The sequence below is a fragment of the Akebia trifoliata genome, chromosome 3, assembly GCF_017979445.1.
Source record: "Akebia trifoliata isolate Shusen 1 chromosome 3, ASM1797944v1, whole genome shotgun sequence".
NCBI lineage: Eukaryota > Viridiplantae > Streptophyta > Magnoliopsida > Ranunculales > Lardizabalaceae > Akebia > Akebia trifoliata.
Window position 1 is genome coordinate 38,105,739 of NC_141377.1, and position 144,179 is coordinate 38,249,917.

General features: G+C 35.4%; 9 protein-coding genes, 1 non-coding gene and 1 pseudogene across 23 annotated transcripts; 7 read left to right on the forward strand and 4 right to left on the reverse strand.

The window, feature by feature from the left end:
- Positions 1 to 799: 799 nt before the first annotated feature.
- LOC147406776 (FCS-Like Zinc finger 6-like) lies at positions 800 to 1,303 on the reverse strand. The gene is made up of 2 exons (XM_086432570.1): positions 1,041 to 1,303; positions 800 to 929 (listed from the first exon to the last, which is right to left on the reverse strand). Exons 1-2 carry the CDS (start codon positions 1,301 to 1,303, stop codon positions 800 to 802), a joined length of 393 nt encoding a protein of 130 aa, XP_086288696.1.
- An 8,962-nt stretch (positions 1,304 to 10,265) lies between these two features.
- On the reverse strand, positions 10,266 to 21,912 carry LOC147406777 (uncharacterized). The gene is made up of 4 exons (XM_086434981.1): positions 21,515 to 21,912; positions 21,367 to 21,427; positions 21,091 to 21,235; positions 10,266 to 10,770 (listed from the first exon to the last, which is right to left on the reverse strand). The coding sequence occupies exons 1-4, from the start codon at positions 21,771 to 21,773 to the stop codon at positions 10,522 to 10,524; spliced, it is 714 nt and encodes a 237-aa protein (XP_086291107.1). The 5' UTR covers positions 21,774 to 21,912; the 3' UTR covers positions 10,266 to 10,521.
- An 8,072-nt stretch (positions 21,913 to 29,984) lies between these two features.
- On the reverse strand, positions 29,985 to 41,945 carry LOC147406778 (uncharacterized). 10 transcript variants are annotated; one of them, XM_086434989.1, is made up of 7 exons: positions 41,618 to 41,945; positions 36,460 to 36,550; positions 36,111 to 36,348; positions 35,872 to 35,970; positions 34,690 to 34,830; positions 32,920 to 33,390; positions 29,985 to 32,670 (listed from the first exon to the last, which is right to left on the reverse strand). In XM_086434989.1, exons 2-7 carry the CDS (start codon positions 36,501 to 36,503, stop codon positions 32,476 to 32,478), a joined length of 1,188 nt encoding a protein of 395 aa, XP_086291115.1. In that variant the 5' UTR covers positions 36,504 to 36,550; positions 41,618 to 41,945; the 3' UTR covers positions 29,985 to 32,475. The 10 variants fall into 10 exon arrangements, with proteins under 10 accessions (XP_086291115.1, XP_086291112.1, XP_086291109.1 ...); XM_086434986.1 differs by having other exon boundaries at positions 34,588 to 34,830; positions 36,111 to 36,287; positions 36,460 to 36,546; positions 41,618 to 41,942; XM_086434983.1 differs by having other exon boundaries at positions 34,588 to 34,830; positions 36,460 to 36,546; positions 41,618 to 41,942.
- On the forward strand, positions 30,065 to 31,248 carry LOC147406779 (pollen-specific protein C13-like). The gene is made up of 2 exons (XM_086434992.1): positions 30,065 to 30,218; positions 30,707 to 31,248. The coding sequence occupies exons 1-2, from the start codon at positions 30,065 to 30,067 to the stop codon at positions 31,030 to 31,032; spliced, it is 480 nt and encodes a 159-aa protein (XP_086291118.1). The 3' UTR covers positions 31,033 to 31,248.
- Positions 41,946 to 45,129: 3,184 nt separating the features above from the next.
- Positions 45,130 to 47,909, forward strand: LOC147406780 (putative inactive receptor kinase At3g02880). Its single transcript, XM_086432571.1, has 2 exons — positions 45,130 to 46,357; positions 47,254 to 47,909. The coding sequence occupies exons 1-2, from the start codon at positions 45,130 to 45,132 to the stop codon at positions 47,907 to 47,909; spliced, it is 1,884 nt and encodes a 627-aa protein (XP_086288697.1).
- Positions 47,910 to 50,135: 2,226 nt separating this feature from the next.
- On the forward strand, positions 50,136 to 63,558 carry LOC147406781 (uncharacterized). 5 transcript variants are annotated; one of them, XR_015176582.1, is made up of 6 exons: positions 50,163 to 50,606; positions 53,786 to 53,881; positions 55,163 to 55,767; positions 56,753 to 56,839; positions 61,630 to 62,171; positions 62,205 to 63,558. XR_015176582.1 is itself a non-coding variant. In XM_086434993.1 (5 exons), the coding sequence occupies exons 1-5, from the start codon at positions 50,373 to 50,375 to the stop codon at positions 61,898 to 61,900; spliced, it is 1,293 nt and encodes a 430-aa protein (XP_086291119.1). In that variant the 5' UTR covers positions 50,163 to 50,372; the 3' UTR covers positions 61,901 to 63,558. The 5 variants fall into 5 exon arrangements, 4 of the variants coding, with proteins under 4 accessions (XP_086291121.1, XP_086291119.1, XP_086291120.1 ...); XM_086434993.1 differs by having other exon boundaries at positions 61,630 to 63,558; XM_086434994.1 differs by having other exon boundaries at positions 53,792 to 53,881; positions 61,630 to 63,558.
- Positions 63,559 to 65,418: 1,860 nt separating this feature from the next.
- On the forward strand, positions 65,419 to 65,511 carry TRNAY-GUA (transfer RNA tyrosine (anticodon GUA)). The gene is made up of 2 exons: positions 65,419 to 65,455; positions 65,476 to 65,511. It is a non-coding gene; the product is annotated as a tRNA-Tyr (tRNA).
- Positions 65,512 to 65,724: 213 nt separating this feature from the next.
- LOC147406783 (uncharacterized) lies at positions 65,725 to 74,786 on the forward strand. Its single transcript, XM_086434997.1, has 5 exons — positions 65,725 to 66,516; positions 72,280 to 72,404; positions 72,967 to 73,281; positions 73,387 to 73,556; positions 74,136 to 74,786. Exons 1-5 carry the CDS (start codon positions 66,196 to 66,198, stop codon positions 74,510 to 74,512), a joined length of 1,308 nt encoding a protein of 435 aa, XP_086291123.1. The 5' UTR covers positions 65,725 to 66,195; the 3' UTR covers positions 74,513 to 74,786.
- Positions 74,787 to 92,607: 17,821 nt separating this feature from the next.
- LOC147406784 (ethylene-responsive transcription factor RAP2-4 pseudogene) lies at positions 92,608 to 94,639 on the forward strand (annotated as a pseudogene).
- A 3,113-nt stretch (positions 94,640 to 97,752) lies between these two features.
- Positions 97,753 to 118,658, reverse strand: LOC147406785 (uncharacterized). Its single transcript, XM_086434999.1, has 13 exons — positions 118,290 to 118,658; positions 114,236 to 114,309; positions 113,929 to 114,012; positions 113,681 to 113,761; positions 112,769 to 112,849; positions 102,524 to 102,616; positions 101,123 to 101,302; positions 100,805 to 100,872; positions 100,635 to 100,686; positions 99,933 to 99,986; positions 99,749 to 99,841; positions 99,496 to 99,562; positions 97,753 to 98,166 (listed from the first exon to the last, which is right to left on the reverse strand). Exons 1-13 carry the CDS (start codon positions 118,429 to 118,431, stop codon positions 98,075 to 98,077), a joined length of 1,161 nt encoding a protein of 386 aa, XP_086291125.1. The 5' UTR covers positions 118,432 to 118,658; the 3' UTR covers positions 97,753 to 98,074.
- A 20,427-nt stretch (positions 118,659 to 139,085) lies between these two features.
- On the forward strand, positions 139,086 to 142,228 carry LOC147406786 (putative trehalose-phosphate phosphatase J). Its single transcript, XM_086435000.1, has 12 exons — positions 139,086 to 139,240; positions 139,350 to 139,656; positions 139,758 to 139,898; positions 139,992 to 140,063; positions 140,204 to 140,299; positions 140,394 to 140,450; positions 140,560 to 140,661; positions 140,857 to 140,934; positions 141,111 to 141,180; positions 141,330 to 141,400; positions 141,677 to 141,769; positions 141,882 to 142,228. The coding sequence occupies exons 1-12, from the start codon at positions 139,110 to 139,112 to the stop codon at positions 141,948 to 141,950; spliced, it is 1,287 nt and encodes a 428-aa protein (XP_086291126.1). The 5' UTR covers positions 139,086 to 139,109; the 3' UTR covers positions 141,951 to 142,228.
- Positions 142,229 to 144,179: the final 1,951 nt, after the last annotated feature.

Sequence of the window (144,179 nt, forward strand, 5' to 3'; positions counted from 1 at the left end):
CATGGCAATCAATAAAGAATCATAAGTTTTTTTTCTCGATATAGAAGACAAAAAAATCTATGATTTTATTTTGTTACTCTGCCATTTCAACACTATGTTGATCGAGTGCAATGCGGAAGGAAGTTAGCTTAGAATTTTTCAAAACAAATTATAATTAAGGAAAGGGACTGACAGTTGCACACCAACATTGAAAAATAACTCTTTTGTATCCTACCAAGTGCACTTCATTGTCGATGACGTTATGATTTAAGGTTATTCACCTTCTTATATATGACTAAGTCTTTTTCGTTAGTGCAAATTGTAAGCATATATGCTTGTTATATGACCAAATATTTCTTACAAAAAGTATGAAATCAAATAATTAATAATAATTTAGGTAAAAAAAAAAAAAAGCAAAGGAGTGCAAATATTTTAATTTTAATTTTGATTGCAACCATCTAAATGAAGTCCAAAGGAAACTTCTAAATGACGGAGTGCAATTCATAGTGGATGGTCTGCAAGTAGTTAATACCTAAAGGAAAATATGAAAAATAAAAAACCAAGAAAAAGTAAGAGCTGTAAGTCTTAAACTAATCTGCACTTTTCTTCCATTAATTCTAGAAAAAAAAAAAAAAAAACACTAGAGAGAGAGAGAGAGAGAGAGAGTTCATGCTGGACCAGCAATTTCAAAGCTTTGCATATAATTGCATACAAAGATCAACCAGACCCCCAGAGAATTTAGATATTTATAATAATAACAATAATAATAATAATAATAATAGGAGATGATGGATCTTAATTTTGGGGTGGATTAATGATTCTATGCAGCAGAGACAGTTCCAGTCTTGGTGGACGCTTCTTTGTTTGATGCCACATAGCACTTCTCTTTCCTCTCATCTTGATTCATCTGTTCTTGTCGACACTCTAGACTGCAAAATGCGGTATCCCCCCTGAATTTAAATATTTTACCCATCAGATCGAATTAACATATATATAGGACTAGATTGCAAAAAACTTTGAAAATTTTGGACTAAATATGAAATAAGTGGAGGCGTGTGTACCTGTACATGTAAATATCTCGACCAGGTTTCAATCGTCGATTACAAAGGCCACAAGCCCTCAAGAAACTAGCCGTCTCGATCAAATCTGCAGAGTTTCTTATATGATTTCTAGGTGAAATTGTGGTCAAGAACCGGTGATCAAATCCATCTGACTTCTGCTGATCAGACAGCGAGGGAGCTTCCACGTGGCTTAAATCTAGAGTGAATTCTGTTATGCTTGTTGTTCTCTTCATTGGAGGACGAGGTCGCTTACCCAACAACATCTTCTCTTCTATTTCTTCTTCGGCTCTTCAGAGAGAGAGAGAGAGAGAGAGAGAGTTTTGGAACTTTGAAAGACTTGGGAGAAGAGTGGAGGGGAGTAGGGAAATTAAAACGGACCAACAGAAATTCGAGGAGCGAATCTGGGCCGTTGGTACTGCCTTGGCTTACGTGTATCCACGTTTTCTCTTTCTTACTCTTCTTTTATTGTTGGAAATTTTTAGAGTAAAGTCGTTGGACACTGAGTGTCCAATAAATGGCTTAGATGGGAAGATATTCCCTAGGGATGTCCTCCAGGACAATTGGCAATAGACTCATAATGTTCATGGTGTTATTTAAATGTTTAAATTATCTAGAGATTAGAGTCATCTACACCGTCCGATGGTACGAACCCTAGGGCAAGAAAAATTAAGGGCAATTCGGCAAAAAAATTAAGGGTTAGGGCCTTGATTTTGAGTTTGTAAAACTTTGCAACGAACTTGATCTAGTCGGACTAAATCCTAAGATTCCCTAGCTTGTTCTTTATAACAAAAAATAATAATAATAATTACTCTCATTTATATCTTTTGTTTTCAATTAGAGAGGAGATTGAAGCTTTTACGTTAATAAAAAATAATCTCAAGTGACATTGAAAATGCTAATTTCATATGAAAATTGATTGATGTAACAACTGGAGACTGACTTGCACTACATGAAAAAGAGAGTAAATTTGATGGACCTTGGCATCAAATTTGTCCCTTTTTCACATAATATTGTACATGAAAGTAGACGTGCATGGAAGTTATTTGTTCGACCATATGGCTATAGACAGATTGGACTGTCAAAGGATATTGTATCATAGAATTATTGACATAAAATGTCCACAAGGGGGGATCAGCACTTGGACCTTGAAGATAGATGGTTTTAATTTTGTAAACACTATTGATAGGCTTGGAAATTGTAGATCTAATTTTCTCAAGATACAAAACTGTGATTCCCCATAAAAAGAAGTGCAGTTTTGTGTATCCCAAGGACAACATATCTACGATTTTCGACATTGTCTTGTCAGATAAGTCGATTGAGTATGCAACACGCTTAAGTTAGATTATCGTTGTGGACATGGGATTTTCAACGTTTTCGAAACATCCCTCCACTTTGGGTTATTTTGGAGTCGCCACCATTCAAATTCGAAAATGGGTTTGAATGGTCACCCGAAGTCGTATCTTTTGAAAAACATGTCATTTTGACATTTTTGATGACTCTCGTTGGATAATGCACGTGGCCCAACCTTGATCCAAAGGTAAGGGAGTCCATTTATGGAGTAGGGAAGGTGTTAGGCACCCTACTCCATCCACGTAATGTGGTAACCTCGGCTTCGATCATTTTTAAAATAAAGGAAAATAAATAAAAAAATGATTTGATGTGTGCCCTCAAGTGTGAGGGGCTTTGATGTTGATTTAGTCCATTGAGGGCACCCTTATTGAAAAAGGGGCCCTTGAAGGACTCAAATCATTGTGGTGTGTACAAAGTGTAGAGAAAAGGATGAGTAGAGGAGGGGAATTGAGGGGGGTGTTCTTCTTGTCAAACCCACCTTGTCCTTGAGTTGATCTTCAAATATGTCTTCCTTTGAGTTGACTTGGACTTGCTTGAGGTTGTAGAAGATTGAGTTGAGTTGAGAGTAGGGTGTTGAGAGTGGAGAGTTGAGAGTAGTGAGAAGAGAGTTATTATTTTTTTTTTAGAGGATTTTTGTCAAATTTTCATTAGTTGTGGTGAGGGGAGAATAGAGGGATTTTTATAGAGGTTGGGAGGTTATTTTAAGGGTATAATAGGGTGGGGAATTAGAATAAGGGATAATGGCATGGGTTTGAAAGAAGAAGGGTATGAAATTTGAGAGGGAAATAAGGGTAGTTTTGTAATGAGAGAAATGGATTGTGTTTTAACCCAAATGGTTTGGATCTTACCCAAATCCATTTGGGTAGAGTGTTTGGTGGGGTGGGATGAGTGATGGTTGATGGGTGTAAGAGAGTTGTTTGGAGAATGAGTGTAGAAATGGTTGAAGATGTAAGGTGTTAGATTTGAGAGGATGGGTAGTGTAAGAGGTTGATTGGTTGGATTTTGGGAGAGGTGAAGGGATGATGACATGTGACAAATGGGGAGATGATGAGATTGGTTGATTGGTGATGGTGGTTGGTTGATTAGAGAGAAGGGTATGGGGGTGATGGTGGGAGGTATGGGTTAAGGTGATTTTTGTGGGAGTGTTTTAAGGGAAAGTGATGTGGGTGGTTGATGGTGTTAGAGAAATGAGGAATAGGTTAGGGTGTGTAGGGTATGTGTTGTGATGTTGGTGGTTGATGATGAGATGATGGGGAATAGGTTAGGTTAGGGTAGGGTTATGGGTTGAGTTGATTTTTGAAGGGAAGTGATGGAGGATGAGGGAGGTGGAAGGGTGTGATGACATGTGTCATTTTTTGTATTGAGTTGGTGATTGGTTTGATGAGATTGATAGGTTGGATTGGGTTTGGGTATTGAATTAGGCTTTGGGCTTTAGTAGTGGATTGGGGTAAGGATCCAATGGGCTTAGGTGATGGATTTGGGTTGGGTTGTAGAATAAAAATGGGTTTTGGGGCTTATATAGGGTTGGATTTAGGGATGAGGTGTTTGGGTCCATGGGCCACGTGAGTGGCCTCGAATATTTATTAATTGAAAATGCCTTGGGTTTTTGTAGGTTTGGGCTTTGGAACCCATTCCTAGTTTTTGATTTTTTGGGGTATTTTGCGTTGAGGGCCCGCTCAAATTCGGGTGTCTACAATCGTGACTCTTTTATAAAACTTGAAAAATCAACTTAACCCCAACCATGCATGTCACACGACATTATACCCTATATTAATCATGGACATAAAATGTCCAAGAGGAGGATAAGTACTTGGACCTTATAGATGGATGATTTTATTTTATTTTTAAAAATAAAACTTGAAAACTCAACTTAAAATCCAAGCATGTCAAGGGTAAGTTTGGACTAACCAACTTAAGATTGATAGAGCTATTTGACTAGCCTAAGCTACAGTCCATTTTTTAAGGTGGGCGTAGGGCTCAACCAAACCCTACCAAATGTAAATGATGAGAGTCTACGAGGTATACATTCATCTTAGGGAAAAAAAACTTTGCCTGCTTCAAAATTTTGAAAGGAACCCCCTCTCCATTGAATTATATGTGGCATTTTGAAGGAGATATTTCAAATTTTGACAAAAATGTATGAGCGTGAAATAAATTCAAAACTCCATGTGTCTTGTAACGAGGAGAGTTCTTTCAAAATTTGAAGTGGGTTATCTGCTTTAAAGTAGAACTCCTTCTAAGGACTAAGGTCCACTATTCAAATTAACTATATATCATCGCTAAAGATTTTTTAACTCGAAAATTTTCAATCGATCTATACTCGGTTGATGTGGCAAAAACACAAAATCGTTAATCTTTTTCCTTGAGTATCTTGAAAATCTAAACTTATCTATGCACCGCCATGTCAACTCAACGGTGGACCTAGTGTCCAACGCAAGTAATGTAGCATCACTCTTAACAAACGTACATCATTATAAAAAAAAAAAAAAAGAGTGATGATATTCTAAGTAAAAAGTCTTGATTCTGTTGATCTGTCATCAACATGAAATCATAGATCTATTTCTTCGGGATACACAAATGCAAATTTTCATATTAACCGAGTAAAGACTTTCTACCTAGTTAGAAAATCATTATTGAAAGAATAATAATAATCGAGTTTTGAAACTTAAAAAAGGGAGGAGGTACTCCTCAAGCATACGAATTGTGAGCACCGGCTTGATCGGTAACTCAATAAATTATTTTGAGCAATTATATGAGTTGCATCAATTATTGGATCCAGTGGGGGCCACTTGCACTACTTTTATAAAACAAAATAGAGAAGCTGACTCATTAAAGTAATTTTGGCATTATGTGTGGGCCCAATAGTGACATGAGCCCTAACAACATCGAGTTTCGAGGTGGCACCGAATGGTCCAATTGGTCCACCTTATTTGGTTTCTACCGGTTCCGCTTTTCCTCACTTCTCGTCTGTTACTATTAACGTGTCACCTTTCTACCAAATCGTCCAAATCATGGGTCCTGGTACTAAATTTTTTTATTTCGGGCTTCTCGATGATTCTAAAATTTATCAGATGCAGCTCAAGTTAAATTTAAGAAAAATTACTTAATAAATCCTCAAGATGAAATTTCTTTCTAAAACACCCCTTAACTCTTTTCATAATAATTTGATAATCCATTTTAGTAAATTGGTGAGATAGATGATTCTAATTGTTAAGATCGAAAACTCAAATCATTGGGATTAATGTTTGATTCAATAGTCAGGATCAACCTTTTATGATTGTCGAGATAAACTATTATAAATCGTTGATCATGATATTTTAGCAAGAATCATTGAATTGAGATCGATAATTTGAATGATTGATCTCAATGATTTAAATCGTCAATCTTAATAATTTAAGTTTAATGTTTTATTGGAATAAGGGGGTATTAAGAAAGAGATTGTCTACCTGAGTTGTTGAGATAAGACCCCAAAACTCAAAATTTTCCCTGAAATTATGTAAAGGATTCTTGGTATTTTAAAATGTTAGATGAGTTACCTCCTTAGATTAGATGTCAATGTCATTGTCAATGATACTCGTATTAGAATAAAACTAAAATTAATTTTTTTAATCTTGAACGTTATATTAGATTTAGAACAATTAGGAATCCTAATCGTTATTCTCAAGCTATATCTTTCATAATGAATGTTAGAAATTAACTTAAGTCTTATAGGAAGATCATTATATGTGTAATTCACATATAAAACAATAAACGTGCTCTTACTTTCCATGAACAAAGATTAACTTTATTTATTTATATGTGAAGGTGCCAGCTTGCCAAGTTAAAGTCTTTGAGAGTTGATAGATTTTTTATTTTTTATTTTTTATTTTTTGATAATGGGGGTGTTTGGATTTGTGTCCGAGTAAGGGGGCCGGATGAGCCAGGCCAAAGCCAAGGCACATGAGTCCCTCTCCAGGCATGTGCAACACCCGTAAATCACACGCACCAAGTAAGTAGGGGAGCGCCCTTGCAGGTGGCCTTGAGGAGAGAGTTGATACCGCAACCTAGATTCAAAATTCATTTTCAACCATTAATCTCATTTGCCTGTCAAAAAAGCCTATTCATAGACCCTGACAATAATAGAATGTAATGAAGGGTCATGATTCATTTAGCCGATTTCAAATCTTTGGGATAACTCTTTTGATGATGACTCTTACCTATATTGAATTTTTTTTTTTTTTTTTTTTTAAGTGTTCACGTTTTGCAGACTTACCTAACAATTATAATCAATCTTTCAATTCAACTTCAAATTGATCTATACTTGGAATTTATTGAACATTTGATACGATCCTGGCTTAGCATTAGTCAAATAAAACAAAGTAGAAGAAACTGTCTATAAAATGAATGAAATATAAATAAGGGACCACAAATGTTTGTGTGTATGATATCTAGTTGTATAATAATTCTCTTGTCATTTGAAATTTCCAATTTAAGTTGGTTAAAGTCTACGAGTAGTGATACCTCAAACTAATTTCCAATCCCGCCAACTCCTACTAATTATTTGACGACTAAGTTAATTTTTATTGACGCCATCAAGATACGTATAAAATCTCATGGTTGTAGAGGTCATTTCTAACTAATTTCTCCAATCTCTAGGGAGATAGTGCCAATAATTGATACATGTTATATTTAGGAAAATTTTGTAATTTTAAATGGATTGCAGTTTTTGTAAGTTGTTGGTATTTTTGTGAAGTAATTTAAAGAATACAAACCTTACCTCAAGTTATCTAAATTTATAAGAATATGGTACACACCTCGGGGCCACCTGCGAGAGTGCTCTCTCACTTACCTGGTAAGTGTGATGTAGGGGCGTTGCACATGCTTGGGGGAGGGACCCATATGCCTTGATTCCAACTCTGGCTCATCTGGTCCCCTTGGACGTAAGTCGAGACACCCCTATTATCAAAAAAAAAAAAAAAAAGAATAAAAAAAATAGAATATGATACACTACATTGTAGATGTTCCTTAACTCATTCATAATATTTTTAATATAAAAATATTATTTATATTATATGAGTTTCCCACAACGCTTTAAGAACTTAATTTTTTTTACAATTAACAATAAAATAAACAAAAGTAACACAATTATTTGAACTAATGACCTGTTTCTTAAGTTAATGGGCTTGAGTCCATTACTCAGGTTAACTCGAAGGTCGTGAAGTAAGACAGGTTTACCCACCCAAAATAAAAAATTTACTTATTTTTATTAACTTTTTATTGTTCAGAAATACTCCTTTAGGTTTAAAAAAAACCTAATCACTTAAGCCACACGTATGATAAGGTGTGCCAATTTTCAAATATATAGAGAGAATTCCCACCGAAAAGAAGAAGAAAATTAGTGATGCAGACAGCATCATAATGACTATCGTCACAAACCACTGAAGGACTTCATTGTAATGATGTAGCCAAAATTGCCTCGTAGCAGATGGACCCACTCGCCCATGAATGTTGGGTCCGTCCTTTTAAGGACCATAATTCCTCAATTGAATCTGTTTAATTTCAGCATTTTTCAGCCAGCCTCAAAGATTTTGTCTAAGGCTTCGATGATGATTTGAACATTTCGCGTCACGGATTTGAAACCTCGATTTTTATTTTTGGTATGGGACTTGACTTTGATGAAAATTCTTGAATCCAATGGATAAAAATCACTAATCAAGATAGTTTTTGATACATATATAGATTATTAATGTATTTGACAATTTCATTATCATCGTCATAAAAGTCTTATCCCAAAATTTAAACCATTCTTATTTCTTCACAGAATCCTATTCAAAGCAAGTCTGCTGCCACTATTTTTTTTTTTTTTGTTGAATAATGATGGATGTACATGGCTGGTGCACGGTTGACGTGGCAAGGGCATAGAACTGCAGATCTTTTTCCTATATATTCTGAAGAAAAAGATCTATGATTTTATGCCTTTACCATGTACCAACCATATATCAAAAATCAGGTATATTCATCACAACTCTTTTTTTTTTTTTTTTCTTTTTTCTTTTGAGTGGTGAGTCAGCTTATCATTACTATTTTTTTTTCCCCGTCACTTCCTAAATTCAAAGTAAGGGAGAGAGAGAGATCCCATTAGTTGAGGGACACCATGGTTCTTGGTAGGGAGAAGAAGATTACATTCATGGACTTGTATTAATTAATGTTTCCCACCATTGAGACATAAACAAATCTCATGACACCTGTAGAAAAGGCTAGATTCCTTTCTAGTATGGTTTCCACTGAGGTTATGTTATGTGGGGTTAAAATCTAAGCCAAGTGCACCAACATCATTATAAACAAGAGACAACACATCATGATTGCAAAAAGTCCCACAAAACTAATTATAGCTTTCACTCCCTCTTTCTCCAACTTATGTTAACAAGGAGATGGAAATATGGGAGACTTTATTTATTAACCCAATTCTGTTCAGCAATCTCTCAGTGAAAAAAAACCATACAACAATGGTCAATGATACATAATTACCTGTTTCAAGTTCTTGATTTTATTCTGTCCAAGACCAAAACTATGAGGATGGGAGGGTCGTATTTTAGGAGATTTCCTAAACCAAAAATTACCTAATCAGATGATGATAACCACCAGATCTAGAGCTTTCCCTTGGCCCGCCAGACAAAAAATGTAGCAATGAGTTCAAACCTATGTTACCTGATTTGTGGGTTCACTTAGTTCGAATTGGGGCTTGTGGTTCGCCACTCAAGAATGAACCCAGTTTGTAGGGGTAGACAGAGATGAGAGCATTTGAAGGTTGAAGTGTCGAGTAAGGTAAAAAAAAAAAGATTAAAGATGACAGATTTTGAGAAGAAAAAATGAAACTTTTTTTCATATATAGGTTGAAGATGAGGGTATTCCTCACTTTTCATCAGTCTTTTAATAAAGACCAATGTCAAAGGAGCAAGATATCAGTTTGAAATTTTAAGGGGATGTCTCAAATATTATCAACATGTGGAAAGAGAAGTAAAAAACTAAAGTAAAATGCAATTCGTGCTTGGTTCGCTGCATTTGACAAACAGAGAGAGAACCATACTGCAAACTGGTTCGATATCTTACCAACGAATTTGGTAACCCTGGCTCAAACAAGTCTATGGGTCAAAAACCATATCCGGAAACTTTGAGAATAGCTGAACAAATATTATTCCTCCATTCAAATTTGTCTAAAACCATGCTTTCTGTTAATTTTAAAATTTTAATTGTGTAAAAGTATATTCTCACTATCTCAATCTATGTTCTTTTTTGTCTTCCTCTCACTCATTTATAACTTCCAACTTTCATATTCCTTTTAACTGCAGTTGCAACTCATCTTCATTACACAACCAAAACAATTCAATTTTCCCTCAATTTATGACCTATTGGGGCTACTTCTATATTTTCCCAAATCTGTTTAATTCTTAGCTTTCATACTTTTTTCACTTTTTCATCCTAGCATCCTCAATTTCACTATACCACGAAGTGTTTGAGCATGTTTCGTGATTGTTAGTTGGTCTTAGTGTCACAAAAAAATAATAAAAAAATAAATCCATTTTAGTTTGATTGAGATGCACGTCACATATCACACGTCCACTATAATCATCCCGTTCTATTTATATGGACACAATCATCGTCGATCTCTCCCCGTTAACCAATTCAGCTTAAAAATGTCAGGGGTTGGTAGTTGCCTAAAAATTGTATGTAAACCAACTGCATTGTAATGCCATTACAAAGCCTACAATAAAATGGGATTTTAGATCATACCATCATATAGTTAAATATCCAGCACAGACGAGTTCTCCTCAGACAAAACCAAATTTATGTCAATTATGTGTTGGTTTAGGAATGGAAGTTTAACGAAACAAGATCGATCAGAAAATTTTGCAATTATTCAGTTAGATCACCTGAAATCTTGGGTACAAAATGCCAAGAAGCAATTCATTATGTTTGCAACACTTATGTTCTAAACGAAATTCAGGGGTGATGCTTATACAACTCTCAAGATTACAAAATGTTTGAAGACATCTGCTGAGGTTTGCATCAGAAAAGTAAAAGGAATGAAGGGAAAGGGGGAAAAAAAAAAACATGAAGGATTTGACAGCAGAATCATATACTGTGCACATCATTAACTACCGGTAGCCATCAAGAACTCACCCTCGCAGGCCACTTCGCCACCAACATACGCCTTCCCTTCCATTTTTGCTATTCCAAAGCGTTTTTGCAGCTTAATGAGAGTCATTTTCATAACCAAGATGTCCCCTGCAACCACTGGTTTCCGGAACCTCACTTTGTCAATTCCAGCAAAGAAGAAATTTTCACGAGAACCACCCACTTCTGGTTGCAGCATCACTATGCCACCAACCTGAGCCATGGCCTGGAATTCAACCACCATTTAGTAGTAATTAACAACACAATAAATATTAGGGAGACCTGTTTATTCAATGAATGCAAAGTACAATAATGATTGAGTGAGAGAAGTTGAAAATATTTAGTAGTTCAGTGTGGGTGTTTAGCCTTTGTGGATGCATTTTGAGAACTCTAACATTGAATCCTTTTTTCTTTTTTTATTTTATTTTATCGATATGCCTTTTTTTAATGAGTTCAGTACTCAGTGCTGGCGTGATTTGAACCACCCAAAGCTAAAAAAATTACAAATCCAGAAAACGAGAAGTAATCCAAATTACAAATAAGCAAACTTATGTATGTTGAAAGTAAAATAACTCTCAGAAAAATTCCAGCACACTTTTTTTTTGGCTTAAATACAACCCCCTAACCAACTCAAAACCCGAGTAAATCACCATCATTACTTTGTCAAGTAACATTTAAATCTAGGCCTTCTGATGTAAACATTAAAGAGAAGCACTAAAGTATTCTTACTGGATTCCTTTCTTCATTTCCGTTCTTCATGGCTACATGTATTCCCAAAATACTCCTGAAACTAAAACAATAGTAGTCCAAAAATAGTGTCCAAACAAGTGTCACTTGTATAATTGCTTCGTCCTCCTTGATAGAGAGAACCCGGGTCCTCAAATTGTCTTCATTACAAATGCAGTATAGGTTATCCTCTAATTACTTAAAGTTTTGCTTCAATGATTCAGGTATTGTCCAACCCCAACCTTTCATTACACTTGACCCTAGATGACTTCTATAGGCCCTTTCAACTATTTATCCTCTTTCTTCCTCTTTTTTTCGGTTATTTGGTAATGGTGCTTATAGGCACCAAGTTAAGATTGACGAACAAGAAATATCCTAAAGAAATCAGTCTGTTAGTTGACTTCAATAATCTATAGAGATGGAGTGATTGGTGAGGATATGATCCATAGAATTAGTGCTACAGGAATAAAGGTAACCGACTTCCACTGATCAGGGAATTTTTTTACAAGATAACAGTAAGACCAACATGCTTATGGAGGATAATGTTGGGTAGTCAAAAAACAATTTGTTCATATAACGAGTGTAGCAGAGATGCGGATGTTGAGATGGATGGGTAGTAACACTAGGAAAGAAAGAATAAAAAGGGTACACTCAAACAGAATTTATGACTGGCCTCAATAGGAGGTAAAATAAAGGTAGTTTGATTGAGATAGTTCAAGCATACATAAGGGAGACCAATGATTGGTATCAACAAGATGTGGTTTGGGACAAGCCAAAGGCTAGACTGTGAAAGGAAGCCAAAAAATGACTTGTTCGGAGGTATTAAGAGAACATATTGAGATAACATCATTACTGAAGATGTGATTCATTATATAATTGAATGGTGAAATAGGAGTCATGTTGCTTAACCCCATGTCTGGGATAAGGAGTAGATAATGCTACAAAATGAGCAACAAACTTGGCTGCATGTTTTTGTGGGTCACATTGAATAGATCAGCCACGTCAAAAACAGGGAAATACCCAAACCTACAAGAAGCTCAACCTCGTAAGCATGGTCATTAATCCGTTTCATGATTTGACATGGACCAATCGTTCTCGGCTTCACCTATTTCTAATAAGATACCTATCGTTTGGCATATCCACCATGACGAGGTCCATTCAAAGAAGATTTTGACCCATTGATACCCATTTGTGGCTTTGTAATTTTCATGGCTCTTGTTGATCAAGTGAACCTTCTCTCGAACTATTTTTTTATGTCTAGCAAAGGCATCAATCATAAATTGTCTTCAATACAACATGTAACACACGATCCTTGAAAAACATATTAGCAACACAAGTAGAGTATCTTGTCTTCCAACGAGCGATGAAAGGGATCATTTCTAAACATATATCCACCACCACGAAAGGTAGAATCTGCACCCATTTGGGTTGCAAGCAAGGTTTAAAGTCTTGCTTCAAGGTAATGTTTTGGTCAAGAGAAAAACAAAATGATTCCGAACAGAACATTCAATGTTTCAAGGTCGATGTGTAGTGCCTGTTTCAGAAAAATCAGAATGTTCAGCCAAAACATTAGAAACGACACGAAATTTTGAACCATGGTCATCAGGAGACCCAAAACAAAGTTTGCAGATATATATAAACCAGCATCTTGTGTATGCCCCTTTGAAACATGACCATAGACACCTCCAAATTTCGCAACATTTTCAAAGTTTTCAATTCTCAAAGGGCAATGGAGAAACAAGCGAGAAGTAAGAAGGCTATAAATAACCCCCATTCTCACATATCGAAGATGCATCCAATTTGGAAAGTAAGAAGATGCATCCGGTTTTCCAAATCAGATTTGACCCCCCCCCCCCCCCCCCCCCCCCCCCAAAACAAAAAAAAGGCTATAAATAACCCCCATTCTCACATATCGAAAAGGAGAAGAAATAGAGTTTTGGAGCCCAATTATATGCCAAAAAAGCCCTTTTTAGTTCTCAAAAAATCAATATTTGAGAGATATCTCCCTAGAATAGTGGAAACTCAGAACAAATATTTTTTTTGCCCTTTTAATGCTAAAACTTGATGATTTGAAGAACTACATATCAACTGCACATGTAGAATATATATATTTGTATATAAATATTAGCATTCCCCCTTCTTCAATCGAAATCCAGTTTTTAATTACTTTTTTTTTTTCCTATTAATGTGAGCCTCTACTAATTTCCCTTACACCTACCTCACTAGAGTAACCTGGGAGCCATCCTTGTGCACTATGTGCAAGTGAGGACTTGGAAGAAATGGTGGGGATGGCACTTTGAGGTTTAGAACCCAATTTTTAACTAATCTTTGTGTTTCAAGTAGAAATGCACGAAATACAGTATCCTTCCTACATGAAAATACTCTCGGATTCATAGCCAAAATTATGTCCTCTTAATGATGGTTGTAGAAGGGGTAAATGGCGGATAAGGTCTTAGATGATGAGGAGGGAAGATGGTGGCTCCTCATATCAAAGAGGAAGCCCCCCAAGAAGAGGAAAGGATCCCTCCAAGAGCAAAGAGATGAGAGAGAGAGCCCAAATTAGAGTCCTGCCTCTTTCTTTGTTACCCTAGATTATTATTTATAAGAAAGCCCCTTTGACATTAGTCTTTTGTTATAAACTAATAAAGATGACTTAAATGCCCTTATATTCATTTAGCACCATCTACATGGGTAAATTCATGACATCATTTTAACACTCTATGCACCACATCCCTACATTTGGCACTACAAAAGGAAAGAAGGATCAATAGAGAATAATTTTCTCCCCTAATCTCGATGAATATGGGATTGGCTACGAATTTTACGGGATTCTCCGCACAAACCCTGTTAGAATAAGTCTATATTTGTCCTTTTTAGTCTTTTCCTCTCTTATGATTATGTAATACCTTTTAAGCCTGATTAGGGCTAATTAATGAAATCAATCCTTTTCTCTTAATTTCAATTTGGTATCAGAGCCTCTCTTTCTCTCTCTCTACCTCCATCGATCTTCCACTCATTCTGCGACAAACCAGTGACTAATCTTCGTTAAAACAACACACACACACACTAGTCTACAGTTCGTATCACCCCTACGGGGGTTCTCAGCCACTATACAACCCTATTGCATCATGCGATAGGGAGTTCATACCCATTCAGAGCCTGCGATCAGGCTGTGTTCACAGCAGTAGTGCTGTTTGAGGATTACGATGCCTATAGTGGCTTTGTTTAAGCCTTGCGACACCCAAAGTGGATGTCTTTGAGCCTTGCGACTCTGAAAACAGCTTCTTTCAACTCTTGCGATCACAGTCTGCCTCGTACGACGTTGGTAAGTGGCTGTTTGAGCCCTGCGATCACAGCAAGTGTATGATTCTGAGCAGGCGACACCAATAGGTGACTGCTCTAGTTCGTGCAACACTAGCGGGTGGCCATCTAGGTTTCGAAATCACAGTAGGTGACCTCCCTGTCCTGTACGAAACAGCAAATTGCTGTTATAAGGCTGCTTCAGTTCGTGCGACACTTGTGGGTGGCTATCTGGGCTCCTAAATCACAGCAGGTGATTGTTCTTTGCTGATTCGATCGTCGTCAGGGTCATATGAGGATGGCTGCAGTTGTTTTGAACATCTGTGGAGGTCTATGATTACAGCAAGATGTTATTTGGGACTGTTCTACCAGCAATATTACTCCTAGAGACTCTACACTTGCGAAATTGACTGCTCGGATAACCCACAGCAGTGTTTATTTAGATTTAACAGTGTTTAATTAGTTTTCACGGGTGTTGCGATCACTTTATCCTAGGGAGTTGTGTCCTCATCTTACTTGAACTCGTTTCCAACCATAGTATTCGGATTATTCGATGGCTTCTGAGACATCCTCGTCCTCGATCACTGGTAATAGTAATGGATTGAGCGGTCTGCTTTCTCACTCCACTGATTTTTCAGGTATTCAGATTACTACAGTGAAATTAGATGGTCCTAATTATCTCTTCTGGGCATGATCAGTTGAAATGTTCATTGGTGGAAAAGGGAAGATCGGTTACCTCACAGGGGCGGACAAACAACCTTCACAGATTAACAACTCTTACTCCCATTGGTTTGCTAATGATTCTATGGTCCGTTCATGGCTGGTTACTTCTATGCAACCACACATTGCGGCTGGTTTTATGTTTTCCTCGACAGCAAAACAGATATGGGATTCCGCAAAGAGCATTTACTCTCAATGTCAGAACAATGTTAGGATTTTCAACTTGGAGCGTGAGATTTCTCGTCTTTCACAAGGAGACTCTTCAGTTACCACCTATATATCACAGTTACGTGCTCGGTGGGAAGAGTTATCTTTCTATTCCTCATCTTATGCCTAGAAGGACTCTTTTGACGAGACGTTATATTCGTCGATTTTGGATAAGAATCGGGTTTTTCAGTTTTTAACTGGTCTTCGGGATGAGTTTGAGTATGCGAGAGTTCATTTGTTGGGTATGGATCTGTTTCCGTCTTTACAGACCGCATATTCTTATATCTTGGCTGATGAGAGTCGTCGCGCAGCTGTCATACCTCATTCTTCGCGAGATCATTCCGTTATGCTTGCTCGCCTATCGTCTCCACAAAACCTCAGTGGGACTATGTCTACCCATCAACGACATAAGTGTGATCATTGTGGAAAGTTGGGTCATGTGAAGGCTCGATGTTATGCACTTCATGGTCGTCCTAATCAGCAACGACAACAGTCTCAACGATCTTCAGCTCATGTAGTTTCTCAGTCGACTATTGATTCATCACCTCCTTCAGCTAATACATCCTCATCAGATTTGGTATCTCTATCCCAGGCTGAGCTTGACAAGTTCAGAAAATTCTTCAATCAGATGGAGACTTCATCTCAGCCGGTCTCTACATTTGCTAACTCAGGTACTTTTGCATCTGCACACAGTGTTTCCACCACTTCCTCACCATAGATCATTGATTCTGGTGCCTCTAATAACATGACCGGTACGTCATCCCTATTCAAAACTTATAGCGTTTGTTCTAGTCATCGCAAGGTTCGCCTTGCTGATGGTTATTTGTCTTCTATAGCTGGTTAAGGTCATTTTCCTATTACATCTTCTTTATCCTTGACTAACACATTGCATGTTCCTCAACTCACTACTAATTTTATATCTGTTAATAGTATTACCAAAACTTTGAATTGCAGTGTAATTTTTTATCCCTCTCATTGTATCTTTCAGGATCTGGAGTCGAAGAGGACGATTGACATTGGACGTGAAGAAAATGGACTGTATCTCTTGGACATACCTGGTTTACCTAGCACCCATTCTGTTTCCCAGATTAGTTGTAGTAGTCAATCTAATAAGGCTCTTGTAATGCGTTGGCACTTACGTTTAGGCCATATTTCTTTTGGATATTTGAAACACATGTTCCCTGTTTTATTTAATAATAACAATTTGCTTGATTTTTCTTGTGAAACTTGCCAATTAGCTAAACATGTGCGTTCTTCCTATCCTATTAGTATGAATACTGTTGCACCTGCTATATTTGACCTAATTCATTCTGATGTGTGGGGTCTTTCCCCGGTCCCATCCACTCTTGGTTTTCGTTACTTTGTCTTATTCATTGATGACCATAGTCGTACCACTTGGGTCTATCTTATGAAACACAAGAGTGAAGTTTGTGGAATCTTTAAGCAATTTCTTGCTATGGTTCATACCCAGTTTGGTTGTACCATCAAGACTTTTCGTTCTGATCATGGTACTGAGTACACCTATAACGAGGTCTTAAAACTTTGTTTAGAGTCTGGCATTAAGCATCAAATGTCTAATGTTAAGACCCCTCAGCAGAATGGTCGTTCAGAAAGAAAAAATCGTCATATTCTAAAGTTAGCTCGTGCCACCTCTATTGGTATGAACGTGCCACAATCTTATTGGGCCGATGCTGTTCTTACTGCTGTTTACCTTATTAATCGCACCCCCTCCCGCGTTCTTCAGTTTGCCACGCCTCTTTCTCAGCTCGATCAGGATCGTCCCCTGTTTCCCCTTTCTCCACGTGTGTTTTGTTCAAATTCTTGACCAAACTCGTACTAAACTTGACCCTAAGGCTATTAAATGTATATTTTTGGGTTATTCATCTACCCAGAAAGGTTACCGGTGTTACCATCCTCCTTCTCGTCGACGTTTCATTTCTCGGGATGTTTCATTCTTTAAGCACACCCCATACTACTCTGGGTTAGTTGGCACTCAGTTTGAGTGATTTCCTCTCGATTCCCCGGATGATACCCTTCCTGTTACCTTTCCTCTTCCCTTACCTGTACCCTTCTCTCCACCCCCTGTAAGTGTGTCACCTCCTCTGCAAGTTTACTCTCAGCGTCCACGCGATACTACCATCACTTCTACGCTAGACCAACTCGCCTATTTGCCTTCAGATCCGTCACCTTCTGTTCCCTGTGATGATCGTCCTATTGCCACTCGTAAGGGTAAGCGCACTTGTACTTATCTTATTTCTAATTATGTATCTGATTCTGCACTATCACCCTCCTATCGAAGTTTTCTTGCCTCTGTCTCTGCTGTTTCTCTTCCTACTACTGTTGCAGATGCTATTACTCATCCTGAGTGGCAAGCAACTATGATTGATGAATTGAATGCTCTTGAAAAGACTCAGACTTGGGAACTTGTTCCTCTCCCGCCTGGAAGGAAAGCTGTGGGATGTCGTTGGATTTTCACACTTAAGCATAATCCAGACGGTTCTATTGCTATGTATAAGGCTCGTCTGGTGGCCAAAGGTTATGCTCAGACTTGTGGAATTGATTATCAGGAGACATTTGCTCTGGTTGCCAAAATGACCACCATTCGCATTCTTCTTTCTATTGCTGCTATTAAAGGTTGGCTTCTCTATCAATTAGATGTCAAGAATGCGTTTCTCAATGGTGATCTTCAGGAAGAGGTTTATATGGTCCAACCTCTTGGGTTTCTTACATCTGCCTCTCCTACACATGTCTGTAGTCTTCGCCGTTCTCTTTATGGTCTGAAGCAGTCTCCCCGTGCATGGTCTGAGCATTTTACTAAGGCCATGTATCAATTTGGCTTCCATCAGAGCTCTGCTGATCACACCCTTTTCTTGCGTCACTCCCACAAAAAAACTGTTGTTCTGATTGTTTATATTGATGATATTGTTCTTACTGGAGATGATATGGCTGGTATTACTGAGGTAAAAACTTACTTAGGCCGTCAATTTGAGATTAAGGATCTTGGGCATCTTCGCTATTTTCTGGGTATTGAGGTGGCGCGGTCCCAATCTGGTATATTTGTTTCTCAGCGAAAGTATGTCCTTGATTTACTCACTGACTCCGGTCAGATTGGTTCTCGTCCCGCTGATACTCCTATTGAGCAGAATCACAGGTTGGCTGATTCTGAGGGGGAGTGTGTGTCGGATATTGGGCAGTACCAGCGACTTGTGGGAAAATTGATTTATTTATTTATGACTTGTCCAGATATTGCTTATGCTGTTAGTGTTGTAAGTCAGTTTATGCACTCGCCTCGAACATCTCATCTTATTGCAGTCTATCGTATTCTTAGATATCTGAAGGGATGTCCTGATCGAGGTATTTTGTTCAGTAATCATGGTCATTTGCGTGTTGAGGCATGGACAGATGCAGACTATGCTGGCTCAGTGACTGATAGACGTTCTACTTCTGGGTACTGTACTAAAGTTGGTGGTAACTTAGTAACTTGGCGCAGTAAGAAGCAGGATGTGGTTTCTCGGTCGAGTGCTGAGTCTGAATACAGAGCTATGACACTTGGAGTGTGTGAGTTGTTGTGGCTCAAGATCTTATTAGCTGACCTGTGTCTTCCTGTGCCAGTCCCTTTCTTATTATATTGTGTTAACAAATCAGCTATTAACATAGCGGCAAATCTAATTCAACATGACAGAACGAAGCATATCGAAGTTGATTGTCATTTTATTAGAGAAAAGATTATTTCTGGACAAATTTGTGCTCATTTTGTTCCTACATCTCAACAACTTGCTGATGTTCTTACTAAAGGTGTTAGTAAAATTACCTTTGAAGGTGTTCTGTCCAAGTTGGGTGTTGTTGACATTCACGCACCAACTTGAGGGGGAGTGTTAGAATAAGTCTATATTTGTCCTTTTTAGTCTTTTCCTCTCTTATGATTATGTAATACCTTTTAAGCTTGATTAGGGCTAATTAATGAAATCAATCCTTTTCTCTTAATTTCAACTAACCCCAAACGGACATACTTTTAGCCCCCTAAATTCCCATATTGATTGAACTTTGCTTCGTAGAATTATAAGAATTGGAAGTAGTGACTATCATTACAGTAATGTGCAATGGTAATAATAGCTCCTAAGCCTGGTAACCCATTTATTGGACTCCAAATTGGGTGATTCCCGTGGAATAAGTCCGTTTGACCCATGCAATTTCTAGAACAATCCAAATTCACTAAATAGAATTATAAGACTTAAAAGCATCGACTGTTACTGTAATAATGTGCAGTGGCAACAATAACTTTCAAGCCGTTGTAACTCCATTCAAAGGGTTTTAGATATGTAACCACGACCATAGTCACAAAGTCAGAATACAAGTTTAAAACGACAAGGGAAAACTTAAAAAAAGGGGGGGGGGGGGGAACCAAGAAATAATTTTTTTTTGATAAATCAAAAGTCTTTATTGATAGTATGGTTGAGGAGACCATGAAGCTAAGAACAAGCATGGAAAAGAATGAACAGACACGCAAACAAACAAAGAGACCAAGACAACATCAATGTGTTACAACATAAACTAAGAGGTCACCCAATTTCAAACACATGACTGGAGAGAGAAAATCCCCGTTGCTAGTTTTACCACTGAGCCAACCCCCTGGATGTCTAGTGGAGTTAAACTAGATGTCTAAAAGCCAATTTAAGCCATTGCATGGAAGGTTTTGATCATCTTTCAGATTATCAATTAAAGTTCAATTCATTTAGAGAATTTCTACTTTTGTTTTGCCTTACAGATTCAAGGTTTTATTCTAAGGAAGACAGCAATGTTTCCTTCTTCATGCTTTGACCGAGTTAAGGATTGTTGGAAGAACAAAATAATAAAGGAAATACTTATATACAAAAAATAATAATAATAATAAAGGAAATGATCAAATGGGTCATTTTTGTGCCAAGTTGTAGATGAGTAAAGTTTTGAACTTTTGATCATATTGTTAGAACCAACCCAACATAAGATGTGCAAATATGTGTAACAATTTACCAAAGTGCATCTTTACACACATCTCAAATGAAAAAGAAAATCAAGAATTTAGTTAGAAAAAGTACCCCACGTCCATTCCTAAACCATTGTTATAAATGTGGTTTAAGGTGTTTCTCCTCTTCCAAATGTTGTTTCTTTTGTAACAACTTTCTCACTGCTGCCTTCCATTGTCAGCAAGTACACACTACTAATAATGGTGCAAGTAATTCACTTCAAAAGATGTTATGCAGGCACTTATCTTCATCAATCAACTAAAAATTAGCAATCAAGGCGTTTTAAATTGGTAAACACATAGCTCAATCACCCCTAAAGCCATTTTCATAATCTCCATTACCATACATGACAGATAGGGTTGTAATCCAAAGATTGGGTCATCAGCATCACTTAGTAATGCCTACTTTCCTCATATTCCTTTATGCATATTCATATAATCAAAGAAAAATATTCACTTCGAACCTTGTTATTCTTTCAGAGGCTATAAATTGCTAAAAGAAATCAACCAAAACAACTATCACAATTTCCAGATGAACCAAATTATTTATTAACAACATCCAAAATTGTAGCTATGGTAAAAGTACAATACCTCCACCATGAGAACGCCAGGCATAATCGGCCTGTCTGGAAAATGCCCCCGAAAGAAATCATCATTAATCGTTACATTTTTAATTGCAACAGCCGAAACCCCAGGATTGTACTCGATCACTCTATCGATCAGAAGAAATGGAGCTCTAAATCACCCAAAAATTAAAAATTAAAAACTTGGGTTTTTATCAAAAAAAGAAAAAGAAAAAAAGACTACCTTTAAACACCAAATCAATATAATTTATGAAATAGGTAAAATCAAAGATAAAAGACTCACCTATGAGGCAAAATCTCACGAATCTGATTGATATCCATCACCGTGGGAAATGCTGGATACCCTGAAACACAAATACTCGATTGATTGATCGAAAACAGAAAGAACAAACAAGAACATTAAAAACAAAGGATTCTGAAACAAAGCTTACTCTTTTCGATAGGAATATCTTTCTCTGATCCTTCTGCTCCATTTACGTAGCAGCGAGTGATGGATATAGTTTGATTCTTCGATCCAAACGACGAAAATCGAGATTTAGAGTTAGAAACAGAGATTCGATTCGAAGATGAAGTTCTTCGTTGATGCGCGAGTGAGGAAGGTGAGAAGACGAGATTGAGAGTCTTGTGAGAGGGAGATGAGTGAGAAGTGAGAGAAGAGACCAACGAGTTCGAGAGAGCTGTTGCCTCCATTGTAGAAGAGAGAGAGAGAGAGAGTTAGAAGATTATGACATTAAAAGTGGTTAAAATGCGCCTGGGGCGAAGTAATCGAGGCTAAGAGGGTGGATGGTTTTCTGTTAAAAGGTAGCAGCGGCGATTCCAAAGTTAACAAAGCGGCTTTGAAATAATTTTCACGGGTTTCTTTACGTGTGCTCTTAGGGCACACATTAAAGTGGAATAAATACACCTTACGAATAAGTATCTTAGGGTATTTTGGTAAAAATAAATTTTCATAAGGGTATTTTCAATATAAAATCCAATTTACAAAGTGTATTTATTACACTTTAACGTGTGCCGTTAGGAAGACCCTTCTTTTCCAGAGTTACTATTTGCACCTTAACTTTTAATTATTACATCCCAATTTCTTAAATTACTTATCATCAGTACCCCCAATCAAAATTTTGAACACACTCTTCAAAGTTCAAATATTACAAAGGTTCAATAAGACACCTTTAGAGTGAATCTCCATTTCATGTGTTGAATATGATAAAATTACAGTGTTGGACACTTTTCATTTTAATTCTCAAAACAAGTTTTTACAGTGAATTTATCATTTTTATAATCTACAAATTCGTTGATAAAATACTAACGATTTTACCTTATCAATGATCTATTTGATAATTTATCAATGAAATCGTTGATTATAAAAGTAATGAATTCACTGGAAAAAGCATGTTTTGGGAATAAAAATGAATAGTGTACCGAAATCAGAATTTGAACATAAGTTGCGCATGTTTTGGAAAAATTCCCCCACCTTAATCAAAATCATTTTGATCAAAAACCAAGAAATTTGCAATCCCATTATCCTATAATCACATTGGTTAATGTTCAAAATTATGAAAATATGATTTTTACTATGTAATCTTCAAAAATCTTTTAATTAATATTTTAAATTACAAATAAATCCTTCTGATCCATGTGCATCTGCATGTCATCTTCTAATTTATTTAGTTTTTATTCAAAATTTGATATTATCTATCCAAGTCAATTTGTACTCATTTACTCTTAGTTATTGTAAGCACCGAGAAATAGTTCTATGTTAAGGTTGGGAGCATCATAACTAATAGATATTGAATTACTTTACGACCAGAAATAGGGGTGGGAATTACATAATGGATAGAAGATGCTTACTAATAGGCATTAACCGCATTGTCCCAAGGTCTAAATTTCATCAATGAACCCCATCATCACCTATAAGAAATATCAATGGGACTTTTATGTAAAATTTTGAGATCAAGATCATCTTATTAGTATGATTTTGATGATGTCATGGTCACTGAGGAGGTGAACTAAATGCAGATATCCTGTTTTTCACCACCTAACAATGGTTGAGTTGGATATATGGTTGTTGAAACTGACCCCCTAATGAATTTAAAGCTCCAAACCATTCACTACTACTTATACACCCCATGTTAGCTCTCATCTCTTTCAATTCCTTCCCTTTGTTATCAAATGTGTTTCCTTTGAATCACCATCAGAGATTACTCTATGAGTAAACTTGAATTTGAAGTGGAAGTCAAGTCCCCAGAAGATAAGTTCTGAGGAGCCATTAAGGACTCCAACACCATAAAGAACTAACTTCAATTTGTCTTATAATTCGATTAAAAAAAATATGTTTTAAAATATATTGAATGTGTTATAAAATCAATGTGATTTTCCCAAGCCGGAAAGCTTATCTTGATTTCAATTCCTAACCTTTCATGAGTTTCGCTTTAACATGGTCCTCTGAACAAGACATACCTTTATCGTCCAGTCTTGACTGTCTACTGTTGTTGTGCTTGATTGTCACTGCAAGCAAATTTCTCCAATGCCCAGTGTAGGAAATATGGCTATAAAAGCTATGCATTAAGATTTCTACACATCCATGAGTTTATCTCCTCGGTCAATTGAGATAAACTATTTGTTCTTACATTTGGTATTGTGCAGGATTTTGATCTCATATACATGTATGATTGATCTCACTAGAAATTCTCTCTCGTAAAGCCCAATTACTAAGTTTGGACACTTCTGTTCGAACAATTAAACTCCTGAGCTATCCGTCCATGGCACCAATGCACAACTCTGCTTGATTTGATACCAATTGTAAGAACAATAGTTTATCTCAATCATCGGAGGAGGAGATGAACTCACAGACATATGTATCGCTGGATCGTAATAGCAAGAGTAGAGGTGTATTAGGAAATATGTAGATTCTCATATCTGTATGCTCCTTCTACACATACAACCACTTTATAAAAAAATGAAACACAAATTGGTAGGTTCTTTACCTCACCGAATTGAAACTAACAAATGTTACAAGTGATCCCTGATGGGATTTCAATCCCATCCAACAGCTTGATTCAACTAGTGCATCACATGCTGCCACCAGGCATCGATACATCATAGAAATCTTAATGACTTTTATAGTCATATTTCCACACCTAGCTGGTCCAAAATTGATTTTTGATGGTTTGCTGTGGCATGAGCAGGGCAGAATTGCTGTTGCAGGATTGAATTCACAGTGGTGGCAATTTAATTGCTAATATGTCTAAAACTAGGTGTTTTGTAGAGGACCATGAGATGGAATATACAATGGAAAATATGCCAAAATGGGTGATCAGAGAGAATAATGTAGTGAAATTGGTGTTTCCATAGGCTTCAGAATTCCACAACAGTGGTGAGAATTCTTGGGCATTGCCTTTTGGCTCCTCTGAATTCTCGGTATATTAGGGACGCCACATGAAGCTCGATTCAGCTCAACAAGAGATCACGCTTTTTGTTGCTTGGGTAAATCTTAGATCGAGTGGTGGCATTCACATAGATCAATTTTGACTCTTGACAAAGGCAGACCACCTTAACCATCATCATTTGGTGACATTAACTATTGTGTTATGGGCAAAGCTCAAAAGATGGAGTGGAACCATTTGTTCATGCATTGCAAGTTTATTGGGAGGTGTGGAGTTTTTACCTGTTGCCTTTTGACATCACATGGGCTCTCCCAAGTGACATTCTAGGCACTTAATCATCTTGGTTAAGTGGGCCATTTGGTATGAGGAAGAAAGATCCATTTTCTCTTTCTTGAGGTATGTGGAAAAACTTAAAATAGTCAATTTTTTTAAGATAACAGTAGACTGTTGCAGAGGTGTGCATTGCCATTAGGATGCTTTTGATTGAATGGACATCCATCTTGAAAAGGTTTTCACCATAAACCAAGTTACACGATCTTGTTTCTCATTGGGAACCTCCAATTTGGGACTCTTTCACCAAATTTTATCATTGCATTTGCTTTTGTTCAAATGTGTTTTTTTTTTTTTTTTTTTGTTGGCCTTTTGGGATCTTTCATCGTCGTCATCAAAGCTTGTCCCAAAAATTTGGTGTTGGCTATGTGAATCTTGTTTCTCCATTCATCTTATTCTCGTCTAAAAGCATGTCGCATATTAATTCAAGTGTGTTATGTTGGAGAATCTACTATCTTAATAAACATGGATATAGGATTTGATCTCGAACAAAACAATAAATCGAATCTAAAAACAATAAACATAAAATACCTGGATTTGCTTTTCCGATAATCCACGAAGAATACTTTGATCTTGATCTAAGAATAATAGGTGTACTACCCCAACTTTACCTTTACCTTTAGTGATGAGAATTTTTATCTCAAGAATATAAAAAATTTGTGTAGAGAGGGGGGATGACCACCTATTTATAAAGAGAATACTAAGTTTTTCTACCCATCGTAAAATTCAATTATAAGTGAATATCACTTATAATTTTAATAGGATGTTCACTAACCCATCATATTTGATGTTAGTAACTAATGCTAGACCAAAAGCATGATTCTCAATTTTACCCTCATGTTTTGAACAAATTACAATCCAGTATTTATATAAAAATTGTATATGTGAAAAGGCCACAATATAATTTTAATAAGAAAATAATAATAATATTCCAACATGTTCATCTCCATTCTCACTAATATTCCAACATGTTCATCTCCATTCTCACTACTTCAACCCGCACTCATTTTTGGTCTTTTTCTTGATGTTTTGGAACTTTTAACTTGCACATTCCTTTTAACCGGTAATACAATTGCTTTTTTTTACTTCATATGCTATCTTTTTCTTATTGATAAATATCTTTGCTATTGATACAAAAAGGTTTAAAAAAAAAAAAATATTGAAGAAGGGAAGTTACAGATGCTGATTGAGCTGGTTGTCCTACAGATTTGAGATCTACCATTGGCTATTGTACCTTCAAATTAGTAGCAGGTGAAGAGTAGACCCATCTTGAGAGTGTATTTCTCCTTTTTTCACTTAGAGGAAGGGCATAGTTTGGAGTGAGGGAGCTCTATAGATTGGCTTGTATTGATACATGTTTCTAATAGATGAATAAGAATTAGATTTCACTTCCACATAACAGATTAGTGAGCTTTGAAGAGTGCGCATTAGAGGATTTTATTTTAAGATGGGTGCATGTTGGATCTTTTTCAATGGTTTTGTTTCTTATGTATCATTCCCTAGTAATTGTAGACATCCATGCGATGGGCCACAAATGAAGAAGGTCAATACAATAGCCAACAGACTACAAGGTTTAAATAAGTTATTTAAGTCTTCGTTGTAGTTGATTAAAAGTTAGAAAATAACTAACCAATGCTGAGCAAGGAAGAAAATCTATTTTGGATCATCTCAAAGCTGTGTTTGGGCTCCATTTCGATGTCTCCAACGCCATTTGGTGTAGGGACTCCCCACTTTGTACCCATTTGCATTCATGAGTTGGTGGGGGCATGTGTAAGATTGCTAGAGCTTCAGAAGCTATCCATGCCATTGCGGTGCATTGTTGGGTTCTCCAAATGCCCTTAGATGTGTTGTAATTTCTGGATCAAAATATGGTCGATGCACCGTTCCCCAATTACTACTTCCAGCAATGTAATTTTTTGGTCTAGTTTTTAGCTTCTAGAATTCTTAAGTTGCTCCATATCGATGTTATGGATATTTGTATATGTCCAAATTTAAGTTATCTGATTCATTTGTCTTTATATTGAGCTATGAACTGCTACAAAGTGAACAGATTTGCAGAACAGTTCGTTTTGAAGTTCTTGGAATTCAATAAGCCAAGTACCAAAAGACTTTGAACCCAATCGTTGCAGTTTGCTGAATTTTTATTTGGGTTTCACAAACTAAATATATTATTCGGGCAAATCGAAATGTGAAGATATTGTCGTGTAAATGTCTTGTATTTTGTTACGCTACACGTAGAGTTGCGGGGGTGCAGGGGGCAACACCCCGCCCCTCAAATTGTTTAGGGATACAAAAAGGGCAATCATATAATATTTTCTTAAGTATTTTCTATTTTAGGGGTTTCTCATTTGAGAGAGATTTATGTTTTGGTAACTCCTGGTTTATGAATAGAGATCTCTAAGACTGTAAAATTTAAGAAAAAAGAGTGATTGTTCTTGATCTAATCTGTGGACGTAGCTACAGTGTTGAAACACGTAAATCTCTTTATTTTGTGCAATTGTGTTATTTTTGTTATTTCTTATTTTTTAAAGATATTTTGTATTTGCTTGAAAATTTAATTACGTCTATTTGCCTTCTCTATGTGTGAGAGAAGAGACTTTCTATGCCTATATGTTTTCCTTCTTCCCAAACACATCTCCTATCTCCTTATAAACTTCAGTTTTTTTTTGGGAGCATCAAGTCTTCCTTACTCTTTTTTTTTCAAAGAAAATTAATAGTTTGATTAACGGCATAATAGTTATTATTCTTTTTCAGTTATATTTTTTAATTTAATTTATTATTTCAATAAATATATTATTTTTAATGAGAATTTATATAGGATATACTTCATTTTTAGTGATTATTTATATATGATACGTAAATTCTTTATACATTCAATAGGCCGTATCTTGATTGCATATGATAATGAATGTATAATTTTACTTAGAAACAAGCATACCTTTCGATGTCATTTATTCACTTTTTCCCTTTGTTCATCATTTATCTTCTTTTTAATTTTTATGGGATGCTTTTTTGATATATGTGATTAGATTCGTATCTTGATCTCACCAAAGTAATGAAGAAACATCCCTATCTATAGAGGGAGAGAGAGGGTACATTATACTTTTAGAACTTGGATCATTGTATCCATATTCTCTATGTATAATCTCGATTTTTTTAACAAAGTGAACTTAACTAACAAACCTTAGTGACCTAAGAAATAAATTTTCTCTTCCTACTTGTAGGAAACTGTAGATGTGAAAATTTGCACTACCTTGTAATTTTTTCTGATTAAGATCTTTCACCTTCCTATGTTTCTGGGTGGGCCTGCAACAAACCACTCCGACGTCCAAGTTAGGATTTAGTATAGGAAGTAGAATATGATCTTTCTTAGAGAGAAATCTCATTCTTTTTCGGCATGTTGCACATTCGCATTTATAAGGGTTTCTTCCCTTAAATTCTCCCAGATTTTCTTCATGATTCCCATTCAAGCGGTGACGCTCGTTTAGGGATTCATCTTGATTTCCGCGAAAGCAGTTATACTCTATACTCCATCCTTCATGGGATTTGTACCAAGCTTCACACCATTGAAGCTCAGTTAAATGTAGATCAGCTTCACTAGTAATTTGGATGCTCAATTAGATTATCATGTAATTTGGTCCTTCAACTAAAATTCCTTGAGATTGCCACATGTTGTTTTGCCGAAAAATATCCTCCACAGAACCCTAATTATTTTAGAATGGCAAATTACCAACCGTGCAAATCAGGTAATGTGGATCTAAAAATTAAAATCTTAGTAACAGAATAAGCCCAATTGAAAGTGGGCATGAGGCATAACCACCTAAGCCATGACGCTAACCCAGCAACCCCCATGTGCACCATAAAAAGCTCCCTTCTTCCCCAAGTCATATTCACATCTGATGCACATGTGATGTGCTCCCCACAGTAGAAGCTGATTAATTACTCATTAATGTTAGATACTATAATCGATGATTTTGTCTGACTTCGATGCTAGATCTGATGACCACTTCAAAAACTTGAAGTAAACCCCTTCAACATGCTGATTTACAATTCAGCATGGTATTTTAATAATTTTCAACATAGGTGTATAATATAATCACAATCCTATATTCTTATTAATGGGATTCAAATGTTAGAAATATTTAATCAAAGTTATAATAATCGAAATTGATGGTTATGGCACCCATTGACGATCACACAAGTCCAACTTCGAAGCAAGCGGGTAGCCCGCTTCAAAAGTTTGAAGGAACCCTCTTCACAATATGACATGTGACGTTTTGTATTTAATTCGCATCCTTATTATTTCAGGAGTATGGATCCACAACGGTGTCCCATACCTAACCAAGGTCAGGTGACACCTCATTTTATGCTATGTGACATTTTTAGGAACCCACTAACTGTCTGGATATGTGGTCTATCCCTTGGTGAACCTAAGTACCAAAAATCATGGTGTTTGATAACTTGTATCGACTAGATCTAATCTCTTGAAAAAGAATTTAAATCCAACAATTAAAAATCATTTTTAAGACAATACTATTATAATGGATGCACATAACCAATCAAATTGATCTTTTGTGTGTAGATTCACCAAGGGATGGAACACATATCCATACGTTTATTGGTTCACCAAAAATGCCAGGTGACATAAAATGAACTGCCACTTGGTCTTGGTTAGGAACGGAACACCCTTCTAGATCCCTACTCATTATTTGGAATGCCTCCTGAAGATGCCACATGTAATCCAAGGAAGAGGGTCCTTCAAAATTTTGAAGTAAAACCCCCTCCCCCTCACCAATACAACACGTGGGATGTTGTATTTAACTCACATCCCTACTTTTTCATCAATGCTTGTGACACTTTCTTCAGGAGACCACGTGTAATTCATAGGAGAGGATTTCTTCAAAATTTTGAAGCGGGCAGCCTAGCTCAAAGTTTTTTCCGGATCACATGACGTGGGATGGGATATGGGTATTCTCGTAAAACCGCGTCCTCCTAATAATGAAAGAGAGGAAAGTCAAGCGTCCTCCATATTTGATTATTTATTTATTTGCTCTTCCGTGTAAAAAGAACCTACTCCAATTTATTGATCCAAACACACCGAATCCTCTCTGTCTAACCCTCCCTCCCTCCCTCCCTCCAATGGACTATGGGGACGTGTGCCAGCTACTACTATTATTTTTCCTATAAACCCATAAATACATTTCCAACACTCACTTCTCAAACTCTCTCTTTGTCTCACTCTTCTCTCTCTAGTCTACACTCTCTGCAATGGCCAGGATCTTGATCCTATTAGCTCTGTGTGTACTCCCGGCGCTTGTTAGCGCCTCTCGACCCATAAAAAACCCCTTCATCGTCTGTGGTCGTGTGTATTGCGACACTTGCCGTGCTGGCTTCGAAACATCCTTCACCACTTACATTCCAGGTTTTTTTTTTCTTTTCTTTTTTAAATGTTAGAATCCCATGGTGTCTCCATTTATCTAGTTTCGAAAATATGTATATGTTACCATACCAAAAAAATATTCTTATATTAATTACTGAAATTATATATATGAAACACCAAAGAAGGATAAATGCACACTAAGTAAAATGTAGATGAAGGAGATTTTAATAAGGAGAAAGCAAGCTCCCCGCACCCATGAGAAATTTACTTAATTCTATCTATAACTGGGTTGTGATAAGAAAATGTTGGGTGTGGTAATAACAATTTTTTTTTTGGGGCTAAAAAGATGATGTATACATGGGGTCTTTCCATTTCAAAATTCATTCCCGACCAACACAACAATCTTTAACAATCAACATTCAACGAACTTGGGACAATTGATGATTATTTGTTCACCATTGGATGATTAATGCGTTCAAGTCTTTTGTGGATTACACTATAAGATTAACTCAATTAAATTTTATTTATAGGTGCTAAAGTCAGGGTAGAATGCAAAGACAAGGAGACATTACAGGTGGTGTACAGCGTCGAAGGGTTGACTGACTCGACTGGATCATACGAGATCATGGTGGCAGACGACCATGAGGAAGAGTTGTGTGATTCAGTTCTTGTTAGCAGCCCATGGAATCATTGTGCTTCAGCTGCGGAAGGGCGTGAGAGCGCCCGAGTAATTCTCACCAACTACAATGGGATCATCTCCAACTACCGTTTTGCCAATAACCTAGGCTTCATCAAGGATGAACCCTTGTCTGGATGCACCGAACTTCTCAAGCAATACCAGGAACAAGATGTGTAACAGAACTTGTTCTTGTTCGTAATAGTTGTCGTCGTTTAGGAGGTTTGATGATCTTTACGATTCTTGAATTCAGATCTTGTTATGCTATTGTTATGAGATGATGTTTGTTTTAGCAATACTAGCTCTTGTTACTTCAATAAGCTTTGAGTTAACAAACAGTATAACACATTTTAATAATTGCTAGTATTAACAAAGGTCATCGCTGATGGCTCCAAATCTTGATTTTTTTGTCACTTGTATGAATCAATTTGATGCTATTGTGTCTCCATGGTCTACGCTTTTTTCCAAAGCATGTGGAATTGGCAATATGTATCCAAATTTGTTATTCAATTCCATCTAGAGCTCTGTTTTGAGCATGAGTTCATATTGTTTCTAATGACAAAAGAACCATAATGATGATATATATTAACTACAACTACTGGTTTGACTATCAAGACCATCTTCTCTATTGCATAACTGTAGAAGGTTGAATGTGTGAAATAATGAAGCAGTTAAGAGAACAAAAAAAAATAAAAATCACACACAAGAACACAAAGATTTACGTGGCTCGGCAATGTGCCTACGTCCACGCATCAAAACCAATCTTATTTACTAAGAAATCAAAGGAGGATTGTACAAGGAAAAAAACCTAAGGTTTTAATCACAAACCCAAACCCAAAAACCCTTGTACACCTCTTTCCCTTTCTCTCTAAATCCTAGAAGAAGAAAACTCCTTGTAATTTTTACAACCTTAGAGATCTCTATTTATAAACCGAGAGTTACTAAAACATGTCAATCTACCCAAAAATGAAACCCCCCCCCCAAAATAAATAAATATTACATAATTCCCTTTTTAGTAACCCTAAAAAGGAAACTGAATTCAAGACAATTCCACAACAGAATGGATTATGATTGTTGGTTGATCAAAAGAACAAAAAGTAAGTAATAATAATAATGATAAAAGTTAACAAATCATATGGTTTATGATTTTATCCACTCGAATTATTTTTCTTAATTTCCACTTTGAATAGATTCAGTAACGACATCGTAACAGTTGTCTAGTCATCTCTTTAGTGCTACATACATCGTGAAAGTAAATAACTGTTTCAGTCACCAATGCTGCGTTCCCTTTTTATCTAATGTTCAGCCTCCCATCTTTTGTCTGATATTTGCTAAATGAAAATAACCATTATGTTCACTAATTTTTCCTAGATACAGATCATTTATAACCTTTAATCTAAGACAGATGTTTAAAGGGTAAGTCAAATTTCTCAATGATCCTTTGATACTTTTACCCCAAAACACAAATAGTCAACTAGGAAAAAAAGAAAAAGAAAATAATCAAACCCATTCATATCTCCTTCTGCGTGATCAATGGGCTAAATCAAGTTTAGCTTACTGAACTGTATCTAAATCACTTAATGTTCTGAACCAGAAACAAGAGATCAAAGGTTCAATCCCTGCTTACCCACCAGAAACAAGAGCAACTCCAATGCACTCGGAATTGGGCTCAGCATCCCCTCCCAACTGTTGTTTTGGAGAGCATAACTCCTTTGAAGGGTCTCCAATGCACTCTGCAACTGCCTTTCCATTTTGAAATATTTTGGAGAGAGAAGTTTTTGGTCGGCAAAAGAAGAGAGTGAGATTTAGAATCTTTACCTTTCAGCAGCAAAGGACAATGAGGGTTGGGTAGGATTTTGTTGTAGCTGAATTTTGGGTAGAATTAAAATAAAAAAACATTAAAATATTTATAGAGAGACATTTTGGATATCACGGTTGGTGTTCATACCCTTTGAATATCCAAAATGGCTCTCCATAAGGGAATGCCTAGTCACTATGGCTAGTATTTATGGATATCCCCATTGGAGTTGCTCTAACAAATATTAGTAAGCACAGTTAAATCCTTACCAGTGGTTCACTGTCTTTACCACAACTCTGCTCAAGCTTTGTAGTCTCTTCACCAGAATGTAAATCTTCGGCACCATTGCCACTCTCATTTGCCTCCAAAAAATTGTTCACTGGTGAGCATTGTTCTGAATCAATCTCATGAGAGGAAGAGTCCTTGCTTAGCTCCTTAACAGGGTCATCAAAATCTGATTCCGAGTGGACAGAATCAAAACATGGGGCGGTTGCAGGGATTGGTTGTGGGGTCACTGAGGGAATCTCTCTTGTCCAAAATGAGGGAATTCTCTTGTCATCTTCTCTCATCCTATCAGCAAAATCATTAAAGTTGAAATCTGCCCGGTTATTTCCCCCAAATGAGGACCCAAGCTGGTCCATGTCGAATAGATCCTCCATTATCTTCTTTGTGTTGAGGTCATCAGAGTAAACAAACTTCACTTTTTTGTAAGTCTTGGGCTCTAGAAAGGGTTTCACCACCTGCAATATCAGACTCTTTTAGGCACCCAACCATCTCCCACCCACCAAAATAAATAAATACAAATAAAAATAAAATTTATTAATTAGCCAATTGAAACATCATGGAAAAGCTATATTACTGTGGGAGCAGTAAAAATTTGCATGATTTAAACCGGACATGTGAAACCTCGACATAATTAAAAGTGATTTAACAAGGGACCCGAGTAGACCCATGTTCCTGAACTCAGTCCCAAGAACAGAGAAGATCAGCTAACCAACCCTGAGCCTGGACGTGATCAGTAGCACGCACGCTCCCAAAGACTGCTCATCCTGAGTCCGTAGGCACTCAATCCTGTGACTGAAGTAGCCAAGGTCAAGACGATCCCGAGCACAATAAAATTTCAAGAAGAATGCAACATGATGTGACAAGGTGAGGAGACAATACACTAATCCTTTGACTTGACATTTTACTCCCAAGACACGTGTGATGCAATGTATGATATGGTTTCCCTCACACCACCCAGCCCCCCCCCCCTCACCAAGCCCCCCCCCCCCCCCCTTCTTTTGTATTATACATTGTGGCATACATGTGGATAATAATCATGATGAAAGATAATAATCCATACATGACATAGTGAATTGGCTCAATGAGCCTGGAGATGTAACTGGCACTATGCGGCGAACCCCATCAATGTCTTCTAGTGTTCTCCATATATTTCAATTTCTTTATTTTTTTTGGATTTATTGCCTCCGTTAGATAGTATTGTTGGGATTAACCCACTCAAGAATTAGCATGAGTAATTTATAGTCAGTTTTATAGAACAATCAATAAACGAAATATCATGATATGCAAAATTAGGGGATCTAATAGGGGAAATCTATTGGTTGTATGGTAGAAAGCATCCAACTAATAGACTTCTCCTGGATTGTTCGCCAAACTTTCTTTCAGTCAAAAGAATGGAATAGATCAGATAACCAAGATCATCCAGTTGGGTAGGATTTTGACATCTGAGATCTTGTGCAGACCCCCTGATGATTCCATATGCTCTGATAGTCTGTTTATGGATGAGAATTATCATCTAATTTGCCGCCACATATTATGAATATAGCTATATAATTGCAGAATCCAAATATTTTCAACTTCCTTTACTTAGGTTTCATTATCTGATCCTATGTTCGAAGCCCATGGATAATTAGTTTAGAGAGAGAAAGAGATACCGTCCAGAATGATTCGAAGATCTTGGGAGGATTATAAAGAATTGCTATGCCCAGCCTTTCTGGGTAATGGTCTTGTAAAACATGTGCTGTCTCCCGTGTTACCTTCACAGATATACTTGACATGCTGAAGCCATGGAAATCGATGAGCCAAACCATCTGCTCCTGGTGTTCAGGCAGATTTAAAATAGCATTCTCCATGCAATATACCAAATACCTAATTTGGCCTTTTGTTGACTTTGTGTTCTGCAATTTGACATAAAACCTGGAAATAATTAGTGTAAAGCAATGAGAGGTATAAGAGTAGCTTCCATTTGAAACTAGTGTGTGAATTTATGAATCTTTGTGACATAAATATGTCCACACATGCATATAACAATTCTAGCTGAAGCTACTCAAACCCTGTAACAATATTTACTAGTATAAATGAGAAGATGTCATTGAAGATACATAGAAAAGAAATTTAGTGAAAATATATTTCTACATGTGTACAAGCATGTAGAGTTGAGGCTTAAGCTTTGCCACACCTTATGCCCCAAGCCTTCACTAGGTGAAGCACAAGCCTTTTATAAACTAGTCACAACTTAAGCCATGAGGCACATGCCTCATGCGAATATACTCATGGCGATGACTTCCTTGTGACCCCAATGTGGCAGATATGCTCATTGATATAGAGCCCAATTGAGGGAACTACCCTAGAGATCTTATAAATCAGAAATCACCACAATTTGGTGATGTCAAACATCTGTTCTTCTGGGTGGACAAGAAACTAGTAGCAATAGTCAAAAGGAAAAAAAAAATCCAATTGCAAGATCGTTAAGATCACCTAGATGCACGACGTTTAGTCTAAGTGGAGTGCATTTATTTGATAGCCAACAACATGGTAGCTGCAAAGCAATGAGCATGCGCCACATTCACGGTTCACCTACATAGCTCAAATGCTTAAAATTTCCTCATATAACATCTGTAAAATCATTTGGGAGGGGAGTTAGTCTATTCCTACTCTCGTTGGCGGGGCCACCTAGAGATCACGAATAGTCAAATCATTCAAGGAGTTTCCCTCACCATGGTGATCATCACCAAAAAGCAGTACATTCAAACTTCACCAACTACATGAAAAGTTTAACTAAAGTAACAGTTAATTGGACTGAGGATTCCAACTTCAAGACATTTTTGTGTCAGAATGTTCGAGTTGGGATCTTTTGCAAGGATGTGTGTGCATGTGTGTGTGCATGGTGTGTGTGTGTGTGAGAGAGAGAGAGGTAATTAGGAATGGTCGGATCAAACCTGGCAGGCAGGTCTCATGACAAGAACAGCTCTTCCATACTTGTCTACATAATTTGGTCTGTAGATCTTCCCTGTTTCAGCTTCATGGGCAACGTCTTCCTACATTACAAGGGAAAGGCCAAAAGGATAACCGTTAAGGCAGAGCTTTAAGCAACATCTTTTGTGTTCCAATTGAAAACAGTTACAAAGAAGTTCAAAAAAAAAACACACACACACACAGGTGACATATAATGGCGTACCCAGCGAATTTGTTCTGGCTTGTATTCGAACCTCCACTTCAATGTTTCTTTTAACATTTTGGTTGCCTTCTTGACATTCCAGCTTCGTGCCCTTAGACATCTTGAGATTGATGCATCAGAACAATACATGGACAACTGATCTGGTAATGATCCCAACGACCTTCTCACTTCATTAATCTGCAAAACAAGTAGTTTCATGGACTCCAATGCCTTTCCTTTGTATACTTCCAAGCATAACCTATTGTCGTTTCCAATTCATTAGAGTGAAAACCCATCACGTTTTGCCAGCAGTCCTAGACGTATTAAAGAAAGTTCAAACTAAAGGAGCATAGTTTTTAATCAAGAGTACCTTTTCCTGCTGTTCTGCAGATGTTGAAGACTTTTCATTACCATTTGAAGCAGATATCATTGAACTGGTACTCATAATATCCAAAGCCTTTCTACAGGATAACGGTTGAAAGATTGTTAGCATGAAGACCCATTTCTGTTTTGTTCTATTTCTTTTGGTCTTTCCTACGATGATAGTATTCCTTTCTTTTTGTTCCTTTTCTTATTTCATTTTTTTTGTACTTCAATTTTTTTTAATTTTTTTTATAAGTGTAAAGATTTTATAAATATCAAAATGATAGAACAACAAAGGCTGAGATAGCCCCCAAACAAGAAAGCAAAAAAGGGAACAAAAACTAACAAACATCAAAAGCCAACCAACTAATTACAAAGATTATCCCATCTAAACACAAAGTCCCCAAAAGACACACCAACAAACTCCTTGTTTAACTTCACCCAAAGAAACATAAACCCTAAAATCTCCATAAAAAACATATGCGCATTACTCTCCTTGTCCTAGAACACCCTGTTGTTTCTCTCTTTCAAAGACCCTAAACAATGGCCAAAGGAAGAATGGCCCATGGGTGTCTTTTTCTACAGGAAAAGATATTATAAGCCCACCCTTCTACCAACAAGAAGAAAGTTTTAGGAAAAACCCAATTCATCTAAAACAAGGATAAAAGAGAAGCTCAAATACCGCGAGAGAAAGAACAATGGACTAAAGTATGATCCACAGATTCCCCGTCTCTCATACACAGGGAGCAAAAGTTTGGAGTGATCCACCCACGTGCAATAAGGTTATCTAAGGTGAGAATCCTCCTTAAGGAGGCAAGCCAAACAAAGAAAGACACATTGGAAGGATCAAGAGTTAACCAGATGAGAGATTTTAGATAAGAAATATCTGACCCTGGAAGAAGGGCTTTGTAGAAAGGCTGAACTGTGAATCTCTTATCCTTAGCCTTAACCCATTCCCTTTTATCCTGATCGTTCTCCATGAATTGAATTTTGTTTCAGAAATTTACAAGGGATGTTACCTCGATTAACTCCCAATCATTAAAATTTCTTTTGAAATCCAAATCCCAAGAATTGGTGACTCCAACACGAATCAAACAACTTATTATCGAGTAGTTTCTTTTCAAAGAACAAGCATTCAAAGATGGGTATAGAGTTAAAAGAGCCCAATTACCGCGCCACCTATCCTCCCAAAACCTCACCATATCCCCTAAACCCGCGTTATAACTAATGCCACTCTCGAATTGCTCGGTACTTTAAAGATCCCTTTCCACACACTACAATCATAAGTGCCTTTAGCCTCCCCACCATTCCAACCAAACCTTTCTTCCCCATATTTTATTTACACTAACAACTCTCCTCCACAAACTCCCTCTTTCTTCACCAAACCTCCATAACCATTTGCCCTACAAAATCTTATTTGTTAACCTTAAACCTCTAATCCCCAAACCATCATTTCCCTTAGGAGTGCATATCAATTTCCAGTTCACCAAGTGATATTTCCTATCATCATTCTTGTCATTCCATAAGAAATTCTGCATAAGTCTTTCGATGTGGATCTCCACAACTTTGAACATCGTAAAAAGGGACATGTAGTAAATAGGATACTAGATAATGTGCTTTTAATCAAAGTCAACTTACCACCCTTGGACAAATATCTAACTTTCCACATACTCAACTTCTTTTCCATTATATTAACTACATCATCCTAAATATTCTTGCTACTATATGAAGCTCCTAAAGGAATACCCAAATAGGAGGCCGGGAGATTGTCACTAGAGCGCACTAAAATTGCTCCTGACCTTGGAAGATCAAGGACATTCCCTACCCCATAAAGCTTACTTTTTCTGTAGATTGGTATATAAACCTGAGATTGCCTCAAAACAACTTAACAAAACACGCAAAATTCTCACTTGCTCTCTAGAATGGTCTAAGAATATCAAAGTATCATCAGCAAATTCAAGATGTGAAATTAGGGGGCCTTCATTCTTCAATCTGAACCCCGAAAGCTTCCCAATCTCCACAGCTCTTTTGAAGAGTCTCCCCAAGTCTTTACCACTACAAGAAATAGGAATAGTGATAGAGGATCTCCTTGTCTCAAACCCCTCGAACTCCTAAAGAAACTTGTTGAACTACTATTGATTAGGATGGAAAAAGACACCGAAGTTATACATTTCATAATCTACCCAATCCAACTCTTACCAAAACCCAATACACCCATCATATACTCTAAGAAATCCCAACTCATGTGATCATAAGCATTTTCCAAATCAAATTTTCCCACCAGCCCCTCTTTCTTTTCCTTAATCCTCGAGTCAAGACATTCATTAGCAATCAACACCCCATCTAGAATTTATCTCCCCCTAACAAAATCACCTTGTTCAAGATCAATTAGGCTCTTCAAAACTTCTTTCAATCTCGAGGCTAGCACCTAAGAAATGATTTTATAAACGGAACTAACCCAACAAATGGGCCTAAAGTTCCCCCAAATTATCCGTCCCTACTCGTTTAGGGATTAAAGCCACAAAAGTGCTATTCAAACTATAATCTAAACAATTATTCTCTTGCAACTCCTTAACCACTTCCATAAAATCCTTAGATACAATGTCCCAACAATGTTTGAAAAAATCCATTGGAAACCCATCTGGCCTAGAGGCCTTGTCCCCACTCATGGAGAGAATAATAGATCTCACCTCTTCTTTCCTCAATAGGTCTTTCCAACCAAATCATTAGAAAAGTAGTACAAGGTCTCAGCCTAACAACAACATAACTCAAGAATATAAGGTATGTAACTTGAACCTGCATGAAAATACTAAATTGCTACTCTTGCTCCCAACTCAGAAACCATAGAAGAATAAGATTTTTTGCACAGAAATCCCCCATCCTAGCATGGTATTTCAAATGATTTATATTTATTTTCATCCAAAGTTAACCTTTTTATTCTCCGAGTCTCTTCCCTCTTATTTTCTCTCTTCCCAAGCCACCATGGAGCTTAAAGCTAGCAATGTGAGTCCTTTTTTAACATTGCGACAGCATGATCAAGCTACCGTATCCTCCCTCCCCTAAACATCTGAAAAATATTATAGGTAATAGCACACACACACACATCCCACCCCCCCTCCCCCCACAAAAAAAAAAAAAAAAAAAAAACCACCCACAACTCACACTACCAACAAAGGATGGACATGTTGGACAAAGGAACAGAAAGAAACCAACCACAAATTTTAGTAGTAGAATGGTAATTTAATTAGAAATCAGTGCAGTTATAAAGGATTTTAGTACAAATTTTATTTTTGTTTAAGTTAACGTAAACAATACACAACTTGAAAGGGGTGATGGGATCTGAAGCTTTTTATAAGAGAAAGCCTTGAAGGTTTCCCTTTGGCCATTGTTGATTGTCCTCTCATATATGTGTGATTTTTCCCTTTAAGAATTACCTTGACCATCTCTAGCGCTTCTCTTCCATGCCATTATCATTAACACTCCAAGCAACTAAGCAACCATCACTGCATCAGTTCTCTGGTCCCACTAGTAATGGATGTTATTCCTACTACTCTCAAATAAGAACTTCCCTAATATCAGTAGGAATAATAGTAGAAACCCAAAAAATGGGACATAATGGTGACAAACACTTCTCAATGTTTGCAGTATATCAATGATACACCGACTCAACTTCAACGTTTTGTATCCATTTTGTTGCAGTATCAAACCTATCAAAATACAAGTCCTCATCTAACGAACTAAAGAAGTCCATATCCCTTGACCAAGTAGAGATACAATAGTAGATCCCACTTGAGGGGTTCTTGAAGTTTTAACAATTCCTTCACAATCAAATTTAATGAGATAATGAAGTTCTGTTTCCCCTATAATTCCAATACCCCACACAAATCATTAGGTAGTTTAAGACTTGTATGAATTAAAATAACAGCCAAAATAGAAAGTGTATAAGCTTACTAAGTTGGTAAAAGTTGAGAGTTCTGATGGCACAGACCTGGGTGCAGAGCCACCTTCACCCACTTACTGCAACACTAACCATTAACCCACTTGTGTGTCAAAGAGAGTAACTAAATGGATATAGTTGCTGGAAATATATGGTTATATATTGCTAGGGTGAATATAGAAAACCCCTTGTGTTTAGATGATGTTATTCCTATTAGCCTTGAAAGCTAAGACAGGTAGTGGGCCCATGAAAAAAACCCTATGGTTTCTTGTTGGATTTGAGTCCAAGCTCTGAAAAATGCTCAGTGCGACTGTGCTAGCGACATGCATCCTGCCTGAAACACACACACACACACGCCAGGCCAAGCTTGGGTTTGGGCCTTAATTGCCTACAATTTTTATTATTTTCTTGTTTAAAAACCGACTATAGCAATTATTTTACAAGCCATTTTTGGTCTGTTGGAATTTCTGTTTTTTGAAATTTTCATTGTTGTCTCTTTAGTTCCCTCTCTTTTCGTATCTCTTTGAACAAGAGTTACAGAGAGACACAAACTTGGGGTATGGTGACTATTTGAATAGCCACTTCTCTCTTATTTAAGTTCATCGATTAATCGTCTCTCTACACTCAATTTTTCACAAAATCTAATCAATTAATTGCCACTCTAACTTATTATTATCGTTTGGGAGAGCACTCAATTCTGTCAAGTTCATTGTGATGTTCCAATTAGAGTACCACCTTGGAGTGTGGGTAGTTGTATCCTGGAGAGCTAACGCCTACAAAACTATAGTACCGCAGCAAGGGCGAATTTCGCTTTAGGACAATGCACTTGTGCATGCCTCGGCCTAATATATAGATAAGTATTATTTTACATTACATAATTACATTCAATCCGAAATTAGGAATTTCTCTTAATCTTCTTCACTCACTATTCTAAGAAACCAATGCCGATTTTCTAACAATAATAACCATTGAGGAGTTTTTTTAAGTTTTAACGGTAATAATTTGGAATTGCTTGACAAGGAGAACTATTAGTTTACACAGTTGTTATCACCAATAACAATCATCCAAGATACAAATATCAGAAATTGATTTGATTTTGCTTTTTACCAAGGATTTTGCATGTAATCTTAACAAGCCCAACTCAATAAATCAAACTTCCCAAACAAAGCATGCATAGCGCAGAATAACCAAATCCCAATAAAGAAAATGCTAAAATAAACAGCTTTACCTTGTCAAAAACTAAACGTCCACTCCTCTCTCTCTCCACAATAATCTCAACAGCCACAAATGATCGAAATCAGGTCAACAGTAAAAAGGGTATCCGGAGAAACAGATTAGAGAGATTGGTTTTCCAGGAAAACAATTGGAATCCTTTGAAAATTGCAGAAAAAAGTGAGAGAGGATAGGTTTGGTGGTGAAGTGGTATGTGTCCTTTTATGTAATTTCCATGCTGCAGTGTCCTATATCCAAGAGAAAGAGCACAGCTCAAAAGGTCGTGTTTTTCCTCCTGTCTTGGTGCGATGTTAGAAGTTAGAACTTGGAACAGAAGGGAAGGTGGCGTGTCGTAAGGGTGAAATCTGTTATAGAAAGCAAGGGTATTTTCGGGATAACAATCACATTGGGTCAATGTTTATCACTCATGACATATTAACAATTTGACATTAACATCCAATCCATTTTTTCAAATCTCGGCCAAGATATAAAAAAAGTTGGCTAAAGTTGACTGATTTTTGATGTTTTTGCTTTATTATGATGAAATAATAAACTTTTAATAATTTAATTTATATTATTAATACAAATAATGTTTTATGATGAACATCTATTGATTTGATTTATAGTAAAAAAAAATTCACAACTATTTTAATTTATTGGTAAATTATTTAATCTGATTTTAATAATATAATTTGGACAAGCATAGATGATTTATAAGTCATCTGGATATCGATGACCAAGATAAGATGAGAAATCAAGTTTGAATCATGCTTCCCTCCTTATGTGTGAACCAAGATGATCATGTTAACCTCTTTCATTTTAATCAATCTAACCCTTCAAGCACTACATTTGTTACTATACCCAACCCGATAACTATCGAGGTCCAATATATCCAATCTGATTAAAGCCAAGCACGATGATGCCCGACCGAACCAGACCCATTTACATCCCTAGCCCTAAATAAGCTTCGAGGATTGATGATCCCTTAGTATGTCTTCATCATCGTTGTAATCATCCATGATCCAACCCTGGCATTCCTTATTTAATTTTTTCGAAAGTTACGTCTTCTAGTTATTGATCGATCTGTTGCAATGTCATGGCATGTACTAAATAAATTCTGATTTTGGTACACTGTTCATATTAATTCCCAAAACGTGTTTTCTAGCAAGATCGCAATATAAATTCTCAACTTGATGATGTTAGTTAGAAGGTTGCAATTGAGCCCATGGGTCAACACAGATGTAACTATTTTATGGAGTGGCATACTTCCATTTCACTCTGTTGAAAGCCACGTTTGTTATTGAAAATGTGTTCACATCCTCTTTCATTATCTTAGTTCATATTCTTTTAGGTCTTTCTCTAGCTCTTTTAATATTGTCAGCTTGAATATTTCTCAACTTTCACCATCATCATCATCATAATTTAAGTCTTATCCCAATGATTTAGAGTTGATTAAATGAATCATGTTCCTCCATTCCATTTTGTTCAAAATCAAGTATTCTGGTAATGAAATCATGTTCATATCCATTGTCACCATCTTAGTTTTATGTTATTTTGGGTCTTCCTCTTGCTCTTTTAGAATCTTCAACTATCTCCATTTTCGTAGAACATGCCCAAACCACTTCAATTGATTTTCTCTTAAATGGTCTTCTATTAATGGAGCTACTATTACAGCTATTTCCATGCGAAAGTTCAAATTGCATCCTCACTAAACACTAAAACAAAATATCAAAATTTGGGTGCTTTTTTAGTACTTGATGTTGCTGCCATTAGAGATGAGATCATAAAATGGGATTGCAATTGAACCTAAAGTCATGGATTGGAATCATATTCTCTTGTTTTGATATCCCAAGATGTAACCATAGCTAACTCCTCATTGAATGCCTCCCTAGTGAACAAGAAATTGAAAAAGAACAACAAAAGATCCAACATAAGAATCCGAGAAGTACTTAACAAAGTTAACTCCACGCCGTATTAGGGTGAATGAATTGCATTCCTTCCAGTGAACAAGAAGTCGAGATCGAAGAGAGAATGGAAGAAAGAATAACTTTTTGCAAAGTGAACAATGTACATCCCAACACAACAGGTGATTTGAGTAAACACATTTTGAGTCCCGAAGTAGTCATCAAGTTTTACCTCTTCATACAAATTGATAAAAGAAGAGAACTTTTATTTCCACACAAAATTTTGCTAATGCCAGTCCAAGATGTGTGCTAATTCTTTGGTGATGAATACTTACAAATTGGGGTGGCCTTAGCAAAAGTTGGTGTGGAAATATAATCTATTTAAAAGAATGTGTAACCATGATAGGTTTCTAACCTCTACTTATGATTCAATTGAATCTGGACATGTATTCCACCGTTTCCTTTCGGAATCTGAATCTTCTACATGGACAGCATGATAATGTTATTTTTGTTAAAGAGAACATTATATTACGTCGAAGAGCTATATAATAATTTGATGGATAAATAAATTTATAATATCAAACAACTACAACAGTCTCGGATAACTTTATATGATAAAAAAGCCAATCATATAATATAAATCATATTAAATTCTACTAAAATATGGGTTAGAGACTCTGTTGGCCCAATAAAAAACACAAAATTCAACTATTGGAATTTATCTCAAGGACACACGACCCATCATCGGGATACATGTTTTGATTTATCCTGACCATTGCATTTAGTATTTGTTACAAGTAACTGTTCTTGAGAAATCGATCCCAACCCTTTGAGTATATGATGTCTATCTACATTTTATATAGAATATATTTAATTATACGCCCAAGAGCCCAATCCGTTTGATATTAAATTAGTTTTGGATCTAAATTTCAAAATAAGATTAAGATCTGATCCTAATAATATATAAGGACATGTTTGGAAACTGATGCATCTCTTATTGGATCGGTTTGAGCTGGACCCGATCCTATATGAATCCAACCATTGAGAGACTTATATATGGATCTACTCATTACCAACTATATTCTCCTGGAAAATAACGTATCAAAGCTTGAAAATGTTCTCTACTTTGTCCTTAACTAAATTACAAGTGAGAGGATCATCCATGACTAACTGTCCTCTTCTTTTTACTCTCACACTAAAACAAATCAATCTCAACCATCCAATTCAACATGAGCCATCATGATTCACCAAAGAATAACCCCATTTCATCATCATTTAAAAAACATAATAGGCCAAGAAACTTCTTAAATATTTATGTATATGTATGTATAAAACAAGACACAAATATGGGTCATCCTCATGTGCATTTTACACTTAATTTACAGTGAAAAACCATGCAAATTATCACCCCAACCCTAGGAATCTCAAAAAACAGAAAAATCCCATAAAAAAAAGTTCACAAAACCCCCTTGTTTTCTTCTTCAGCCAAGAGAATTCTTAGCTGTTATTAAATTCCATTAATTAGAATAGAATATCCATTGACCATTGTTTCATTGAGCTCAAAATCAGAGTTCTTCTTGTACTAAACTCTTTCTACATAGTACTCTTCCTCTTGAATTACACAATGAGGTCTCTCCAAACTCTGATCCCATCTTTAACTAAACTTCTAGTTGTATTTATCCTTCTATCACTTGGCATAGTAATCCTCAAAGCCGATGATCTTCCAGCTGAATTCGATGCTTTGGAGAGAGAAGCTCTTTACGCTCTCAAGGCCACCTTCAACAACTCTTTACTTAACAAGAGTTGGAATGGTCTTCCATGTTACATGGATAGACCTCCACTGTGGATTGGCATTCGATGCCTTAATGGTCGAGTTACCGGAATATTGTTAAAAGGTCTAGGACTCAAAGGTTGGGTCAACGTTAATGCGTTGGTCAACCTCACCGAATTGTCTATCCTAAGCTTCGAGAACAATTGGATATCTGGAAATATAATGGATTTCTCATCCAATACGAAATTGAGACATATCGATCTATCGGGCAATATGTTTGATGGTCCCATATCGAGCTCATTATTGGGTCTCAATGTCCTTGAGTCATTACAGCTTCAAGGGAACAATTTAACTGGTCAAATACCAGGTTTTCGTCAAGTGAGCTTGATAGAGTTTAATGTCTCTATTAACAATCTTTCGGGCAAGATACCACAAACAAATGTTCTTCAATCGTTTAGCTACTCATCGTTTTTTGGTAATCCGAGTTTATGTGGCCTTCCTTCACCGTTCATTTGTGACGAAAATAAGGAGAAGAAGAATTTTTTTAGGACGACTTCGTGGGTTGTCATTTTTGTTGTGTTCGATGTTATTGTACTAGTTTTTGTAATGTTACTCTTCATTCTTTGCTATAAAAATGCGAAAAAGATCAAGAAAGAGATCAAGAAAGAGGTGAAGGGAATGGATGTTGTTGCAGGGAAGGAGAAGATTAATGAGAAGAAAATGGAGAGTAGAGAAGTGAAAACGGTTGGAGGGAAAGAAGAGAGAGGGAACCTCACATTCATGGATGGAGGAGGGGGTTTCGAACTTAACGATCTTTTGAGAGCCTCGGCTGAGGGGTTGGGGAAAGGGAATTTGGGAAATGCTTATAAGGCCATGTTAGAAAATGGACTAGACGTTGTGGTTAAGCGAGTAAGGGACATGAAGCCCTTAAGTATGGAGGAATTTGACAAGCGTGTCAGGGCGATTGCCGATCTCAAGCACCCAAATTTGTTGCCTCTTCTCGCTTATTACTATTCGAAAGACGAACCATTGTTAATATACAAATTTGCGCCCTGTGGGAACCTGTTTAACCGCATTCACGGTGAGTTTGCTAATTACCTGCTTGTACAAAGAAGATTTTACTAATAACACTTTCTAATCTTTTCTCCCCAACTGAAAAACAGCCTCTTTTAAGCCTATAATTTCTCATCAAGCATGAGTGCATATTGGTACTTTGATCTCTAAAACTGAAAAAAAATAAAAAATGAAGTGCACTCTAATTTACTTGGGGAGATTATATTGCCACACCAACCTTTTTCATAACAAACCAAAGATAGAATTTAAGATTTTAAATAAGGTGTTCGGATTTCTACTTGGGTTAGAAAAACTCTTTGAGCCCTAAAGGACCTAGTTACAACGGTAAGAGATATTGAGGAAGAAATCGAAAGTTGTTTGTGATTAGATTGTTGTCCCACTTCGGTTCCTTCTCCTTTTGACTGAGAACCTCTCTTTTTTTGTTGTCTAAGTCCTTATTTAGTGTGTAATATATGATCTATTGCCAAATCGTGAAAATGTTGACGTGACAATATAAGCTCTAGAGCTTACCTGTATGATGCTAAGAGATCTCTTAGCATCATACAGGTAAGAGTTGAGATCCCAAACGGTGTTCCATTCCTATAGCAACATAGGGTGTCCATAAGGCAAGTTTTGGTTGGAGATTAAACTCCAACCAAAACTTGTCTCGTGGACACCGTTCATATTCTATTAGATCCTTATTCTAAGGGTATTTTTTTTTCCTAGGACCATAATTCAATGTCAAAGCTTTGATATTGATGACGAAAATCTCCCATTAATATGTGGTGTGTGCAAGATGGATGGATAAGCCCCATCCAATGAGGGTTCCTAGCCCCTTTGCATATACAAAATTTTAAGGGTACCTCATAATTTCTATATAAATGATTCAAGTGATCAACCTTTATTTGTTAATATCAAAAGCAGGAGGGAGAGGGAGGAACAGGATTCCATTCAAATGGAACTCAAGGTTATCGGTCGCACTTGGGGTAGCTCGAGCCATTGACTTCATGCATCTTAACACCAATTCACATGCCACCATCCTTCATGGAAACTTAAAATCTCCAAATGTTCTTCTCGATGAAAACGAAGTGCCACTTGTTTCTGATTATGGCCTCACTTTGTTGATCCCCCTACCCGTCGCAGCCCAGTGGATGACTTCATACAAGTCTCCCGAAAATCAACAACGTCAAAAGATCTCAAAGAAATCTGATGTGTGGAGCTATGGTTGTCTTCTTTTGGAGCTCCTAACAGGTAGAATTTCTACTTCCTCGGCTCCCGAAGGTGTCGACGGGGTGGATCTAGGAAGTTGGGTTCATAGAGCAATTAGAGAAGAGTGGACAGCTGAGCTTTTTGACCCCGAGATTTCTCTTCAGAGAAATGCCACTAAAGGGATGCTGAAATTACTTCAAATTGCGACACGATGTTGCCATCAGTCACCAGAAATGCGGCCGAACATGAGGGAGGTGGTGAGAGAAGTCGAAGACATAAAGATTATTGATTCAGAGGATGACAACACTTCATTTGATCTATCACTTACCGAAGATTCACTTTCAGGAAATGGATCACAGGATTGGGGGTAATTGGAGACAAAATATAATTTTAGATCGTTGATTATCGTTGTGATACTAGATTAATTGTGACAGAATTATATGTAACTTTAAATTGCTTGGCTGAAAATGGGCTTGGGTGAGGTGCATGAACAATAATTCTTCCTGAATGTTTTATTTATTGCTTATGTTTATAGTTAGTTTAGCTTGCTAATTCATTTCAGACCAAAAAAAAAAAAACTTTGTATGAGATCAAAAATTACAAAAATAAAATAAAGCAGGAAAAAATTGATTAACCTTAACACTTTCAACTTCTTCGAAAATTTTATAAAACCCGAGTTATATTAATTGTACGATGATTTAGTCATACAAATTACCATGAGAGTATGAATAATGGAAGCAGGTGATGCTAAGTAATGATATAATAATAGTAATAAAAGTGGACTTTCCTTTGCCCAAATAGGGGCATTGTGTAAAAAAATTGGCTAACCTAAGGAATGATTATAAAGGATATAAAATACAAAATTGTTTTAAATAATACTATTATCATGAGTTGATAATATAAGGAAAATGCTAAATTGACTTCTTACTACATTGAGCTGACGTGGAGGTGTGCACGGAACCATAATGTCTTCCTTGAGATATGTTTGAAAAGCATTTATGTTTCCATGCACATCTTCACGTCAGCCCAATGTCGAATGTAGTGTCTTGCACAAACACTCTAGCATTACTCAATGATATAAAGATAGGTTTAAAAAATAATATAATTTATCGAATTCTTTTAAGGGGTCTACATTATTGTTGATGGAAAATAATTTTCTATGGTAATATCAATGCATGTTCCCTTGAATTCATCCACCCTCCCAAACAGTTTTCCACTCCCAAGCAATAATATGTTTTCCAACCTCACCCCTCCCCTCTAAAAATGGTTTTTGGGCCTCTAATGTTATTCTCTCATAACCACCTCTACCTTGAAACCAAAAATCAACTCCTTTTTATGATATTTATCCTTGGTGTAATTAAGTGGTAAAAATCATTTTTCCCATGAAATTCCAATTTTCATGATCATTTTATGAGAAAAACATATTCCTTGAAAATGAATCCTCTGCAATAGTACATGCCATAATATCAAACAATCACAACTAAATTATTTTCTCGGAAGCAACTTCAATACGTTAACTGAAGTCGGAAGATCAAGTTACATATAGAATCAACTGTAACAACAAATGATAAACTACAACAGATTAGGTATTTCATAAAATCTCACCTTTTGTAGTTGTTAGAGAAAAAAATCTATCTTGTAGAGATTTTTTTGAGTCTTCCACTTCTCAAGATTTGTGCACTATTCCTTGATGGCGGATATCCCTCTTTGAGGTATGTGTTAAAGGTTGATGAGATTGAGCATTTCTGTTATGTGAGTAAGTTTGGATTTCAATCTTCTTCTCGTGCAAGATAATTTGACTTTGATCTTCTTTTTCGGTGAGGTAGAGCCCTGGTGTGGAGCCTGTCAAGGATGTTCCGACATTCAAATTAATACTTAGATGGAAAAAGATGAATAGTACTCGAAGAGATGGAGATTGGAAATCAACTCATTTTCTTCAATTACTAGAGTATATACTTTTAGGTAAGCCCATAAGACAAGTGTCTCCACATAATTGGTTCCAATTGTACGATAAGATGGTAATTGAAATGCATTTAAGTGCTTTGGAAGATGTGTTCATGACTTTTAAGAAAACACTTAAGTCTAATGTGTAAGTTTTTCAGATCATTAATGCAAAATAGAGAAATAGTAAATTTTGACATGTGATGTCTCATTAATCTGATAAAATCTTGTTAGCATCTTATTTAATGTGAAAGGATATGTTTGAATTTAGATATGTACTAAAGACCAAATCAATTACGAGGTAGGAATCTAATAAAAAAACATACTAGAAATCATATATAAACTCAAATTCAGACTAGATACGAGTTAAGACTATATTTGATAACACTTCTGAAGTCAAGAAAACTAGAAATCAAAACTTCACAAATTTCATTCAATGTCCTCATCATTGATTCAAAACTTCTTAATTTCAATTCGAAAATCTGAAATCTGAATCAAAACAGAAAACAATAAAATTTATGTAGTTTGAAATTTAAAAATGGACCACCTCCATTCAAACTTTAGAAAAAAGTGTATCAAAAACGCACTCAGGGTTTAGATAGAAGAATAATGGGAAAGACAAAAATACCATTATATTTTTGAGACGCCAGTAATTTAATCGTGCTGAAAGACAAAAATACCCTTATACTTCTTGAAAATCACAACGTTTAAAAACAGTAATTTAATCAGCAATGGCGGAGGTGGTAGGAGTAGATGATAGATCATTTAGATCACGATGACGAAAAACATACGGAGGTCCCAAACCCTAGATTTCAGCTCTCTGAAACCGGATGGAATCTCGCATCATCGTTTATCTCTATTTGCAGATGTAGTAGAGTTCGAAGCCGAGAAAGATGGTTGCTTGGAAATCGATTTTGCCACTGATCTTCGTCACTGCTTTGGTGATTTTCGAAGAGCGGATTTCGATTCCATCTTGCGAAATAGTTTCTCGCAATGGCCTCGAAGAAGATTGGGTAGATTCAGAGGAACTTAAGGTGATGATGGTGGCAAATCTGCTCTTGATGGGATCTGAAGCAGGTTTCATGAACATTTACTTCAGAGACTCTTACATGGCCAAGTTCTTTAGGGTATGATTTTAATTCTAATTTTTTTTTGGCGTTTTAATGTGTTTCAGTGGTTGATTTGAATTTATAATTATAATCCAGTTCGATGGCGGTGCATAAATTACAGATCTCTTGAAGATAAATCAGTAAATTAGCTGTTTCAGGGGTTTGTGTGTGTGTGTGGGCAAGGGCGGATTTAGAGTGGGGGCACTGGCCCCCCACAAAAATTCTATGGATTAATGTGCTATTGCGACCGATTTTAGCTGTGGATAAAGAAATTTACCACTATTTCCCCCACAATTTTTTTTTCCACTCTTAGTTGCCCCACACAACTATTTTTTTCACTCTTAATTGTCCCCACAAATTTTTTTCTACTCTTGGTTGCCCCCACATGAGCAAAATCCTGGCTCCGCCCCTGTGAGTGGGTTTTTTTTTGGGGGTGGGGGGTAGTAGGAGTAGAAAGAAAGCATGGTTATTAAGAGACCCTTAATGTCTTACTGTACCTTTGAAGTTCAAATTACTAGGAAAGAGTACAATTCATGCCTTGTAAACTGTGGTTCTTTGGATAAATGTCAACTCTTAGAATGACCACTGATGTGCGAATAGGCCTTACTGGATTTAGAAGAGAATGATTTCTCTGTCATTAAGTCCATGCTTGGTACACCCTAAAAGTGCCGGAATTCATAATGTTTTGCACAAAACTTAGTGGTCTTGAGTAGCGTTTTTTGGGAAGAGAGTTTTGTGCTATTTTCTTGATGAAATCATTGGGACGTTCAAAACTATGTAAAGAATTTTGGTCGATGGAGCCCAACTAAGCTCTCAAAGATTGCAAATTTTTGTTTAACACCGATTTAGGGTTTGTTCACACCAAACAGGCCTAACAAGCAAGTGCCATGATACAAAACTGCAAATAAAATAAACCACTTCGTAGTTTTATCTGTTATTGTAAATGTCAATACCATAATCTGTCTCTTCTAAGCCCACTTGTAGCACCTTTGGCCCACGCAAGTATTATAATGTCCAGTTTGCTCCACTTTAAAATGTGTCACATCAGATAGGGTAAAGCTTGCCTTGTAGCCCAAGCTTTGAACATCTATCTAGTCAATGTGGGAATAAACTCACATTGTCATTCCCTCCAACACACATAATAGCTCCACTTTGATCCCTCTATGTTAGTAGCATTTTTCTTGATCTGACTAGGCACACTGGTGGGATCTTGACATTCTCCTCACCCAACTAGATGAGCCATTCTTGGCTTTGATACCATCTTAGTGCCTTTGACCCACACCAGTATGATATTGTTTGTTTTGGATTTTACCCCGCACAACTTTAAAATGCATCATACCAAATAAGGTTAAGCTTGCCCTTATGGCTTACGTTCTGCATGTCTAACCGGTCTATATGGGACTAAACTCACAACTCCTCTTGCCATTTCATCCAACAGACAATACAACTCCATTTTGACCCCTCGGTCTCAATGACCCTTTCCCTGGCCTGGGTGGCACACCGGCGAGATCATGACACCACCCACCAAAAGTTTGGTTATTGTGTTCCTTATTAGAGTGTAGTATTGGTCAAAATGTTTCATGTTTGTAATTTATTATTTCATTGATTTTACTACCCAACATTTGCACTATGCTAATAATTTTCCCCGTTAGTTTTAGGTTACCTAATCGGGAATGTCCCGATTGACATGCCATTGTGGGCATGGACTGCATATGAGTTTTTTTGAGCACAAGAGTAGTCATATCTTTTGATATGCAAAACCATAAATAAGGTCAAAATGAATAAAAAACATAAATGACACATGACTATTTTACTAGGTTTGTCGAAATTTCAATAATACTCACGGGCTCTTTGAGCCAATTCCACTATCTTCTTAGTTGTATAAGACTCTCTATCTTTAAATTGAGGATCACATAGCTAAACTCTCTCCTAAATCAAGGGATTGATAAATATATTTCTAAATCCTTAACCCTAATTGAAAAGGCTAAATTAAATTCTGTTTGTAAAGGTTGAAATGCTCCTTGTCCAGTGACCCATGTGGCATCTATGGGCAGTTCCATGTGGATTGCCTAGAAGTGACTGTAAGGAAACCTAATCTTCATGACTTATCCGGCTTCTCGCTTTGAATTCGCAAGATACTTAGGGTGTGCTTGATTGCACATGGAAAGGGGAGAAAAATTGCATTTTCCATGGAAATTGAATTTCCACCCTTATCTACAAATCCAGCCAAGGCTGGATTTCATTTTCCCACCCTACCCCATGGCAAAATGAAATTCATCCACAAATCCACCCCAAAAAAACCCTAGCTCTTCTTCCCTTTTCCCTTCTCACCACCACCACTACCATCATTGCGGCCACCGTCATCCATTGGCACCATCACCATCATCCATCGGAACTGCCGCTGTCAAGTCTCTCTCTCTCTCTCTCCTCTCCTCCTTTTTCTTCTTCTTCTCCACCTCCCCCCTTACTCCGTCGCAACCTCGTCTCCGTCATCTCTCCTCCTCCCCTTTTCCCCTCTCTTTCTCCCCTATTATTTTTCTTCTCCTGTTTGATTTGATTTTTTTTTCCTGATTGTTTCCAGATGTAATCACACACAAACCTTTTGATTTTCCACCCTACCTACAGATATCAAATTCCATGGAAATTGGGTTTCCATGCAATCAAACAGACCCTTAGAGTTAGCTTCAGGTATCAAGATGGCACATGTTTGTTTTGGATCCAGTGCAATCTCTTGCACCACCCACAAGTTTATATTGGGATTTCTTTTCTATCATTTTCGTTCACTATTGCCTTGATTGTTTTGCTTCCTCTATTTTTTTTTTTTTTAATTATCTTTTTTCGTATTGATATAATTATTTAATGACCATGATGTGCTAACCAGTTTTTACTCTACCCTAGTGTTTGAAAACTCGGATTGGATTGATGGTTGGACCCTGTCCTACAAGGATTTTCCAAAAACCCAGTTCGGCTCACCAAAAACCAGTAAATGACATAGAACCATCGGTACTTTTGGTTGATGGTTCAACCATGTTAACTGCCAATTTTCATGAATAATTGGTTCTTTTGGAACATAAATAAAATAGGGGAATTATAGCGATTGCTGTTGATGTCAGATCAGCATTTCGCTGTGCCTGTTTATCTTCTCTTTACTTGGCACCCCCTCTCTTTATGTATATTTACTTTGGTCTGTCTAAAAGTTGCAGAGTCTGGAAAGTGCAGAAATTGATCCAGTTATGAACAAGAAAATAGGGAAAGAGGTGAAGAATGCACCTGGAATGGGAGAAAATACTCCTGTAAGAATTGATCTCTATAAAAATTCTTTGTATCAAATTGAGCGAAAGAGACAGGTTCAGTCGGTGGTTTTTCGATCCACTACCGAATAAGATTTCCCAGTGCACCATCAGTTCTGATTGTAAAAACCTTTTATGATTTTTTTTATTTTAAATATTTAATAATATTTTATTGCTTTCTTGACCTCCTAAGTTGATCTAGCAAAGTATCTCCACTGGACACCAACTATCCAACAAACGAGTGAGATGGGAAGGGATTCCTGAAAGAACTGATCCCTAAGAAACCTGTGTTATTCAACAATTTGGGTATTAATTCAATGGAATTCCAAATCATTTCTTAAAAGACATTCATACGTGTTCAAAGATCCAACCAAATTGAATTTAATATTTTTAAAATTAATCAATAAGTATGAAAAGACTGACCAAAGTGAACTCTGGTCTGATAAAATAAAGTAACATATCGGTTCAATCATTTGTCCGGTTTTTAAAACATTGCATTGTACGCTCCTGTGTCATTTTTAGATCTCTGGTTTCTTTTTATCACTAATATCCCATTTTCTCAGGTTGCATTTGGCATTGAAGTTTCTGCTATTTCCATGAAAAATAGTGCTTCCTTTAGCATCCCATATATAGATATATATATTGGTCTTGTTCGGCAGCCAACGTTAGGGAGCCAACAAGCACCCTATTGATCCTGACCGTTAGATCGCGCTTGATCTAACGGTTGCGATCTAATTTCGCGAGAACGTTATAGTTTTAGGCATTTTTTACTGCATCTTCACTCAAAATTTTATTATTTACATCTTGTGATAATTGTAATTGTATTAGAAACCAGAAAAGGATACAAGAAAAACCTAGGACTCTAGGAGATCTACTAGACCTCCCTGAGGAAAGAAAACATATTAAATTGCGCCATTTACAATGGGATCTTGTCTAAGTATAAACCCTAAAAAAAAACCCACTACAATTTGATAATGGCTACAGCTCTTAGATTTGAATGATGCTACCATCTTTAATGTTGATGATCAAATGTACATTTTTATTTGCATTAAGTTGCAAGAATGTGGAAATGAGTGATATGCATTATGGAACTTTCCTCTTTTTTCTTCATTTTAATAACTTAAGCCTGGTAAAACCAGTAATAACCTACAAGCCTGGGTTACGAGATCTTCATGTGTTGAACTTTTGTCCTATCTTCATGTCTTCTCTGTGCCTGCAGCTGCAAGTAATATTTTTTGGATACTTGATAATTTAAGCTTTTTTGTTTACTCTTTTGTGATCCAGAAATCCTTTGAGAGACTGAAGCCTGATATGTTAATAGTTTTGGGAGATGTTTCTGCAAATGGATCAGAGTTGACAAACAATAAATGGTTATCCGTGCTTCAGCAATTTCAGAGAATGTTGGGCCCCTTTCTTGGCCTTCCTCTTCATATTGTTCTGGGTGACAGGGATATTGGAGAATGCAGTAAAGTAAATGTCAAATCTGTTAATCTTATAGCAAGCAATTTGCCTGGATTAGATTCTGCAGGTTGTGGTGCTTTTGAAGTGAGTAATATTAGCTTTGTCTCATTAAATGCTGTGGCGATGCTTTGTGGCAACAATGATCTAAGGTTTAGTGTTGAAAAAGCAATTGAAAGGGAAAGTTCAGATATGCGAACTTATACCAAGGGTACAACAGAAGGAACAAATGGGCCTAGCAATTTGGGGGAGAATTTCAGTAAGTTTGGGTGGAGAGAGAATGCAATGTCATCTGGTTCTGGTCCCGTGCTCCTACTCCACTTCCCTTTGCATCGAACAACAAAAAACAATTGTGGGGGAAACACTGTTCTCAAGAGAACCCCTACTCTCAGACCAGATGAGAGTGAGGATTCAAAAATGTTTGATAATCGGTAGGTGTGTTTCTTGTATAAGGAGTAGATCTTGATTGCACCTTGAATTTCGTGAAAATTATATCTTCTAGATTTATCTTAGTAAAGGTGTTATTTTTTAGTTAATTTGCAATGATCTCATCATCATCATCAACATAAGTCATGCTAATATATGGGATTGGTAGTAGGAACTTTTCTTTCATTCAGTTCTATTTAGAGCCACATCTTCTGCTAAGGCGTCCATCTTCAAATATTTTTCGTTACTTCAAACACTTTTTTTTGGTTGTCCTCTCCGTTATTTTTATCACCCATTAGGGATGTGAATATGAAATCTCTCAAATGTCTTTATCCCCCCGCCATTATGAGGTTCAGCTGTTATGGTAGGATACTCAGGACTGGGTCTTTTCTGTCAAGTCGTTCTACAAGGCTTTAATGCAGAGCCACTCTAGTTTGAGATCTCTGCTGTCTATGACTTGGAGTCAGATGACCATCAAAGGTTGCTTTTTTCACTTGGTTGGCAGCATTAAATAGAATTCTAACTTTGGATAATGTCATGGCTTGTGGTTTTACTTGGTCAACTTTTGACTACTGCAGTTTATTAAAAGCATGTTGTTAGTAAAATACAGTCTAACATTTCATGTGTGGTTCCTGTTATTGTATGATTCTGACTGCTTTTCATGTGCTTTTACCAATGCATTGTAATTGAGGAAAATGAATTCAAGAAAATATGTTATAAATTTTCTTCTTGATTTATTACCAATTGCTTGGGTTATACTATAAACTTATTAAAATCTCCAGAATTTTGACTAGAATATCATTCATTCCCCTTCTTATTAGCTCATAAAGGTCCAGTATATATGAGTATTTTTTGTGTGTACACATATCTATTCTATTTGTATTCTCAATTGTGTGCCCAAATTTTGTCTATCTTGAAGTTCAACCTTGTGCTCATTATCTATATCATGGTAGGATCTCATTTGTTGAGTTCCCTTGAATTTCTTTGCAGTGCATTCGCTGGGTCGGGACCGTATGGGTTGTTGCATACTCTCCCCCCAAATGCAACTGAATACATCTTTCAAGCTCTCAAACCAAGGTAAATCAGTGTGCTTGAACCAGTAGAAAACTATCTTTCCTACTTTAACTCTTTGGACTGTTTGTCTCTCACTTACTGTGAATCTCCAATGGATCCATTCTATCGAGAGGCATGCTCCTTGCTATTCATATAGTAGTTATTCTTTGGTTTGGCTGATACACTTTAATCTTTTGGTTTTAGATAATAATTCCAATTTTAACAAATTATGACTGTTGTCGGTTCATGCCGATGTGCATACACAGAGAATTGATAGGTGTGATTTGGGGTGTTGGTCTTTTGACATAGAGGTTTGGTGAAACTGAGTTGAGGTGCCATTTCTTTTCTTTCTTTTTTTGTGCATATTTTTATTTCATAACCATAATCATTAGATAACTGTTGGTTGATGAAATTTTGGAAAGGAAAAGGTGAGGACTATGTATCCAGTTACCAATCAAACTAAAGGGAGAATTGTGTAAGACGACATATTACAAGCTATATATATATTATAATGGTAGTTTCTTTGACAATCAAGAAACAAGATGGTGAAGATGTTGAGATGGAAAACTTTCAGAACTAGGAAAAACAATTGGAAATGAGTGCCTTTGAGGGAATACAGTTAGATGCTTTACTCATACAACTAATTCAATTGATGGGAAAAGTGGCAGATGCAATTGTGTTTGTCTAAGGTTCTCAAAAGTGGAGGGGATGGCTGTATAAATCAGCCTAATACCTTGAGATTCATGCCTCTTGTCAAGGTAACATTGTTTGGTTCTATTGTATGTAAGGATGTTGCCTATACAATTAGAGCTGGATGGTTAAAATGGAGGGTATGCATCTGAAGTGTTTTGTGGCTGACACATCCCAATCGAATTAAGAAGAAAATTTTATGAGACGGTGGTAAGAGCAGTTTTATGAATTTGGATATTGGGCGATCAAGAAGTAACATGTTGATAGATTGAATACAGCAAAGATGGATGAGTGGAAAGACTAAGAACGATAAAATTAGAAATTAATGCATTTTTGAAAATTTACTAGGATGACTTTACCCACAAGACTCAAAATCCCAACAAACAAAAGACCAAACAAAATTCCAAAATTCCCCCATCAAGAAAAAATGTCCGAAATGTTTCCCATTAGGTTTTCCTAATTTTCATTTAAGCCACCTATAAAAAATCATAATAAATAATGATGTTAAGAAGTGCCACTTAGCTAAGTGGTAAGACTTGTAGAGGTTGTTCCCAGGTTCTAGGTCAAATCCTTTGAACCCATACTTTTTATGCTAACTATTAACAATTAACAATGTTCCTGTACTAACCAGGCATTTACCTATAAAAAAATGATGTTGTTAGATTTTGGCCCAGTTAGGTTCGAGACCAATTTTGAAAAGTCTTGAGTGAGCCAATTAACTTGGAGGATTTAATCTTGAGATTCACAAAGTTGAGAGAGTTAAGGATTTGTAGTTTCATCTTGAATTTGCATTGTTGAAGAAATCAATGATTTTAGAGTTTATTTCATCATGAAGAAAAATCTAGGTTCATTGAGCCTAAAACAAAAGTCATAAATTGGGGGGAAGGGGTTTCCTTACCTTTAGGGGGGATGTTTCTCCCATGGAAGCTTGTGTTTTGGATTGAGTAGGTGAGAATATGATGTGGGGTTGGTAGGATTATTAAATATAATTGTATTAAATAATAAATATGGGTAGTTGGGGATTGAGGAGAAATCCTATAAAGAGGAACTTATAAGGACGTTCTCAAGTAGAGTTGCTTTGAGATTTGATGTTAATTTTTTTCTCCTTTCAATCAGTGGATTGAATGTGTAGGCCTTCAATCTACAGTAACAACAACGGTCACTTCACCCATTCGTGCTGCAATTCAAATGCCTATTTTTCTAATCTTTCAAGGTATTTAGCGACTATGATTGTCTTTCAATCAATGCACCATTCTCATTTCTTGAGTTACTGCATTTTGTTTGTGTTATTTAACCAATGTTTTATAATCTTGTCAATTAATCCATTCCACTTTTCAATTGTTCAATCCTCTTATGAAATGGTATTATAATTGGTAATTACGTTCATGGATTGTTAGAAATGATGATTGAATAAGTTGAATGTGATCACCAAACCCTCAATGCAAACAACAATTCAACTCTTTAAGTGATGCACAAGTGGTACGGTTGAGTTGGTTCGAAAAGAAGAAAGAAAAAGAATGATTTGGTCAGGTTGGGTGGTTTCTTATCCAGAAGTCAAGGGAAAGTTTTTCTTCAACCACTTCATTATATCTGACTGAGTGAAAGCGCCCTCGATTCGCGGGGTGCGCGGATCCGCTTTTGAACCTTGAGGTTTGGGAGTCGCCACCTGGTTATTACGGTCTAGGAACCGATCAATGACTCTAAATAGATAAAGAACTAATCTAGAACAGAAAAAACTGAATTCGGGGATCATGTTACGGGGTTGGAAGGTGTTAGGCACCAACCCTGCCCGGCCAAAGCCGGTCTCTACTAACTTCCCAAATAAGTTACATTGCTAAAAAAACCTAGATAATAAAAAAAAAAGAAAATATACCTTTCCGATAGCAAAGACCTTGTTCCCTCAGATCCGACAAAAACTGCTCCTTGTACCGTATTCCTTACTTCGTTCTGTCTCCGGATTTAGATTTCTGATCTCCGAGGCAAGGTATCTCCTTTTTTTATCTGGATTCTTCGAGTTTGTTATGGGTTTTGGAGTGTTTTCGAAGTGCTTTTAGGTGTTTTCTAGGCTAAAATCGAAGGAGGGATGTTAAGTAAGGAGTTGGGACTCCAAAACTAGGGTTTATGGGAGGCTAGGGGGGCTTTTAGACCTACTTCTCTTAGGATTTATGATTTGATACGAAAATAGGGTGTGAGCACCTCTATTTATAGATGTTTTTAGGGGTTGATTTTGATAGAGTTAGTATTTAATTAGAGTTCTTTTAATTAGAGTTGTGTTTTAGTTAGACTTGTTTTAGGTAGAATTGTGTTTTAATTAGAATTGTTTTAGGTAGAATTGTTTTTAAGTTAGAACTCTATTAGATTGAGTTATTATTTAATTAGAACTCTATTATGACTTTTGGTCTTATTTGATTGACTTTTAATGTTTTGACTTTAGTCTTAATTGATTGACTTTTAATATATTGACTTCAGTCTTGCTTAATTGACTTTAATTTTGACTTTAGTCTCACTTGATTGAATTTAATACCTTGACCTTAGTCTTGCTTGATTGACTTTTAATTTTTGGAGAACCCCCCTCTAAAATATCTTTAATTCTTTGGACCCCCAAATGGAGGGGTCCTTAAAGAAATATCTCACGAACCCTCAACAATTTTACTTGAAAACCCGATTGATCGATTTCTTCGTTCAAAATTTTAAATTAATTTCATTAATGTTTCACTTTAATTATTTAATGTTTTATTTATTAATTTCGAATTTTTTAATTATGAACTTTGTGAAATTACCGTTTTGCCCCCGGAGAGGACTTTTCACGTTTTAAGTCGGTTTTTAATGTTCTAGGATGTTTTAGAATCGATTTTTCGTAAGGAATTCAATGGAAATATTAGTTTGTGTCATTTATGAAATTTTTTGTGTGAAATGGTCATGAACTTTATGAGGGGCATTTTCGTAATTTTATCGAATTCTGTTAAAATTGGCGAAATGGTTTATTTGGTTCCGATTTGTTATTTTATGTGTTCGAGAGAGTTTTCCTAAGCGTAACGTAGGCTCTAGGGTTATTTTGAGGTTAGGGGTATTTTGGTAATTTGGTCAATTTTTAGTTATTTTTATCGTGAAACTTCTTTTTGGTCTGCAAGATGATGATTTCTATATTTCTGGGGTCGTATTTTCCTAACGTAGCGTGGTTTCTAAGATTTTGTCAATTCGAGATACCTCATCCGGATTTCTGAAACATATCGGATAACAAAATAAGGCAATGGAATACACATCCATCATTGGGAATCATTGCGATCGGGTTGACGAGTTGATTAATCAGGCGGATGCAAAAATGGGGTGTCTACACTGAGGCAAGATAAAATTTATCTTCTTCAAACAGCTCGGCATTCAAGTTCTCTTCATCCTGTCGATTGTAGGATCGTAATCACTTGGTTCTTGAAACGAGTTGGAATTGGCTTCCGATGACAGTTCGCTTGGATTTTAAAAGTCCAGATCGAAAGGATCAATAAGGTCATTTCTTGATTTTCTTTGGATTGGAGGAATCACCTTTTGATGTATCGGACTTTGGTGGCAATCCATCTCATAGATACATGCACCAACATGTTGTAGAATGCCACTCATCTTCATTTTCTCATGCCATATAGTTGTTCGTTGTAGTTTGATTAATGAGTGTATTTTCGTGGCTGATTTATAATTTTCTACAATAAGTGAAAACTTCCTCAATATTTTGATCACTTCCATGAAAATTATATTAATTTCTGAAATATTTTTGTGAAACATTTTCATTTCTATCCTACCCAAAATAGGCACCCAATTCGAAATTTAATACCTTGAGCAGAGCTTAAGAGTATATCATCAATCAGATTTTAGGGCTATGGCCTGTACAGTGTGTCAGATCTGGTGTTTGGGGGTAGAGGTTTCTTGATGTTGGACCTTTATTCCATTATAATTCTTTCCCATTTCTGTTTATTTTAGGGCTTATCTCTATCAAATTCCTACATTTATCATGTCTTACCAAAACAAATCTTCAACCATCCCCCCAAGGGAAAGCCTGCAAATCTATTTGGAAAATTAAAATACAAGTAAAATGAAGAAGAGATGAGATGATAAATCATTTATTGGTTTTATTGCAGGATAATATTCAGTGCACACACCCATGAATTTTGCGACCATACTCACAGAGATGGGACCCGTGAGGTGACTGTTCCGGCCATGACATGGGATGCAAGGGACGACCCTGGTTTTGTTGTTGCGACTTTCGGAAGGAACAGAGCAGTTACTGTCAGCCAGTGCTCTCTTGCTAGGGAATCCCATGTACTAATGGCTTATGTTTCTGTTTTTATTCTTTTAATATCAACTACACTAATAGCAAGTAGACCACAGTTGACAAATTCAGGGGGGTGACATCATCTTTCATATGCCATTTATTGTATTTTTTCAGTTTTCACAAACCAGTTCATTAATTGCTAAATCAGTAAATATGGAAGAAAGCAATGAAAGTTACTAGTTTTTAGTTAAAACATATATGGTCTCATGCTTTATCTTGTACATCTAACTTAGATTATTTTTATTCATAAAATGATGTGCATGTGTACCTCAGTATCTTAAATGTTTATTCGGTCTTCGCATCTTATAATCATATTCATATTTGTGGAATAAAATTAAATGTTTATAGGTGATATAATTGTTTCTTCATCAATCTGATTAGGTGATATAATTGTTTCTTCATCAATCTGATTAGTAGAGTCAAAGCTTCATTTGAGTACAGGATTGGATCTGAAACGGGATCAGGTAGAAACTACTTCTAAGTTCATTATAATTTTTTTAGTATTTTATTTAGTTTTGTTAATAACTTTATATATATATATATATATATGAGTGGCGTTCGGAGGCCCTGAAGAGAGCCAAATGAGTTGTAAACCACTCGTTGAAGCTTCAGAATGAGTTGAGTTTTTGTGAGGATGATCTCTTCACAAGTTGAAGATCATGGACTGTCCGATTTTTGTAAATCACTTTTGATGGGGTTAGAAGTTTTGGAATGGACTGATTTTTAGTGAGGATAATCACAGAGATCATCCTTCGAAAAAAATCAGCTAAAGAGTGGTGAGTCTAAAGAGTTATATGGGTGTAGTGTGTGGAAAGGTGTTCTGAAAGTTAGTAAGGAGTTCGAGAAAGGGATTAGGTTCAAAGCGGGGTTGGGGGACAGGATCAGATTCTGGGAAGATAGTTGGTGTGGTACTTCGTCTCTGGCGACTCAATTTTCATCTTTGTATGTTTGTTCTATTAAGAAAAATCGCTCAATCCAACAATGTTTGATTCGCAGCGAGTCCAATCCTTCGTGGGATTTGGGGTTCAGGAGGAACTTTAATGATTGTGAGCTAACTGAGGTAACATCTTTCCTTGATCTCCTGCATACATTTCTCCTCAATGAAAGTAATCAGGATAGGTGGGAATGGATCAAGGCTAAGGATTTGAGATTCTCTGTCAGGTCATTCCTTAAATGGCTCACTCCTTCTGCTGAGCGAGTCATTTCGGGATCCATCATTTGGTCCAAGTTAATGCCCTCTAAAATCTCTTTCTTTGTGTGGTTGGCCTCCCTTGATAGGATTCTTACGATGGATAATTTGATTGTAAGGGGTTGGATCACCCTTAATTATTTTTCCTTTTGTTTGAGGGAAGGAGAATCTGTTGATCATCTTTCAATTCATTGTTCCTTTTATTTTAACATTTGGTCTATTTTCCTTGGATTGTTCCGTATTAATTGGGTCTTTCCTCGTAAGTTCTTCTCGTTGTTAGAAGAATGAGTCAATAATACTTTTCATTCCAGAAAATGGTTCTTGTGGGCTATGCTACCATCGACTATTGTTTAAGGGATTTGGAACGAGAGAAATAACAGGGTGTTCAATAGTAAGACTAGAAGCTCTCACGCAAGTTTCTTAGAGATCTTGGAATATGTATACCTGTGGTCTAAGTAGGACATAGACTTCATGGGGATTTCTTTTGATGACTTTGTATTTAAATGGAACTCCTTTTATAATCACTAATGTTGTTTGTTCCTTTTCTTTGTTGTTTTTGTGAGGCTTCCTTGTATTTGATTTTTGCTCTTTTCAATATATTATATTTATCAAAAAAAAAAAAATCAGTTCCTTCCGAAATCCCATATGTTAAAAAATTGTTTGGCACAATGTTTGACTCACTTTAGGGCCTTTGAACAACACACATACACTCTCTCTCTCTGTCTCTGTCTCTCTCTCTCTCTTTATATCTATCTATCTATCTCGAAGTCTCAATATAGAGTTGAATGGTGAAATAGAATTCATCATGATGCAGATATCTTGTTAGATATAATTTACAGGGCATTTTTTGAAAGCAAAGCAGGGTAGGAACCTCGAGGGTTGAAGTGATGCATCCATCACCACTGATTCCTTCTTACTTTTGATAGTAATGGCTTACTTTTGTATCTGCTGAACGTGGTTTTTTCCTTTCTTATTCATTAGGTTGGTTGGGCAAGCATTTTAATTTTTATGGATTATCTATTATAGTACTAGACTACTTATATCCCCACACCTACATTTTATGACACTCCAAACAATAAAATAAAATAAAATAAAATTAAATTAAATTTGGAATTTGAGGTGCAAATAATCATTCTATTTGTTAGTGACCTCATGAGTATAGCATTTCTTCTTTATCCGAAAAAGCTCATCAAGTTCTAAATGGGTTGATTATATTGTGGATTATCTAAATTATCATGGATAAATTACACTTTGACCTCTTATGGTTTGTAGTAATTCCATTTTGACATTCTAAGGTTTTGACAATTACCCTTACCTTTGCTAAAGTTAGGGATTCATTTAGATCCCTTCCATATATATTTTCCTTCAATAAAATTATATATATATTGATTATTTTACCCTTCACGGAGGAATCACCAAAATAAAATTTTATTTCGCCTTAGCATTTTTGTCTTTTGAAAATTTAATATTTTTTTGTAATAAAAATATAAAATAAGAGGGTTAAAATGGTCAAATAACATTTGAAACATTATTGTGTCACATAAGTAAAATTATCAAAGATTAAGGCATGGATGACAAAATTATGCCAAATCATAGGGGGTCAAAGTGTACTTTATGATGATGTTTTATTGAATCTAAAGAATTATTTTTTTGGATGATGGGATGTTTACAAGAATTGGATTTGAAGCAAGATACGTATTTAAGTCTTGAAACAAACGTAATATTTGTGGAGCATATTAGTTGCCAAAGTGATCAAGATTTTGCTATGGTAGTCCTCCCTGAGATTAGTCGTGGTGCGCGCAAGCTGGCCCGGACACTCGGTTAGCAAAAAACAAAAAGTGATCAAGATTTGCTTGCAAGTTCCATGTGGACCTTGTAAGGTTTGACGTTATAAATATGGGAAACAGTTTCTTTACTAATTGAGTAAGATTTGATTTCAAATCTTACCAAGGATCGTTGAGCTCAAATGAATTATTAAATTTGCAGTCCAACACCGCAGCCCTTTAGATTTAAAATTCAGATAAGAAAAAAACTTTAAAATAATTTTTTTAGATTTGATCCATGATTTTGAAAATGGATGACTAACGCACTCGTAATGAACTCCCAAATTTCAAATTCAACTGTGAAAAATAACTATTTTTTAGAAATTCAAACTTCTCAAAGTTTTGTCCTCTACATCCTTATGGCATCGTATCATGTTTTTGGATTCTACAAGGGGAGTTGAATGACACTTAGTAAAATTTGAAATCTGACTAAGCTAGTAAGGGTAGACTTATTCTATAAATATTGTAACAATTTTAGAGTAGTGAGAAACAATTAGGGTCTGCCACCTGTATTGATGGAAATTGGACTGATATGTAAAAATGTTTATTATAAAATTAAAATAATCGTTAAAAGTATAACAATCCGACCTTAGCTCAGTTGGTAGAGCGGAGGACTGTAGTGGGAGTGATCCAAGTTGCCATCCTTAGGTCGCTGGTTCGAATCCGGCAGGTCGGAATTTCGTCTATTTTTGCCAAATAATGATTTTGTTTTTAATTTTTTACAAACCCAATTCCAAATCATAAATATAGATTTGTGAATATTAAAATGATAAAGAGCATTTCAATGGAAACAAATTAATCTATGTTGGCCCCACCAAAATAAATAAAAGCGACCATTCATTCACCTTGTCTCCCCCTGTTATCAATGACACAGATACCCCCACCACTGTCATATAATCTTTTGACCCAAAAGTTTCTCTCTATCTCTCTCTCTGATTTTGATCTGTGAGAGAGAAATCTCTGAAAGTGAAGTAAGGGAGAGAGACTCAGTACCCACATCGAAACTCACACTCCAATTAATCAGTCGCTCTTGTCCTTTTCATCCAAAACATCAGAAATTCAAAAAACTGACACAAATCCCAATGCAGATACCCAAGTATCTGGAGGAAGAACATCTGCAGGACACATGGCTATTGTCCCCACCTCTGTCTTCCAACTGTCGGTTTATTTCAACAAACCCTTTATTTCTTACCATCATTTAAACCCTCTCAATGTCTCTCATGTTTTTGTGAGATTAAAATTGGTCCTTTAAGGAGAAATCTTGATGTCTAGTTGTTGTTGTTGGTGAGGTTGAGGGGGAAAGAACCAAAGAACGAAAGATAAGTTGTGCTTGATACCCTAAAACGTCAAGCTTAGAGTGATGGGTGACGGTAACAGTAATGGAGGAAATACGAATAATAACATGAAGAAGAAAACTAAGAAGAAGAAGAAAAGTAAGAGTGGTAGAAGTAAGAAGATGACTGTGGAGCAGAGTGTCGCTTTGCAGTCAGTGAGTGAATGGGTTTCTCTTGATTCTTCTTCAAATTCTGATTCTTCTCCTGTTGAGGCTATTGAGCTGCAGGTGAGCAGTGGTAGTGATCCTTGTGTAGACAAGGTGGTGTTTGAGTTGCATTCGCATTCAATTTGTAGTGATGGGTTCTTGTCTCCAACGGCTCTTGTTGAGAGAGCTCATAGAAATGGGGTGAGTTTTCTTTTTCCGGTTTGTGGGATTTTGTTTTTGTTGAATGAATATCTGATATGGGTGGGTCTTGTTTTAAATGTCTATTTTGCTTTGTTGGTGTTGGATTTTGTTTGTTATGGTTTGAAAACAAAATCTGTATTTTGTTTTATTTTGGATTAGTTGTGTGGTTTCTTCTTAGTGGGTCCTTTTCATTTTAGTGGGTTTTGTTTATTTTTGTGCTTGGTATTCTTCTTTGGGTGGTTGATTGTTTAGTATGGTTCCATTATTTGGATGAAACAGTGATGGTTCTTTGTTATCTTATTTCTAAGATTATTATTTGAGTTGATTTCTTTGTTCTATGTCTAAGAGTCTAAGACATTGGTTGGATGGGGATTGCTTCTCTATTGATCGAGATGATTGTATATATTATTTATATTTTGGGTATGAGTGACACTGAGTTTGGTTATCATTTCTTAAAGGAAATTATGCCTAATGGGGTTAGACGTTTCCTTACAACAATTATTAGTTTGTAGACGAACAATGGGTGAATTATGTAGAACTTGTTTTGAATTCAAGGCTCATTAGTTGACAAGTGTTGGTCCGGTTGTTTCGGAATGATCAAATTCCCGTCAGCAGACATTGCTCGACGGCCCAGTGTGTCCCAATTCGTTCCTCCACAATACAAAAGCTCTCCTCCCTTCAACTTCTCAACCTCCTCCTCTTCCGGCTTTTTCTCAGACTCCACAACCGACATTTTCGATCAAAACTGTCGAAAACAACTGAAAAAATGAAAATCAAACAACTCCAGAAAACCAACAGAATAGATGGCCTTAATTAGTTCAAGTTACTTCCCACCACAGTTTTTAATTTATTTCCTTTCAGTATTCCTACTTAACCATTTTGAACTTTCTTTTGGTATCTCCCTTTGTTCAGAACTCTGTTCTGTTAATGATATTTCCTACATTGTTGTTGTTGCTGCTGATATAGCTGTGTTTGGGGAAGAGGTGGGGGGTATGGTGTAGTAGATAGCGTAGAAACAAAACATTAGAGTCTTTACATGGTGAAGGATGTATTTTTTATTAGTGTGGTGAAAGATGTAATTAATGCAATAGGTAGGTAGATGGGCGACATAGGCCCTTCCTCAGTCCTTCCCTTCTCTCGGTCCCTATCACTTATCTCATCCCCTCCCTTCCCTCTATCCCTCTCAAATGCCATTGATACTTCTTCCAGAGAAAGTGGTAAGTTCGCATCAGCTCCTTGATTTTGTTAATGGAGTTTCTTCCCTCACATTTTGCCATTGATACTTTTTGTTGAAATATTGTTTTTTCATTTATAGTGGCACTTTGAATACTTAATCTCTTATGGCATATTGTAAATTGACCTCTTACGTGTTTGTGCCATAAACAGGTTTGGTCTCTTGACTGTCTCTTTTTCATATTGTTCCTAGATCCAAGCAATTTGATTGGGATCCATATGGAAATTGTATTGGTGTTTCTTTTAATATACCCCTTTCTTGGAAGTTAAATATCGAACTTTGTAAAAGTTACTCTATCATAGACCTTTGGAATGGTACAAGGCGTTATTGTCAACACATTTTGGGCGATTTGGATCACATGGGATAACGCTCATTTCAAAGGAATGAATCCTCATCCAATATACAGCCCTCTCACCCTCACCCATGACTATCTTTTATATGGTCAAAACCAATCCCTTTCAACCACCTCTGGCTTAAACCCTGCCTCATACAGTTCCCTTGTTAAAATACCTATTTTGACCAACTACACCCAGACTTTCATCGAATGGTGGTGTGGCGCAAAAATGAGGGACCACGTACTTATTGAGATCAATTAGAGTACCTTGGAATTAAACTATTTCTCAAGGGTTTCTTAGAAAATAAAAGTGATTTTTAGTTTTTTTCCTTTAGAAAATTTGTTTAGATGAAGACATCTTCATTAAGTTACAAAGTTGGGTGGTTGAGATCTTTTGAGATCAATTCAAGGGGACTAGGGTTAAGATGTACGACCTCCTTGTAATGGAGGGTTAATTTAAGCATCTTCAATTTGTACCTCTAAGAAAATGAAGAGTTTGAAGCTCTCCCCTTTGCTAGGGTTTATTTTGTTGATTTGTGTAGACCATTAGTCGGCTATGATTCCATCTTTACTACATGATTTCTGCACAACAACTACCATGTATGTGTTCCCTACCATGATTTGACCAATGTGGTATTTTCCCCATCTATATAACTCCTTCCATCTAGCAAATATATCTCTTTTTTTCTTTCCCAAAGTCTTCCAATTTTCATCCTCTCATTTTCTTATTGGATAGCTAAAATTGAACACATGGTGTGTCAAGTGGAAAGGAAAGAATGGTAGTGGTAGGCTGTGTGCTTCATGATGGTACTAAATATTTGTGTGGCCTTGGGTCTTGTGTTGGGTCGTACTACTACAATCATTGCAGAGTCGCCTTTGTATAGGTAGAATAATGTCCAACCATTTATCTATATTAGAGATCTAAATCGAAAGACTCATGAAGAATTTTTTGTGGAATGATAAGAATGGTGGGAGGAAATAATACCTAGTGAATCGGAAATGGATTTGTACCCCCTAAGAAAAATGGTGGTATGGGGATTAGAGGTTTTAGGTTAACTAATAGGGCTCTTTTAGGTAAATGGTTATGGAGGTTTGGGGAAGAGGGACGATTTATGGAGGAGAATTATCTGAGCGAAATACGGGGAAAAGAGGTCTGGGTGGTACAGTGGGGAGGCTATAGGTTCTCATGGTTGCAACAACTTTGTAATTTGTAACTAGTAGCTCTTGCGTTTTTTCTTCTTTTGTTTGTTTGCTTTCTTGTTTGGGGGCCTCCATTGTAATCTCTTTTGTGCTTTATAAAATCTTATAATTTTCAAAAAAAATTCTAGAAGTTGATTCTCAATTCCTTATTTGTCTATTGTCCAACTCACAAGATTGTGATCCATGGAGATTAAAGCATGTTGTATTTGGATATCCATAGGTTCCAACAACATTTTGAATCCAATTCTATCAGATCCATAATGAGGAAATCAAACAAAAGATGCAATAGAAAATTTTGGAGCAAATCCTTCTCAATTTATTGCAAAATTTTACGTAAGAGTTGTTACTCATGTCCTTTGGGCAAATACTTTATGTAGGAGTTGAGGGGTTTTCTTTGAAGATTTTATGTTTAGGTGGGATAGTGTTTGTAATCTTTCGATGGGTACATAGCTTGTTCTCGAGGTGGTCGGGGAGGTATGCCTCTTCTTTTCTTGTACTTCTTTGCTGGTTATCTCAACCGGCCTTTTAATATTATTTCTTTTATCTAGCAAAAAAAAGGAGTTGTACTCCTTTCTTTGGAAAATACCTGGAACCAAGAAAACTTGGAAAAATAAAAAATAAAAATGCGAAAAAAGAAACAAATAGTGGTAAGTGGAGCTAAACATGAAGGAAGTCAGAAAAATGAGGATCTATATACCACGATGGGGACGAAATAGGTAGGGAAAGATGCTTCTAAGGTAGCATGAATTAGAGAAAGAAAAACTAAGACTTAGATCATATAGATGCAATAAAGGTAAATATGAGAGTCTTGGTAAAAGATGAAGATATTAAGGAAAATGTGGCAGGGTAAATTCCATAAAATTATTAAATGAGGTCCACACATTGGGATTAGGAGTAGGAGGAAGCACATGGAGAATAAGAGAGAACACATGCTTATGTAGAGTTAAGGTACCAGAAGTGAAAAAAAATGCTAGCAAAGATGAAGATATGTACGCTTTTAGGACCAAACTGTATTCCAATATAAGTATAGGCATGTATGGGAAAGTGTTGAATTATCCTAGTTATCTAAGTTGTTTAGTAATATTTTTAAGACTAAAAAGATGTCAAATGAATGGAAAGTAAGTATCATAATATCTACTTATGATAGCAAAAGAGATATCAAGAGCTATACTAACTATTGGGGCATCAAACTTGAGAAATAATACAAAATTATGAGAATGGTGATAGAATAAAGATTAAGATAAAAAACAAAGATATCAAAGAATCAATTAGGTTTTATGCCATGGAGATCGATTATCGAGGTGATCTTTCTTCAAAGACAAACAATGGAGAAGTTTGAAGAAAAGAGGAAGAATCTCCACACAATTTTTATTGACTTAGAGAAAATATATGATAAGCAAATTTGGTAGTTATTGGGAAAGAAAGGGATCCCAAGTGGATATTAATATAATTATGGATATGAGAACACTAGAAAGTGAGTGCAAATGGTGAGATAAATGAGTTTTCTTGAAGGTGCTAGCTTGCTAAGTTGGTTAAAGTCTGTTAATGTTGATACCACGACCTGGGTTCAAAACCTGCCTTCACTTACTAGTACTAACCACTAACTTGCTTGCTTATCAGAAGGAAGATAAATGAGCTTTCAATTATAATTGGTTTACATCAGGGATCAAATTTGAGCCTATACATGTTTTCTCCAGTTATGGTGAATTAATTGCTTATAGTCCCATATATGTTATTTTTAAATGATGTAATGTCAGTTGTTGAGACAAAGGAGGGAGAACGAAAAACTAGAACTATGGAGAAGTGCATTAGAGTCCAAGGGATTTAGAGTAAGTAGAACTGTGGCAGAGTATGTGGAGTGAAACATTGGTTATGACACCCATCGAATTATCTTGAAGCGACAATTATGTTACCTTGGTTCTATTATGTTATCCATCGAATTTAGAGTTAGATGGTTCAAGTGGAGGTGTCCTTCTGGATTGTGATATGACTGACACATCCCTACCAAATTAAATGAATATTTTATAAGACAATAAAAAATGGTATAAAAATCCTCCACTCCCAAGACAATATGAATCTTGATTTAGCTGACCCAAATCTTTGGTAGAAGGCTTTGATGATGACGAGTAAGACTAGATATGCTTTATGGAACTAAATATTGGGCAATCAAAAACATGTTCATAGATTGATTATAGCATAGATGAAGATTGTTAGATGGAAAAGTCAAAGAAGATAAAATTATAACTGAACACACTTGTGAAGATATAGGAGCATCCCAAATAGGTGATAAACAAATAGAAGGCTGATACAAGTCCATCTAGAAGGACTGTGCAAGTTGAAGGTTCTAAAAAAGCGGGAGGAAAACCAAAAAGAAAGTGGATTGAGGTATTGAAAGCGGATGTGAACGCCCATGAATTAATATAGGACATGGATTGAGTAGAGGAACATGATTCATTCAACCATCTTAGATTTTTGGGATAGAGCTTTGGCAATGATGACAACGACAAAAGTAATAAAAATTAATCGACAAATGTTTTTTTAGTAGTTATAATAGAGACTTGGAAAGAGTCTTACTGATATTAAGTAGGAAAATTATGTTTTAGAAGTCTTGGGAAATAGGAGATCAGCTACGAGAGAATTAACTTATAAGTTGATAAGGAGAGAGTACTTGAATTTCTTAGGTCCTCATAATTTTAGTGGAATGCATTTGTTATTTTATTATTAGCTATCCAAAAGAAGAAAGAAAACATTTGAGCTTAAGGTTTTGTAAAAAAGTTTCCTGCAATTTTTTTTTCTCTCTCTGGACTTACAATTATGTTTTTGCTCCCTACCTATAGTCATTTGGTAACAATCTTCTTGTATACTTATTTATGCTGGATGTTACTACATCTAAGTAGTAGAGTAATTTGCTCATTTTCCATCTGAATGATCTAAAACTTGATTGTCTTACATTGCAATATAAAAGAATTTAATAAACACAATGTGTTGAGAACAGGTGAAAGTGCTTGCTCTGACAGATCATGATACCATGTCCGGCATCCCCGAAGCCCTCGAAGCTGCTAAAAAATTTGGCATCAGGATAATCCCGGGTGTTGAGATTAGTACAATGTTCTCTCCAAGGTCAATCTTTTTCTATCTTATTATTGCATTATGCTTCCAAGTTATTATTGATGAAGAAGATGATGATTATGAAATGTGAGGTTTGACTTTGACTTAGTTCCTTTTTTGGCCTTTTTCCAATATTAAAAGAGAGCTGCTATTGGCACCCCAACTTTTACTTATTACACCCCAATTTCTTAAATTATTTATCACACCCTATTAAAGATTAGACCACACCATTCAAACATTACGAAAGTTTGGTGCAAGTTATTACTTCAACAGCACATTTTACAAAGCCTTATAACACATTCAAACAAATTCAGCAGTAGTTCACAATATAAACCCTAAATCTAACAAATAGAAATCTTAAAAAAAAGGAGAGACAGTTTCTATTGGCACCCCAACTTTTAATTATTCTCAACCATTGACTTAACTTTTTTATTTTTATTTTAATTGGGTTGTAATAAGTAAAAGTTGGGGTGCCATTAGCAGCTCTCTATTAAAAAAATAGTAGGCATAAAAACTAAGCAATTTTTTTTTATAACCTTCTAACACTTCTATTTGAAATCTGTGTAAGCAACAGAGGAGAGTCTGGAACTGAGGAACCAGTGCATATCCTTGCATATTATGGAAGTTGTGGGCCTATGAGGCTTTCAGAACTTGAGACTTGTTTGGCTAATATAAGGGAGGGACGTTACCTTCGTGCAAAGAACATACTCGCGAAGCTGAACAACCTGAAGATGCCTCTTAAATGGGAGAATGTTACTAAGATCGCGGGTAATGGAGTGGCTCCAGGGAGGTTGCATGTCGCTCGTGCTATGGTTCAAGCAGGCCATGTAGAGAACCTAAAGCAAGCTTTTTCCCGATATCTATATGATGGAGGACCTGCTTATTCTACGTAATAATCCTGAACCCGTAGATAGCTTTTTCCACTCATGTCCTTATGATACCCAAAGCAGATTTCATTAACATGTAAATTGTTGTTTCTTCCTTCTGTACACAGGGGTAATGAGCCTCTGACAGAGGAAGCAGTGCAATTGATATGTCGAACGGGGGGTGTGGCAGCTTTAGCTCATCCGTGGGCATTGAAGAACCCCGTTGCGGTTATTAGGAGGTTGAAAGATGCGGGACTTCACGGGATGGAGGTCTACAGAAGTGACGGAAAATTGGCAGGTATTATGCATTGTACAAAACATCCCTCTTTTTTCTTCCTTATCACCTAATTTGATCATGGATAAATAGATTGAGTCCGACTAGCCTTACTAAGGGTCCTTGGGCTCAACTTGTGGCATCCAAAAACATGATCTGATGCTTCAGGGTTGTAGAAGAAAAAAATTTATGAACTTTGAAAATTTTTTTTCCCCAAAAAAGTTATTTTTCACCGTTGAATTTTAATTTTAAATTTGGGAGTTAGGTGGAAGTTTTGTGGCCGTCCATTTTCAAATCCTTGGATCAAGCCCAATATATATATATATATTGGATCTGAGTTTTTCCATGAAATCTAGAAGGCTGTGGGGTTGGATTGCCAATGTGGTAATCCATTTGAGCAAAACGACTCTTTGTAAGGCTTAAAATCTTACTAAGCTAAGTAAGGAAAGAGTTTTTCTAAATAGATCTATTTATCTCCATCGTATGAGTTTTGTTTTTTTTCCTCTTCATGCAACTGATTGGTACGTTGGATTCGTCATGTCTCTAGAAATCATTTATATTTCAGTGAAAATTCATTTTCTTTTTCTCTTGTCCGATCAACAGTGTTCAGTGACTTGGCTGATTTCTATGATCTCTTGAAGCTTGGAGGATCAGATTATCATGGTAGAGGAAATCATGATGAATCTGATTTGGGTAGTGTTAAGCTTCCGGTGTTGGTCGTGCACGAATTTCTTAAGGTTGCCCGACCCATTTGGTTTGATGCTGTTAAGGACATATTACTGAGTTTTAAAGAAGATCCATCAGATTTGAATCTAGAGAGACTAGAAAGGTTTGGGAAGATCAGGAATCTTAAGGGGTCTTTAAACTTCAGCTGTGGCAAAGACATGGTTGATTTGTGCCTGTCTTCTTGGTTGACTAATGAAGAAAGGCAGACAATCGAGCTCGAGGCCCTCAGATTGAAGCTTTCCCATTGCTCTTAATTGAAGTGGCATCCAGGTATCCAGTAGAGAGTTCTCTTTTGGGACTTATTTCCATGCTTCTTTGTCTGTCCTTTATGGTGGTGATGATAGTGGTCAATTTGACTAAATCCTTCTCTTTCTTGTGAACACCAAAATTTTGAATTTTTTGTTTTCGTTTCCACGTTTGTTGGAAATAGATGTTCTTTAGCCATGAAAGATCACAGAAAATGCACAGGTAACAAAATAGACCATTTCTTGCAATCTAATGAAAAGAAACATTGTTAGTATAGTATTATTTGTTTTGGATTATTTTTATTTTTTATGAGTATAATTTTATTGATCAAAGAAAAAGGATGATGAGATGGCCCCGCAAAGCAAAGAAACAAAACCGGAAAAAAGAGAACAAACAAACACCACTTGCCGACACATACGCCCTCAAAAGCTCCTCCCACTTAAATACTAAGTCCTCAAAAAACACTCCATGTTTAGAAAATGAATTCTAACCTTCAGGCAGACCATCCAAACCAAAACCCAACACCCATTTCAAATAGCATGACAGGCTCATGCTTTCTAAACCACATCAAACACAAGTAGGTACATCTTATAACTAATTACAATGCTACAAAGACAAACAGATGCAACACGATACAATACTTCTCTGTGGTCTAGTAAGAAAAAACCAGCATACTATATGGAGACAGAGACACAGGCTAGCATTGCTTCTAATACCTAATTTAAACATCTACTTACTGACCCTGACCCTTAGTTAGCCTCAATACCTGTTTTTACGGCAGTTATGCATTCTTTTTTTCTTGTCATCAGCAGTCCATTATTTCCACATTGAACTCTTTTCCTCTCATTATTACTCACTTTTCCCTCAGCTCTACAAATTAAGGCTTATAGAGTCAGTAGGAGAGGATAGCTTGCTAATTGATCTCCCATGAAGGATACACTCTTCGACACAAACTTATCAGATTTAGTGAAATCTAGCAACCTTGTATAGGACATAGGCAAAAAGCTTGAGGAGGTGTATTCCTCTCTGATGTCATGCTTGTAAGCTGCCTTATTATTAGCCAAGGCTATCTTGTTGGCTGTGTCGATGGTGCCAAGCCAAAGTGGAGTATGCCCATTACCCCCAATGCTGTTGCCTCACCTCTATAGGGCTTCGTGGATTTTGTTGTAGAATGAACCTACTTGCTTCATTATGGTGGGGTTTGCGTTATTTGTTGATGGGTGTTGCTGCTGCCATTGCCATTTGCCTCTAGTTTATGGATTGAAGCTGTCGCAGCCATAGAAATTACGTGTTGCTACCTGACCCTAGGGAGAGGTGGTTATGCCCAATTGACCCAATTGCTTGAGACATAGTTGGTCTCAGAGTTGGACAACGATCTCCATAAGAGGTTCCAGTGCTTTGAAAAGCTTGTTATATATATATATATATATATATATATATAGGGTCCCATTCAGTAACAAACATTTTGGCAAAACATTTTTCAAAACATGGGTTAGGGTTTTGGAATGGGCTGATTTTTGGTGAGAATGATCTCTACGGTGAGGAGATCATTCTCACCAAAAATCAGCCCATTCCAAAACTTCTAGCCCCATGTTTACAAGTTGAAAAAATCGTGGACCGTCCATTTTCTGTAAACCATTTTTGATGGGGTTAGAAGTTTTGGAATGGGCTGATTTTTGGTGATGATGATCTCCTTATCGTAGAGATCATCCTCATCAAAAATCAGCTCATTCCAAAACCTCTAACCCATGTTTTGCCAAAATGTTTGTTGCTGAACATTTCCCATATATATATATATATATATATAGGGTCCCGTTCAGCACTCTAATCTTTACCACACACTTTAACAAACGTGTTTTGTCTTATATGGGTTAGAAGTTTTGGAATGGGCTGATTTTTGGTGAGGATGATCTCTATGGTGAGGAGATCATCCTCACCAAAAATCAGCTCATTCCAAAACTTCTAACCCCATCAAAAATGGTTTACAAAAAATGGACGGTCCACGATTTTTCAACGTGTAAACATGGGGCTAAACATTTTGGAATGGGCTGATTTTTGGGAAGGATGATCTTCTAATCATAGAAAATCAGCCCATTCCAAAACTTCTAACCCATGTAGGACAAAACACGTTTGTTAAAGTATAGGGTAAAGCTTAGGGTGAGGAATGGGACCCATATATATATATATATGGGTCCCATTCCTCACCCTAAGCTTTACCCTATACTTTAACAAACGTGTTTTGTCCTACATGGGTTAGAAGTTTTGGAATGGGCTGATTTTTGGTGAGGATGATCTCTATGTGTAGTTGTGTATCCAATGGAAAAATATCTTGGTTCCGTTTCCGTGCTACGTCATCTGAGTATTGACCAAGTGAAGATTTTTTAGTTATAATCATTATTCTTTGGGTGATTTAGACATACCCTACATTGTTAGTATAGTATTATTTGTTTTGGATTATTTTTATTTTTTATGAGTATAATTTTATTGATCAAAGAAAAAGGATGATGAGATGGCCCCGCAAAGCAAAGAAACAAAACCGGAAAAAAGAGAACAAACAAACACCACTTGCCGACACATACGCCCTCAAAAGCTCCTCCCACTTTAAATACTAAGTCCTCAAAAAACACTCCATGTTTAGAAAATGAATTCTAACCTTCAGGCAGACCATCCAAACCAAAACCCAAACCCATTTCAAATAGCATGACAGGCTCATGCTTTCTAAACCATATCAAACACAAGTAGGTACATCTTATAACTAATTACAATGCTACAAAGACAAACAGATGCAACACGATACAATACTTCTCTGTGGTCTAGTAAGAAAAACCAGCATACTATATGGAGACAGAGACACAGGCTAGCATTGCTTCTAATACCTAATTAAACATCTACTTACTGACCCTGACCCTTAGTTAGCCTCAATACCTGTTTTACGGCAGTTATGCATTCTTTTTTTCTTGTCATCAGCAGTCCATTATTTCCACATTGAACTCTTTTCCTCTCATTATTACTCACTTTTCCCTCAGCTCTACAAATTAAGGCTTATAGAGTCAGTAGGAGAGGATAGCTTGCTAATTGATCTCCCATGAAGGATACACTCTTCGACACAAACTTATCAGATTTAGTGAAATCTAGCAACCTTGTATAGGACATAGGCAAAAAGCTTGAGGAGGTGTATTCCTCTCTGATGTCATGCTTGTAAGCTGCCTTATTATTAGCCAAGGCTATCTTGTTGGCTGTGTCGATGGTGCCAAGCCAAAGTGGAGTATGCCCATTACCCCCAATGCTGTTGCCTCACCTCTATAGGGCTTCGTGGATTTTGTTGTAGAATGAACCTACTTGCTTCATTATGGTGGGGTTTGCGTTATTTGTTGATGGGTGTTGCTGCTGCCATTGCCATTTGCCTCTAGTTATGGATTGAAGCTGTCGCAGCCATAGAAATTACGTGTTGCTACCTGACCCTAGGGAGAGGTGGTTATGCCCAATTGACCCAATTGCTTGAGACATAGTTGGTCTCAGAGTTGGACAACGATCTCCATAAGAGGTTCCAGTGCTTTGAAAAGCTTGTTATATATATATATATATATAGGGTCCCATTCAGTAACAAACATTTTGGCAAAACATTTTTCAAAACATGGGTTAGAGGTTTTGGAATGGGCTGATTTTTGTGTGAGAATGATCTCTACGGTGAGGAGATCATTCTCACCAAAAATCAGCCCATTCCAAAACTTCTAGCCCCATGTTTACAAGTTGAAAAATCGTGGACCGTCCATTTCTGTAAATTCCTGGATTTTTTTTCCTTTTAAAACCAATTGGCTTCATGCTATCGATGATGATGATGTAATCATATCATTCCCGCCATCACATAATCATAATTCAATCTCATCTCATCATAATTATGATTATGATAATCATCACTACCACCACCATCATCATCATCACTTCATTGTCATCATAATCATCCTAATTATGATCATGTCATCATGAGCAACCATCATCATCATCTTAGTGGGTTGAAGATGATTAGGTTTGGAAAGTAAAAAAAAAAAAAAAAACAAGGGCTTTCTGGTCATTTTCATAATCTAATAGAGAAGACAAAGGTCAAGGATCGTGCATCAATTTTAAATGTAAGGGCATCTCAAATATTCACCAAAATATGGTGGGGCCACCTATCAAATTATTGCTAAAGTTATTACTAACAGAATTAGTCAGGTCACTCACAAGCTCGTGGGATTGAATCAATCAGCCTTCATCAAAGGGCGTAGCATAGCGGACAACATCCTGCTCGCTCATGAACTTGTCAGGAACTACCACAGGAAGAATACCAGTCCTAGAGGGGCAGTTAAAAGTGGACCTTAGGAAAGCTTTTGACACCGTGGAGTGGGATGCCATCGAAGCTAGTCTCATTGCCTTCAAGTTCCCCCAAAAGATCATTGATTGGATTCTTAAGTGTGTTTCAAGTGTCTCCTACACCATTTCGCTAAATGGATCCTTTGTTGGCTGGTTGATGGCAAGAGAGGGTTGAGACAAGGGGACCCTCTGTCCCCTTACCTTTTTGTGTTGGTTATGGAGGTCTTGAATCCGTTATTCCAAATGCAAGTTGATCATGGGCGGTTTGATTTTCACCCCAGGTGTAAGAAGCATAGCATTACCCATCTCTGTTTTGCTGATGACCTTCTTATCTTCTCCAAAGGGAATCGCAAAAGTGCTCTAGCCATTCAAAACGTCTTGGAAGGTTTTAGAGAGCTCACTGGATTAGAAGTCAACCTTGATAAAAGTGCTTTTTTCTTGGCAGATAACAATAGAGGCTTGATTGATGATTTTTCATCAATATTGGGAGTTAGGAAAGGCACTTTGCCTATCAAATTTTTAGGCCTTCCGCTTCTTTCCTCAAGACTCTCCTTTAGGGATTGCTTCCCTCTGGTTGAGAAGATGACTCAGAAAATCAACTCTTGGAAGGGAAGATTTCTTTCTTATGCGGGTAGGCTGGAGCTTGTGAAGTCTACTCTTCTAAGCATCAAGGTTTTTTGGTGCAATTGCTTTGTTATTCCATCCTTGGTTGTTAAGGAGATAGAAAGAGTGTGTGCTAGATTTCTTTGGTCTGGTCCGGACAATCTCAAGAGCAATAGTTTGGTTAGTTGGGAAGACATCTGTAGACCTTTCAAAGAAGGAGGCTTGGGATTGGGGAGCATCTCTACTTGGAATTCAGCTGCAATTTCTAGATACGCTTGGATGATTGCCTCTGACAAAGTCACACTATGGAGCAGTTGGGTAAAACACCACCTTGTTAAAAAAGAGAACTTCTGGACTCTTAAAATTCCAAGGGAAGCATCATGGAGCTGGAGGAAAATTCTCAAAGCTAGGAAGTTAGCCTCAGACAACACTCTTCACTTGATCGGCAATGGAAGATCTACTTCTTTGTGGAATGACCCCTGGCACCCATCAGGAATCTTAAATGCTGTTTTTCCTGAAGAACTAGCACATGATTTGTTAGTTGGTCCTAAAGCAATGGTTTCAGCCATCATAAGGAATGGTAGTTGGAGCATTCCTATGGGGAGGGAGTCCCTTTTGTCTGATATCTCTCCTTTCCTTGGCCAGATTCCCATCTTTGATGGAGTTCCGGATCGAGTAATTTGGAAGAGCAATGCAGATGGTTTATTCTCAGTTAGTTCAGCGGTGAAACATTTGTCTACCCATTCTAATCAACCTGTTTGGGAGCACATGGTTTGGAACAGTAGCAGCATTCCTAGACAGAGTTTTATAGCTTGGCTTGCCCTCAAAGGTAGACTAAAAACCTTGAAGAAACTCAAATCTTGGGGCTTAACTGTTGATGCGACTTGTTGCCTTTGCAGAACCCAAGATGAAGACACCAACCACATTCTTAGTGGCTGCCATTTTGCGAAATGGATATGGACTGAAATTCTCAAGAAGTGCCTAGTGAGTAGAGTTGTTGGAGAGTGGGCCGATGAGGTAGAGTGGGCTGCCATAAGCTTTAAAGGAGGTGCTCCTATCCAAAGAATTAAGAAGGTAGCCTTTTGTGCGTTTATTTACCACGTTTGGAGGGAAAGATGTAATAGGATCTACCAAAACAAATTTAATGGCCCGGATCAAGTGCTTCAGAAAATTGTTGAAGATGTTCAGATTAAGTTTGAGGACACCTTGACCGAGGTAGAAGACTCCGACTACAATAGATCCTTCTTGAATGCTTGGGGTACCAATGCAACATTTGTTCACAAGCCTAGTATTTTTGCTCTTGGTTGAAACCAAATCAAGGAGTGTATGCCCTTAACACTGATGGATCGTATTCAGAAACTAGAGGAGGCTATGGGGCGGTCATTCGAGACCATGATGGCGAGGTGGTAGCTGCTATAGCTGGGTGTGAAGACCCAAAATCGGTTTATTTACCATGAGATGCAAGGTATTCTTCATGGGTTACAGCTTGCTAGTTCCAAAGGATGCTCTAAAATCCAAGTTCAATCGGACTCCATTATGGCTATTAAGATTCTAAATGGCAGATGGAACTCCCTTGGTATGTTCAGCACTTGGTTGGGTCAATCAAGAGCTTATTAGCCGTTTCAATGATGTTAGTTTCTTGCATGTTTTTAGAGAAGCCAACAAGGTGGCTGATTACCTTGCTTCTTTTCTTTTTTCTTTGGGTTGTTTGGAGATTGCTTGTGGATCTTCGCCTTCCTCGTTTCTCTTCTTTCCCAGGATAAAAGGGGCTGTCCTTTCCTGAGGTTGTAGCTGGTCTGGGTCTGCCTTAACCCTGTTGACCTTTCAAAAAAAAAAAATAAAATAAACGATGGTTCTTTCAAACAATGTTAAAGGATAGTTTAGGTATTTCATAGATAAAAATCTTCAAAAGACCGTCTTCAGTCTCATATTCTATAAAAAGTATCCTAAACGGTCCATATTTTTATGGAGGGGGTATCTGTTACATACATTTAAAAAAAATAGCCAACTATGTCAACTACAAATCTGGGGTCTGTGACACCTTATAGGAAAAACTTTCAAGCAGTCAACCCCTTTCAAAATTAATTTCGATAGAACCCTTTTCTTTGGATTTCACGTTGAGGTATATTAAAAATTAACGAAAAAATAAGGGTGTGAAATAAATACAAAATGTCATGTGTCATGTTGTGAAGAAGGTTCTACCTACCGAAATTTTGAAGCGGACTATCCGCTTCAAAGTCGGACTCCGTCGATACCGTTTAGGAAAATCTTTCAAGCAGTCAACCCGTTTCAAAATTTCGATAGAACCCTCTTCTTTGGATTTCACATTGAGGTATCAATAAAAACTAATGAAAGAGTAAGGGTGTTAATAAATACAAAATGACACGCGTTGTGTTGTGAAGAAGGTTCTACCTATCAAATTTTTTCAAAACAGACTACCTGTTTCAAAGTTGGACTCTGTCAACAACAGGCAGCCCCCGACGAAAAAAAACAGGGGGAGAAGAAGTTATCACAATCCAACAACTATTTGACATGGTGAAAATGACATCAGCAATAAAAAAGGAAATTTCTCTCTTGTCCAAGGGGAAAAATGAAAATTTATGGATCAAATCGTCTCATGGAATTCAAAAACATGATCAAATGCCACAGGGTTGTAGAGGACGAAATTCTATCGACTTAAACGAAAAAAAAAAACCTTTATTTTCCATTGTTTGACAATGTGATAATCCATGTGCTTTTAAATTTTAATGACCCATTTTAAAATTTTAAATCTTAAAATTAAAATTAGTGGGCTGAGGACATGCGGGTAGAAGAGAAATTTTCTCTTCTGATATCATTTATTCCACATGTCAAACTACTGTTTGGCTGTGATCAAATTTGCTCCATGGACAACTTTAAAAAAAAAAACATATATATATATATATATATATATATATATATATATATATATATGGGAGCGGTTCGGCAGCCCTAAAGTTTGCCAAGTTTGGTGCCAAACATTTTTGTAAATCACTTTTGATGGGGTTAGAAGTTTTGGAATAGGCTGATTTTTTGTGAGGATGATCTCTACGGTGAAGAGATCATCCTCATAAAAAATCAGCTCATTTTGAAACTTTTAACCCTAGTTTACAAGTTGAAGAATCGTGGATCGTCCAATTTTTATAAATCACTTTTGATGGAGTTAGAAGTTTTGGAATAAGCTGATTTTTGGTGAGGATGATCTCCTCATCGTAGAGATCATCCTCACAAAAAATCAGCTCATTCCAAAGCTTCTAACCCATATTTTGAAAAAATGTTTGGCACCAAACTTGGCAAACTTTAGGACTGCTGAACCGTCTCCTATATATATATGGAACGGATCATGGGACATATGTAAAAACAATGTAATAATAAAAAAAATTCAAAATATGGATTAGAGGTTTTGGATTGATCTGATTTTTTGTGACGATGATCTTTATGATGAGAAGATCATCCTAAAAAAAATCAGTCCAATCTAAAACTTCTAATCCTATCAAAAATGATTTAGAATGTGGACCGTCGATTTTTTACTAATAATTTGTGAACCACTTTTGATGGACTTACAAGTTTCAAATTTAGATGATTTTTTGTAAAGATGATCTTCTCATCATAGAGAACATCCTCACAAAAAATCAACTCAATCCAAAACCTCTAACTCACATTTTGAACAACCATTGTTTTTACATATGTCCCTTCATCCGCCCCCAAATTATCTATAATTCTAATATAATAATCTAATTTAGAATAATATAGATGATTGAAGGTTTGTTATTCAACGGTATAACATGACTGATATGCCTGTGTCAACCAATAGCAACATCAATAGATATAGATCCATAGGGCTAACTCTATCATAATAATTTTTGCATGAATAAAGTGAGTTACAAAAATAGAATAAAAATTTGGTAATCCGAAATATATATATATATATATATATATATATATATATATATATATATACATATATATGGGTCCCGTTCGCCACCCTTAGTTTTACCACACACTTTAACAAACGCGTTTTGTCTTACATGGGTTAGAAGTTTCGGAATGAGCTGATTTTTGGTGAGGATGATCTCTATGGTGAGGAGATCATCCTCACCAAAAATCAGCTCATTCCAAAACTTCTAACCCCATCAAAATTGATTTACAAAAAATGGACGGTCCACGATTTTTCAACGTGTAAACATGGGGCTAAACATTTCGGAATGGGCTGATTTTTGGGGAGGATGATCTTCTAATCATAGAGATCATCCTCACCAAAAATCAGCTCATTCCAAAACTTCTAACCCATGTAGGACAAAAAACGTTTGTTAAAGTGTGTGGTAAAACTTAGGGTGCTGAACATTTCCCTATATATATATATGTTGACGATGAGAAGCTTAAAAAGGATAATTCCCATCTATTTCCCCTTGACTTCGGTCTTGCATGATATTCTAGCATAAAATTATCAAAAAACACTCATTTTCACCCACACCACAAAATCCTTTCCAATTATTTTTTTAATACCCTAAAACCCGTTGTTGTCAACCTTGAGCAACATTTTAGAAGCATATCTTCATCCTCCAAGCAAAACCACTGTTTTTTCTATTCTAAAAAAAATCGAATCATGTTCTTGAGGTTGATGGATTTAGGAGTCTTTTGATTGAAGATGAAGGTAAAACATTTTACTTTAGAAGTCGAAGACGATGGATATTTTGGAGAAAGTTGTGTGTTTTGGGTTAAGCATAAGATTGAAGATTAAGGGGTTTCAGCCATCTACCACTAGTCCCTTATGGAAGATTAATTTTGAACATATATTTTTTTGTTTATTTCGATGTTTTATTAAAAAAAATGATGAACGAAGTTGAGATTTTAAATTTTTTGATGATTATATCGTAACGTTTGATTTGCAACTATGATATATGCATTTTGAGTATTTCAAAAAGATTTATCAAGTATCGAAGTCGAAAAAAGGAACAAAAACTAAAAATAAAAATTTTGGTTCACATTACAGTGTCAAGTTCACTACTTTTTATTGTTTAGTTCAACATTTAATTATTTAGTGTTGAATTCACTACTTAGTGTCAAGTTCACCACTTCTTATTGTGTAGTTCAACATTTCATTATTGTCAAGTTCAACAATATTTTCACTGAAAAAAATCATCGAAGTTGAAAGTAATTAAATGTTAAACTAGATAATAAAAATGGTGAACTCGACACTATAAATGTGAACAAGAATTTTTTTTCGCTTTTTTCCCCTATTTTTTTTAGTTCAATATTTGAGTAAATCTCCTCAAAATGCACAAATCATAATTACAAATAAAAAATTACAACATAATCATAAAAATAGTAGAATCTCAATTCACTTCTTCATTTTTTATATACATACATCATTGAAATAAATAAGCAAAAAGTATGTTTAAATGTTCAAAATTAAGAGAATATCATAATCAAAGATCATTGAAAATGATCGCATTCGCCATTGAAAAATCTAACTATATAAAGAAGATGAGAAAATTGTAGTTTTGGTATTTCAAACATATCATACACATGAGAGGAAGGTCTCTGAACTAAAGAAAAGAAAAAAAAATTACTAAATGGACTATTGAGAGATTACCCAAAACTAAGGGACTATTTAGAAAAAAAAATTCACCTCCACCAAGGTCCTTTAAGTAATTTTTCCTATAATATTAAATGCCCACATTGTAAGATAAATATGGCACTTCTATTAATAATGAGCGAGCGAATTGCTTAACGAAGCACTCATTACTAATTGCACTCCATCACTTAAAAGAATTTTTCTTACTCTCCATTTGTATGATTGAATTAAAACAAAAATAAAAAGTCAACGTATACATAATGGATTAATCATCTCTTAAAAAAATCGCAAAGGCATCTCTATATAAATTGAGTTAAGGAGAAGGTTTAGGACTGTGGCATAAGGTAACCATAGTCAGTTAAGCTAATCATGAGTGAATTTAGGGGGAGGGTTTAGTGCAAAGTGGCGAGAGAGATGGAGAGTGGAACAAGGATCGCCAATTGCGGCGCAAAGAAAAGAGAGCCCTTTTAATTAGCGGACGAAAAGTAGGAGTGAAGGAAGTTGTGTTCCACTCCTCCCTTTTGCATGTTAATATAATACTACTTTCCAAATCAAAACGGTTGAAAAAATAATAAACACTTTCAGTTTCAGTTGGGTGTTAATATAATACTACTTTCCAAATCAGAGCCGTTAAAAATAATCACTACTTCCAAATTGCATTCAATTAGGAGTCGTGATATTCTGACTTGAAAAGACCACTAGGTCTATATGCTGCTTGATGTGGCAAGGTTACATAATCATAAAACCTTTTCTTCGGGATACACAAGAAAAGATCAACAATTTTGTGCCCTTAATTACCACATCAATCACTTAGAGACCGAGTGAGTCTTTTTGAATCAGAAAATCATTAATCTTCATTAAGGTCTCATTTAGGCATTAGTTATAGATATCCCGAAACACTCCAAAAGATATTTTAGTTATATATATGAAAAATGTTTGGCACCTTATTATTTGTCATATGGGTTACCCTACGTGTTTTTCCTACATGAGTTAGAAGTTTTGGAATGGCTGATTTTTGGTGAGGATAATCTTTATGATAAGAAGATCATTATCACCAAAAATCAATCCATTCCAAAATTTCTAGTCTCATGTTTACAAATTGAAGAATTGTGGATTGTCCATTTTTTGTAAATCATTTTTTATGGGGTTAGATGTTTAGGAATGAACTGATTTTTGATGAAAATGATCTCCTCACCATAGAAAATCATTATCACCAAAAAATCAGTTTATTCTAAAACTTCTAACACATGCGTAGGACAAACGTAAGACAAATAATATATACATATAGGGAGCGGTTTAGCAAACGGTTCAGCAACCCTAAAGTTTGCTAAACATTGTGTTAAACATTTTTCAAAACATGGGTTAGAAGTTTTGGAATGAGCTGATTTTTTTGTGAGGATGATCTCTTTAGTGAAGAGCTTATCCTCTTCAAAAATCAACTCATTTTGAAATTTCTAATCCTAGTTTACAAATTAAAAAATCGTGAATCGTCCAATTTTTGTAAATCACTTTTGATGAGGTTAGAAGTTTTAAAATAGGTTGATTTTTGGTGAGGATGATCTCCTCATCATAGAGATCATCCTCACAAAAAATCAACCCATTCCAAAATTTCTAACCCATGTTTTGAAAAATGTTTGGCAAACTTTAGGGTTGTTGAACCGCTCCTATATATATATATAATTTCTAACCCATGTTTTGAAAAATGTTTGACAAACTTTAGGGTCACTGAACCGCTCCCATATATATATATATACATATATATATATATATATATATATATATATATATATATATATATATATATATATATATATATATATATATATATATATATATATATATATATATATGTATGTATATATATATGTATGTATATATACATACATATACATATATGTATATATATATATACATATACATATATATACATATACATATATATATATACATATATATATATATATCAACAACTAACATTAGAGAGTCAACATTGGGAGAAATTTGTTATCATATATGACTTAAAAGTTTCGGATTGGACTAATTTTTTGTAAGGGTGATCTCTATGGTGAGGAGATCATCCTCACAAAAAATCAGTCAAATTTGAAAATTCTAATCCCATCAAAATTGGATTACAAATTAATGATAAAAAAAATCAGTAAGTCACAATTTTAAATCACTTTTGATGGGGTGAGAAGTTATCAAATTGGCAAAGATGACAATGCATACTCAATAATCAAATTAGTTAATGTATAATTAGTTGTTTTTTAGTCTATCATGAATCTGATTACTTTTTGGTTTGATTCTAAGTAGTCATTTTAAGGATTGTTAAGAATCAGATCTTAATTATAAAGACTCTAGATCTTAATTTGTTAAAGTTTTCTTTTCAAAAGTTAAATTTTTTTTTTTTTCTTGAAGAAGTCATTGTGAATATCAACTATTGGATGAATAATTGACTCGTTGAAAGCATGAAGAATCCATGTATAACGCACAAGGAACGCATGGGAGATGACTTGCACTAAAGGACAAGTATCCTAAAAACAACTTTTGTTAATGATCAATGGCGTACAAGACAACAATAATTCATTGCAATAACATTTTACCTAATTCAATTTGGGTTTGTTTGCTTCGGTAGGAAAATTGATTGATATTTTTTTCTCGATCGCTCATTTTTATGAAAATTTTTAGCTTATAGAGAAGTCAATCCGACATTTCATAGAAGCCTAGCTCGATGAATCACAATAATCAGTTGCTAGGCTTGAAATTTAAAAAAAAAATTGTGGGAAAAAAATCTTTTCATTTTCATGAGAAATTGTTCAATTTATGTAGGACAACTGTAACCTTATATTTGTTTTTGAGATGAATGGTTTGGCTTATTTAAAACATAAGGATATTATGAAAAATTGATCAACTTTTGACAATTTACAATTTCGGCTTACTATTCTTTTTATTTTACCAAAACGTGAATGAGAACAAATTCGAAGATTTTCAAAGTGACTATGCAAAATAGGCACTTTAAAACCATCGAATCATTACTGTTCTGAATTTTTTTATTTTATTTATGAAAACATGATCATTCATGTTTTGGTAATTAAAATGAAAACAATTAGCCAGAATCGTAAATAACTTATTTTCAGCTGGAGAAATGGTAATTCACTCTAAAATACGTAGTGTAAAGATTGACCAAAATCAATTGAAAAAGAGTTCGACTAGCCTTACTTATATAGTGAACAAAAAGGCCTTACTAAGCCTCATCCACTATCGAAAAGACCTCAAGATTCGTAAATATCTCGAGATTAGTAAACAAGTCTTAAGATATTACTTTTTGTATCTCGAGGTCTTTTTAACTGTGGATGAGGGTTAATAAGGCCTTTTTCCTCACTACCTTAGTAAGGGAAAGGTTTCTCATATTGATAAATCCTTTTGCCTTGCAAGCATTAAATAGAACGTGTTGTTTTCATTGAGTGTGTCGTGGCTTTTACGTTCCTTAGAAGGAAAATTCTAATGATGTCTTCGGTACTGATTGAGATGGTCAAACAAATAGCCTGGGCCCTGGAGTACAATATCATCGTGTTCCTTTCACTAATCCATTTGATACCCACATCTGTATCAAATTCTAATTTCCAATAGTCAATTGGATTTAAAAGATTGAGTTGAACTTCACTATGGGGGAAAACAGCTTTGCTTCAAAGTCTATGACATGTGACCCCCTTTTGTTTTCTGATAGATGCATGACATGACTCTTCACGTTTTGCATTGACCCCTATTGTGTTTGGCCAATACAAATGACATTAATGTCTTCATCTTCTACCTACAAAAGAAAATAATAATATCAGTAGCCACGGACCGCTGGTTTAAAAGTCCTGTTTAATAAGTCTTGTTTCACAGGAGGGAATAGTTGGTGCATGCAAGCTGGCCAAATACCCTTATTATATAATATGTAAGAGTCCCGTTCAATGGCTAACTTTTTGACAAAACATTTTTCAAAACATGAGTTAGAAGTTTTGGAATGGGCTGATTTTTGGTGATGATGATCTCCTCACCGTAGAGATCATCCTCACCAAAAATCAGCCCATTCCAAAACTTTTAATCCCATCAAAAATAATTTACAAAAAATGAACGGTCCACGATTTTTCAACTTGTAAACATGGGTTAGAAGTTTTGGAATGGGCTGATTTTTGGTGAGGATGATCTCCTCACCGTAGAGATCATCCTCACCAAAAATCAACCCATTCCAAAACTTCTAATTCATGTTTTGAAAAATGTTTTGCTAAAAAGTTTGCCATTGAACTCTACCCTATATATATACTCATAGGTTTTTCTTTCTAAAATCAGTAAATTTCATGCTCATTCCACTTTTATGATAAATGATTTTTAATATAATAAATCTCATCTTTAATCCTATGTTTTCTACTTCACATTAAGCTCTTATACAAAACTCTTAATTTTATTTTTATCCACCAAAATTTTATCTTTATTTATTTTTAAAAAATAATGTCATATTCTTAAGATTTGAAGGTTAAAGTAGACAAAATCTTATGGGTGATGAGTAGGGTAAGATTTTGGGAGTGACTACTTGCAAATCACTTAAAATCAATTTTACCATATCACATAAAAAACCTCCTTTGCACCTTGTTGGGATGATTGCACTTCCAAAAGATAAAGAAAATTTGCAATCCTTAAATTTGAGAGAGGTGGTGTGCAATTTGTATTAATGTAATTTAGTAATATAATAAAAAAATGTAATTTTTTAAACTTGGGTGTGCAACTAATATCTTGTGATCTCGGTCTCAATTATTATTTTTTATCAAAGACAAAAGAAAAATGAAAGATTTTTATTGTTTGTTGAAGATGAGAGCATCCAACTCATTTTTCATTTATCTATTAGAAAAAATCATACGTTACATTATCAGTAAAAAAAGAAAAAGAAATAAAGGGTGTGGAGGGTTTATTAGGCTTACCCCTTGAGATATACCTTGATGTAGATGATGATGATGATGATCTTGATATGGAAGTTTCACTTCCGAGTTTCTTTGACTTTTTCATGGCAGAAAGTTGAAGGAAAAAGGGTTGAGGCCATGATATGGTGCCTGTCAACGTTCCTCCAATAAATTTGTTAATACGAAATGACACAGAGAAAAATGAAATTTGAAAGATAGGGAAGAAGATGAATGGTAAAGTTGCAGAGAAATTATCTCTCTCTAGTGCATTTTCTCTATTTCTTCCATTATTTTTGTTTTGTCTTTTGATTGTCATTTTATTGTCAAGAATTCAGGATAGGTGTCACCATATGGCTTACCAAAATTGGATGCCACCTAAGATAATAGTTGGATGGGGGTTGGTTGGCATTTTTTGAAAGTCGTGCTCATATCTTCATTAATACTCCTCTCGAATTTGATTAGTAGTGTATCAGATCTATTAATACTTAGTTGGTATGATTCATTATTTTGAGGTGGGTGAGTTAGAGAATAACATACTCACCTCAAACCTTGATAAGTAATATAGGATCTCGCATTTAATGAAGAGATGTTTGTAGGAAAGGGCTTATAACATATTTAATTCCTTGTGTTTATTGGGTGTAAATTTTGGATTCGAGTTGATGTCTTGTCGATATAGTAGACTTTATAAACTGTAACAAGTTACTCTCTAGACTTGTGCAAGCTTGATCAGATTAGGTTTGAACCCCACTTGTCGACACTACCTTCGCTATGGTTTTACGTCGTACGTTTTTAGTCCCTAACTCTCATCTTGGTTTGCATCAATCAAATAACGCCATCCACTCTCCTCAATACAAAAACACTAGTCCATTGTTCTCCTATAACATTCAAAGAAGGTGGTGATCGAGCCGCTTGGTGCTCGGCTCATATAGTGGTTTGTGCTCCCAAGTCAGGAGGACATGTTCTTATCTCTTTATTGTAGTAGTGATTCGCCCACTTGACTTGCTCTAACCCATCGATTCTTAGATGCTCCCACTTGCTCCTTTGTAACACATGTTCTCATCTCGTGGCGTGACCAAAATGGTTCCCACATAGGGTAAACTAAACAATCATCGTAATTTGAAGTATATAGGTAAATTTTTTAAAAAAAAGGACAAAAATGTGTTGTACCTTTAAAGCAATTTCTTCAAAATTTTGGGCATGTCAGTTTGCTTTTAAAGTCGAACTATTAGGTTGACCTACATGCTAAAATCCAGTTTTTCCTCCATTATTTATCAATGTTCTAAAAATTGAACCGATGATTGGATCAAATATTTGCCAAATTGATCGGACCACAGCTGAACTACGATTCAATTCGATTGGATCACTGTATGTTTATTAAAAAGCTTGTAATATATGTATATATACTTTTTTTTTTATTAAAATGCCTTTATTTGCAGTCTTTGCTAAAAAGATAATACTCACAAAAACCTATTGGTTCATGAATCCTTATAACGGGACTCTCTTTAACAATGGCATATGCTAGAATTGTAGATTTGTATTTCTCGGGATACACAATTTCCTTTTTTCTACGAGCATGTGCAGTTGTGTATCCCAAGGAACACAAATCTATGGTTCTCGCATATGTTACGGCAGGAGGTATGATTCAATTTTTAAAACACTGTTGTTTATAACAATTGGAATCTACACTTTTTCACCGTTAGATTTGATCATTTTTAGAAGTCTTCAAAGTCAACGTTCAAAAATTACCAATCAAACAAAGGTGATGATCCAATTTATACGGACTCAGTGCTCGTAGAAGAGAGTGTCGGTGTTCGTGATGTCGGTTCTCGTGTATCAAATTTTTGATGCCGACGCCCTGATACATGGAATTCTTCGTCTAAACTTAACTCTGGTTTACTATTTAACCTTAGTCTGGCCCATTAATTGGTTTACAGCTTAGTAATATTTTATTAAAATAGTTAAGTAAAGATTAGATGAGAGCGTTGAGAGTTAGTGTTGATAACGTGAAATTTAAAATAATATTTATTAGATCAAAAAACTAAAGTAACGATACAATACACTCCGTTCACTATTCTTATATTACGACCTATTCTCTAATTGGATACTGTGATGATGATCAATCCGTAATGAAATTGTTAGGAACTATTTATTTGATTTTATATAGAAAATAATGGGAAAAAATTAATAAAAAAGAACACAAAACGCTTCATTTCTGGTTAATTTTAGATCAGATTGAATAGTAGTAGTTTAATAATATAGCATAAAAGTACTGGATCATTCTTCCATATGGGGAAGCTTCCACATTAAATTCTAAAAGGTGTAGAGGAAACGAATTAGTCAAATAGAATTGGACCCAATAAAACAACGACACGTAAAATATAACCGACATCTGCCTGTACTAAATGGACAGATGCCAGTTTACAGATAGGTTTAAAGGGTACGTGTCATAAAAATATTGGTTGAATTGTGTTGATTGAAGGACAGCCACGTCAGGAAATGAAGTTGACTATTTAGGATGGAGTTCGTAATTACTTTAAGAAGTGAGGTTATAAGAGAAAAACGAGATTAATGGGGAGATTGAAGAGAGAGGAAGCAAAGATTGAGAGATTTATAACTTACTATAAAGAGAAGCACTGAGACTCAATATCGCATATTGCAGAGATAACAAAAGTGAGGTTTGAGAGAACAAATTGAGTGAGTGTTTTAAGAGATTCTGTGTTTAATCTTCTTCAACTGTGATTGTTCAGATTTTCTCTCTCCCCCCCCCCCCCCCCCCCTCCTCTCACATCCCGCTTCTCTGAATCCCTTTCTGTAATCATCTGTTCTTGCAAAGATTATCTTTGGGTTTGTGTTTTTTGAATTTTAAAAAAGTTAAAAAAGCAAACTTGGAATTTTTTTTTGGAAGCTAGGTGGTTCGGAATAGAGATCCAGTTCTTCAAATTTTTTCTTTTTTTTTGGGTAATTTTTTTTCCTTCAATCAACTTAGAGGACTTGTTTTTCTGTCCCTCAGGTTGGGTTTTTCAGTTCTTGAGGTAAAAGGGTAGTTTTTGCTAGAAAAAAAACCTCTTCTTTAGGGAAAAAAATCATTTTTTTTTCTTAATTTCATCTGGGTTACCTGTTACTTTGGTTTTGTTAAGAAACAGATTCTTTATTTCTGAGTTTTCTTGATTTTTATTTCATGGCAACAGTTATAGATTCCTACAGTAGCAATGGATCTGATATCTCAGATCCCTTTAGAGGAGAGCTTATGAAAGCACTTGAACCTTTTATCAAAGGTGCTTCATCAACCTCTTCTTCTCCTTCAACCCCTTCTTTTGATTCTTCTTCTTCTCCTTCTTCTTTTCCTTCTCTCTCCTTTTCTCCTTCTCCTTCACCTTACTCTTTCCCTTCTTCAGAACCCAATCTTTATAACCCAAACTTTTGCTCAACCACGACAACCCAAATGTTTTCTCAAGGGTTCTCGAACTATGACCAATTGGGTCTTGAGCAATCTGGTTCGATTGGGCTTAACCACCTTTCCCTAGATCAGCTTCAACAGATTCAACTCCAACTCCAACTCCAACAACAACAACAACAACAACAACAGCAACACTTTGCTGCCATGTCTGCAGCAGCTTCAATCCATAACCAGAAAAAATGGCAGCACCAACAACAAACAACCCTTAATTTCCTCGGTCCAAAACCCATCCTAATGAAGCAAGTGGGTTGTCCTCCAAAACCCACAAAGCTCTACAGAGGGGTGAGGCAACGACATTGGGGGAAATGGGTTGCAGAGATCCGATTGCCCCGGAACCGTACCCGTCTTTGGCTTGGCACCTTTGACACTGCTGAAGACGCGGCCTTGGCTTACGATAAGGCTGCTTACAAGCTCCGTGGAGAGTCTGCGAGGCTGAATTTCCCACATCTCCGGCATCAAATTGATAATGTCGGAGGGAATAACGGTGATTGCAAGCCTCTCCAATCCCCGGTAGATGCGAAGCTTCAAGCAATTTGTGAAAGCTTGGCTAATTCGCAGAAACAGGGGAATTCGAATTCCTCGGATTCAAAGAAGATGGTTCGCAGGCAATCAAAATTGGATCAGCCACAAGTGGTGGAAATTGTTGATGATTCATCTAATGGAGAATTGGGTTTTCTAGGATCAATGGAGTGTAAGGTAGAGAGCTCATCGTCCCCATCTTTATCAGTAAGCGATGGGTCGATGACGGGTTCTTCGCCTGAGTCCTATACCAAGTTCCAAGATTTCACAGAGGTGCTATTGGATGATGAATCAGAGAAGTTTGTGTTGAAGAAGTATCCTTCATATGAAATTGATTGGGAAGCTATCCTTTCTTGATTAGTCTGTAATTCTTATATAGTTTTTTTTTTTAGTTTAGTTTAGTACTCTGGTTAGCTACTGCAATGGGATTTTTGCATTTGCAGAGCTGCTATTGAGTTTAGGGTCAGTTTGTAGATGGTGAAGTTAGATGTTGAAACTTGAAAGTAGTTTTAGTCGCTCTTTCTGTTTCAAGCTCCATCTGGTCTGCTGGTTTTTTCATGCTTGACCATGGAGAATTAGTGTCTATTTGTTGTATCTGTATTTGAATCTTCTTGTATTAGTGTAATTTATTATTATTGGCATATAAGAGATGTATCTTTTTATGTTTCTTCAATGTCATTTGCAATAAATGAGCTTTGTCTGTATGAAGTTTGATGAAAGATTAAGAGGAAGGGGGTTTGGTACATCTTTTATAAAAATACATGTAGTTTTGCTTAGAATCTAAGCATTTGATACTTAGTAGATTATTGGTTTGGAAGTAATGGATTTGAATTTATTGCTTTACCTTCTAATTTGAGGGGAAAGATCATGTGGATCTGAAAGGAAAATAAATGTTAAATTCTATGAACATGTTGTCTAGAGATGTTTTACAATGCAAGCTCAAGTCACTACATGAGTATTAAAAAAGGGGGTAAATTCAACGAGACTCTTTTAAACACTAATGAAAAGAGTGTTAAATTTGACGGATTTTGACATTAAATTTACCTCTTTTTTCACATAGTGTGTATATCCTCAGTCCATTGAAAATATTAGTGCCCTTATAGCATAATTGCATTTAACTAAAATGTTGATATGCTACTATCATCTGAATGAAACACTAGCTATTTATACATTTGTGGGATTCAGGGGATTACTTTGTCACAGATCTAATAATACATTAAATCATTTTCAGTATGATAATCATTGCCATAGAAAATCTGTGTGTGTGTGTTTTGTTAAGAAAACAAGTGCAATTTAACAAAAAAATGAATAAAAAAATAAATACAAAATACAATCACACAAAGAAACACATATTTGACGTGATTCCCTCAAGATTAAGTTACACCCATAAATCAAACTGATTTTACTATGAAAAGAAAACTTGCACTTGTAGATTACATCCTTTCACCAAAACGAAAAATATAAATACCCCAAGAAACCTAACTAGGGTTTTACATAATTTTAGTAAAATTATGAAAATATCCTTTGGAAATTTTTTTTCGTGGGCTTCGCCCCCGAACCCCTTTAGCAAGTTCACCGTTGAGCTCAACCAACGTGAAGGCATGACTTGATTCACAATACCTCCTTGTTGACCAGTACTATCAAGCTCCATAAACCACAACATGTGTGTTAGCTCTTGTGCAATGTCTTTAAAATGCTGAAGAGTAGATAAAAAAATAACTATTTTCAAGGGGAGCGTTCGGAGACCCTAAAGAGAAAACATTGTTCAATATATGGTTTTAAAGTTTTGGAATTGGCAGATTTTTTGTAAGAATGATCTCTATTGTGAGGAGATTATCCTCACAAAAAAAAACAGCCCATTCTGAAACTTCTAACCCTTTCAAAAGTGGTTTACAAATAATTGACAGACCACGATTCTTCAACTTGTAAATTGGGGTTAGAAGTTTCAGAATGGGCTGATTTTTTTGTAAGGATGATCTTTTCACCATAGAGATCATCCTCACAAAAAATCAATCCATTCCGAAATTTATAGACCATATATTGAAAAATGTTTGGCTCTCTTTAGGCCTGGGCTTCCCTATTTTCAATTGTTTGGTAATATTCTTCAAATGACAATTGTTTATGGCATAATCAATTCTAAAAAATAGAATCAGTTCTACCATAACAATTATCATAAGTCCCCCTAACAAAAATAATGGATTAAAAATTTGTAAGCAGTTCACTGTATAAATAATTCATCGCACGATTGGATCATTACACATGATATTCATATGGGCTCACAAATGAAACCCCAAATATGGAGAAAGGATAGACAAAATCATAACTAATGGTGTGAACCAATAATTCTTCCCAACCTTTCTCAACTTCTCTACTGGTGGATATACAAATCAACACTTCGTGAGTTCTACTTCTTTGCCTGAAAAAGAAATTACTTAATAGACATTGTTCTGTGATAAAGAAGTTGCCACATCAAAATCATCAAGGCTGGGCTACCCTACGACACATTTTTCCCTACTGCTTCAAAATTTTGATAGAACCGTCTCCTTTGAATTACACGTGGCATTTTCAAGGAGGTATCTCAAATATTAAGCAAAAAGTAAGGGGGGTGAAATAAATACAAAAGGCCATGTGTCTTGTAACGAGGAGGGTTCCTCCAAAATTTTGAGACATATTCCATATGCCCGTGTACACACGGGTGGGCACACACTGGGGCATGCACACCCACACAAAGAGGAATCCTGGAAAGGACCCCAAGATAAGGTGGGAACACAATAACCATATCTTGATGCCTTTACCTTCTTTAATAACATTAATGTATTTATATCTACTCTATCAAGATAAGGAATTTGGAGGCCACCATCACTTCTCTTTATTCTTATTCTTCTCAACATGGAAAGATAAGTGCAGACGTCCAAATAAAATGAAAGAGCGAGTCTCAAAATCTATTGAGGGACCATCATCAGGAATCCTTACAAAGCTGGAGTTGGACCCCCAGTCTTTTCATCTTAAGTTTGTCTTTGTACCATAATCTAATTTCTTGATCACTACGTAATATTAAGATTCCTACATATAAGTTTTATCTAAATGACGCAACCAATCAAGTGTGAAAATTCCATTTAGGGTCTGTTTGATTGCAGAGAATTTAAGATTCCTTTTGAGGGTGGAAAGAAGTTGCCTTGCTTTACTGCCCGAAGGGTGTACACATTTGTTGATGGTATAAAGAATCTCAACTTTATACGAAGAGTGAGATTTTAGGTCTCGTTTAATGAAGTGGTGCTTTTAATGGTAAAACTTCTATAAAAGCACTACCCCCACCATTAAAAAAAAAAAAACTTTTAAGAGAAAAGATCTATGGTTCTGTGCACATGCCACATCAACGAATGAATTTCGAGTCAGTTTATCTCGACTCTAAAAATTATGATTGGGTGTTTGGCAACCATGCTTAGACGTGTTTTCTGGTATTCAAAAGCTGGAAAGATCATTTAATAAAATGTAAATTTCATAAACTAGATTACTTATGAATGATATTAATGACCCTTACAAGGAGACAAACCATCTACCATCATATAATATAGAGGAAGAGAGACAAGTCATTTATATGTAGGTTTTTCATTTATATGAATTATTTGATTTTGATAGACTTCTTTTCAACAAAAAGCTACTTCTATGAAGAATTTACATGTTCTTTTCTCCATGAATCTACCTCGCTCTTATCACAATTAAGTGCAATTAGTCACCTCTAAAATCATGGATAACATAAGGTCTCAAGAGAAATTTGAACCTGCATTATCGAGAACAACATAAAATTCCACTTTATTAACATATTTTCATATTACTGTTTGATTACAGAAGAGAGCCGATAAAACCAATAACAAAGGTGGAAGAAAAGAAACTGAAACCGCAAGAAAGAGAATAACCTCGTTAAATAATCAAACTTGTTTCATGATATAAAAATCAGTTGCGATTTGTGAACAAAGAACCCCACCATCTCTCATGAGAAAGACTATTCAATCAGATTTTTCTCCCATCAGTCAACCCTCCGACCAAAACACATTGGCTCACAAACCAACTAGAAGACCAAAGCCATATTTGCCCAACGATCGAAATGTCAACTGAACTTGCCAATTTCCATTTTTTTCTTTATTGCCCTTTGACCATGGTAGATGAATGAGTCTAATATTCCAGAAACTGTGAACACACCTGAACAAAAACAAAGGAAGAGAATGTTTGAACATTTAACAGAGGCAAATCAAAATAGGATTCCAGTTGTCCATAAGATCCATACTAAGCTTCAAATTTATTTGTCTGACTTGGCCTAACTTCCAAGGTAATAATAAGGTCCGATAGATTTTGACAGGGGAGGACTGTGGCTGTGCAATGCATGTCACAGCTCAACAACTAATGCAAGCCTTGAGTACACCTGTGTGCATCTGCTACCTGGTACAATGCTTTAGAAAATGTTTAAGGGCGCAATCTATGTTGAGACCCCAACACCCACAATAGTGTCCTTGGGCCATAGCCCAAGTGTATCAAGGCAACTCGAGGGGAAAATGAGAAATATCGGGTACCTAACGTCAAAGTGCCATATCAGGTCTAACTCAAGTGTTCCAATGTACAACATTGACCATAGCTGGCCATAGTGCCATGGGATAGGAAACTACCCGGCCTAAGAGCACTGAGTAGCCCATTGTGAGGCACACATGTCCAATGAGGCCTGGTGATGGCCTTGGTGTTGACCTTGGCGCGGGGGTGAGCAAGCACCTCTCCCAGCGATTTCCAAAAGGGAACATCAAAAGTTGAAGCCAATCATACTGGGCCGCTATTTCCTCCACATAACTTTGATTGACATCCTGTTAATTGCATTGGATCCATGTTGAAATAAACTCTGCAGGACACCCTAGGTTTATACTAACTACATCACCTAACATGTGGTATCATACCATTGCAGGCCATGTGGATCCCACCACTAAATATAACCATTTTGACCTTGTTGGGCCAACCAAGGTCACAAACGATAATAACGGCTGTTAAACAAGTTTGAAACCTTTTATTCATTTATTTACTTTTGCGACATTGAAATGTTTGTATGACTTTGTTATAAGATGCCCATCAATTGTGAAAATAATGATCATTATGAACACAAAATTGACATAATAATGGGATGCCATTATTTTCCACACAAAAAAAGGCAGCTAATAGAAAGTAATTTAAAACCAGCATTGAACATATATCTTGCTTGTTTGTTTCTAGGGAACATCTGTCATCCAGTTGGTCCATATTTGACAAAAAGATCCAAACCAATTCAAAGCCTATTAGAGCATCCCCTCCTCAAGAGAGGGATCATATGCTCAATTATCTAACTTAATTATGTAGCAACATAATTTCCAATATTAGCACGAGATTTCTTGGCTGGGCTTTCAGGGATGTCTGTGACTAAGATATAAAATAAATAGTTCCATATATTGATGCATAGAGTCACAGGACTATCTCTGTTCTATTAAGAAGAAAAGAAAAGAAAGATAATATTACCTCCCACTATAGCACAAACATTCGTCAGAAAGTGCAAGAATGAAACGTGTTGCTCTGTGAAAGTCACCTGCAATAGGCAGTCATGTAAGAAAGTAACATAGTTTCAATGTATAGCAATTTATTTGGATAAATCCTTCAATAATTTATAGAAATAATTTACATTTTCATATTATCAATTATACACAATTATAACAATACACAAAAAAAAAAAAAAAAAAAGTTTAAGCCAACAAATACATCAAGGTTCACCCACCTTAATTGGAGAGAGGTCATAAAAGAAAAAAACTCCAGGAAGAGCCTGAGGGCGACCAAATTCAGCAGTCCTAAAATGCTCTGTTACAGAAAACTAGACAAGCCAACGGTAATGCATCTAAAGTCATGGTTAGAGAAATAAGGAAAAATAATTAGAGACATGTAACTTTAGCATGTCAACACACCTGATTTGACTGGATAGTGTGCCCACTTATGTCAGTGTATACTGTAGGTACCACCTATAAATTAGTCAGAAAAAACGGTTCTGAAAAAGTTGTTAATTACATTCATCAAATTCCTGATACACAAAAAAGAAAAAAAGAAAGGAAAAGAAAGAAAAGAAAATCGATCAAAAGTGGACCCAATGTTTTTCATCCCTAATTTGTATGTGATCCCATAAATCTAGTAATAATATCCAATGTTTCCCATAGATCTGCCAATGACCATGATAGCATATGTGTATTCAATGCACAATGGCAAATAATCATTACAGTAATTAAGTGTAAAAGACTTGAGCTAGTTTTTCCTGCCAAAGTATGCAAACACAGGCTATTATATAAGTTGATATAATGGATTATTGTAGTCATGTTGTAACAGAACTACAATAAACGGAAAGAAATGGGAAACATAAGAAGAGAAGAAAGGTACAAAAATGTTATAAAGGTCATTGATAGAGAAGTTTCTAATGGCTTTTTAACAGGGGTATTCTTCAAGTTTATTGTCCAGCATCAAAAGCATCTTCTCACTATCATGCACAGTATCGTGTCATGAACATATTAAAAGAAACTCATTGAGATCATAAATATGATGTCTCAGCTTCCATTCTTAGAGAACGGTGAATAAAAACAAAACATAGTTCACAGACAATGCCCTAAAGAAAGACTAACCTTTATAAAATACTGGTACATCCCATGTGGTGTATTGTGCACCCATTGCACCCTGAATGATTTAGCACTCAAAAGTGAATCACAATATACACAAGATCATAACTGCCTGAGAACAAGGATCCATACATTTCCTTGAATAAACGACAACTAGGATAGTAAGAGATAATTACCCATCAAGAGGATTTACAACACCAGGGAAGTATTCTCCAAAGGCCAATCTATTGATTTTGTGACTAATCTGACATCATGGAAAAAAGAAAAAATGAAAAGGTTGTTTAATAGGACATAAATAAATATCAATAGAAAATGAAAATTTTAATAGAATAAGGGGTGGGACCCACAGCTCCATTGTTAGGTATTGTGTACTGCAACCAAGTCCCCCCCCTCCCCCCCACCCTTTAGCACCAAAGAGGAAAAAAAAATGCAAATACCATTACAAATGTTTTTATGCTACATTAAGAATTTCATGCACCAGCATTGCATCTTACATTGAAACTATCCTTTTGAAAAGCCAGCAAATCATGTACGTGAACATTTGACTGTTGGAAGCTTTTCCCAGGGGCAAAATGAAAATTTCCAGCCACCTTATTAACTTCCAAGGTTCCATAAAAATTGCATCCTTCACCTTCTTCATCTTTAATCTTTTGGAGGAAACCTTCTCTTTTGCACTAAAATGTCAAGTCAGTCGTCAGAAAGACAATTAGTTAACCGAATTCATGTTGAGAATTTGCAATTCATAAATCAAGATTTACCACCAATTATTTAATAAAGATATGAAAGGTTCATCATTCTTGCAAAGTAGCTAGAAAACAGCATTTAGCCAAAATTTATACAAATTTAAGTTTTTCACCTTCAATTGAGTTGTCACAGTTCAAACAGGATAGATTTTTAACAGTTGAAATGCTCCAAGTAGAATAGATGAGCAGTCGTCCGGTTCAAATATTTTCCGATTTAAAACTGCATTTTAAGAGAAGCAGCAGATAGATGTCCACCTGTATCATCTTGGTGGGATAATCTGCTGGTTCAACCACAAGGGTGATTCTAGTTCCAAAAAATAATAGTAATTATTGAAAACTACATGTAATGGAAACGTGTCTTATACATCATTCATAATTATGAATTTATTTTCATATAAGTTCTACATATAAAATTCAAAAAATTAGACAAAAATCTTACTAGCATTATGCTTCGACCCCCTTTTAAAAGGAAACAGTTTGGAACATTTCTTCATGGAAATATGCCAAAATTTAACACCATGGTTAAAAACTTAAAAGTTTGCAACAACTAAAGGGAGATAATGGTTACAGCCATGTTAAATGACTTCTTGTTTTGTGATCAAGTATTGGGATCTGTAAACCAGGTCACTTGTGTCTGCGTCATCTTTTAATAGATTAAGTTCACCAATCTTTTTTTTTTTTTGCTAATCCTGTGACCATGGGATTAGTCTCACCCGAAAGGTGGGGATTAAGTTCACCCCATCTCCTAGTGAATGCATCCATCATGATGAAATCCACAGGAATCTCTGAAAACTTGGTTTGGGAATTCTGATTATGGAAATTGGCAGCATGCATAACACATCAAATCTATTAATAAGACTTACATCAAAATGTTGTTTCGGTGTTTATAAAAACATCCTGAAATTTCCAGAAGGTGGGATATTTCCATCCCTCAGATAATCAGAATCCATTATTGAATTTAATTAGAAATACAATTTCCTTTTTTTTTTTTTATCGGTGAGAAATACAATTACACTTCCCTACACGGCAAAACAAGAAATTTGGCATCGAAAATATTGCCTCTCCTGACCTAAACAAAAGTCAATAGTAAAACATATCTCATTCCTCCCAAGAGAAAACGAAAAGAGAATAATGGATTACACACTTACAAACCTGATCAATCGAATCCGGATTTGACACCCCCCAACCTTTCTTTCGATATGCTTCACGGACTTCTTCACATGAATTACAGCAATCTCCATCCGACTGGAAAATAAAGTAAATAACTAAGTTTATATCAACGCTTTCTCTTGGAAGAAAAATATAGCCACCTCATGACCAGAAATAGAAGAACAATACTCTAATTAGAGAGATACATGTGATGTGAGGGTGTCAAGTTCTCAAAGATGGATACAAACCACCAGACAGACCGTCCCCAGTCTACTTGATAAGCAGATCCATTTGTACAGTTTCTTCCATATATTTAAAATAATTTTCAATTTTCATGATCACAGAAAGAATTTATTCCAATAAGCTAATCAACATTAAAACCAGAAGTGCTTAGACCCATTGCTTAGTTGGCTGACATATTGCAACCTCAACTATGAGGTCATGGGTGCAACTCCAGCTTACCCATCAAAAAAAAAAAAAATAAATAATAATAAAATCAGAAAAGGAAAACGATAGTCAGTAATGCCAAGGAAAAAACACATGATATATCTAGATTTGTCAAAAAAGAAAGTGCCTGTAATATCTTCCCGAATTTTAATGTTTGCAATTGAAACCTTATGTACCCTTTTGGGTTTGCTAGAGGCATGCTTTGTAACACTGAAAAGCACTTATGTGATTCAAATTACCATTTGATTAAAGAAGCGAGAAGCAGACAAAATCAAGAAGCAGCTCAAACCCGTTACCAACATCCCACTTCCACAGGAAGTATAAAACACCTAAAAGATGGCTTTTTTCCCTGCCAAATTTAGGTAATATCCAAAATGCTTCCATCTCTATAACCTTCCCCAAAACCCATTTCTTTTCAACGGATCTGGTCATCACCCCCTCCACAACTGCATACATCGTCATCCTCATCACCATCGCCATTGGATGTCACCTTCGCCCTTTTGGTGTATTTTATTAAAGATATCACGGTTAATCTCCTTCTCTCTCCAATTAGACAAGGTGTGTCCTCATTAATTTGATTAATCATATTTATTATGGATCATTTTTTATGTTTAATCAGCCAAATGAGCCAAATGAGTTTCATTTAACTGATCTTTGTCTTCTATTTTTATTAGTGGTCATTCATGCTTCAATACTTGTCTGATCTTTTGAAGTTTATCCGAACAATGGTTGATGAATTGTTTATCAGAGTTATGGTTGATCTATGATGTTTTAATCCCATAAATAGGTTTTAGATGGTTGACCTGAGATTTTCTTTTACTTCGATTTATGGTTAATTAACCATTTATCATCCAATTAAAAGCCGATCAATTGGTTGATATGTGATTTTTTTTCCAACTATAGGTTTTAGATGGCTGATCGGTTACTTTTTTTTTCTGATTAATGGCTGATCTGTTGGGTGATCATTTTTTCAATTAATAACAGTTCAGTTGTTTGATAAGCTATGTTTATCAATTAATGGTTTGATTAACTGTTTATTACTTATTAGTGGTTGACATGATTTCTCAATTAATGGTATTTCAATGGTTTGAAATGAGATTTTCAACGTAGTTAATGGGTTTTTAGCTGGTTGATGTATGATGTTTATCCAATTAATGGGTTTTAATTGTCTATTATCTGATACGTCAGGCGTTGCTAAATATTTATTTACTTATTTTATAAATCTAAATGCTTTGTAACGCATCGATTCTAGGAATATGAATGTAGATGGCATTTTTCCTTTTAAAGAAACATGCAAAACTCATTTCAAATGGACAAATGAGGTAGACAGCAACATGGGTGGTAAAGCTCAGAAGAAAATGTAGCAGGAAAAAGAAACAAGTGGACCATTCATGTGTTTTAGGGCTGTAATGTGGTAAATTATAGGGATCTTGGTTTTGATATCTCTGTAATTGCAGCTAATGTTCTGAAATGGAGAAAATTTGGGATTACTTGGATGTTACGTGCATGTTTGGTTCATATGACCGTGATTCATATATAATAATGTGTTTTTTCTATGTATATTATTAATGAGACCCACAAAAAGTAGTTTAGTACGCAGTACTTCCTTAGGAAGCCCAAAAAAATCATATATTGCGTAGTAATGCTTCATCTCTTATGAGCTTAATATAGAGGAGCACACAAAGAATAGGTCTAAAGAGCTAAATGTCAGTTGTATCCTACATGTGCCAGATTCAACACTCAGTGGATTCAGATGTGATCTGTCAGACCCAGATAATTAAAAATAAAAAATAAAAACAAATGGGATCCATACGGTGTACATACAACATTTGCACTGAAGGGAAATATCTGCTATGACATTTTGAAGTATCCAGGCAACATATGAAGCAGAAATAAGATGTTTGATAGAAAAATGTCATGGTTGTAAAATTGCATAATTTAGATTCTTGCCACATAAAAACATGCTATATCCCACTAAATCCCAATTATTATACACCACGATTGATTTTCTACATAAACTGAATTATTCTTCCATATCCACAAATCCCGTCTTTGTGTTTGACAAGTTTGACAGCCCAAGTCAGTGACCGACTCCACTACTTTACCATAGAGCAATACATATTCACTGTAAGCTTAAATATTAGTCATTTTATAATTTATGAGAGCAAGTATGTAATAACTCATTTTTTTTAGAAGTGTATGTTTAAATTGAGGCTTCAAGTGTATCGAAAAATAAAAATGACATGGATAATAGTGACAAGAATATTTAATTGTTACAATAATATTTTAATTGAAGATCAAAGTCAACGTTTCAAGCTTGAGAATGAAAGAGAGGGCATTTTGGTAATCTTATTAGTTTTTCATTAGAACTATTAGAAAATAAAATGAAAGAAATATAAAAGAATTTTTAGAAAGAAGGTTAAAGATAAGGGTGTTTATGTCTGTTAATGTTAGTCTCTCATGAGGGACCAAGATCAAGGAGATGTCACCATTTTAAAAACTTAAGAATGGATTTCAAAACCCTATTCTCTGGATAAAAGAGGACAAACAAGAGAAGATGGGGGAGGAGGCGAAAATGAAGTGAAGGAGGCCAAGAGAGAGGAGATCGAAGGGAGGTCGTTTGGGGATTGTAATGTATGTGGCTATTTCCAAAACAGAACCAATAATAAAAAGGGTCGAAGAAAAAGAAAAGGATCTAAGCATGATCTGGGTTTAGTCATCAAAAAGGTGAAAAAAATGTAACCGATCTTCCATCATGAGTGGGTTTGGTTTTTATTTAAGTTCTATGTTTTAATTTGGATTTAGTAACCATTAATTCTGTTTTGGGTTTAATGGTGTGGGATCTTTTAACAACATGGATGATCTTGATGGATATTGGGGTTTTGAAAGGTTTGAATGATAATTTTGGTTAGTTTGAGTGCTTCTAGACTTTGATCACAAAGTGTGAGAAAATACTTAAAAAGAAAAATAAAATAAAATGATCAAAAAAATTCTTTCTAATGAGGTTTTAAAGTTTTGATCGGTATTTTAAAATGTTTGTGCAAATGTCAAGCTGCAATATATGGTTAGCAATTTTGTATGAGGTTAATATGGAGATTTGAGTTATGCAAAGGGAATCAAGGGATTATTGAGAGTGGTGTACATTGAGTAATTAGTTAAGTGATGTGATGTTTAGTTAGTTGTGCTGTAGGAAACTTTGAAGGATTTATGTTGGGGATTTTGAAATTGTATTTGTTTGAGTTCTAACACGAGGGGAGTTGTCTATTGGAATTTAGGTTAATTTAATCACACTATTGGCTAATGCTTGTTTATTGTAAAAAGGATAGTAATAAAATTGTATTACAAATTAAATTTTCTTAATAATAGGATTTAAAAGGGTTCTATTCGGCTTTGAATTGTTGGATTGGAATAAAAAGACAAGAAAAAGTTGCCTTGATAAAAGATGATAGCAAGAGTAGATAATTTAAAATGTAAAGCAATTAGTAGTAATAGTATTAAGTGTATAGAATACTTGATGGAAGAGGTTGCACGTAGGCAACGATAAGGTATAAATGGAGATTAACATGATTAATGGTTTGTATACAAAGTTACAATGATATTTTGATTATGCATGTGTAGAAGAATCCGGAAATCTGATCTCATAGAATCAAGAAAATAGGATATTCTTCTTGATTACTCTTAACTTTCTAGAATATTCTTGTAATGTTCTACAATAGGATAGTTGGTTTATTATTCTAGAATATTCTTGAAGTTCTAGATTATTCTTGTAATAGGATAGTTGGTCTATAAATACCACTATTGGGGCATTTGTAATGATCATCCAAGAATTCTCAATAAATTTAATTTTTCTACATGGTATCAGAGCACTAGGTTCTGATCTAGGGATTACCTATGGCGGGTCAAAATCCGTGGAAGACGGCTTTAACCGGTGCGACTAGTAAGGACTCAGTGGTGTCAGGGGAAAGCACCACAAGTCCGAACCTGAACTCCTCCATCTCATTTAGTGGTTCAGAAGGGTCCACGAATTCGTTCCAATTAAATATCCACCGTCTAAATGGAAAAAACTACACGGAATGGTCGCAAATCGTTCGTTTGATTTTGGAAGGCAAGGGGAAGCTTGGATATCTGACAGGAGAAGTGACAAAACCTGCCGATGTAGATTCGACTCTCAAGACCTGGAAATCAGAAAATTCTTTGATTATTGCGTGGTTAGTGAACTCAATGGAACCCGCAATTGGCAAGCCCTTCATGTTCCTGCCGACGGCCAAAGATGTTTGGGAAGCAGTCAGGGATACGTATTCCGATCTAGAAAATTCTTCGCAGATTTTTGGTTTAAAATCCAAACTTTGGCACGCGAAACAGGGTGACCAAGATGTAACCTCCTACTACCACGAGTTGATGACATTGTGGCAGGAGTTAGACCTCTGTTATGATGATGTCTGGGAGTGTGCGAATGATAGTGTCCGGTTCATGAAACGACAGGAGAATGATCGTGTATTTATGTTCTTAGCAGGACTTAACAAAGAATTAGACGAGGTGCGGGGCCGAATTTTAGGGAAAACTCTTCTGCCAACAATTCGTGAGGCCTTCTCAGATGTTCGGAGAGAAGAAGCACGGCAGAGTGTGATGCTTAACAACAAATCGGTTCCTAGTACTACTAACTCGGAAGTAGAAAGTTCTGCCCTTGTAACTCGAGATTTTCAGGAGGAGGTGAAGAAGGATGGTAAACGTTCTGAACGGCCGTAGTGCGATCACTGCAAACGTCCGTGGCACATACGGGAAACCTGTTGGAAAATTCATGGCAAGCCTCAAAACTGGAAGAAGAAGTCTGGTGGAGCGGGGCGTGCACTTCAGGCCAGTGTCTCGGATCAAGAGCAGCAGTCTTCTTCAAATTCGTTTCCTTTCACCAAGGAGCAGATAGACCAACTGTACAAGATTCTCGAGTCTCAGAAAAATCCTACTTGTTCTTTGGCTCAAAAAGGTAATTACCTGAAAACAGCTCTCATTGGTGTCAACCCTGATCGCACCTGGATCATCGATTCAGGTGCAACCGATCATATGACAGGGTTGTCAAATCTTTTTTCTTCGTATAATCCTTATGCAGGTAATCAGAAAATTAAGATTGCAGATGGCTCTCTTTCAGCCATTGCAGGAAAAGGTTCTATTATAGTATCTCCATCACTCACTCTTCACGATGTTCTTCACGTTCCCAAACTTTCCTGTAATCTTTTGTCTGTCAGCAAGCTAGCCCGTGATCAAAATTGTCAAACTAATTTTTTCCCAACTCATTGTGTGTTCCAGGATTTAACCTCTGGGAGGATGATTGGCAGTGCTAAACAGAGTGGATGACTCTACTTCCTTGATGATGGATCTGAATCGAGGCGACAATCTCAACAAATAAGTTCCTGCTTTGAATCTATTTCTGTTTCCAATAATAATATTATGTTATGGCATTTAAGATTAGGTCATCCAAGTTTCAAATATTTAAAACATTTATTTCCTAAGTTGTTTGGCAATAAAGATCCATCTATGTTTCATTGTGAAATATGTGAATTTGCAAAACACCACCGTACATCTTTTCCTTCACAACCATATAAACCATCAAAACCTTTCACTATTATTCACAGTGATGTTTGGGGTCCTAATAAGATAAGTACACCTTCTAGCAAGAGATGGTTCATCACATTTACGGATGATCATACTCGACTCTGCTGGGTGTATTTATTGAAAGAAAAATCAGAGGCCGAACGCGTTTTTAAAAATTTTTACAATATGGTGCAGACTCAATTTCAAACTAACATACAAGTTTTCAGGAGTGATAATGGGAAAGAGTAATTTAACACGACCTTGGGAAATTTTTTTCTTGAAAAAGGAATAATTCATCACAGTTCTTGCATCGATACACCCCAACAGAATGGTGTTGCAGAAAGAAAAAATAAACATCTGTTGGAGGTGGCTCGTGCATTACTTTTTACAACTAAAGTTCCCAAGTATCTATGGGGAGAGGCTGTTTTAACTGCTGCGTACTTAATAAACAGAATGCCCTCCAAAGTTTTACAATTTCGAACTCCTTTCCAAGTTTTCACAAATTGTTTTCCAACTACTAGACTTTCTGCTGATCTACCTCTAAAAATATTTGGTTGTACGGTTTTTGTTCATGAACATCGAAAAATTGGAAAACTTGAGCCCAGAGCTATAAAATGTGTCTTCATTGGTTACTCCCCAACTCAGAAAGGCTATAAATGTTTTGACCCGATATCGAAAAAATGTTTTGTCACAATGGATGTTACATTTTTTGAAAAACAACCATATTTTAAGGATATTCATCTTCAGGGGGAGATTTTTAAGGAAGATTCATTTAACTCGGGCAATGTTTTTCTCTCAGATGATGTGTTTCTCTTGCAAGAATCTGAGTCTAGTATCTCTGCACCTACAGTAAATGGCCAAGATTCATTCCTTGAAAATCCTCCTATTATGAGTGATGTTTCCCCTGAGTCTAGACCTACATTTGAAAAACAATTTAAAAATCAGAATTCTGAACAACAAATTTTGGAAACCGAAAATAAGGAACAACCTACTATAATGTCACAACATGATAATAGATTCAAGGATGGTGACCGAACTTGGAAAGGGATTGTTTACTTGAAGAAGAATCATAAGAAAAGGAAAGACGAATTGACTCTACAGCACAACCATGATTCTGAACCAAGGACGAATCAACAATCTGAGTCTGTTACAGGTAATTCTCTTTCTCTTTCCAACAGTCAGTCTAAGCCTTCTGATTTAGACATTCCTATAGCTCTTCGTAAAGGGGTTAGATCTTATACTAGTCATCCACTGTCTAAATTTGTATCATACTCGAAATTGTCATCATCTCTTGCTGCTTTTACCTCTCAATTGTCCAGTGTAGAAATTCCTAATAGTGTACAGGAGGCTCTAAAGGTTCCAAAGTGGAAGGAAGCAGTACTTGAAGAGATGAAAGCTCTTGAGAAGAACAATACTTGGAGTGTTGAGGCATTGCCAGCTGGGAAGACCACTGTGGGTTGTAAATGGGTCTTCACTGTGAAGTACAACTCTGATGGTTCAGTGGAAAGATACAAGGCTAGGTTGGTGGCAAAGGGATTCACCCAGACATATGGCATTGATTATTCTGAGACTTTTGCTCCTGTTGCAAAATTAAACACGGTGAGAGTACTTTTATCTATTGCTGCTAATCTGGACTGGCCCTTGCAACAACTAGATGTGAAGAATGCCTTCCTCAATGGTGACTTGGAGGAAAAAGTGTACATGGATAGTCCGCCGGGCTTTGAGGAGAAGTTTGGCTCAAGAATATGCAAACTAAAAAAATCCCTGTATGGTCTCAAACAGTCTCCAAGGGCTTGGTTTGAGAAGTTCACACAGTCTGTCAAAAAACAAGGATATTCTCAAGGACAAGCTGATCATACCTTGTTTTTCAAGTTTTCTCATGAAGAAAAGGTTGTTGTGCTAATAGTTTATGTTGATGATATTATTCTCACAGGTGATGATGTGATCGAAATAGAGAGATTGAAGAAGAGCCTTGCTTTAGAATTCGAAATCAAGGATTTGGGAGCACTAAGATATTTCCTTGGCATGGAAGTTGCTCGTTCAAGGAAAGGAATCGTTGTCTCTCAACGAAAGTATATTCTTGATCTTTTGAAGGAAACCGGGTTAAGTGGTTGCAGACCGGCTGAGACTCCCATGGATCCCAATGTAAAGCTTTGGGAAGAGGGAAGTGTTCCTGTTGATACTGGTAGATACCAGAGATTGGTTGGAAAACTAATCTATTTATCTCATACTCGACCGGATATTGCCTTCTCTGTCAGTGTTGTTAGTCAATTTATGCACGCACCTTATGAAGAACACCTCGAGGCGGTCTACCGAATTTTGAGATATTTAAAGTCTACTCCTGGAAAAGGTCTGTTTTTCAAAAAGACAAATCAAAGGAGTGTTGAGGTATTTACTGATGCAGATTGGGCAGGTTCAGTGAATGACAGGAGATCTACTTCAGGGTATTGCACCTTTTTGTGGGGAAACTTGGTTACCTGGCGAAGCAAGAAGCAAAATGTTGTTGCCAGAAGTAGCGCAGAGGCTGAGTTTAGAGCAATGGCTCAAGGGATCTGTGAGGTATTGTGGATATACAGAATCCTCGAAGAACTCAAGATGACTGTGGAACTTCCTCTGAAGCTGTACTGCGACAATAAGGCTGCAATAAGTATTGCTCACAATCCTGTCCAGCATGATAGGACGAAGCACATTGAGATTGATCGACATTTCATTAAGGAAAAAATTGAAGCTGGAACTGTTTGCTTGCCGTTTGTGCCTTCTAGTCAGCAAACAGCCGACATCTTGACTAAGGGGCTTGCTAGACCTAACTTTGAACATCTGATAAGCAAGTTGGGCATGATTGACATCTATGCACCAACTTGAGGGGGAGTGTAGAAGAATCCGGAAATCTAATCTCATAGAATCAAGAAAATAGGATATTCTTCTTGATTATTCTTGATTACTCTTAACTTTCTAGAATATTCTTGTAATGTTCTATAATAGGATAGTTGGTTTATTATTCTAGAATATTCTTGAAGTTCTAGATTATTCTTGTAATAGGATAGTTGGTCTATAAATACTACTATTGGGGCATTTGTAATGATCATCCAAGAATTCTCAATAAATTCAATTTTTCTACAACATGTAATTGGGATTGTCTTCAAAACGAGGAACAAGGAAGAGCCTAGAATTGAAAGCTATTGAATGAGTTCGAACAAAAATTTCAGGTAGATTTCTTTTCCTTTAATTTAGTTATATAAATAATAAAAAATGATGTGACAGTTGACTTGTTTTAGATTTTTTTGAAAAGTATTTTTATATAATATCATGTGATCTCATGATTGATGCATTTTGACGTTGTGATCAATGCTATGTTGGTGAACGTTGCAGTTGATGTTTGGGTGTGGGACTACGATCTATGTGCAAAAGTATCTAAGGAGAAATATAGGGAAAATGTCCTTGGGTGTGACCCTAGAATCTCTCGAGGAAGATCCTGCGTTTTGGGATAGAGAGTATGACTGAGCTGGTGTGAAAATCGATAATGATAGCAAGGTCGAGTTGGTGTGAATATCAAACCATTGCATGTGATATTTCTTATTCATTGCTTCATATTGTTCTTTATAATCATATGCATTTTTGTACATTTGTTCATAATTATATACAACGTTCGTTGTGAAATCCATTTTTTTAATTGTTGCTTTAATTAAAAGAAAGGAAAACGTAAAATCTATTGGTCTTTGCAGCTCACCCTGTTTTAACCATTTCAGATTTGACTTGAAGACTTACAGTTGCCATCAGTGAATACAAGGTCAAAGAAATAGCTTGGTGAATGTTGATGTATCAAACATTGTTCATTGTATAATGTATAAGCTTTGAACTAGTTTTTTTTTTTTTTTAATCTGTAATTGAGGAATTAGGGTTATTTTATTATAGATTTGACATGTTTGATGTGTGACTGAAGGATGAGACGTAATTATTATGGTTAAAAGTTTATCTTAAAGGGTTTAAGTTATCAGGTTGAAATTTTCTTAAGTCCTATTTTTAAAGGTGTTGTCAAGTTTTCTGTGGATATTTATAATTTAAATTCATAGTTTAGTTTCTGCTCCGATTTTAATTAATGTTGAAAAAATAATCGATGGAAATTCTCAACTTGTTAGCCATTCAAATTTTCCTCACATCTCAGAATTTGGAGCTTGATAGAGCAAGTATAGATGAAGGGAAGACAGGAAAACATACCGCTTCTGCACCATAACATGAACCACAATATGTCTCATTGTGTTCAAGCCTGCCTCCATGTCTTTGTAAAGGCTTCTCAATCTATGTGAAAAGAGGATAATGAGTGAACTAGCAGTAGAATGAAGCAAAATAAAGTTCAAAAGTAATAACAAAGAATACAGTTTTTAACTTTTTATTACACCCATCGTCAAGCAAGATACTTTGAGCACATGGAAACCATATAAAATGAAAATAAAGGGAAATCAAGCCAGAATGCAGTTTTGGTGACTTAAAATGGTGTGCACTACCTGCTGAAAATCAATATTTTCCTGACTTCACATACTGGAAATAGCATAGCAAAGAATGAGAGCAAATCAGACCATCAGCATCTAAGCTTCTTGTTATACTTAGCTCTTTTCATCTTTCAGAATACAAAGGAAATATCCATCTTCAATTGCTTGTTTTTCAGTTTTCTAAGAGAGAGAGGTTTACCTACCAATCCTTGATCTTTCTTTCTTTTTTGTGAAAATTTATTCTCTTTTTACTTAACATGTTATTTATATTTAATTTTGTGAAATAGTACTTTATATGAGATCGAAATAGTAATTAGATAAAATTTATACATTATGTTGGTTTATTGCATTGACATCATACTTACATAATTTTTATATTGCCAGCTTCTAAAGTCCTACTCAACTAAATAACATGCTATTAATAATAAAAGTTAAATATTCGAGTAGATCCAAGTTTCCGAGTTAACTCTGCTCGACTGTCTTCTGAGTCAACTTGAGTTTTCAAGTTTCTAATAGATAGAGAACTTCCTTATCATAACCAACATTACTTTAAGGTTCAATGTCAAATGTAGACTTGAAATTAGTCAGGCAAGCTTCTTTGTCTTAAGAAAAGGACTGAGAGAAATATCACGTCACTAACCTTAGGTGCACCAATTCCATCCTGCCTACTCTCAATTACGTTGCCATGGACATCTATTCTTTTCTTGATGATATTATGTCTCTGCAAGTATAATAAGACATCAGCATAAAATCAATCTTCAAGAGAGAACCACACCCAATTCAAGAAAAAACTGGACAAAGTGAGGTGAAGTGATGAGAAAATGTGGATTAACATAAACATGAGCATCATGCAGAAGATAACGAGATGCCAATTTTTAAGGCACATACCACATCAAGATGCTGCTCCCCACTAATATCCAAGGCATCAAGGCTCAGAATGGAACAGGGAAGAGCGGGAAAAGTGACATCAAACTGCAATTCAAACGTAAACCAAAAAAATGCAAAATTAATCATATTAAATGGATCATAAATTGAATATTGAAGAATCAGAATCAGGATTCTCACAAACTATTAAGATTCGAAATCTAAAGGGATTTTCGTTATCTAAAAGAATTTTACTATAAACATATGATTGGTTATAGAAAAAATATTTGAAAGCCACTGTTGATATATCTACAGCGAAAAAGGATATTACATTGATCCGAAGAGTTTCTCCTCTCAAGGTATCTACTACAAGCTTTGTTTCAGTAACTGCACGAAGATATAATCCTGCAATTGAGTGGCAAGGCACATGTTAATGGATAAACAAGTTCAACTTGAAGTTCAATAAAAAAAGGCCAAGCTCTCATTTTCCATTTATTTAAAGTATGTTATCTTTAGCAAGCTAATATCAACCACACTCAAGAGATTTTTTTGATAAGTGTAATAATTTATGGAAGAAAGGAGAAAAGAGGCCGAGGTGCCCCCCCCCATACAAACAAAGCAGAAAAAAGCAAAAGAAAAAACCATGCTATACAAGCAAAGAGCAAAAGAAAAAACCGCAAGGCCAAAAGAACCCCAAAAAACAACCATGCTACACACTACAAAGAGCCTCCCACTTGAAGCAAAGTCTTCAAAAAATATTCCCTCGAACTCTTTGCTCTATTTGCACCAAAAGGTGCAAATAAGTCCAAGATATCCAGAGCTAACTCCTGAGTGTTCTTGTCCTTCCCTTGGAACACTCTCTGGTTTCTCTCTTTCTAAATCCCCTAACACATGGCACACATGGAAAAAGTAAGAAAAGCCCACAAGTATCTTTTCCTTTTGGAGAAATAGTTAAGAGTCCACCCAAGGAAGAGAAAGGATTGAATCAGACTAAACCCAATCCAACTGAAACCGAGCAAGAAAGAAAGCCCAAATAGAAGCAGAGAAGGGACAATGTAAGAATAATTGATTTCCAATCTCCCCATTGCGCTTGCAAAGAGGACAAAAATTCAGGGTAGGATAGGACGTTTTATAAGATTATCAAGGGTAAGGACTATTAAGGGGAGCGGTCCAAGCAAAGAACACGACTTTAGAAGGAACTAAAGGAGACCAAATTGCATGCTCTAAGATGGAGAGGGCGTAAGAAGGCAAAAGGAATTTGTGAAAGGAACGAACAGTGAACTTTTTGTCCTTACTCCCTATCCACTCTCTTCAATCCTTCTCATTTTTCATGATAGAGTAAGAAGAGATAAATTCTGAAAGTGAAGCCACCTCATTGATTTCTAAGTCGTTGGAATTCCTCCTAAAGCCCAGATCCCGAGACAATTCACACCCACCGTCCTAAACCGCAAAGTTCTTTTTTGTAGAAGTTGCATGAGGGGAAACTGTAGAGAATAGCCGAGTTGTTGCACCATCTGTCCTCCCAAAATCTTATTCTATATCTTTTCCCCAACTTGCAGCTAATCCCCTTGTTGAACAACTGGGGAACTCTTAGAACTCCTCTCCAAAAACTACAACCGAAGGAAGTCTTGGCCTCGCCGTTCTCCCACCCCAATCTTTCTCCCCGTACTTCACTTTTATGACTTTCCTCCACAAACTTCTTCTCTCCTCGCCAAACCTCCACAGCCACTTCACCAAAAGAACCGTATTTGTTTTCTTCAAAAAATAAGTATGATATTGTAAACTAATACAAGTAAATGAAGAAACATATGGAAAAGATAACATTCCAACATTTAGGTTTCCTTATACAGGAAAACCACGATGGACAACCTCTAATATCCATGCAGCCATGGACTAAGCATAAAGCTACTTTTTATGAATTATTTTAACGATAGTTCAGTTCCAAGAAAACCGCCCCATCAGGCACAATGGTTGGACAGTTTCTAATAGTTATCTTATCTCTTGGCTGTTTTATTTTTGTGCTTGCTTGTGATGGAGGTGGAATGGGCGGAGGGATTTAGATGGATTGGCACCATCCAATAGTGATAGTAGCCCATTTACTTCCTTGGTGGACAATGTGCAATATCAGGTAAGCACCATAAATGAAATATTTCCTTTTCAGTATTGTATAAATTTTTCTATACATTCTGCTTAGATGAGCCAACATTTTTTTAACCCCGAGGGGTTGGCACAATGAAAATTTCGGACCGATAAGCAATTAATGTCTGTAGGTTGTGAGTTTGATACCCAATATGAGCATTAATTCCTCACGGGTCACCCGTGAGGGTGCACCCTCACTTACTTGGTGCATGTGATGTGCGGGTGTTGCATGTGTCCCAGGACTAGTCCTTGGACAAGACCATGGCCTATGGACTTGGCAAAGCCCAAATACGGACCGGGTCCACTGTCTATAGGGATACCCAGTTATAAAAAAAAAATAAAACTGAACTTTTTAAACTATTACACCGGGTCACCACTGGTAAGTACTTCAGTGCTTTAGTTTTCTTGTTTTCCATAACTCTTGTTTTGAAACCATCAAATCCTAACTCAACTTAGCTATTTAATCAGAATCATAATCCTCTTTTGGCAACCACATTCATTTTGAATATAGCCCCCGGATACCTTGTCACATCTGATTTACACTCAAAACATTATCTATCATCTACCTTGTTAGCCCTCCAAAATCATAAATCTGTTGACCACCACACATGCGCACATGTGTGTTGGGCTTTGTAGAGCCTAGTTATGTTTGATCTGGTCGACGACCCGACCTGCCCCAAATAATGTTTGTGTGGTATTATGAATCCTGTGTGGAGTATATAGGAGCCGTTTTTGGTGATTAGGGTTTTTTAAGATCTTGATTGTCGTTTTGGGACTTGATCCGCACTTTGTAATTCTTCTTGATTATAGGGAAATCCCTGCAACTCCGTGGACATAGGCAAATTGCCGAACCACGTAAATATTGTCTTGTACGTGTGATTACTTTCTTTTTTCAACGTGTGTTTTTTCTCTATTTTTTTGTTTCTCACAGATTGGGAATTTTTGGTTGAATTCCTAACAATGTGTACACATACTGTGGAAGTATGGTGGATAAAAATCAAGATGTGGGAAGTGTCAACTTAGCTAAATTGGTAAGTGGAGTATTGTTCCTATGTCCTAAGTTCAAACTCCCTTGAACCTAAGTTCATAATTTTTTTTGACTTAGCTAACTGCAAAACCTTACCTAACAAAAAAAAATCAATATGTCATATCTCAACATAATTTTTTTTTGACTTAGCTAAAAAAAATGGCAGAATGACAATGTTACATTGCAGTTTGCAACATGATCGCCGTTATCCGAGCCTTATCGGCTCGGCGACACAAACCCAATTGGTTATATCCCCTCTTAGTTTGTCAACTTCAAATCATTCCACACTACCTCGTCTTTTCAGACTTCTCCTCATTTTAGATGCTTCAACCTGCACCAAATGTCCTCATCAGCACTAGTGACGTCAATGCTCATCATTGTACAAGACCAAAACACCTATAATTTGATGATCTTGATCACCTATTAAATTCGGTGTTAGGTTCCCAAACAAGAGGTCATTTCTGATTTTTCTTTCCTAGTCTAGCCACTCATCCATTTCCGTATCTTCATCTGAGCTACGATCATTCATCTACATCTTACTTAGTGAAACAAGCAAGAGGACAATCGTCATTTGGAGTACATAAAGTACCAAGCACAATTTTCTTAAGAGTCGTGCTGGATTGACCTCAATTCACACTTTGCTGATGTGGAGGTGCGAACAGAACCATAGATGAGTAAAATGAGGGAAATAAATCCCACTCCACTTTTGGAGCCTTATTTTTCTCCAGAAAAGCACCAATAAATCCAAAATTTGATGCATTCATTCGTGCGTGCCAAATGGGGCCTTCCCAAGGAAAGATTTTACAACTTTACAGTGATTGGGCAACAGTTGACATATTCTACAATCCAGTTCAACTCAACGAAATCCGATATCAATCCCCACTCATTATTTTTCCCTTGTAACTACTAAAAACATTACTAAACACCTTTGAAAGGATTAACAAATGACAGGACGTTGACCAAGTAAGACATCAGCACAAACATCACCAATAAAACAATCAAATTATAATTTCCAACACAAAATTAGATCAAGAATCAAACAAGGGACAAACGTATTATAATTGATTAACTTCAGATTTCAATAGTTTTAAATTTCAATTTAGTATTACATGAAAATTAAAATAAAGAAAAAAATGTTCAATTTCAATTTTCAACCCTAAAACCTTAAAAAACGGAAGAAGAAAAAAAAAAAAAAAAAGTGGCGAGAGAATCAACATACTGAGCTCGGAGATAAAGAGCAAGAACATGAAGATAGAAGAAGCGAGGGTGATGAGACCTCCAGAGAGAGTTCTTCTGTAGAAATCCTCGTTGATCTTCGGGTAGGCATCGAAGTTACGAAATTTGTTGATGAGGTTATCCATGGCGGCAACAAACCACAGAGAGAGAGAGATGGGCAGAATTTGATTTGATGCAAAATTCTCAGATAAATACAGAGACAAAAAGAGATTAAAATCAAACTCTCTCTTTCTTTCTGTTTCCACTATCCTTGACTAACCGTCAAATCAAATAGCGTTTCCGTCTCTTTATTTTCTTCTCTCTTTCTTCATTATTTTCAGCCTTCCGCTTCGAGTGGGGAGAGACGGAGATTCAGGGAGCCTGTCTTAAGAAGGGATTTTTGTTTTGCAGTCCCTCTATTTTTGGGTAATTAACTTGGGATCCATCAAACACCCAATATAATACCTAGGTCCAAATCCATAAACACTTTTCCCTTCCACCCTAGCTTATTTGGTGATTAGAGTTTGCTCAATCGCCTATGTCCACGGCAGACCTCCTCTCTTAGGATAAGGGGTAAAACATAAAAAAATAAAGATTGAAAAGTATTATTAAAAAAATTTAAAATTAAAAAAAATATATATGAAAAAATATAAAATAAGTGTAAAAGAGAAAATTATAAGGGATGAAGTCTAAAGAAAATAAAATAGGTCTTGCAAAACTATAACTTGATTATAGGGTTAAAGAGGTAAAAGAGGAAATACAAGAAAATTCGAAATAGTGAAGAATAAAAAAAATAAATTAGATTCCACAAAACTAAACATTTATGGGAGATTTATCTACACACACAAAATTGAGCCCTACTATTGTTATTAAAAAAAAAAATTAAGATTAAAAAATAATAAAATAGGTTAAAGAGGAGATATAAAAAATTAGAGAAAGTGAAAATGAAAAGCAAAAAAACGTGTAGATTGATAGAATATTTGTCTACCCACAAAATTGTAACTAAGGGGATATTATGTTCAATTCAAAAAGGACAAACTATAGCAATTCAATTTTTGTTTCATTATATAGATTAGAGTTCGCTTATACTACACAGGCATCCTCTTTGGGATTTAGGAGGTAAAGCGAGAAAAAAATAAAAAACTAAAATTACAAAATATTATTAATTTTTTGTTTTTTGAGATTAATGTTTAAAAGATAAAAAAATAATAATAAAGTAGGTTATAATAAGTAAAAGAAGAAATATATTAAAGTTAGAGAGGGTAAAGATGAAACAATGTATAGTGGGTCCTACAAAAATTATAATTAGATGTGATGTTTATCCTCGCTAAGATTGGTCCCTGAAAAAAATGGGTCTTACAATTGTATTTTATTATATAGATTGTTAAGACCAATGACTTCAAACAACATGATGTGAAAATGATCAAAATCAAATGCCATAAATTATTAATTAGGTTGATTATATTTTATGAATAATACAAAATAAGGCATTTTCACAAATTCAGAAACTTTTGCTTATTTTATCTTCTTTTTTACATACCATAACAAAAAAACACAAAACACTCGAGATTATATATGATAACACACGAAAAACTCTAATAAGCCAAAATTATTGTGCCATGCGCATTCTTAAAATGTTTAAAAGAAATACCAATCAAACAAGTACCTATTGTACTTGCATTTACTTAACAAGTGTTTAGGTAGGTTCGAGCTCTTCACAGGCAAAATTTTGACTTTAGATCCATATTACCCAAACTAACGTAGCAAGCATGGAATGTGGCCAGGGGAGGATTTAAAGTGGGGGCACTTGCCCCCACAAGAGTTTTCAAAGTCCGTGGACTAATGAGCTATTGTGACAGATTTTAGCTACGGATATAAAAAATTGCCACTATTACTCTCATAAAAAATCATTTTCACTCTCAACTGCTCCCACAAATATATTTTTTTCACTCGCACAAAAAACTTTCCACTCTTAGTTGCGTGGGCCATATAGGCAAAATCCTGGCTCCGCCCTTGAATGTGGCCTAAAGCGAAGACCAGGCCCAATAATGGTTAAACTTGTCTAATCTTGATGAGGGCCAAAACCAGGCCCTGTGCTGCCATACACGTACATGTCTAGAACCATTAGAAGCCCATCTTATAATGATTTGGGCCAATATCAAACCCACATCAAGCTCATGCCAAAGCCAACAAAATAGATTCTTTGATTTGAAGAACATGCTAAGTGTTCAATCCATGAACAGACCCATCCCAAGTTTATGCAGGGTGGGTTCACGACAAGTCCACACAACACCAGACCCATTAAGTTCATATTTTTGGGTTGGCAAGTTCGATCATCTGCATGGCCCGATCGTGCTGTACTAGTTTTCGGCTTGTCCATTTCTGTTGAAACCCACAATATACCACCAAATGATGGGCGGGATAGTAGGATGCTAACTCGTTTGTGCACTACGGTCTCATAGACTACCATTCATACAATTTTTGGCCCTCTCCCACATGGACTACTTTGGGCTTGCTCCCGCCTACACAGATCGGACTATTTGGGTACATTTTGAGCTAAATTGGGATTTAATGTATGATGGACTGTATATATCAATGTACATGGGCCTAATCTCATAAGTTAGGCCCATATACGTGGATGTGAACATCTATGGATACTGATTATAATATTACAATGTACACATTATAAAATAATATATAGAGCTGCTATTGGCACCCCAACTTTTACTTATTATACCCCAATTAAACATAAGTGAATGGTTGATCAGATTAAGTAAAAGTTGGGGTAACAATAGATGCTCTCTTGTTTTTTATTGTTTTTTGGGTTAGATTTCTATTTTTTAGGTTTAGGATTTTATATAAACCTAATCGTAATTGTAGACAACTACTGAAATTGTTTTAAAGAGTGTTATAATGTGTTTTGAAATGTTAAGATAATAATTTTAGCCGAAACCTTTGTAATGTTTGAATAGTGTGTTTTAACCTTTATTTGGGATGTGATAAATAATTTAAGAAATTGGGGTGTAATAAGTAAAAGTTAAGGTGCCAATAGCATCTCTCTAAAATAATTAGTTATGTCTTGTCATTCGTAACTTCTATTTCATTGAAATTATATTAATTTTGAATATTTACTAATCTTTGTGAAGGAAATCAAGAGAATTTTTTAAGAACCTACCTTGGTGAAACACCAAGAACCAGATGTCAAGAACAAATAAATAAAGAACCCTAAGGTATATTCTATGAGGCCACTAAAGCGGTCGCTCAAGAGGTCGTGATAGACGTAAGTTGTTTCTCTTGTCCAAAGGTGACCAACCTATGAAAGTTATAGTTTCTTAAATTTCACACACCTCTATAGAATAAGTAAGTCATCTTGCCCAAAGGTGTCTAACATCATCGTGCACAATGAGTGATGCAAAATAGCCCGTGTTGATAGGGAGAGAAGGATAATCCACCATATACAAAGGTGTGGAAAGATTTGGATTGAACTCAAATGTCCACGAAAGATTAATTTTCTTATTCGATCATGATAAATTTGGGGGGTCCAACTCAAAATCAATTGACAATGAGCGGAGAGGCTCGGGAACTTATAAGGAGAAAGACAAGGAAATGAGTGTCTAATGTAGGACTAAACTCAACACACCCTGCACATGCGGGCCGAACTAAACCAAAGCACGTGGAGATATGAATTAGATGACGTCAAGGAAAGAAAGACCCATTTTAATATCATGATAGATTTTGAGGTCCAACTCAATATCAATTGGCAATGAATTGAGAGGCCCAAGAACTTATATGGAGAGACAAGACAATGAGCCAATGAGTGTTTGATGTGGGACTAAACTCAACATGTTAATGACTATGGTTCTTGTGTGAAGAACAATGCATTATTGGACTATGATACCAATCATATTGGTCTGTCGTTGATAAATCAACCATTTCCAATCTCAAAATCTGATAAATTTTAGATAATTGGGCCGTGGATTGACTCATTGAGTTTTAGAATTATTCCACCACCCCACCACCTAAGGTGGGAATCGATTTTGAGAATTCTGAGAAACAATGGCCTCTCTGTATTTTAGCACATGTAGTTGACATGGGTACTGCAGATTCCTCTCCACACCCCACTAGGTACCGAAAGTATGTCCTTTTTAACTAATATTTTTCTTGCAAAACAAATGGGAATGTAGTTGATGTGTTAGTATTCCTTTTTTAAGAGAGACATTATTGCCACACTAATTTCAATGTTTACTAATGCCACACCAACTGTGTGCAATTATTTGATGTGGCAAATCAGCTCTCTTTTTTAAATCTTATATCATTATAGGTTGACATGAGATAGGAAGATCTCTTCTTTCACCTTTTTCTTTTTCTCTACAAACATAAGAGAAGACCATTTCTTATCGAAGATATTGGATATCCTGATCTTTGGATTTGCGAAGAGTCAATTGAATTAAAAGTTCTCAAGTGGGTCGAGCCTATTGACTTAGTAGGTTAAACCCATGTTGAAATTGTGGGTTTTGTCAACTCTTACGTAATCAATTCAATGAGATATATCTATTTATCTATATCTTGACCCGAAATAAGAATATATTTGAAGAAAGGGTCTAAAGTGCATCAATTTGGATTAGAAAAGCAATTTGGGGTGGGGCTTTGGTGGGATTTGAATTCTTTTATTTTGGAATTATTTTCTGAGAAGGGAATGTTATTATTATGGAATTAATGCATGTGAGATAATGGACTTTTGACCATTTGAGCTTCTCTCTTTGCTCTAAACCTAAAAAAGCCCACTCTCTTGATAATTTCCCTTTATTCATACGCTGAATAATGGAAAATTTACTCCAATACACTATTCATTTTAATTTCCAAATCATGCAACACGAGTAAAAGTTTTTTCTTTTTTTTATTACAGTTGATTTTTGTACGAAGCAACAAATCAATAAAATCCACAATCTTACCAATAATTAATCCGCAATGTCATTGTTAATTTATTATGGAAAAACGACAACATTGCTAAGTTTTGAAAGTTATGAGATCGTTGATTTTTATACAAAAAAATAAAATAAATAAACAAATAAGTTATAACAATAATTTCATTATCGAGCTTTTATTAACTTTTACACGTTGAACGATTTGGGAATTAAAATGAACAGTATACTGGAATGGGAATTAAATCAAAAGTTGCACATGTTTTGAGAATCATCTCTAATTCTAATGCCACGAAGCAATTAGTGGGTGCCCAAGAATGTACTTTAATTCTAAGATATTATAGAAATAATGGGATTTCGATACCTTGAACACATCATGAACAAAATGGAAAATCTATTTACGGTCAAGCTAGAATATTTGATGGTCCCATAGAGCACCTGTAATTAGGGTGTCTATAAATTCTGGAATGAAAAGTGCCACACCCATAGGTAGGAAGTGGAAGGAGAAAATATTCGGCACATGAATGTGTCTAGAGTTCATATGTGACACTAAAAGTTCGATCAAATTTTTTCTTGAAAATCATCGATCAGTAACGATACAACAGGAATTGTTTGATTGTGATTTCGATTCCCATTAAAATAATTCTTATACTTTTTTGCATTCATCATATATATATCTCCAAAAAAATAATGTAAGATATGATCCAAAGAATCAAGTTTGATGTAAACGCCTCATGAAAAGTAGCTATAGGAAGGCATGAACGTTTCCATAAGGACAAATTAATTCCCTTTAGCATAAAACGATTGATATCCGCCTATACAATGTATGGTGGGACACTTTTTGGGCTAATTATTAGAAGTCACTTATCGAATTTGATTAGTAGGATACTTTTTGGTCCCACTAGCCCAATAAAGCCGATCTTTTAGGTGACTTAACTCTTCGAAAATCAGTTTGATTGGTGACTTCTAACAGTTGATTTACAAATATTTCTAATCAATGATCACTTTTGAATTATTAATTTATGAGGTAAGAGTGGTGAGACCATGAGAGTAGGGGTGAGCTCTTTCTCTTTTATAAACAGAGAATATGGGATATAGAGAAGAAGAAGAATAAAAATAAAATTAATTTTTGTGGTTATATAATAAATAACAAATATATCTGAATAATTCATGAAATGCCTGTCATATCTCATTAATTATTTCAAATCTTTTATTTTGTGGTCAAATTATTTGATTCATGGAGAAGTGTGGGGTTAAGGGAGCATATCATCATTTAAAAATAAAGGGGGTATCTTTAATATTGGTTAAAGATAATTCATCATTTTCACCCGATCATGCATGAAGTCCATAGAAAAGAAAAAAAATTCACACCAAAATTATAGAGATGGAATAATCACAACATGAGGTGAACACATCGTCTAATTGATAAATGAAACTTCTCCTAATTTAGGTATTTCTTGGTATTGAGCATTGTTTTTACTTTCACTTAAATCCTTATTATCTAATTAATAAATTATAAGGGAAAATACAATGTGAGGTGAAATGTGATGTCCCACAAGATGTACCAACCAAAAAGAGCATATGTGGGAAGAGTCATGCTGGAGTGACCTCAAGATTGGACCTCACATTGCACATCTGGACGTGAAAGTGATTAAGAAGCATAGATGTTTTTTCACTAATATCTTGAGGAAAGCATCTATAGTTTCCAAACACTTCATGTCAAGGTGTGAGATGTGAGGTCAAATCTCGAGGTCAGTTCAGCGTCATTCATGTGAGAATGATTGAAAGAGTTTGAAGAAGAGAATAATTTGTCATATTTTTCATGCCATCCAAGCAAAAAACCTACCCCATTAATGACCTTGAATCTCCTATTAGTATTATTATTATTATTATTATTAGTTTGGTGTTTTGATATCGATTTACTTTCTTTTGAGTCCTTTAAAAAAAGTAAGAGATTCTATCCTTTAGAATGAGTGATCTTGATTCTTGTTCGTTGGCAAGAGAATATGACAAATAAAGAGAGAAAAGTATTGGTGAGATTGGTGAGCCATAGTTTAGAACAAGGTTAGAAATAGGACCACAAACTTGGAGGCCAGATTCTGTGTTTGAGATGGCCATATGTTATTGGTTGCCGACTAACACCAGTGTTGGGGCTTTGCATGTGACTCTACATTTGGAAAAATTGTCCACTATTATTTTCAGAGTGCATTTCACGTCATAACACCTATAAATTATTTTTTAATATAATAAAAGACATGACTCTGGGCAGAATGAAATGGAGAAATATAATTCATTTAGACACCCCAAATTCTCGAGAATAAGACTTCTATGATGACTTTGCTTTATTCATAGCGTGACTTTGCTTGACTCCAAATGTCCTTTGTTGGTTAATTAGTTCGAAAAAAAAAATGGGGGGGAGGGGAGGTAATTTTGATGCACCCTTCTCGAATTTGATGAATATTTTATATATGTATACGTTTTCAAATTGATGATTTACCGTCGGGATTTTCTTTGAGAGAGAACAAGAAACAGTCGATATGCCCTCGTTTTTTTACTGTTGATTTTTCTTTCAAAAAACTCCTTTTTCTACAAAGTAGTCAATCTCTAAGGTAATTTTTTTTAACCGATGACATGACTTGGCATCAGGGTGATGGTATTACATTTTTGTTGTACACACTAATGATACATGAATCAAGGGATGGATTAACAGTGGGGGCACTTGCCCCCACTAGAATTTTCAAAGCCTGTGGATTAATGAGTTATTGCGATAGATTTTAGAGTCGGATAAAAACCTCTACCATTATTGCCCTCACAAATTTTTTTTCAATCTTAGTTGTTCCTACAATTTTTTTTTTCACTCTTAATTATCCTTACAAAAAAAAAAATTCTACTCTTGGTTACCCCCACACACGTGCAAAATCCTGACTCCGCCCCAGATATTGAGACTTGAACCATAAGTATTTCGAAGAAAATAATTCAGGTCTCTTAATGGTCTAAGTTCTAGTATTTCAAAATTTCAATTATTCTATAGTTTGATGGACTTTGCTAATTGATTTCAATACCAAATTAGTATCATTCTAATTAGTTTGATAGACTTGCTATTAGGTTCTTGGACCGACTCGTCTTTGATAGGTTTATGACAACCTAATGAACTCCCTTATTTTGTTGAATTTTATATATGCCCCCATGATTTCATGAATATTAAAGATAACTCTTATTATAGAAATCTTAGTATTTGATCAATATTAAAGATACCCCCTTTATTTTTAAATGATGATATTCTCCCTTTGCCCCACTCTTCTCCATGAGATTAACAAAAATGACTTAAATATCCGTCACGTATTACGTCTACAAACCGGGTTTGCTCAAGAGTGGCGTTTGTGTAATAAAACTGATTTGACAATCAACAGTTATTTTTTTAAAAATCTTCCATGAACATAAATAAAAAGTTTTAAGAAAATGATACATATTTTTAAAAAATTTAATGAACATACATCGATTTGACTTGAATTGAACAAACATCCAATTGTGGATTTACCAATTTGAGAAATATCTTGTATTTTTAGTGTATAAAAACGCTACTCGCAGCCATCATAATATTTTAAGAGAGATTCTATTGCCACACCAACTTTTACTAAAATCATTACAATTCATTTGTAAATCACCCACACATATTGGGGTGCCGTTAATTGGTTTGGTATCTCTATATTTAGTAAAAATCAAAGAAACTTCAACTTGGACAATAATGTCTCATTATCTAAGGTGATGGATAAAATAATTAAAATAACACGTGGCAAACTGTAGGCCGACACCAATACATTTCGCATTCACAGCCGTAACACTGTTTTTAGTGCGCAACTCATATTAATATTGCATCTAGAGCCTTAAATCCAAAATCTGCCGACAAAGCTCTAAAAGATGTCCCCACTACTCTCACCAATTAGACATTGAAACGTGTTGTACCAAGATCAATATCTTGCTTTCTTAAAATTATCAAAAAGAAAAAAAAAAAAAAAGAGGAAAAAACAGAACCGGTCACAGAAACAAAAGCAAGAATAATATTTAAAAAAAAAAAAAAAAAAGAGATTCAAAATCATTAAGAGGGTTAGATTTCGGTTAGTTGGGTTGGAAAAAGTAACCAGAAATTAATATTCCCTTCTTCAAACTCTTCCAATCTCCATCACAGATGCTTTTTTCGATTGTTCTATTTGGTGGGTTACATTGTATTTCTACATTATAATTTATTTTCATAAAAATAATTTAGAGAAAATAAAAGGTGATATTTTATACAATTAAATTACAAGAAAATTTAATGATCAATTAGATGATGTATTCATCTCATAAGTTTATTATCTTCTTCGAGATAAGCAAAAATAATTAAATTACACTAGATTAAAAGCATATCATTATATGATTAATGGTCAAAATTTGGTGGAAAGAAGACAATGGTCACGTAGCATATTTCATGATCTTTAGAAAGTTGTTGTGCATCTCTCCAAGTTTGGTGCTTAAACAGATAATTTTTTCCCTCCAAAGGAGGATTTGTATTTTTTGTTCTTCTTTAGAGGTTTGATGATTAAGATTTTTTTTTCTCTCCAAAATTTGTATTTTATTGGTAGAAAATGAAATTTTACTTTGAAAAAGAGATTATAACTTGTATTCGTTTCTAAAGATTTTGCATTATATTTGTTCATTCTTGATTCTATGTTTTATCGGTTGACAATAAGATCTAAGCTTAGAGAAATTAATGGTTTTTTTGTTTGATTTTCTCTAAAAGTTAGGTATCAGTTTTCTCTAGACTTCATGCTTGATTGGTTTAGAAGATACCTTAACTTTGGAGAAAGTCTTTTGAGTTCGATATTTTGTGAAGGCAGCTTAGAGTCTTAAATCTTTTCGAAAAAAGCATTGAAGCGAGATATATATATATAGTTTATTTATACCTTAATTTGATGAAATTTACTAATTGGCTTAAAAGTCAAATTAACATTACTTCAGCTTAAGGATTTAATTAAATTCAGCTACCTTTAAAAGATTTGTGAGCTCAACTAATCCTTGGGGCATGTGTAGTCCTCTCTACTACACGTGCGAGGTAGTTTCTAGGATAAATACTTAAGGGTGACCCCTAAGGGGGATTTCAATTCAAGACCTCCGCTTCCCAAGTGTGGTCTTGGCCATCTCACCACCCTTAGATGGTTTCTAGTGAGATATGTGTCATGAGAGGCTAATTCCTAGGTGTGGGATTCATTTATGACTTTGGGGTTTTCCACAATTAGAAAGGATGTAAAGACCATTTAAATTTTTTCCCTCAATTTTGGTTTTGATTACTCCTTTGAAATGTTGACACTAGCAAAAAGTTGGTATTATGTGAAAGAGAATGAGTTGCAGTGTGACCTAAGACATATGTTACATGCATTGAATATTAGCAAGTTTATATTATGTAAAAGAAATGAAGTGCTTAAGGGAATCATTGTGATCTAAGACAAGTGTTGCACACTTTGTTTTAAGAATAGAATTCTTCCACACATGGACTTGTGGTGATATTAGATGGACGTCATTATCGTAAGATTCAACAGTTCTGATCTTGAGAAGGATCACTCCAAGTCTCAAGATTTCTATGAACTAGACAATATTTTTACTCTCTCTAGTCATAAATTATTGGGAAAAAATAATAAGTAAAAAATATAAAAAGAGGTAAAGAATTATGAAGACGCATATACTTCAATTAATATGAGCATGCATACATGGTGAGATCCGTTTTTATAATAATTTGAAGGTATTTATAAGGGTGTCAATAACTTGGTTTCGATTTGGTTTCACATCTTACCCAAATAGAAACAAAATTTAAATGAAACATCAATTCCATTTCTTATAAATTTTGGTTCTAGGTATGAAACCCTTGGTACTAGAATCAACCCTAAAAGTACTTGTTAGCCATATGGTATTTGAAGATAAAATAATTGTTTTGGTTCTAATTTTAGTTAAAGTAAATTTACTTCTACCTACTTACCTCATTGATTAATATTTAATTAGAACAAATTGGCTTTGGGTTCCAACAAATGACTATCCAAGAGCAATGGAAAAGTAATTGAGTCCATGATGGTTGATCAAAAATCGATCACTAAGCTTCAAATACATCGAGTAATCATAATTAGATATCCATTGATACCCTTAAGTGTTTACTAAGTGAAGAATCCATTTATATATATATATATATATATATGGGGGTAGTTCGTGGGACGTCTTGGAAACCAATTGGGAAACCGATGCAAGTCAACCGTTGAATTTTTGGCTTTCAACAGTTAGATTTTGTTTGAAAGCAGAACATGCGGGCCAGTTGGAAATAGCGTTTGTTTTAAAAATTTGAGGTAATTTCAAATACCTCCTTCTATCATATATTTTATTAAAATTAAAATCCTCTCTTTTCCCTCGAAACTAACACAGACTCTGTCTTCTCTCTCAAGAATCAAGGAAAATGCTGAAGTAACACTAAATGTTTTTTTTTTCTTCTTCTCTTTTGTCTACTCTTCTTTTACTGCCAATAATCTTTCAAAGAATGTCTTTTTTATACATTTCAAACATTTGTCTTTCTAAAGTGATTTTACTAGACTTGTTCGAGTGGGCCACAAAAATTATTCTAGAATCTCATTCCTATTGTGTGCTTCATTTGAGAGCCTAATATGACTTATACTAGATATAATTACGTTGAGATGCATTTTTTAGCCAAAGCATACTTTTTCGTAATCCTTATTCCTCACTGCAAGAGAAGCATTTTTGTGATATTCAAGCTTTTCCATGTAGTTCATGCTCCAATTTTCCTTTGTGTTTTTTGCCTCTGATAAAAGACACATGAAGGACTTTTTTGAAAATTGAATTGTTCAACCTCCTGTGTATGAACCCATAGTTGCTCAAGGTAAAAAAAAAAAAAAAGAATTGTTGGAAATTGATTTTTCTTAGGAAATTTTATCTCATGCGAGCATGGTCCAAGAGGAAATGGATTTCATGGGAAAATGTTTGGTGGTTTTTTATTGCACATAGGAAAATGTCAAAAGAGAGGGTAATTGCAAGAGAAAAACATTAAAATTTTCTTGTCCTAAAGAGAAATATTTTCCTGGGGGATCAGGTTAGCAAGTCCTCAATCAATGGTTAGGAAATCACTTTTTTTTCCAGTAAAACTATTTTCCCATTGATTGTCTTGTGGAATCATACAGGTCCTTAGTTATCTTCCCTTACTATATGAGGGAACAAATATGCAATTCTTAGAAATTATCATCCTCATCAAATGTTTGAGTCAAATTTTTTTTTTTTCTGAGATGTAGATGGAACTGTGCACAACCTGGATGAGAACAGAAAATTTGGTGCCACAGATGTAGCAAACATCAGAGATGATTCGATCAATAGAGTCTTCTCAGAAAAATTGGGTGTGATGGTAAGTGAAGGCGAGCTGGAAGATTTCTTTAATCTTATTTCTCAATGATTGGTTATGATCTCATCAAGTTAGACTTGCACTAATTATGAGACACTCTTGAATCTGTGATTTTTGTAGAAAAGAGACTCTTGAGAGAGAAGACAGAGTCTGTGTGTTAGTTTTGAGAGAGAAGAGAGAGGATTTTAATTTTAATAAAATAAATGATAGAGGGAGGTATTTGAAAATACCTTAAAATTTTTAAAACAAACGATGTTTCCAGCTGGCCCGCATGTTCTGCTTTCAAACAAAATCTAACCTTTGAAAGTCAAAAATCCAACGATTGACTTGCATCGATTTTCCAACCGATTTCCAAGATGTCCCATGAACCGCTATATATATATATATATATATATATATATATATGTTACTATGTATGCTACACTCCACATTTATATTTATAATGGGTTATTGACTTCTAAGAATGACTCTTGAAAAAAACACATGATCCCAACCCTTTAAACATAAAATCCAATGATTGAGATTTATGAGTATCTTGATAACACAAATCTCGGAGATACTTATCCTAAGGATAAATCTCAACCATTATATTTTGCATTTAAAGAGTTGGAATCATGTGTTGTTTTTATGAGTCATTCTTAGGAGTCAACGGATTCTAACCCATTTATAATATGGATAATGTTGAAGTAACATTAAAATGTACATTGATTGTACATTCTGATGTGGCAGTGCACATATAACCATAGATGTTTTTCATAGAGATATAAGTGAAAAGCATCTATGGTTATGTGTGCACCACCACATCAAAATGTTAGAATCAATGTACATTTCAATGATACTCGAACATGGCTCTTATAATATTTCACAAAAATTTGAACTCAACAAAGCTTACATTTTATTTTATTCATTAAAATATTATAAAATTTTGTTAAATACACCCAATCATGTGCCAAAACTTGAAAAAAGTTTGGACCATATTTACACACTACTACAAAAATGACTTTAGACATCACTTTTATTTTTAGAATAGGCATCAATTTTTGGCAAAACGATGTCAAAAGTCAGGTTTCACGACAAAGAGTGGAACTTTAAACATAAAAATAGATTTAAAATCGATGTCTAAAACCTTTGGTTTCAGACATCATAATATAGAAATCGGTTTTTTAAATAAGATGTCTAAAGTTATTTTTGTAAGAGTGGGAGCATGTGACGTTCTTTACTTTAACTACTCCCAGGGGTTAGAGCTAGTGTGGAGCTGGTGGGGGCAATTGCCCCTATATTTTCAACTAATCTACCCCCCTAACCTCTCTCCTCATTTACCTCCCCCCCCCCCCCAATTTTTTAATTTTCTGTTAAAAACATTGCCTATTGCCTCTTGATTGAGCTTCTCATATACTAATTGGAAATTACTTAAATATCTTTTACTTCAATTACTAATTAAAAAAATCACTAAATTTCTTCATAAAATCATTCACCTCTAAGTTCTTCAATTACACAACTAACAATAATTTGCCCCCACTACAAGAAAATCCTGGCACGGCCCCTGACTACTCTTCTCCATGTAGTAAATTTAATCCACAAAGAATTGACTATTGAAGAGAAAGATAAAGAACATCACAACTTTTATGGAAGAACCGAGTGCAGAGAAGAGAACCAAGAACGTAAAGACGAAATATACAATTTAACCCATTTATGCTGACTGCCAACGATGGATAAAAGACAGAATTTTATTGGACACCGTGTCCAACACATAAGCATATAAAGTCACAAAAACTAGAGGTCAGATGGCTGTACTGCAGTCTCTAAGCTAACTTCATTTAAGGTCCTTCCAAGAAACCAGTAGGGGTACGCCCGACAAGTACTACGTACCCTAAATTATTGTCCTCTCTGTTTTTACCATAACGGTTGAGCACTTAAAAAAAAAATTACAGTGTCAATCATTTTTTCTTTTAATATTTATGAAAATTGGTAAACATCCAATACTAAAATTATTATTTTTAACCAAGAAAAAACACAGACATATAGTATATAGTATAGGATCACAATTTTTCATATTTTAAAGTTATCTTAGAAAATATTAAATTGAATTTACCTCCATCAGGTAAATAAATTTATGTCATTCGAACTGGAAACTCAATTGTCCAAGCATGAGAAAGCAAACTCTAATGGCACGGGTAGGAAAGGATTTTCCCGAGGCTCTAATCTAACTTGACTCCTATCAATCTATACATCAAGAGGTCACAAGATGCGTACAAAGTGCCTCCCTCATTAAGAAATCATCGTGCAAACTTTGGCCCACACTTGTCAACTTTTTGTGGCTAAAATTAATACACAAGAAAAGAAAACCATCCAAAAAAAGTATGTGCATTGATAATATGACGTCAATTCAACATGTATCACAATATGCATATCTGACGTTATGATACACCCAAAAGTGCCAGAGGATTTCTATATATGACAAATTAGAAAATTCAACAAATGGCCACATGATCAATTTCGAACAAACCAATTGGGAAGATGATCAATTTTATAGGTATTATACCCCCTCCCAAAAAAAAAAAAAATAAAGCCTACAACACTTGGTACGAAATCCCAAAAAGTGACGTAATAATACGTGCACGTTCTAAGGATGTGATATATCCAGCAAGATTCATAATTTGGATATTGATCTATGAAAATCTACAAATAGCTAGGATTCTAATACTTGAATTAAGGTACGAAATCTTCGTCTTTTAGATATGAAATTTGTCAAAATTTCAACTAATTTGATCATTAAAGTGTTTGCAGGGAGCCCATTAAAGAATTCAAAAGAGCGATGGTCATTTGATTGTCAACCTCTCAAGATCCTGATTTATAACCACACGACCTTTATATCTTTTTGTAACTCATACAAGTGAACCATTTTTTTCCCCAATGACAATACCCATTTTTACTAAAATTAAACCTTTATACCTTTATATTCAAAATAAAATAAATCCCAAATCCTAAAAATAGTTATGACTTATTCATAATTTGTAAAAGACAATTTTTTATTTGAGATTTATATTTAAAAATAGGATTGGATCAATTGATGGACCAAATGATCAAATAGGTTTCATGGGGTTGAGTCATATGGAATTGTGAAGGGATAAAATCTTCTCTCATCTGGATTGTTCATTCACACTATCAACACATATTTCGAGGTTGGCACTTGTTTGAAGAGGGTTTTATCTAATTAGGGAAGAATATTAATTTAAGAAGATTTTTCCCCTTTTAGATAATTATTAATTTGGATAAATGATAAAATGGTCAATTATTATTTAACTAGGATTATGATTTCTTTTCTAGATTTTTTCTATTTAAAAAGGCTAAAGCCATTGTAAAGGAGAAGAAAAAATATGAGAAATGAGGGAGATCGATGAGAGGAGGTCATATAACAAATTTAGATTTATAATGGAACGACTCTCTAAACTTGTGGATGTAGGCACGTTTGTCAAATCATGTAAAAAATCCTTTGTGTGCTTTTTATTTTTTAATATTTTATTATCATTATTTTGTAGGTTTAATAATGGAATCGTGATCAAGATTACTTTATCACAAAATTGACCTCTATAGAAATCAAATGACCTACTCATTTCAACAAGTTTGACTGATGACAACCTAATCACATTTGTGGAGGGACCAATGCAATTTTTGATTGATTTTGTGTATACTTAATAAGGTCCCAATAATTCAATTTTGGGACCGTAAATTTACAAAGATTATCAACATTTAAATGTTAGTTCCTATAAATAATAGCAAATAATATTAATTTTTCAAATTAATGAAACTAATGAGAATTCTTACTAATTGCAAGTAAATAAGGCACATTTGGAAGTCAACAAATCATGAAACAAGCTTCATTACAATGTGCAAGCAAAAAAAGAGAAACCAACCAAATATCGGAGCAATTCGTCGTCACGTTACTGCTCCTTGGTAGGGTCCTAGTACTCCGCGATAATCTCGATGAATTTTACCTCGAGATTTATACTGAAGTTTCTAGATGGTTCTACCATTGTAACTGAATGGTCTTTTCGAATCAAATCAAGTAAAAAACCTGACCCGACAATCCGATTACGAATGCTATAAATTGAAAGGTCATCCCTAAGAGAAGGGGTCCCTCTTGACCCTCTTCTTTTCCCTAATTTCTCTGTATTTTCTTGATTTTTCTTTTAGAGAGAGTTTTTGTAATAGTGAGATGATCAATTGTTTTTTTAGTTTTTCTTCTTTAGTTCCGTTTGTAATTTTTTGGAGAACCATTTAAAGAAGGAATCAAAAGTGCAACTTCATCTTACATCATTTATCATCTTCTTCCTTTTGTTATTGCTGCAACTATGAACGTTGTAATGAGTGGTTAGATCCTCCTTAGAGAGATCAAGGATGCCGGAGCAAGTTCATTCCTCTAATGTAGTTTTAATTCCTTATTTTGCTTACATGTTAATTATTCTGAGAATTCTCCTATAATTAGATAATCTAGCTTATATTTCTGATTCAAACTTTGATAGCCCTTACTTAGATTAGTTCAAGAACGGCTATGCTCTGCGAAGAGATATAAGCTAGGCAATCTCAATTAAATCTGGATTTTCATGAATGACTTTTGATTACCTTTGATGATTAAACTGTTCCACCTTCCGATCCATGAGCAATGATTTGCTACATGGATTGAGTTATTCTTGAAATTGATATGTATTATGGATGATTTACAAAGGTTGATTTGACTTATCCAAATCCCCTTTCTTATATCTTCATTCTCTACTTCTGTTTTTATTTCAATTGCAAATTAATTTTCATCTTATCTGTGCAATAAATCTGTTTTATTTTTTAAACCAATTTATTTTTAAATTCTGTTTTGTTTTCAACTCGAATTTTAAGTGAATCCCAATTATCCCTGTGGAACGAATTCAACTTCCTAAAATTTCATTTTAAATATTTGTTCATCTGCAATCTACATCAAGTTTTTACAACAATCAATACTCTTCCACGTTTTGATGAATACTTGAGATATTCCTATGTTTAAAATATATGACATGTCCTATTGATCTAATGTTTTTTTTTTTTTTTTCTTTTCTTTTCTCATAAATTAATGAAAAATGACTTAAATGTCTGCATTTTCAAATTTATAGCAAAAAGAGTTAGGTTTGTGTGACTAACTGAGTAAGATTTGAGTTGTTGGTCCTTGTATATGGATTGTTGTGTTGGTAAAATAACACCACATCACTTTAGAATTCATGGTCTTGACCATATTTATATAAATAAATAAAAAATTGTCTTCATTCATGGGTTTGAAATTAGATAGCCATCGAATTCTCAAATTTCAAATTTCAAATTGAATAATACTAAAGTGATTTCAAGATTGTACCTCACATCATACATCCTGGCATGATAGTGTATGGGAACCATAAATGCTTTCGTGAAGATATGAATGAAAAAGTATCTATGGTTGCTACCCATTTTCACGTCAAGATGTGCAATATGAGATACAAACTTGAGGTCACTCTAGCAAAACTCTTTCAAATTTAAGTTTGACAGTGAAATATTTTTTCTAAAGACATCCATATGACATCTAATTATGTTTTTGAAGTCATCAATGCTTAATTTTGGAAAGAAACTAAAAGTTTACTATTTTACGTTTGGGTCATATTAGTTTGACCTGTTTGTAAGATTGATTTGGATTAATCCAATCCAATCAAGAATGGTCACTTAACTAAGTGGTAAGGCCTTGTGCAGGCTATTCCGAAAGGTCTTAAATTCAAACCTCTTGAAACCCTTCTTATGCTAATCACTTGCCCACCAGACAAAAAAAAAACAATTAACATTTAAGTCAACAACCAATTCGATTTAAAAATATATATATATATATATTTTTAATAAAAATAAATAAATATATAATTATTTTGACAAATATTATAAAAGCATGGTGGGACAATATTTTTGACCATTACATGACTGTTTTGGTGCTTTCTTTCCCCGAAAATCAAAGCACGTGTTTGTTTGTACATAATATGGTCTCTTTTACTAAGAACTAAAAGGTCAAAAAGGTTTGACGAAAGTAAGTAAAAATATTATAACAAAACGCTGCTGGTTTGGTGTTAACTGGTTAGGTTGGAGTTGCTAGTTTTGAATTGTCTTCAGTTTTTACAAGGGGCATTGAAATTTCCTACTAGAAATAAGGGAACTTTAGCTAATTTAGGAAAGTTTTGTCAATAATTGAAGTTGGGTTCGGATCTGAAACCATATAATAGATCCGTTTTGGGAAATAAATTCAAATCCGTGGGTGATGACGTGCGGAGGGAGGTTTGAGGAGCTGAGGCATGAACCAGTGGAACTATTTTTGGCAGCTTCCAAGAATAGAATCTTGATAAAGACGTTTTTGTAGAATACCACGTGGCATTGTATTAGGCCCACTAATCACGTGGGGGTGAAACCTTTCTTTTATAAAGGCAATTTAGACATTCCTCCCTCGCTTTCGCGAACATTCGAAATAAACCCTTGCTTTCGACCCAATGACTTTACATTCCTTGGTTTCTTTTGAGATTTTCAGAAAATGACCAAATTGCCTTTATTTTAATATTTTTAACTAGAACGTAGGATGTGCAACACACATTTATCTAAAAGACTTAAATTATAATTTAAAAATTACGTAAAAGATGATTTTGAAGATTACATGAATATTTTTTAATTTTGAAAATTAACTAACGTGATGTGAGATGTGCAATTACAATTTTTTTTTATTAAAATGACATTGATTATATTAAATTTACATGTTAAGATATGAGCATTTTTTAAATCTAAATTTTAGTGTCAAATGACTTTCTACTCCATCTTTTCTCATTATAATAATAAAAGATTTATAATAAAAATGAATGAGATATGACAGTAAAAAGGAAAATTTTGGAGTGACTGTAATACTCCCTATCTTTCACACTGTGTGCTGATGTGGAGGTGCACATAGAACCAAAGTTGTTTTTCCTCAAGAAACAAGTGAAAAAAAAAATCTATGGTTTTATATGTACCTCCATGTCAGCACAATGAATATTAAAATCGCTCCTACACGACCTCGGTAAAAATTCCCTCCTTAGACGGGAGTCTAAAGAGTAATGTTTTTGGAATCTTTATCCAAGCATCACTCATTGTACAATAGAGCATATTAAAATGAATACGAAAATGTAAATCCCAGCCTGCACAATTTTGAAAAGTCGAATCATAATAGGTCCAAGGAAATGAGTAAGACCTATTATCCAAGTATGTTGTTATGATTACAATTGTTAAAAATGACATGAAATTCTAATCTCTCTCCAACAAAGTGGTTGAAATGATGAATTAATTGACTTATCAAGATAGGTAACTTAAGCAAGACATGCGAATTGACAAAAAAAGTCATTAAGACATGTCACATAAGCATGCGGTAGGCATGATTGGTAGGATGCGTACGTATGTAAACTTTGTCACACATCAATTTCCATGAGCATGAAATTTCTTGAGAAACTAATAATTCACTCAAGTATTGAAAGTGTATAAATATGAGATTGTTTGAAGGCAAATATATGAAATCTTTCACCCAAATTCTTGTAAATTCTTATTAATTTGATCGTTGGTGTATTTTTATAGATTATTATTGACAAAATTTTAAGATTTTTAGTCAAGTTTAAATCAATTCAAGAGAGTTATAAAGACTAAAGTCAGGATCATATTATTAAAGGCTAAAGTCATGATCATATTATTGCACCCATAAAGGGAATTTTTCTACTCTAAACCCATTTTCATCAGAATCTATGGTAAATTTCTTTAAATTCGTTAACTTTATCTTCAATCCACTATTTCAACAAATTACCAAATATTCTAAATTTTTTAGTCAAATCCTACATTGTTCTAGGAGTGATGATAGTATGACTCTCTCACATGACATATTCAATCGACTCCCTGACATGGGTTGTGCCAGAATCACAAACTTTATGCCTCGAGATTCAGAACTGCACAACCCCATATTGGGGAGTAATATTATCATGACTCTTCTTCTAGATCTTTCAAGGGTAAAATATTTCACCTTAGGTGGGAGTTAGGGCCTTTTATGGGGGAACATGTCAGAATTATAATCATATATATATATATATATATATAACACACACACAGAACCTCTTCATTCAAGTATTTTTCAAAGAATAATTTCTTTTCATTAGTTTAAATAATAATAATATTATTATTATTAGGACAATCAAATTAATTAGTGGTTCAAGCACTTCAGTCAGTTCAAAATAATGACACCTGGCATTTTAGACTTTTTATCAGAGTTTTGATGAAGATGTCTATATCATATAAAACTCCAATTCAGAGAAAGAGGAGGTGTGGTTCAGGAATGGGGCCCACGTTGCCCATGAGGATATAGAGGAGAGTATGGGGCCCAGTAAGTTAGGATGGAGTTTTCTTTCAGTTGGAGTCCTAGAAGAAGCAGCTATAAATCCCCATGGGTGGAGAGAAGAGAAGGCAACAGAGCAGAAACAGAGCCTTTCTCTCATTTCTTTCTGATTCTAAGCTTTCGATTACAAGTCTTCTCAATCTTTTTCTTTCAGGAATTCTCAGAAACAACTTCACAATGTTATTCTTTTAATGGGCTTGTTTCAATTCTTCTTTTTAGTTCTTAGTTGAACGAACCCCCCAAACCTCAAATTTGGGTTCATTTCTGACTTCTATAGAGATTTTACAGAGAAGAAAACATGACGAAGCAGAGTGTTGTTGTTTCCGATACGGAATCTGGGTTGGCTATTACTGTCGCCGTGTTGAACCAGTGTCTATTTTCTTCCCCAGTTCAGAATCCATCAGAAGAACCGTGTCGCCGTGTCGAACCCGTGTCTGGGTACTTCGCCATTTCTCCGAAGAAGCTTTTAAAGAGCGTTGAAACAGGAGAGGGAGAGAGAATTAATTCTTGGGTGGATTCAATGAGAGCTTCATCTCCTACCCGTATCAAATCCACTATCTCCTTGTCCCCAACCCAAGATCTGAGCTCTTGGATTGTAAGTACCGATCTTCCTCGAAATTGGTTCTCTATTTTTATTTTATTTTATTTAGTTAAAAATGATAAATTTTTACGTTATTTTTTGAATAATTAAAACAGGTTCGCCACCCTTCAGCCTTGAGAATGTTCGAGCAGATCACAAATGCTTCAAAGGGGAAGCAAATCGTGATGTTTCTTGACTACGATGGCACTCTCTCTCCAATTGTAGACGACCCAGATCAAGCTTTCATGTCTGAAGCAGTCAGTGCTTTTGTTCCTCATTTATTATCTCTCTTTTCTTTTTATCTTTTTTTTTTTTCCTCTTTGAAATTAATTATTGGTTTTATATTTCAGATGAGAAGAGCTGTAAGAAACGTAGCAAGATACTTTCCGACTGCTATTGTAAGCGGGAGGTGCAGAGACAGGGTACTTAAAAAATTTCTACTTTTTAATCTCTATTTAATGGGTTTAAAAATTTTAATCACAAAATTTCATGAAATTAATAACAAACTTGTTTGTCTGATTTGTTGTTTTTAATCTCACACTCTCGCTTTATATATGTATAGGTGTATAACTTTGTACGATTAGCAGAGCTGTACTATGCAGGAAGCCATGGCATGGACATCAAAGGACCGACCAAACGTTCCAAAAACAAGAAAGTGGTATATTTATAGAAAACCCAGAATAATTTTATCTTTTCTAAATAAACCCAAAATTTAAAAAATTGTTATTTTTGTTTGCTTCGTTTGTTTTCAGAGAAATCAAGCTGTTCTCTTTCAACCAGCGAGTGAGTTCTTGCCCATGATTGATGAGGTTGGTTCTTCTCTCAAAAATTGAATCTTAGTAGAAAATTCCTCCCAATTAAGGAAAGAAAAGTTATAATTTTTTATTTTTTTCTTCAATTTTTAATATTGATCCTCAGGTTTATAAAACATTAGTGGAGAAAACCAAATCCACACCGGGGGCTAAAGTGGAGAACAACAAGTTCTGTGTATCTGTTCACTTTAGATGTGTTGATGAAAAGGTAGAAATTGAGCTTATATTGCTAAAAGCAATTTGTTTATTTTATCCATATATATTTAGAGAGGAGGAGGGGTGTGGGGTGTGGCGTTAGTAACAGGTGGTGTGGCAATAGCAACTATCTATCTAGTAGCATAACAAGTATATATTGGTGTGTAGAGATGAAATTTGTTTGACTCAGAAGTGTATGAATTTTCAGAGTTGGGTTGCACTGGCGGAGCAGGTTAGATCAGTGTTGAAAGAGTACCCAAAGCTTCGACTAACTCAAGGGAGGAAGGTGCGATGACGTGGCATTTTTAAAAAAATTAGTTACACCATGTTTCTCTTTCTTTCTTTCTTGATCCCCTTATTGTTTCTTATTTGTTGGAGTAATAATCCTTATAAATTTACGTGAACATAAGTTTAGGAAGTCTCACTTTCTTACTTATTCTCTCCTTTATAACTAACACACAGGTATTAGAGATCCGTCCTACAATTAAATGGGACAAGGGGAAGGCCCTTGAATTCTTGTTAGAGTCTCTTGGTAAGTTCTAATATTATATCTTATAAAATCTTAATTTGTTTTATTTAAAAAAACATAGTATTATAAGGTTAATTTATTCACTTGATATAATAAATAGAATAATGGATTTGGTTGCTTCCTAATTTATTTTATTATTTTTCATAATCTAGGATTTGCCAATCGTGACAATGTTTTCCCACTCTACATCGGAGATGATCGAACAGACGAAGATGCTTTCAAGGTATAGCCATGTTCTTCCTTAACCAAGACCTTTTTTTTTTTATTTTTTTTTTAAAAATAAATAAAATAAGAGACGTGACAAAATCACAAAATCGTGTAGATCATTTGCCTCGGAAAACACAAAAAAAGGATTAATGGTTATGCATATCCCGAGGCAAATGATCTATAATTTCTATGATGGGGCGGCGTCGTAAAATCATTACAATTTTTTTATTATTATTATATATTTCTCAAATTTTTATTTCTGAAATATGTTTTGTATGATTAATATTTTTAGGTTTTGAGTAAAAGAGGACAAGGGTTTGGTATTCTTGTTTCTAAAATTCCAAAAGACACAAATGCCACTTATTCTGTCCAAGAACCATCTGAGGTAAGAACCCAACTATCCATCTATTGATCTAATTAATCTTTCTTTCTTTTTTTCTTGTATAATTTGTATAGTTTTGCATGATTAATTAATTATTATTTTAATTTATTTTTAGGTCATGGATTTTTTGCACCGATTGGTTGAGTGGAAACGGCTTTCGCTACGACGGATTTCAAGGGTGTAAATGAAATTTAAAAAAAAAAAAAAAAACATTTACCCACTGGATGAAAAGAATCAAGGATGGGTTGATGATATGTAGTTATTTTCACTTGTTTTGTTTAGGAAAAAAGAGAGATGCCTTTTCTCCTGTGTTTTTGGTTGGCCAATTGGGAGCCATCAAACTTTTATGTTCAAGGAAATGCTGTTCATTACCATCAGCTGTTCCTAGTCTCAGTTTTGGGCTTCGGAAAAATGTAATTTTGCAATTGCATGTCTAAATTAAGAAAAGGTGTTATCAGTGTATATTGTACTCTCTCTCAAAAATGGCGCGAAGCGTAAAATAAATTAAAGAGAACATGATAAAGAATTTATGTGATTTGTTGAGAATATTAGTGCCTATGTCCATGAGCGATGATGAGACCCTATCTATACTTTTGTGAAAATCAGGGTTACATTCTCTCAATCTCACTTTCTTTATAAAAAATTGAAAATCCCTAATAAAAAAATACTAAAATGAATTAAATTATAAACAAATAATCCATACGAAGATGAAATTGCCGTCCAAGGGTAAAAGTTACAAAATTAAATAAAAAAGTTCTTCCCTCCCGAACCTCCAACCTTGGGATGGAGCCACACTACTCCTTTGCAAGTCCAAACCAGCTAAACGGAGAGCTAGACCCATTGTATCCACTCCATGATCTATATTACTTTTTGCCAATTCAAAGCTACCACCATTAGATATTCGTCAAGGCACAACCATAACAATTACCATGTAACTTGAAGCAGTTTGAACTTTGATTTCAATTTAAAATGCAACTTGAAGATTTGCTAAAACTGTGTTGGCAGATCGGTCAGTCTATTAATATTGGTTTTGTGTCACCAATATCAAGAACTAGAAGGTGGCATGTGCAAATGCACATGTATTAAAAGGGTTTATCTGTAATTAAAACATTGATTGAAGGGTTTGTGTAAAAATGATAATTTTATTCTTTTAAAAACTAACCAAGGTGATTCTCTAAGGTCATTCACATCAATTTTCTTGGCGTCTTACTAAAAATGACCCTGATTATGTTAACTTTAAATGTAAAGATGTTTTGTGGGGGTGGGGGTTCTCATTATAATAGTAAAGAAATGAGATTAAATCGATTTAAAGTATAAAACTGGACCGAAGCTCCGGGTTGACCCAGCCTGACTCAAATGTGGAATAAATCCATTTGTGAAAGAGCCACTGTTTAAAAAAACATGGGCTTCAAGCTTCCATCAATGTTGTTCATCTATATCTTAATGGGTGAGAAAGTCCTTTCTATGTATAACACTTGATCATTGTTACCCTCTTTATTTTCTTCTTTAATTTTTAGGAAAAAATTCACAATAGAGCATGCAAGATGTTAAATTAACGTTCCATATTCATTTTTAAAATATTCAGCATATAGGGTATGTCCCTATTTTGACATTGAATCACTTTGAGGAAGTTACCCAAACATGCTAAGAAATCATCTTATTTACTGGGACAATACACATTCCAAACTACTTACGAAGTAGGAAAGTGTTTTTGGTAACTAAATTCTTTTTAGACTGATAAAAGGCTTATATATCATAAATGTCCCAACCAGCTGATATTAATTTATGAAATACCAATTTTGTCATAAAAATTAAGTACTACCACAACAGTAAAAAAAAGTGATTTAATAAATATTGTAGAATATGTAATTTCATGGAAATTTCGAAACTCTCACCCATGGATTGGTAAAAATCTTAATTATTTTTCCAAAAATGGGACTCTGTATTTGTACTTATATATTTACTTCTTGATTCTTCTTTTGAAGTTTATTTGAACTTTGTAAGAAGAGTCGTGATTCCTTCACTCATGAAAAACGACACAGGGAAAGAACGCATGATCCCAACTGTTTAATCCAATGGTTGAGATTCATTATCAGGATAAGTATCTCCGAGATATGTGTCATCAAGATACACATAAATCCTAACTGTTGGATTGTGTATTTAAATAGTTGGTATCATGTCTTTTTTCTGAGTCAATGGATCCCAACCCTTTATTTTTAACATATTTAGAATATAAGATACATTCTAATATTATAATTGAAGTATTTTTTTTTTTTTTTTTTTGGGTTAGGATCCATTTACTTGTGAAGAATGACTCATGGAAAAAATAAACACATGATCACAGTATTCTATACATGAAATCCAACTGTTGAGATTTATCCTCAAGATTTGTGTAATTAGGATTTGTATAAAT

Coding starts and splice junctions, on each gene's coding strand:
- LOC147406776 (XM_086432570.1), bottom strand. CDS start 1,303: ATGTTGTTGGGTAAGCGACCTCGTCCTCCAATGAAGAGAACAACAAGC. Junction 930..1,040: donor CGAGATATTTACATGTACAG/GTACACACGCCT, acceptor ATTTAAATTCAG/GGGGGATACCGCATTTTGCA.
- LOC147406777 (XM_086434981.1), bottom strand. CDS start 21,773: ATGGAGGCAACAGCTCTCTCGAACTCGTTGGTCTCTTCTCTCACTTCT. Junction 21,236..21,366: donor CGTGAGATTTTGCCTCATAG/GTGAGTCTTTTA, acceptor TGGGTGATTTAG/AGCTCCATTTCTTCTGATCG. Junction 10,771..21,090: donor CTGGCGTTCTCATGGTGGAG/GTATTGTACTTT, acceptor GTTGAATTCCAG/GCCATGGCTCAGGTTGGTGG.
- LOC147406779 (XM_086434992.1), top strand. CDS start 30,065: ATGGCCAGGATCTTGATCCTATTAGCTCTGTGTGTACTCCCGGCGCTT. Junction 30,219..30,706: donor CTTCACCACTTACATTCCAG/GTTTTTTTTTTC, acceptor TTTTATTTATAG/GTGCTAAAGTCAGGGTAGAA.
- LOC147406778 (XM_086434983.1), bottom strand. CDS start 36,503: ATGGTAATGAAAAGTCTTCAACATCTGCAGAACAGCAGGAAAAG. Junction 36,349..36,459: donor CTGCAGAACAGCAGGAAAAG/GTACTCTTGATT, acceptor AAACGACAATAG/GTTATGCTTGGAAGTATACA. Junction 35,971..36,110: donor AGCCAGAACAAATTCGCTGG/GTACGCCATTAT, acceptor CTTGTAATGTAG/GAAGACGTTGCCCATGAAGC.
- LOC147406780 (XM_086432571.1), top strand. CDS start 45,130: ATGAGGTCTCTCCAAACTCTGATCCCATCTTTAACTAAACTTCTAGTT. Junction 46,358..47,253: donor CCTGTTTAACCGCATTCACG/GTGAGTTTGCTA, acceptor TATCAAAAGCAG/GAGGGAGAGGGAGGAACAGG.
- LOC147406781 (XM_086434993.1), top strand. CDS start 50,373: ATGGTTGCTTGGAAATCGATTTTGCCACTGATCTTCGTCACTGCTTTG. Junction 50,607..53,785: donor ACATGGCCAAGTTCTTTAGG/GTATGATTTTAA, acceptor TCTGTCTAAAAG/TTGCAGAGTCTGGAAAGTGC. Junction 56,840..61,629: donor TTTCAAGCTCTCAAACCAAG/GTAAATCAGTGT, acceptor GTTTTATTGCAG/GATAATATTCAGTGCACACA.
- LOC147406783 (XM_086434997.1), top strand. CDS start 66,196: ATGGGTGACGGTAACAGTAATGGAGGAAATACGAATAATAACATGAAG. Junction 73,282..73,386: donor GGAGGACCTGCTTATTCTAC/GTAATAATCCTG, acceptor TTCTGTACACAG/GGGTAATGAGCCTCTGACAG. Junction 73,557..74,135: donor AAGTGACGGAAAATTGGCAG/GTATTATGCATT, acceptor TCCGATCAACAG/TGTTCAGTGACTTGGCTGAT.
- LOC147406785 (XM_086434999.1), bottom strand. CDS start 118,431: ATGGATAACCTCATCAACAAATTTCGTAACTTCGATGCCTACCCGAAG. Junction 112,850..113,680: donor ATGGAATTGGTGCACCTAAG/GTTAGTGACGTG, acceptor CTTTTCACATAG/ATTGAGAAGCCTTTACAAAG. Junction 100,873..101,122: donor TTCAAAAGGATAGTTTCAAT/GTAAGATGCAAT, acceptor CCATGATGTCAG/ATTAGTCACAAAATCAATAG.
- LOC147406786 (XM_086435000.1), top strand. CDS start 139,110: ATGGGTGGAGAGAAGAGAAGGCAACAGAGCAGAAACAGAGCCTTTCTC. Junction 139,657..139,757: donor AAGATCTGAGCTCTTGGATT/GTAAGTACCGAT, acceptor TAATTAAAACAG/GTTCGCCACCCTTCAGCCTT. Junction 140,662..140,856: donor TTAGATGTGTTGATGAAAAG/GTAGAAATTGAG, acceptor ATGAATTTTCAG/AGTTGGGTTGCACTGGCGGA.